We start from the raw sequence: 141,007 nt of genomic DNA, 5'->3' as shown, positions 1-141,007 counted from the left end.
AGAAAATTGAATGGTCCTCTGAGGAAGCTCAAAAATGCCCAAATGTCCTCTTTTTTCGCATTTTGAGTAATTTGCTTACAGTTTTAACAAGACTTTTAGGCTAGACTTTATTTCTAAAAAATACTGTAGCCATGAAACATGCTCAATTGCTGGTTTCAAAAAGGTTTACCAACAAATTGCCCTACCAGCCCCAACTTCTTGATTGTTATTGCAAACATTGCGTCAGAAAAATTGCAACCGAAACTCACATGTAAAAAGGCCCATTAATAAAGCAAAGGAGTGTGATTATTCACTTTAAAACGTAGGATTTTAAATCGTTACGTATAACTCTTTCCGTAGCCGCCAACAGCAAAATTCATCGCGCTCGCAACAAATAGCGCTCGAGTCGGCCAGCAACACCAAATTTCCTATCGAAAATTAATCTGAGAATCCCAAAACAACCAAACATCCCATAAATTAGCATCAATAAACTTAAACTTAACAATTCTACTTTCGTTTGACTTGCCGGCAAAAAAATGTCCTTTTTCTGGGTGCTGAAAATATGGTAGCCCTAAAATTGCAGTACCTTGGAGTGTATTTTCTGAAACGCTTGTTTTTCTAATGACAATAACTATTAGTGATTCTGTGAAAGTTGTGAATAAACAATGCATTTAACGTTTCTGCTTTATTCCTTTGAACAAAGGATTTGTAGTTTTTCTGATGACAATAAAAGTAGTGAATCAGTTTACGTTTAGGCTTTATTCCTTTGAACAAAGGAGTGACTTGTTACAGTATTTGTTTATGTAAAGTGAAAAACAATTATGTTACAACAGGCATTAAGCCTTCTAAGGAAATCACAGTCAAATCATGAAAGCTAATAAAGGCAGTTCGCAGAAACTGGTGGGTGATATATATGCTTTCTGCATCACCCTTGCTGAAAGATTATATATATACTGTATTCTCTTTAAGTTAAACGAACATCAGAAATGCGACTCTCGAAGAAACCTGATCGCAAAAGAGTTAGATAGAAAAACGGAAAAAACAATATAGGCTGAAACTTTCCAAGCGCCTATACATTCTGTTTTTATACAAACCACATTTTAAATATAATCAAATGTTGTTGGCAAAATAATCAGTGTTTTTCGAACGGTATTTGGCCAAAACTGTTTTTTAAACGTTGTTTTGCCAAAGGTATTTCTGGAACGTTGTTTTTGCCAATTTTTCCAAACGTGTTTTTTGAACGGTATTTTGCCAAACGTGTTGTTTCGAACGTTGTTTTGCCAAAGGTATTTCTCAAACGTCATTTTTGCCAAAGGTATTTCTCGAAGGTTATTTTGCCAAACGTGTTTTATCGAACGTTATTTTACTGAACGTCTTTGTAGTACAAGATAAGCCTATAAGTAGCAAAGCTGTCCGGCCACGGCCCTCGACGCCCCGGGGGAAGTCCCCAGGTAGGTGGCGCAAGTTTCGCGGAACTGCAGCTCGCGTTTCCAGTCCAGCTTGTCGGTCTTGTTCAGCTTCATCCGGTAGATGTCGTTGGTGGTTCGCGCGTAGTCTTGCCGAAACTTGGCACTTTGCCGTTCCGCTTGGGCGCTCTCGACCTGATGCCTGGATGAGTAAGTATGTGAATTAATATGGTGGATTGTTTAACCTTTGATTCTGCTTTCTTGATGTTAATGTTTTATCTCTTAAAAAATAATTCATTCGCGACAAATGCTAGGTGACTTTCAAGCGGTGTTGTGAAAACTGATTAAATTTTACCAAACATTTTTAAATAAAAACACGAAAGTCAAGGTCGTTTGAAGTCGAAGTCAGGCGTTTGCCTTAATGGCGTAATACTCAATTCAAGTCAAATATATTTGCTTAAAATACTTATTTGCAAAACAGTCCCTGACTTAAGTCATTGAAACACTCTCAGGTTACCTCAAGGTTCGCACATCTGCGTAGTTAATGGTCCCTTTCTTTATTGCCACCTGGGGCCTCCTAAACCTCACTATAGGCAACGGCGTGAGACTGGTGCTTCCTCTTCGGGCCGAGTCGTAAGATTTGTTGCTTAAAGTCGGACTGAAAAAGAAATAAAATCGGTTTAAAAAAGAAACTGTTTTTTTCTAATTGATCTGCATGTTTGTAGAGTTGTTTTTGTCCGGCGTAGACTGAAAGTGTTTAAAACTTGTGGTTTTAAGGCCCTAAAAACATAAGCTCATCCATTAAAACAATTTAACGTTTAGCAAAAAGTTACTCTTATTACCTTAGGTGATTTTAGCAAGAATTATAATTTGGGTTTTGTAACTGTTTGGCACAAAAAGGACGAAGTTTGATATTTGTGGAAATGGAGGTTGCCAGCTTACCTTCGCCGATATTACAAAACTCCAATAATAATTAATACATACGTGGCAGTGCTCGACCTCAAGCGGGATCTACTCCTGCTTTCCGACTCGTACTCGCTGCCGGGTCGCATTATCGGCAGTCGCATCTTTTCGCCTTCCTCCTCCACTAACGCGTTCCAAGGATGCGAGAATCGCTCCGTGATGGTGCGCGTTGTTCCTCCGATACTCCAGCCGTTGGATGTCGCCCGTGGGCTGCTTTTTGATTTTGGGCTGAGATAGGGAGCAAGGTCGTTCCAAAACTGGGGTGTGATTTGACCTCCCCTTAGGTTAAATATTAACATCTAGAATCAGTACTGTAATGACTTACGTCAATAACTTGACTTAAGTGCACTTAAGTCACTGTTTTCGAATGCCTGGCTTGACTTAAGTTTTTCAGGCAAAATGACTTAACTTAAGACTTTTGGGTAAATGGTTGAAATGAAGTGTTTTCACTAATAATTTTTTGCGTAAAATTGTTTTTTTTTATTCTAATTGTTGCACATAAGACAGCTTGCTGTATATTGCATTTTTGGTATTTTTTAGTTAAGGTATTGCTCATAATCGGACTGGTTTGCCCAATTTTAATAGCTTAGCGTGTTAATTTTATGACTGGGACTGGACTTGTTATTTATTCAAAAATACTTGACTTGGAGTTAAGGAATTTTACAAATAACTTGACTGGGACTTCAGTAATTTTAAAATGACTTGTTTACAACCCTGTCTAAAACACTATAGTAAATTTGTATTATTCAGGTTTCTGATTCGTCTGCCGAGCAATCTATTACTACTGTTGCGAATGCTTACCCCGACTTTCTCGAGTGATGTATGACGTAAGACGACAAGCTTATCGCGTCCGACAGCCTTCTGGGGCTATGCTCCTGATGACTTGGGTTGCGGAGACGGCTTGTGCTCTGAAGTTCATCTTCCGGAGGCAGCACAATGCCTGGTTAAGTATACCTTTGGCTTAAATCCGTCTAACGGTAGCCTAAAATCTTCATCAGGAATTTTCTTTATATTCTGCTTATATTGAGTTATTTAGTGAATTGCATTCTTGTACTCAGGTAATTTGCATTTAAGTCGAGTTCCAGTTCCCAAGTCAATATGTCTACTAGATACAATGCCAATTAAATTTCCAAAGAAATCAAAAAAAAAATTGACTTATGTGTAATAAAAGTAAAATATTGACTAAATTTGCTTTTACAAAAAAATCGTATAGTTACTATATATATGTTCACGTACTATGCAAACAATAGACCAAAAGTTGTAGGACCTATATTATAAAGATATAGTCATAATTAGCAATCTTACTTATTTTTCTTGGTGACCTTGGCGGAGCAGTTTTGTCTGACATGGCATCTGTAAATTTGTCGTTTTGTATAGAGTTTAGTTTATCTCATTTGTTTCAATAAGTGGTATTACTTTACGTATTAGCTCACAATTTAAAAAAAGAAAGTGTGGTTATATTAAAATAATTCTTTTAAAGTCTACTTGCCATTTGTTTCGTCGTTTAGCTCTTGGTTTATCATGTTGCAATGCACCTTGGTTCTTTTGTACTAATTTTATGAACTCTGTTTTACTGACAAACAGATATATCTGATGCTATGCAGTAAATTTTGGCAATTAGGACAATATTAAACCAACTTGCAAAACCTAACCTTAAAACCCTAGAAGCTAGCTTTTAATGTTTGACTTTTAGAACAGTTAGCTTTTCAGAAATATATATTACTGCTTTTGCTATTGTAATATATGTCAACTGATAATAATCCTTTCTGCTGACTTCTGTCAAAAGCTTACTGTATTAGAAAAAAAATATATATGTATTTTGCATTATATTTTAAAATCCCGGTTTTTCGGCGTATCGCACATTAAAAATAATAGGAGTGGCAAATTTCAATTGTTTGATGGTTTTCTTACAAAATATAACTTGACGTCAAAAACACCACTATTGCTTCTACGGATTTGCAATGTTACTGTTAAAACTGTATTTCATCACTTAAGGCTTCTGGCACTTTGTTCTTTTCTCCGCTTGCCTTCGTCATGTTGGTTTTGTTTTGTCATCAGTCGGGCAACCTTTTCCGCGAGCTACAATGAAATAAAGAAAATGGTGTATTATCGCGCGTAGTTGAACAAGATTCCGACTATTGTTGTGTTGGCACTTATATCCAACCGTGTGTACCGTTTTATATAGGGTAAAGAAGGTCTACAAAGTGTGCGGCAACAAATAGCTAGCCCCTCAATAAAACCATATTTGACAAATAAATATTATTTTCTCCTTTCTAACTTGCTTTATGGTGGGAGTTGATGTAGTCGATTGTTTTGCTATTCTCTATTTAGCTTTCATCCCTACGCTTTCTAAAATTTTATTTTTGGAGTTTAATAGCTTTTTTTTATTCTTCCACTGGCACATTTGTTACAGACCTTATTTTGTTAGACTGCTTAAAGAACTTTCGCATACCAACAACGCAATCTTTAACTGAAGGTAAAACGCCCTTCGAAGCTGGGATCTAACAACAAAAGTTCATAAAATAAAAAGTGCGCAACTAACCAGCAAAACACATATTGCGTTGACTGAGTTGGACATTTTATATGTAATTCACCCAAATGTTGTACTATTGCTGTTCGGAGACCCAAAAGTCTATAGGCCTACGGCATTCTCCAACGAGAAATTGTTGCATATCATTCTACAGTTAAAGTCAACAGTTGAACCTCACATGACCCGTGCAGTCCGATTAATTCAACGTCATACCAGGTTAAAATTAAGTATTCGCATACGCAATACATAATAGATAAATCGATAGGGGGCGCACCTAAAAAGTTTGGGAACCCATGGTTTAAAACCAATTTTTAATCCCCACAAACCACTTGGCTAAATTTGATGTTAAATTAATTTTTTTTAATTGAAACAATGATTTATGGTTCCAAAACTTTAGGAACTGACGTATCATTGCTGTTGGCAACCTAGACGCTTTCAAGCACGTCTATCATGTAAGTCTGTAGGGCCACCCGTACACATAGATGTAAAGAGTACTTGACTTGTAAATGCATGCAGAATAATTGATCAATATCATCGATGTCGGACATAAAAAGTACAGAATATGTAAAGTATACAATATATATAATGTATATTAATTAGCTTAGATAACAATGTAATAGCGCGTGGGTATTTTAAAATTAATTAAAGAGTAGGCGATATAAGAAAAAAAAAAAAAAAAAAAAATTTTTTTACTGTTAATCGTTTATATCTCCGCTGAGGTAACTGTTAGTATATTGAAACTGGTTGACTTTTCCTAAGTCTAGGGCATGCCTTTACAAACTTTTTAGTTGCCAACCTCTTTTAATTTATCAAAATTTTACGCGATCCCTATAGGTTTAATTAACAATTTTATGTTGTATAAAAAAATTGCGCACTCACTCGCGACCCCTTAAACTCGTGCGCAGGGTCACAATCCCCAGTTTGGGAAGCAGTGGTCTAGGACCTACATCTTTCACCATGTAAATCAGGGGTTGGCAACCTACCGCCCTGCCCGCTAATGTAATTCATCTAACCCGCCACCTCTTTGACAAACTTGTCACGAGTCCATTTTAAATACTTTTTGACCAATTTTAACTTTGCTTTTCGCTCTTCGCGCGAATGAACTTTCTAAGTCCGGTTTGTACGTTTTGGTGCTGTCTTTTGAGCTAAATCAGCGCTTCTTTACCGTTGCGCCGTGTAGTGGCTGCCAAGTGCGTCGTGGACAAACGGAAAACGCATTCCAAAATATTTGACATATATATATATATTTTTTTATTTTTTATTTTCGGCAATGTAATAAAAACTTGCGAGAAATTTAAAGATATGCCGTTATAACAATAACAAAAAATCGCACTCGCTTGGCTAGCCTTTTCACATTGAGCAACTCGCGAGTGCAAATCCTGCTCATTGTTTGCAAATACGATATATTGTTACGTCTCACACTACCAGGTTTATGTTTTTTTAATCATGAGTTTATGCGTTTTGCGTTTTATTTTAGTAAGTAGCTGGTAACAGTTAGCTACCAGCTAGTTATAGTAACTAGTTTATAATTTAGAGCAGGGGCGTGCAACGTTTCATACTGCCGGGCCAAATATGTGTATTCGGATTAGACCACGGGCCACTTGCATGTCTCGTCATCTAACTGTTAGTAAAGTGGTCGGCAAATTTTTTGTTGCGGCCCAAAGTAGTCTTTTCAGAGCTACTTAAAGGCCCACTACGTAAAACCACAACGAAAACAGTGGCGGATTCAGGGGGGTATTTGGTTTTAAGGTGAAATATTCTACGGCGCTTAATGGCCAAAACACTGCCATGCTATAATATAAAACATTATACAAAAAACGAAAATACGCGCGAAGCGCGAAAAATTTCCGTTTACATAGAGTTAAATAAAGTTGGCAAAAATATAGTTTTACAGGCTCACAAGACCACATTTGTGGGTCTTTCCAGGCTGAGCTAATTTAAAACATTATATGCCACACCAATAGTTAAAATAAAGTGCAATGAATGTACGGCTATCATGCGGCCTATACAACTACGGTACATGATAACACCAAGCTATTTAAAAATAACTCGCCGTCTACAGTTGGCCTAACACTGTGTTAGTGGCTACCACAAAAAAATTGCTCACACATGTACGTTGAACCGAACAATGCCACCTGAAAAGCGACGAATTTTCTCAGCTGTGGAAACTTATTTAGATCGAGATGTTCGCGGTAAAAACTACTTTTTAGCTGCGCAGAGAGAAATTAGTTTCTTTTTTTTTACAACACATGAACATTGAAATTGAATATAAAACAATTACATTTCAAATGGGCGAAAAAGATCAAACGGACATTTTTAATATGCTCTATTTACAAGGCCATAAGTAGCTATTCGAAAGCATTTCAAGAACAAAAAAATTGCAGCGCTCAGTGCAATTCACTTTCACACAAAGTTGTACACTTTCAGCAACAGCATCCAAAACACATTTTGTAGTTTTATTTTGTTAGCAGGCCACATTCTATTCTAATATGTTAGCAGGTCACATTCTAATTCTAATACACTAAAAATTCACATGCTATATAAGGCGACCTAGACTAAGGAACAGTCAGGAAGTTTCAATATTTTAACAGTTACGGTACCTGAATGTTTATAGTGGTGCGGGAAAAAATCAAAGCACACCGCGGGCCACATATTTTGGTTCCGCGGGCCGCATGTTGCACGCCCCTGATTTAGAGTCAACAATTCATCAAAACTCGATGGTTGACGGAAGCAGAAAGCGGAAGTAATTCCACACGATTGTGAATTGACGCTGTGTATTTCGTCGCGGAAAGTGTGCAAGCTGCTTATTTTATGTTTGACTTATGCTTCTGAATAGCTACTTGCCCATGTCACAAGCATTATAAACAGGCCGTTTGATATTTTTAGCTTATTTAAAAATTAATTATTTTTTGATTAATTCCAATGTTCATGCTAATTGCAAATAAAAAAAAATCAAATACGCAGCTAAAAAGTAGATTGGGGGCCTTCAATGCAACTCGTAGATATGACCAAAGGAAGTTTATTCCGGAATATGATATTATAATGAAGCTTACAACGTATTATTCTCACACCTACTAAGATTCAAGTCTCTCAACTTATAGAATAAAATGAAGCTGAATTATTCTGCATTTTTTTTCTTCATGGAGAAAACGGCCATTTTCGTCGCTTGCGCTAATTCTAGTATTAAAAGACTACGTGCCATGTGACTAAACTGACTATAACTTGGTAAATTTCGCATCCCCTTTATTTGGGGGATTTTAATTTATTACAATTTTTATACAGTCAAACCTAAATACTTTATACAACGATTTCCGTGTAAACCAACACACATGTGTTGTTGATGAATCTTAAACGCTTCATTCGGAATTCTTAGGCAGTGATGTGGGTCAAGGCGTCGCCAAAAGTTAATGAAGGCTACTATAGTAACCAAATGCGATTACTGCATTGCACAACATTTGTTGATACAAACCCCTCATGAAACTTGACGCTTTTTTAACTGTGCAGTCGCGCACTCCGCCATTCACGCTATAGGCTACAGCGCTTGTTTGAGGACCAGTCTAACATCTGTCAAAATAACAGCAGCTGTAGACCACTTAAAGTGCTCAAATTGGGTCCTTGACCGAATAATTGGCACCTTTCTGTTATGTTACAACGTTTTAGTCGTATAGCAACAGCGTGCCTTCAAATTGATGTGAATGAACAGAGACTAAACTAATAATAAATATGTTTTATTTCCCCCGATGACATAGTCTATAAACATTTTTTAACTTTGGGCAAGAGAAAGCTAAAAACAACAAACATTTGTTAACCGTGTAATATTGCCTAGTAAAAAGTAATTAAGTCAATAGACCATATTAGAACAACCAAGTAGCTGCTGAGCGTTACAATTCATTTACGGTTTCGCTTTTGAATGAGTCATATTCTCGTCACGCGAACTGCCGGGGCGCTGTTGGACTTTTGAAACGTTGCATCATTCCCAGCGTATAAAGCGGCCGTGCCAATTCCAGCGACGCCTTCTTCAGCGAAATATACAGTCGAAGCCGAACCACGTGGCAGCTGTTGTAGCAAAAATTGTCAACGGTCGCCGCAGGGCAAGACGTAGTAAGACGTCACAATTAAGTTTGGCGCCAAACACTCTCAGCATCTCTACCATTGTTACAAGTTCAAGGAGATTTAAGCAGTGAGTCGTATGTTTACGTTTAAATCAAGGTGAAGCAAAGCTAGCTGACTTTAAGGACTAACCTACTTCTTTGGGTTTTATGCCTTGGCGCCTGGTCAAACGAAGGCCACAAAACAGCGAAAGAGTTGTAGATGTAATTAAAGGACTGTCTGATAAAAGATTAAGTCAATAAACACCCCGCCATGTGCTTTTTCGCCCGTTAAGGTGGTGTGCCGAGTTCCGACTGGAGGTTGACGAATTATTGCACACATGGCATTTTAATTTTAACGTAGGATAAGCGAGAAGGCAGTCAATTCGAAAATACTAATATCCACGCTTTGGCTATTTGCTTACCTTGTGTGTTACCGAGTTGATTTAATATGTATTTAGGAAATGGTATATAATTTGACTTAAAACTGTGTCGGATCTCATAATAAACTTTTTAACATGGTTTTAACTATTTATCTGAATGGTGTATTAAATTTGTTTATGGCCTATACAGTTATTTAGGCGACCGAGTAAACTTTTCAGTTCAGCTTTATAACCTTCTTCTAAAGGCTATAAATTTTAATAACATTGTAATAAATTTATCTTTCTTCGTTGATTTAACTTTATATTTTTAATAAACATATTTCATCAGATAATGAAGTATGCCATTTAGAAAGTAAATTAGAGTGATCTTAGGTGAGGATAAGTTAAGTTAAGTTTGGATGTTGTCTTTGTTAATATTTTAGCTGTGTTTTGAACATACTGTTGTCCTTTTTAGTTTTGTGTTACATAAAAAAACATAATAAAAATTATGATCAATCCTGCATGAATAATGATTATTGTTATATTTCATTGTTGATTAACATAACAAATTATTTGGCGCTCGTCAACAATCCTACCACAACAAACATTATTTGGGTTAGGGTGCGGGATAGCGTTTAGGTTTGGGTAGGTTAAACAATATAATTAAATAGTAAACTTGATTCATCGTCACCCAAAGATTAACCGACACCCTAACCCAAACATTCTGCGTTGCTTTAATAATTTGCAATGCTGTGGCAGGATTCTAGACCAGCGCCAGTTATTTTTCTAAATTTCATACTTTTAATATGTGTATAATTGGTTACAAACAGCGTTGTTTTATAGGTGCTTTGGGGGACATCGAAATATTGTTTTTATTGTTAATGAACGTTGTTTGTTAAAATGAGTAAACGGAGTTTGGAAAAGGTTCCTTGTGAGGATGCTAGCAGCTCTTCTAGTGACAACCCTGGTGATAGCCAAGTTGTCCTAAAACAAAAGATCACTCTTGTCAATGGCTGTGCTATTATTGTTGGGACAATTATTGGGTCAGGAATTTTCATATCGCCCGTCGGTGTTTTCAAGGAAGTCAATTCAGTGGGACTCAGTTTAATCGTCTGGGCCATTGGCGGTTTCTTTTCAACAATTGGTGCTCTTTGCTATGCCGAACTTGGAACAACAATTGTCAAATCCGGTGGTGACTATGCCTACATCAGAGAATTCTACGGACCCCTTCCGGCCTTTCTTCGTTTGTGGATTGCGTTGCTTATTATCAGGCCAACATCACAGGCAGCCATCGCCCTGACCTTCTCCAACTATTTGGTTCAGCCCTTCTTTCCCAGCTGTTCAGAACTAATGCCGGAAGGCTCCATACGACTCTTTGCTGCTGTTTGCTTGAGTAAGATACTTTTTAGTTGCCAGATCTACCAGTCATTTGTTGTATTACACTAATTTTAAATTATTTTTTAGTTTATATTAACTTATTTTGTATTGTTGATAATAATCGTTTGTTGCTTTTATGGTTTTAAAATTTTAGTTAACATTTCATTTTTTTTAATTCAAAACAGTTGTCTTATCATTTGTGAATTGTATGAGTGTAAGAAGTGCAACAAGGGTACAGGACGTCTTCACAGCTGCAAAGCTACTGGCTCTTGTTCTCATTGTTGTTATTGGAATTGTGCGAATTTGCCAAGGTATGTTAGAAGAATATTGAAGTAATAAACAGTTTACAATATGTTCCCTGCTCAACCAGTGTCTGATCACAAGGGTATACTAAGTATGTACAGGAGGTATATTTCCTACACATGCTAAAAAGTGTCAAATTTTCTTTCTAAATAAGTGCTGTTCATCAAAAAAAAATTTAATTTTATATATTTTCTTACCTTTTTACTGTTAAATCATAATCATCGGTGATCCTTGGTGGATTTATATTTGTAGTTTATATATTTAATTGTACACAGCACTATTTTTTGTGCTTTAAACATCTACCGCAAAATTACATGTTTTTCTCAAGTGTTGGGATTCTTAAGTTTGAGTATGGGATTAAGGCTTCTAGGTTTGATGGCGCAATAGGATGTGTTAAGCCATTTGAGTTTTGTAGTGACAATTTCTGCAGTATTTACAACGCACTATTTGTCATTGACATGTGAGTGGCAAAAGTGTTAAAAGGCATGTAGGCCAAACACTTTGTTCAGGCTTTCTATTGGAGAATTATAGGGGTGTGATCTGAAAAGAAATTTGATATGTATTCTGTACAGAGTGCAGAGAGCAGTTGCATTTTTAATATTCAGGCTCCCACAAAAAACCCTTGTTGTTTTAACAGTTTTTTGTTGTACGGTAAACAGAAATTATTATTTTTTTGTCATTTTAGGACACTATCAATATCTAATGCCTGCAGCAGCCTTTGAAGGAACAACCTCCGATATTGGAAGAATCGTTTTGGCATTTTACAATAGCTTGTATGCTTATGGGGGATGGTATGTTTCTATCTAGTTCGTTTCTCCTTAAATATGTTTTGCAGTGATACAAAGTGGCTAACAATTTGTGTTTGAATTTTTAGTCCTAATTTTTCAATCCTTGACAAATTTCAAAGTGTTATTTTGTTTTCAGGAACTACCTCAATTTTGTCACAGAAGAAATGAAGGACCCATACAAGTAAGATTTGTTATACTATAATTGTCTTAAAAATCATCTCAAATTCTAATTTTGTTTTATTTTATAGAAACCTTCCAAGAGCCATTATGATTTCCCTTCCTCTTGTTTCCATAATCTATGTGACAGCCAACCTTGCCTACTTCACAGTTATTTCACCAGATGACTTTTTAGACACCAATGCAGTTGCAGTGGTATGACTAAAGAGCTTTAATTAGTACAATTATGAGATTCATATTATTGAATTATTGTTACCATTGACCACTAAACAATTTTCTTTTTTAACTTCATTCGTGTGGAACAGTTGCTCATAGTATATATTTTTAATCGTATTGGAACTAAACAAGACTTAACCCCAAATTAGTGAAAATATTTTTGCAGCATCCTTGAAAAAATCATTCTTTATTTGCATTTGTAAAATCATTGATTTATTACTACCTATAAAGTGCAATGTGAACAAAGTCTATGTCAACAAAGTTCGTCCTAAGGAGCAGTTGAAGTGTTTACTTGTAACTAAGTATTTGTTTCCTCAACAAACAAACGATTAGAGTGTGGAAAAAAAGTTAAACCATTTTCTTGCAAAAGACTATCTTAAAGTTTGACCTACTTCTTACTTCTTGAAATGTTGTCCTTTTGTGTATTTAAATTGTTTAATTTAAACTTTGCTTTAAATTTAAAGGGTTTTAGTTATATCTTTTTTATCACTCGTCTGCAAAATATTAGCATTGTGACATATGCCAGTAATGTATGGTATTATCAATTTATTTAGAAAATAAAATTATTGGAATACCAAACTATATATATATTATTTATGTTTTCAACTAAACAAACATCTTTTATTTAGGTGTTTGGCGACAGGACACTTGGTGTGATGACCTGGATTATTCCGGTCTTTGTGTCCCTTTCTTGTTTTGGATCAGTAAACGGATCAATTTTCACGTCTTCAAGGTATGTGTATGGCAAAGCTGTGAATAATATTATACAGTTTTACGCAAACCAAAACTTACAGAATAAAAAGTGCTAAAAGTTGCTTCTTAACAAAGACTTTGTGTATTATCTGTCTTATTTTTTCTTTACTAACTCCAGTAGTAAGTAAGGAATTCCAAGCTAATTGTTTCCCAATAAAACGTTTGGTTCTAAATGCAGATATTTGACATGGGAAAAAACACGAAAGTGCTAAATTAAGAAAGCAAACAATGTGTTTAGGTTGTTTTTTGTTGGAGCAAGAGAAGGTCAGCTTCCAAACATATTGGCAATGATTCACACACAACGTTACACTCCAGTACCAGCTATTATATTTAATGTAGGTATTAAAAACATGTATAAATTTCTAAAATAATGAATGTAAATTTATTTTATTTTAGTGTGCTTATTAAGTAATACTCGGTCTCAGAGTATAACTTGTTTATGTTGTATAGCTTTTCAGAGTTATTCAAAATGTTTGAAAATATGTATATCAATGAAAATGTATGTTACTTTATTTGCAGTGCTTTATGTCGCTACTCTACCTTGTGTCTGGTGACATCTGGAGTTTAATTACATACTTCAGTTTCTTTAACTGGCTTTGCGTTGGATTGGCCATTTTGGGTCTGATCTGGTGGCGTTACAAGTATCCTGACCTGGAAAGGCCAGTCAAGGTAGTGCAAATTTCTGTTGTTGGACATTTTTAATCACTTCATTCACTTGGCAAACAAACCATATTCAAATATTTGCGTGATTCCTAATTTCCTAAATTTTGACCGAATCATGGGTAACATAACAACAATATATATAGGTTTTCTTAGTTGAAATAGATACATTTTATTTTGTCTCTGTGGTTTACAGGCTGGCTGAATAATTTTACCTTGCATTTACTGTGGTATGTTCATGACCTAATTTTGTCCCTTTTTCATGTCCAGTTCCACATTGCCCTTCCAATCACCTTCTTCCTTGCTTCTGCCTTCCTGGTCATCATGGCTGTTTATGCTGCACCAAAGGAGTGTGGCATCGGAGCTTGCATTGTGCTTTCGGGTATCCCTGTGTACTTAATCGGAGTGCGCTACCAACATAAACAACCAAGATGGCTAGACAGGGGAATGAGTAAGTCATGTTTCATTTAATAAAACTAATTTCTTAAGGAGTTAAAACCGTTGGTTATTCACATAAGATTAGTAGAAAATAATTGTAGCACCTTGATGTGACCAATTGCCTTAATTTGTATGTTTATGTAATTTGTCTTAAAAAATCCAAATTCTTTTATTATGTATTGTCACTGAGTTATTCGTTAAGTAGAATGGTTGGCAGTTTGCATGCACCAAATATGTTTTATTCAATCCCTTCTCTGTTGGGATTGTCTCACTAGTTGATAGCCACATAAAACGATAACCTTCTGACCCTGGATTTGCCCTTTTTGTCTTTCATTTGCTTCATCTACTATTCATCACAATCCCATCCACCCATTCAACTATCTATCTTTATTTTGCTGATCGCATCATCCAGGATGGATGACACTCGACTTGCAAAAAATTCTGCAAGTTGTATTCCAGGAGAATCAGTAAACACGGTTGGTGGCCCAGCGCCACTGGCGTCTTATTTACTTAACTAAATTACGTTAAACATTTGGTGACAGGCACGATTTTGGCCTTAACTGCCTTCAGTAAACTATCTATTATTTGCTTGTTAACATTTTAGCTCAAAGTTATTTTTACTGCGAAAAAAGCTAGGTCGTGATACTGATGTTTTATAATCGTTTAACTTGGACTTGGCAAGGCGTTTTTTATTTTTAGTTAACAGTAATATCGTTAGTACATTGTGCAAGACCTAATTCAAAATATAAAAAAATAATCATTTTACCTAATCCGTCATTTTTTCATGCGTAACTGTAACTGGGCACATAGCGGCTGCTTAGCTTTTTCAGTTGAACGTTAATGTGTTGCGAATCAGTACGACTGTTTGTGCTCGTTTAAATTTTGGAAATGTGGACGAGCGTTGATGTATGGCTGCTCTTCCTGTGTCGGGAAAGGCAAATATTTTGTTTCCCAAAGTACCGAGCTAATCGGTTGGGCACCGCGATTGTTGACAAATGGATTGTTTGCCTTTGGGTGAAAAGTTGTTGGAGTTTAGCTAGATCAACGATCCATATATCGAGCGGCTGTACAAATCCGTGAAAAACAATTTTATGAATGATTTTAGTTTTAATGTCTTACTTTTTTGTTATGTTTTTAGGACGAAACAAAATTTCACAAAATAGCGACTTAAAATATGATTTGCAAGTGCTTTGGTTGTTACTAATCTGCAGTTAATTAAAAAAACATAACCCATTGCGTTCGAGCAGCGTGTGGCTTTTGTTGCGAAATTGTCCCTATTCTTTCCTTTGTTTTGTAATCGCATTAACCTATTTTCCATGGCACGCAAATACATAACACTTGCAACTCGATTCAGAGGCTATATGTGTTAGTGGAACGAACGCCTGAAAGTTGTGTTTTGTTTGTTGTGTCAATAATTTAGCTCCACAATAATAAATACCTTCTTTAGTTAAAAAACATATTTCGATCAAAGCATTTTGTAAATCACTGAATTCCTCGTTCAAACTGATTCGCAAAAACTATAGTTGGAGCTCGCTTGACCCAAACATCATAGTATTTAGAGCACATATTACTAGCAAAATAATCTATCAAAAAGCGCTGTTTTCTCATAACAACGCAACGCTAAATTCTAGGTTTTGTATGTTACTGGATTATATTTTCCGCCCAAACAAATGTTCTCGTATTGACTCGTTACCATTGGGTGAGCAAAAAAGAGAAGCAATACATCCAATTTGCTTTCTTGTGGTTTCCTGAAGGCCAAACCGTGACATAATCTGCACCTGTTTGACAGGATTCGCTGCCTCATAAAAAGTAATTCTATTTCAAATAGGACACTCTTTGGCTTATAATACCGTAATATGCCGATTTAATATTGATGTAGGCTAAAACATAAGGTGTTTATAAAATCGTGTCGACAACACTAGGGCAAACCCGAAAAAAATTTAACTCCCTATAGAAGTGTCCTTGGTTTGTTTCACAACACTATTACTTTAGTCACTGGTTGACAACGGTATTGTAGGGTTGGTTGTAGAGTGGTTTGTATTATTCATAAACTAGCAGTTAAAGGTGATAATTTATTTTGAAAAAATGCCATATTTACTCGATTTAAAAAATGTGGTATTTACCGTTAAATAAAAACAGCATTTATTGAAATTTAGTTGTAGCCGACATAAATAAAGATTTCTTTTTAATTTAAAATTTTATTGCACAAGATGAGAGAGAAACTTCTGTAAAAAAGGAAAACGTTTTCTAACAAAAGAAAACAAAAATTATAGCACATAAATCGGCAACTGTGGAATGCTTGGCTTAATCTTGAAAATTAGTAAGTCTTTTGAATAATTTTATATCTCAAAACGCGAATATTTTATGTGCAGCGCATTATATTTTTGTGGAAATTACAATAGTGTGAAACTTGATGAAGTGCTCGGCTGTTTGTATGTTCTGTTATTTCCCAGTATTATTGTATAAAATCCTGCTAACTTGTCAATGAGAAGTCGGTAGCCTTGAATGATATTTGGAAACATCCGTTGGATAGTTCTGACATATTACGTTTAGGTTGAAATAATTTTTTTTGATTTTGCAATCACGCTTTGTGCCAATTTTTGACCCTTTAACCAGCTTGAAAACTTTGATTCTGAAACATTTTGCACCTCTTTGGTGTTTGTGTCATTTTCACACGGCTGAAGCTGCTAAAAAAAATTTAGCAAAATTATTTTTTTAAGTGTGGTTTAACCTGTACAACATAGTCTGAATGTGACTATGCCCTGTCTGAATCGAAAATCTAACATACGTATTACTGTTATAAATTATTATCGCCTTCTTCTGAATTTATAGATTTTTGTATAGTTTTTTGTTCAAAATTTGTAGCTTTTATTTAAAGTAATGCCTTTGAATCCGCTGTGATTGTCATATTTCCCTAAATTCATTATGGTAAAAATTAAGTCTATTAAACTCAATATTTTTAATTGTTGATTAACGTCAACGGACCACGAGCCCTATCCAAGCACTTGGGTGAACTGGAGTTATTAAAATAAAAAACATCCTTTAGTCGAAACTCCTGTTAGATTCCAAATTCAATAGAAAACTTTTGCCCTGAATAGAACTCTACCGGGGTTGTTAGGGGTCAAAGAGGCGTGTTTCAACAGACGCGCTCTGATTGGCTCCGTGCTCTGCTCCTCGATTAGTGCTTGTAATAATCTCTGCGATGTTGATTTTCTCATACTTGTACTGTATTGTAGGTATGTCGTTTTAAAAGCCGCCGCAATGTTGGTTGCCTGCGTGGTTAAGCATATCCTTATAAGGTTTATGTCTTTGTGTCTTTTATTTTTGTTATCTTATCGTAGACTTGCAAATTGCTATAGTTGCTGCTAAAGTTTGCTGTGTCTTGGTTACCATACGCCAAATCCGTGTTCGTTTATTTGCGCAACATAGTAAAAAACTTTTTATCGTAATTTAAATGTTAAGATATTTTTGTGCAAAGCTACCAGGCTGTCCATTAAACACTTTACGGTATTGTTTTAGTAAGGGATACCTGATACCGTACACTTCCAAATTCCAATGAAGCCTTTTGTGATCCAATAGCCATCTTTCATTAAAAGTACAAACGGAAAATTCTACGTCTAAAACGCGATCTTAACGTAGGAGACCGGCTACTTGCACTTTAAATAGGATAGGTAATTTGCTGAATGACATGGTTTAAGTGTATGATACCTTACCAGGAATGCTTGGGGCGCGATTGCCACCAGAGTATTTTGGCCAACGATCGATATTTCCAGGGTTTTTGGAATTAGACTGTTTCCCGATTTTATCGAGCTTTACTATTTTAAACCGCCGCGCAAAGCAGCTGCTGTTGTGCGTGAGCGGCCTGAGCGCGCAAGTTTCAAGCTTAATGGTAGCCTTTACCTTTATGAAAGTGTACAGTCAGCTATACACAAAGTGCATTTTACGTTGTTAATGATTGGGCGCCAGCGCGTGCCATGTACGATTGTACGTGACCCTGTACTTGCGCGCGACGCGAGAAGTACCCATACGTTCAGTTTGCGACAAACAAGTGCGACCCAAGTCCAACCTGCTCACCGTTGTTTGTCGGTTGTTATCGCGCATTGTTGTGCACACAACGTCGGCGGTCCGACCGCTCATTTCAAGGCCACTTCGCGAAAATGTGTAGACATTTCCGTCGCTCACGTCCCCCGGTGTATTGTCGTTTGTCGTAAGTTTTCCCGCCCATACCGGAGCAGTCTTTGCTTCAGGATCGCCCTTTATTGGTCGCTGGTATTCGTAGAAAAAATGCGTTTTGTACAAGTTGCCTCTCTTATATACTACATGGGTTTATCTTACCAATCCCTATTTGTTAATGGTTTCGACTTTTTGCTAATAACCTTATTCTCTCGCAGACAAAAGCACGGCTTTCCTGCAAACCCTTTTCGAAGTCGTCTTTCAAGAAAATGCGGATTAGGCTCCAGAAACAATTTAATACGGATCCGTCATCTATACACGTCACCGCAAGTTTTAAAACCAGGAATTTCGAAGACATACTTTTGGTCTTGCCCGTTATTTGCGGATGGATCCTGAAGTTGCTCACCTCGCTTATTCCCACGCTCTTTGTGTGACGTAAACCGTGTTGGTGACGTTAAGTTTGTTTTATGTTTTATGACGTAGTGAATACGCTTGGTGTTTGCGCAAAATAAAAACCCGAAATTTTTAGAAACGATAACATTATGCGCGTTAACTTAAAAAAAACAAATTCTAGGTTTCAGCCCAAAATTACACTTTTTAGTTTGAGACGGGGTTTTCACTCCCCCCTAGTTATAAAAATCCGAAACCCTTCCAAGCTAACCCTGATTAAAGTACTGATGTTAGGCATAATTTGAAAAAGTAATATTGCAAAGGCTAATAGTAATTTGTAAAACTGCTCTTTAGGTCTACCTGGAACTCCTATCGATAACCCCCTGGCCTAGTGATTTCGCAAACCCTAGTTTAAGAATTCTGTAAAAAAGTTGTTTTTCGTGAATGCCGACTGGTAATATTCTGGCTTTATATGACCTCTACTTATTGTAAACTGTTTATTTTAAACCGTTTAAAACTTTAATCGAATTACTCCATGTATTGCGCAATCACCGCGTAGCTAGTTTTACGTTAAGTTCTTATATCTGAGGTAATAGCAAAATACATTCGCGGCGTATATGGTCTTTAAAAGTTAATTTCATGATACTCTGACAACTTAGTTATGTGCTTTACGCTTTTAGTGTTCGTAAAAGTTATCCCTTCAAACTATATGAAGTACATTTCATACGACTTGAAGTAATGCAATGATTTCGGGCAATTTTTGGGGTGTTTCCACCATAACTGGTTGTTTAGATTTTAAACTTACGCGACATAATCGTATATAGCGCCGTTGTTTTTAAACAAGCGTTTTCAGATCCACTATTTTATTTTTTTTTCTTGTTTTCGTTTTTCTTATATGGGTCATTGTTCCCAAAATGTAACAGTTACAAACGAAGTAAAACTAAAAGCCTATCCTAGTTGAGTGATAACGAACATGACCGCTCTCATTATATTTTTAAAATTTATAGTAATAGCTTTAAAAGAATTGCTTGACCTCTTGCTAAAAAGTAACATTATTTGTTTCGTGTTTGCTCGCATTTAATAATTTGAAAAGTTGTGAAAAAAGTGATTTATGTTTTTCAAATCATTTATTCGAGATATGTTTTTTATACAAGGAGTTCGTAGGGCCACTGTACAGCTTTGAGCCATTGAAAAACTAACACTGTGGCTCGTTGGTGGTTGTGGACACTAAACGTAATTAAAAAAAGGCAAATTAAACAAATATTTTTAATTTTTCAACTATTTTCTTCTTGTGTAGCTTTACTATAAGGAAGGTTCGATTAAAAACACTGCATCGTTTTATTGGAGTTGAAGCCTGACCGTTTAGTTAAGAGTTTGTTTATGCGCGTATTGTTAAACACAACTTGTATTGCAGGTTATACTATTAAAGTATACAGATATGTGTAAATTACCAGAGTTATTGATTCGGTGCTTGGATTTCTTGCCGTATTTTTGTTTTGGCAAGTCATGCACAGAAATTCTTAAATACGTGCGAGATACGAAGATAGATATGGTTTTTCACGTTGACAATATGTTATTATAATGTGCTACCATAATACTTGGTGTTAGATTGTGGATTTCGCGAAACATTACTTTATTTGGGGTGATTTTTTTTAGAAAACCAGGGCCGAACATGTTTTTCTTTTTGCTGGGTGCTGTTTCTTACCTTGAGTTGACCAGATAGCTCCCATAGATTAAATATTATAATTGACGTGTAACTTTTAACCTTTTTTTGTTTACAATTTTGCCCAATCCTTTTAGGCAATAAATGGCGTCAACGGGACGCTTTTCATTACCGCTTTAACTTATTTAGACAATGCTTGCCTTTTATTTCTGCGTATGTTGTACTAATTGAGTAGTAATAATAGGCAACGACTAGTAGTTTAATAGCTACTAGCTTGCGGTAGCGTTTAGTCCCAGTTTGATCGACTTTTAGTAATTGGTGTTTATGTTTATTTCCTAATTAGTACCGACAATGCTGTGGCTTGCTGGTTTTGTTCTTGTTGTTGTAGTATACTTTTGTGTTTTGTTACTTACTAAATGACCAGGCCCAACAAAACGGCATTCAAAAAATATATTTAAGTACAGAATTAGCTGTTTTTTGGCAAAAAACAAGCGTAGCCTGGTCACTGTTTTAGTCGCAGCTCAATCGGTTTGCTTATCGCGCATGATTATTGGTTGTAAAATGCGTTTACTCATTCATTATTCTTTCGCACACTACATAATATTATTGTTTGACGCGTAATTTTCTTTTTAAGCCGTTTCGAAAGAGGATCGGTTTCAATTGATTTGTATTTCAGCAATTTGATGTTTACAGATCTATAAACTTGCATTTTAATTTGTCCGTGTGTCGCACTACCGAAACTTTACTCCCTATAGCTTTTCATTAAGAAAGCGTCCGTACTTTATCGTCATCTTTTTTAGCGAACTCACTCTGTGCGGTAATTGATGGCGGTGCGAATTGCCTTTATTGTTGATTGTTGACTTTTGTGGGATTTAACAAAAATACAAACCAAATTCCTACCGCTTTTTATGCCGTAGAGAAGTTAGGTACAGCTCTGAATTCACTAAAATTCCGCAGAAAATTAAGGAGCTGCCAGCTGTGTTTAAATACCATAACCTAAAAGCGTATACTTTTTTTAAATTCCATTAGTGTTGTTTTTAAACCAGTTTGGGGAATGTTTAAGTTTGATGCTGTTTAGAAATATGATGACATAAAAACATACCCAAAAGTCAGGATGAATGGTCAGTGGTCACCAACATCTCAACCTCTATCTAACTTCAAAAAGGGGGCCCAATATTTAGGAAAGGACTAAACAGTTTTCATTCGCGTAAGAATACCGTGAAATATGGTAAAGTGAGTAAATATAGAGCCTTTAAAAGTGCTTTGATATGTCAATAGATGTTTGACCATAATGAAACACTAACCTCATTTCTGTTTGACGCGCATTTGTTTTCTAATCCCCTTTTTTGACGCACGAAGCATTTTCTGGGTTTTGTGACAGTTGGGAGAAAATCCAAATATCGCCATCTGTACAGCGAATAGGCCTCCGGATGTACGACGTACGTCCTTAAAGAGCGGAAACAGCTTAACTGCCCTGTTCGTCGGATTACCGAAATAAACGCCTTGTTGAAGTAACTTACCTTGAGTGTTACGCGCGGAATAATGTGATTTTGTCACGAAAATGTTAGGTACCGTAGGGGAGACCTACTATTGTTTTTTCTACGTTTTATTTTTGCCATCAATTTCATACTTCTTTTATGCAGTTGACCTGGACGTGAAAATAAAAACAGCTAGCTTTCCATAAATCTTTAACATACTTGCGTTTTTTAACTTTTTAGCATTTTTACCCCTCCTAATGTCTTAGGAAATGTGGCGCAATAATTATAATTATCAGTGCTGATAAATTAATGATGAAACCACACAAGAGTTAATTATTGTAAATTAATGTTGGTAGGCTGGTACTTTTGTATTTTAATTTCATTTTGTTGTGTAGGCCTACTCTATTGTTCTAAAAATCAATTAATTACTAAAAGTAAGAAACAATGCTTTAGGATTTTTAGCACCACAATTATACTTTAGGACAAACTTTCACACTATTTAAAGATTAACACGCAAGGGGTGAATACAAGTGGACGGGTTCAAACATCAAATCCGTGTTCTCCCAGTAAAACCTTGTAGTTTAGGCTTACGTTAACGACTACAGCAAACTGAGGTAGCCTACCCCAAATATAGACCAGCAACGAGTTTCCGAAATTTAAAGATTGGGTCTGTACCGAGCGATAACTTTCACTGGTTATATAACCCAATATTCGTTCCCGAAAGTGCTTCACTCCCATTTCAACCCGTTATTTGTTAACAGCATTCAGCATTTACAGTATGACAGCATGTCAGCATTCAGCATTTACAATATGGCATGGTCCAATCCCGCATTAATTCGTAAAGCGAATTTCTAAACAATAAATATTCCGTAAAAACAATCTCGCGTAGCAGTAATTATAAACGAGCTATCATTTCCTGGCATAAACATTGCTGATATTAAAAATATATCTAAAACAATTTCCCGTATGAGTTTTTTAGCGTCGTCTGTGAAACGCAACAGATATTTTTTATTGTGAGTTTATTGTCCGGAGTGCTGATTTTGGGCCTTATCACTAATAAAGTTTGGCCAAGCTAAAAAAAAATTAAGACTCACTGGCTAATATTATTTAAACTTTAAAGAACACGTTGGCTCGTCAATTAAACTTTAGTCTTTCGCTATAGCTTTTTTCCTTGCCAACTCGATATAAATCATACTTTTTAAACCCTCCACGATGAATATTGTTCATACTTGTGTAATGTCTAATCCAGTGAGTTTTGTGTTCGTCATTTTCAGTTCACCAAAATAAATTGCCATTTTTAATTTGGCGCTTCCAATCGAATCGTTAGCATCATCTAGCGTAATTCTTTAAGTACACTATAAACGTGGATGGTTTATTTAAATGAATATTGTGTAGGCCTATAGAGTAAAAATACGGACTCAGATAATCTTTATAACTGATTTTCTAAATCCCGAAAATGTTGTTTGAAAGTTTGCCACTCTGCCCAGAGCCAGGGTGTTTTGCGCTCGTTGGCAAACTATAAAATTGGCGCCCCCTCCTCCACGTTTAATCACATTTTCTATTACACAAACATAACATACCTTACTTTATACAAATAAACAATTCAAATTTTAATAGAACATTGTATTCAAAAAAAAAGCAACCTCATTTTGGCATTTGCCAGCCTCAGTTTGACGTCCCTTTACCTTGGCGCCCGGGGACATATGTACCCCACCGCCCCCCTTAGCCACGCCTCTGACTCTGCCTACTCGTCACACTTCTGTGTGAGATAATACGTAACACCTAATGTGTTCTTTCAATTTCTAATGCTTTTGTTGTTTTTTTCTATACGCAGTGGCACTTTTTACGTTTTTCGTAGACAAATAAATAAATAAATTAATTAAATTTCCATAGCCGGTTCCGTCGGCAAACCATCAGACTTATATTTGTGTCGGCAGCAGAGGCGTAGCAAGGGTATATTTTGCGCCCACAAAATTTGCGTCCCCCTTCCATGTCTAATCACATTTTCTATTACATTAACAAGTTATACCTTATTTTATACCGAAAAACAATTCAAATTTTAATAGAACATTGTATTTAAAAAAGAAGCAGCCCTCGTTTTTTTGCGCCGGGGGACATATGTACACCACCGCTCCACTTAGCTACGCCTCTGGTCGACAGCCAACTGATGCTTTTGATATTACGCTATATCAGTGACGTGCGGTGACGTTCCTAGATGGTGAGGCACTAATTTTTTCAAGCCACGATTTTCTTTAACAATCACAAAAGTATCGTACTAATAAAGATAAAAAAAAAATAGCGGCATGCTTTTGTGGGGCGCAGCCACAATAAAAAATGTTTATAGAATGTTCAATGTTTACATTCTTTCATTGTGGCTGCGCCCCACACTTTCACGTTTATTACAAAAATGAAAATAAGAAACAGGGAAAGTATAAAAGGCGATATTTTTAAAGCACAGCCACCGGTAGCGTAGCCAGCCAAAAATTTAGGAAGGTGGGGTTTGGGCAAAAAGTTAAAACTTTTGTTGTTTAGCTTTTGCCATTGTATGAACTGTGTATCGAACACAAATAAATACGCTAGCAAACCGTTTCGAGCAGCAACTTACTGAGTTTTAAAGCAATACTAAAAAATCATTCAGAGAGCAAAAACAAAATGACTAAAAAGTAAAATTACATCAATAAGTAGCCTATAGCGAATTTACGGGGACTCGACAAAATCTTACATTTGGCCGGAGTCGGACTCGGGACTCGGGACTCGGGACTCGGGACTCGGGACTCGGGACTCGGGACTCGGGACTCGGGACTCGGGACTCGGGACTCGGGACTCGGGACTCGGGACTCGGGACTCGGGACTCGGGACTCGGGACTCGGGACTCGGGACTCGGGACTCGGGACTCGGGACTCGGGACTCGGGACTCGGGACTCGGGACTCGGGACTCGGGACTCGGGACTCGGGACTCGGGACTCGGGACTCGGGACTCGGAATCGGGTTTATTTTTTTGGCCGGAGTCGGACTCGGTTTTTTTTTAACCGAGTCCGCAGCCCTGGTCAAGACATAGGAGAAACGCAATCCAGATTCGAAAAAAAGTCTGGTATTAAATTAAAGATAGGTCAATAGTTTCCTCATGGTTTTCAAAAACACCATTTTCTCTATCTAGTTTAATTGGCAATTTGTGATGTTCATCTATCTATGCCATACTCGCTACTCGGGCTACTCAACCATTTTTAGCAAAGGTCCAGTTACAAAAGTTTAAAATTTGCTTAGGTCCGTTATAACTCTCACTGATAATTCTGTAATGTAGGCTACGTGACTAGAAAGTTTTTTTTTTAATGAACAGCAGCAATTGTTTGCCAAGAAAAAACTCATCAAATCGCATTGCTTAGTAAATACTGAGACAGATAAGGTCCGGATACAACACTGAAAAGGTCCGCATTCGGACCGCAGTCCGCCAATTGAGTAGCCATGCGCTACAGCAATAATCTGTTTTTTGTTTGTTTAACGTTTGATTTTCAAAAATTAATTTAAAATGTGACCCTTAACAGACATGCTGCAGAAATTAACACCGAAATGAGATTAAAAAGATGCATATATTTTATAATCTTCTAAATCGTTACAAAATTATATTTTATTTTTTGACAAAAATAGAAAATCTCAAAACAAGTTACTTCGTAGTTTTCGTCTTGATTAAAGTTGTCTTAGTTGCTTTGACCTTTAAAATATACCACATTATTAAAATAAAGGTAGTTAAAAATAGTTTATAAATTTGTCTTTAAAATCATGTTAAATTTATAACAGTATATATTGTTATGTTTTTAATAATATATATCGGTGGTGTTCAAATAGCGGTTCTCGATCCGGTTCCTGTAGTCTTAAAAGAAAACTTTTTACAGTATTTTCACGGTATCAATCTATGTAACTTGGCTTTTCTTGTTGACTGTTTTACCCATCTAAATACTGGTTTACATATTTACTATGTTTATTTAGTGGATCATCATGTTGTCCGGTTTGGCTGTGGTGGATCATAGCAGAAATCATTTATACACCCCTGGTATATATATATATATATATATATATATATATATATATATATACATCATATACACAAATACCACTACTGAAACACAACAGTTTGCAACTAAGTTTTTATTTTCAAAACAAGGCGGTTGCATGCTGTACAGAACAAAAATTTCACAGAACTTTATCGCAGGACCATTAATTATAAGCAAATATACATTTTTTCGATGTATATTTATAACGAGCGCGTTTTGTAATCAATTACAACGTATTTGAAAACAGCACATAGAAGAGTTTGTACAGCGGAATGCATATCAAATGTAATTATGTAAAACGATAAGGTGTGTTGGAATGTTTGTTTTATAAACGGTGAACGTATTAAAATAATATAGAATGCAATGGTGTTTAACAAACCTATAAAAATGTAAGTCTACTGAAGAAACTCAAAACTTCCTAAAATCGGAACGGCTTTACTATTAATTCCGGTACGACAAAGAAACAAAAAATGCAACTAAAGGAAAGCATAGGCGACACGATTTTTACAGCAGTTTGCGGAAAACAACAGTCCTAGAAAGCATTTAAATATAATTGTTATTTTCGGTGGGATTTATTTAGTCACCCACTAAAAAACTAAACCATTGATTATGGTAGGTGATAATTGATCTGCGGCCGAAATTCAATTTACAATGATAAACGCTTTTGCAACATATTTTATGTCACTTGCATGGCAAACATAATTTTTGAAATATAAACAAAAAATGGTGGGTCGCTTGTTGCCTAGCTGACTACTGCTATTTATGTAATAAAAGTTCGATTGGAGAGCCAGAAATACAATTTGACGTTTGCACGCATAAAGGCACAAGCTCGATGAATATCTCTTTGTGTTGGAAGCCAACAGAAATTGTTCTATTTTGTGGCTTTGGGGACAATGCGAGAGCCTTTGTAGGTCACACAGCTGGATAGGAAGGGAATAAGCTAAGGTGATGCGTTACAATTTGCCCCCTAGCAGGGCAATTATGCTTAAACGGTTGTGAATAAATGCACAGCGGCGCTGCAAAATCAAACAGAGTTAAAAGTTCAACCAGCAAGTAGCGACCAACTTTTCAAAGAAGTCATCGCAATCAACACAGAGTAAGGCAGATCTAGGATTGTAGAAAAACGCGCGGCGGAGGCTGGGAATAATCGGAGTCGGACGCGCTGAGAGTGCACGAGCTCTTGAGCTTGTCTGCGAGCTTGTGGGCCTCGTCGTCCATCGATGTAGCGCCCGAGATGAAGACCTCTTGATTCTCGTCCGCGCGATTCTGTATCATCTGGTAGGCGCGCTGCACGGTGACGGTAAGCGACACCAGTAGGGTCTCGTCCGTGGTGCGCTGCCCCAGCGAAAGAACGAAGCTGGCCGACGGGCTCTTCTGGCCGCGGGAGGCGGCGGCGTTGAACTCCTGACTGAAGAGCTGCCCGTCAAACACCTTGGTGCACTGCAAATGATAAAGGTCAGAAAGTTTAGGCTAGAAGCTGGTACCTCGGGTAAAAGGTATTAGTGGTAAAGCTCGGAAAATGGTTTAAAAAACGCGATGCGCGTTCGGTTTTACATTTTATTTGTAATTTCTCGCTTTTTGAAGACGTGCTGAGTCAAGTGAGTGCATCCGCTGATTTGTTTGTTCGCCATAGTGGTTCGTGCGTTAGGGTGAATTCCGATACGCAGTTACGCGATTTTGTTTAATCTGTTTTTGGAAAACTCTATTGTTGAATATGGAAAGGCCCCCTTGCACATGGTTGACTTGCCAGGGCCTTTGTATGTTAAGTAAGGGCAGTTCAAAGTCCACGTACGCATTATTCCGGGTCAATTTTTAAAATACGTAGGGTTATTGCGGTGCAAACGGTGTGACGTATTATGAATAGAAAATTCAAGATCGCTGCTTTGCGTAGTAAAAATAGCCTGGTGTTTGTTTCGTCTAACAAAAGCTGTCTTTTAAAAATAACCCAGACGAAAAACTATGACTGCTTCAGTTTCAGATCGTGTCAGCCATCTCTTCCGCTTTCACAAGTATTGTTTCGTGTACTACGTGCGCTATAACACTACAGAAAAATGACGTACATTTTAGCATGTTAAACTTATCGGCGGTTTTAAATTAGTGTGGCAATTAAAAATAGATTTTTATTTTTTAAAAGTGAACGCCTCACATGACAAGACGTAAAAAGCGATATTTACATGCTAAACTTTTTGTCGATCGATCTTGAAATTATTTCATCGTTATACACTTTAAACGTTAATACGTCAGCAAAACTGAGATTTTTTTACGATGTTAGGAAGTGATCTTGGAATTGATATATGTAAGACACGTGAATATGTACGGACTTGCCCAAACAATCTTCTAATGATGCCTTTATAACAAAAATAAGCATTGTACATAATCAAAACTGGTACATATTTTTATTTAACCAAAATCAAGATCCTATTCCTAATATGCTAATATAAACCAATTAAAATTAGACTTTTGCGTGATAATCTATGTATGTATTCTAACCAATATTCCCGACACTATCAGAAACTTGCTAGAGCTTTATAGTTCAGCCCGCGATTGCTTTAAAATAACATCGATACTTCCCACTAACGATTATGAGGTCGTCTAACAATTACTAAAAATGCTAAACGTATTGTTTGTTTAGATCCTGATTAATTTTTGTTAAAAAAAAAATGATAATGATTACGTTTTTTATTAATAGATCCTAAAAATCAATTTGACGTTATTGATCAGTCTCCTCCAATTAGTTTTTGAGGCGAACATCGATAGACAGTTAAAAATAGTTTGACAAAACTTACATGCAGTGGATTTCGCAAATGCTGTTTACATGGCAGTCTAGTCATGTTGCTATCAGACGCGTGTCTTGCTTTGAGTGCGATCGAGTATACCTCTTATTGAAACCTTTCTTTTGTGATATATACCCTTTGATACGTATGACCGGTCGTTTTACTTATTAAGTGTTGAGCGTTTGCCACTGCGCTGTGTGAAAAGCGTTGGACAGAAACACGACGCTCCGGCCCTATATCGAGTAACGCGATACGGCTTGTCATGTATGTTTAATCAAAATTCAAAATGCCGTCATCCGCCAACACAGTAGGAAAATGCATAAAAACGGTGAGCGGTAAGCTAAAGCGAACAACACTATAATTTACCTCCAATCTACGCAGGCTTCTGGCATCAGGAGCTCTGGGCAACCACTGACCGGTTTGCTGCACGTTAGCCGCCTGTGACTGTTGCTGCTGCTGGCCACAGGGGAATATCTGCGAGCGACAAAAATGTGACTTAACAATGGCGCCGCTTGTTGCCCAACACTGCAAAAGGGTTAAAGGTCCGCGGGATTGGCCCTCCAAGCAGTTATAAACTGTCCCGGGGATTTTGAAACGCGTTTAATGAACGCTTTTCTGTGCTCAGTCATAATGGCGCGAAACTCCCCCGACGGAAATCTTGCGCTAAGTAGTTTACCCCTGGCCGGCCACATTCATTGTGTGCTCTTCAATCGGCATTCTACGCCGGTTTGTTATTTCGCTTCGGTGAATGGTTTGCCCCGGGCAGGACAATTAATTATATCGTACAAGAATAACTATAACCAACTACAATGCAATTTAACTAAATAAAACTGGACACCAACTTTGGGAAACTACTGACAACGCCTGGCGGTTAGCGCTAAAATAGAAAAGTCACATTACCAATTGTTATATTTCTATGTGCGCTTACATCTAAATTATTGCTTTTACTAGGATCGGTATTGTTACAAGGTTTTTGTTTTCGAGTAGGCCTACGAACTTTAAATATTTGGGCGATTTTCTAGTTATAACGATTTGACACCCTGTTTTTATATTTTGATCACAATGGTCAAACGTTTCGGGACGATTTTAAAACAATAATCAAGTGCACATCCAGAATATTTATCGGCATGGATAAAACTGTACAAGGTGCATTTTATAAAAAAAGCTAGTAAATTTCATACGTTTTATAAAGTAAATGTTAGTAATATAGGACAGGAATGCTTTACCCTTTAATAAGTTATTTACTTAGATACAATACTACAAATTTAGTAACATGTGATAAAATTATCAGCCTGTGACCGGATGAGTACATCACATTGCTTTATTGTTCAACTCTAAATTTAGGCATCTATATTGGTCATTTGTTCCATAGTAAATCTATACCTTAGGCTTAAAGTAAATAAATCCCAATTGCAAAAAGTAAGTTGCTATATGATTGCTTCTTATAGTTTTCATTAAGGATCAGCGGACCAAATACGTCATATGCGAACGATGCAAATTTATTTTAATAAAAACAAAAAGCCGGATATGATCTTGTAGGGTTTAATAGGTTAAAACGTAGTTAATCTATTCCAAACCTGACCTAAGTTATCCCAGAGACAACCTTTTCCAACTAATACCGAGACTGTTCACGCTTGGCATAAAAGCCCAATTCTAACGCGATTGACAAAAAATATTTCTATCGAACAGCGGACCGATTGTTTTTGATTCTCATAAATTACAATATGTGCATAAAAATGGCCTTAAAAATCCATAAGCATTCCACCTATAGTTTGCATCCGATTTAAAGTCACGCTTAGTCGCTTACCCTGGTTTGACAAAGGCGAACCGCATACACATCCGGCACATCGTTGCTGTATTGAGCTTGACTGGAGTCCAGGTAGAGCAGAAGGCCGCGTTCCATGTTCTGCAAGATCGACCTGGTTTTCTCCAGCTGCTTTGGCGATCTCATGAAGTTGTCCGCTGCAGGCAACTGACCAACGGGCAAGCAGTGAATACCAAAAAAAGCCTAAATTCGTCTCACAGAAAGACACTATCTAGTTGTAGTACATGGGTTCTTATCTGGTTATGACCAATTAAAGCAGAACTTGAGAAGTGAGCCACGGAATATTTCAAAACACGACCATAAAAAGGTTAAGAACCCCTGATCAAGTGGCAGTCTAACCAAGTGAATTTAATACGTGGGCGCTGCCGAGGTATAACGCCAAAACCATACTGTAAGTGTGTTTTAATCGCTTTTTGTCTATAGCCAGGGTATGCTCCCTTGGGCCATGGTTGGACCAATGTCTACGTTTTTTGATAAGAAAACGTTACAAATCATTTTAAAAACAATCAAAAATCACCTAGTTCTACAAATATGAGATGATCAGGGCGCGTAGAAGAGCAATCAAAGAGCGTTTGACGTATTTAAACATTTTGATTGTTGAAATATCCTTCGTTAAAACAATTTAGCCACTGATTCATATTACGCGTCTAACTGACCAGTGCGCCAATAAAGATTTCCAGCAGTTAACGTTTTAAAAAGGATTGTTGGTCAAAAATGATCAATTTTGCCATACCGTTTGGTGGAAGCTTTGCAACGAGCCGTTAACATACAAAGGCCCTTTCTTAAAGCAAAAAAGTACGCAACGGAGTCGGTCAAACGCGAGAATGAAAAATAAGACTGACTCATACCTTGACTTGCTCCCAGCGCCCGGGTCCAAACAACACGCCGGGATCGTGGCGCAGCGAGCGGGTGATGATGTCCAGGTGTTCGGGCTCAACAAGCTGCGAGATGTCGGGAATATTGGGGCCGTAGTAAACCCGGCAACCCTCGTTGTTGGCCACGAAATGGCGCATCGCTTCTTCGTCGCGAAACGACAGGCTGATGGCGAGGGTCGAATTGTCCTTGGCACGCGGGATAGGCGCACCCAAGGGTACTCGCTGGGGCTGCTGGGGTTGTTGCGGGGGCGGCAGGATCTCGGGCTGCGCCGGGAAGTCGTCGACCTCGATCTGATCGAAGAAGTTGGTGTTGTCCCCGGGCCGGATCAGGTCCAGGACCTCGTCCACGTTCTGCTGGTTCTGTACAAAGACAAATCTCTCGGCTGAGTTTCTGTTACGATATGCTGTTTAATCTTGCAAATGCGGTATTTTTTAGGTATAAGTCCTATTTTGGACTTATTCCGAACTGTGTTTTATTCCGACGTTGATGTTTTTATTGTTTCGGTCTTATGGCTGAAGTCCTTGTTTGTTTTTATTTTGCTGCCAATTTAAAGTTACCGAATTTGCATTTTTGCGCATTATGATGCCATAAATAAAACTTACTTTCCATGTCTTGTGTTCAATTTGCCCGTTTAACTTTTTTTGGGGGGAAGCGTTCAATGAGACCTAATCTTGCTTTTGAGTGGCAGGAAAAATGAGGCTAATTTCACCCCAAGAATCATCCTTTAATAGCCTACTGCTTTTTAACAGCCTACTGCCCTAGTTCACATGGGATAATTTGTTAAGATTGGTTCAGAGCAAGATTAGTATAAAGTTTGAGAATGCAGTTTCTATGAAGACGTCTCATAATATTGATATGTATGAATTGATTTGTGCTGTTTGTCTTATGTTTTGTTGATCTATAAAACTACAGGGAATATTAATTGGTCGCCAGGATCGCAGTTATACTTGCTAGTTGGGTCGCTGCGAAAAAAAGGTCAAGAAACAATGTTATAGGCAGCCACTTTAACTCACCGAATCTGGAGATCCCGGCCAGTTGTTCCCATTGGGAGAGTATTCGGAAGGGGCGGGCCATTCTTGTCTGGCCATGGCGGGCTCCAAAATATTGCCGGTGTCCATAAAGTTATCTGTAGTGGGGTACACGTCTGGGTAGGCGCCGCCCGGTGGCGAACCTTGCACCACGTTAAACTCACCAGTGTAGCCGATGTTTTGCGAATGTGCGATGACCGATGGAACTGCAAGCAAATACACAATTCGCATGATGAGCCGGACTTAGGTTTTTATCATGCTTAGGGTTCCAAATAAGGGTCGACGTTGCTGTAAAATGTTTTCCTGAATTTTCGCCGTTTTAATATTTCGCAAGAATTGTGAGAAAATCTGAAGTCACAAAATGCGTAAAAGAGTGGATTCCATTTTTTTTGCAGCCAAATGAATTTCTAATAGGCACAGTGCTGAATTTAACGTCCACTAATGCAACCGAAGGACGTTTTGTGCTTCAAAACTGAGCGCTTTATGTGGAACTTATATACGAACAATCAAATCGAATACCTGGTTGCAGAGGACTCGATTGTGATTGTGGGACTTTTTTCTTTGACTCTAAAAAGAAAAGTAAATATTACAATTAAACCAGCATCATAACGAAAAATTTCGACTAAATTTATGCCAGAATGTATGACACATTAAAATTATCGTATAAAATCAATAAACGATCGACCCAGTCGTTACGTTGTTTAGCGGTTCTTATTTGCATAACGTGTCAGCGACCTTTTTTTTGTTTAGTTTAATGGCCCATTATCAAATTTATCTACATGGGCACTGGGCAGTTAAAGAAAGAGTAAATTCCCGAGGATAATCGAAGCAGTCCATGTATTTTTCGTTTAGTTTTGCTTTACAACGTACGTTGAAAGGACACATATTTGATTTAGTCTAAATACAGAGATTTGGTAGTTTGGCCAATAACGTACGATTACCTGCATAGTTCCACTAATTAAGTATATACCTTTCGCAGTCACCCAACCTTGGCCGATTTTCTGTAAAAATCGAACCCTAGAATCATCGCAAGTAACAAACACAAAACATTAGGCACACCCGGGAACGGTGGTGTTCGCGAATCGCCTTAGTCCTTTTAGAATCACCGCCTATGCGGGGAAAATCCCTCGCTGACAACACGCTTTAAACACCGGCGGACAAAGGCCTCGGAGTGTTGGCAAACAGAGCGCGACGAGCCGAAGGGCAAACATCGCGTCGTCGAATAGAATCGGAGGTAAAGCGAGCCCGGAATTCCCCGCACTCATTTAACCCAAGCAGTTTCGCCATACAGCTTACACAAAGGAGAACTTGCCCTATGGTTGCGCAAACACAACGACGAGCGACGGCGAAACCGAGGTTGGGTATAGCGCCGAGAACCCGGCACAGTTTATAACAGTGTATTTGCCCCGCGGGCGCGACTGGTCGGGGTATATTAGGGGCCCGTAACAAGTTTCGCCGAAACAGTTTTGTAGTTCGTGTCGCAGTAAAATTCAACTTACGAACACCAACGCATTCACGCGGTGAAAGTGACTTTGCCACAAAATGCGTACACCTCAGGGTGGCCAATGTTTTCCCTATTTTTTGTTACATATTCTGTATGTTGCATATGGTTAGTTTTATACTCTCCTTTCGAATTTCATATCTTTTTGCCTTGGTAACCTCTTTTTGGATAGTAGTTTATAATTTTTCTACACAAATAATGCCAAATATAACCCTATAACACATTGTTATATGGGTTTAAATTAAAAAAATCTTTAATACTTGGCTGTTGATATAATTAGTAGATAAATCGTAGGTTAGCCAGTCGGGGGTGAAATTATGTGACCTTGGGATAATGACCAGAACGCGTCAAGTTTCAGTGAGGGCAAATTTAAAACCAAACTTACCAACAAATTCGTAAACCCTTCTGTTGTTTGAAGCGAGGTCTTTCCTTGGAACAATACCGTCGGCTCGGGACAAAGCATTGCGGAACCTGTGCTTTTGCGTAGTCGGCGGTTCGTTTTCGGAAAACTCGTTGTTGCGCTTTTGGAAGGACAGCCTGGCCCATTCCTGGGAGAAAATAGCAACTCTATGTAAAACGAACATTTTAGCCTCTTGATTTAAACGCCAGCCTATTGTTTGCGTGGTCATCACATGTACCCCTTACTCCAGGATAGCGACGCACCAAGTTAAAATAATGTATCATCTGCAAAAGTGATTCACCCTTGCCTGGACTATTATTTTAATAGTAATCAGTTGTTGACATGCTTGTGGATTGACAAAAATAAAATAACAGTAAGCTAGGGTTCGATCAATGGAAACTAAGGTTTGGAAACAATATTGGAAATGCTGATTAATGGTTAAACGCTCAAAAATGATTTCAATTTTTCAAAATACACACTTGACTTTTGTTAAAAGCTAATCCATATAGAAAACGAATGGTCTTGGTCAAACCTCTAACTTAATATTTTATCGCTTTGCGCGACAAACCTTTCACTTATATAATTGCATCCAAGGTCGTTCGAAAAGAAAACGCTTCGAAGATTACTATGTCGTCACGTTCTGATATGAATTGTGACGTCATACCTCAAAAAGTATTGATCCCCCGCCCAAATTAAAATCCAAGCCCCATTGCATTACAAATTACAATATATCGAGATTAATTTTGATCGAACTTGGTTTCGATTGTACAACTATTGCAGAAGCCAGCTTGCCACTTGACAGTGCAAACCCTTCAAAGTTTAAGCGATCGTGATCGAATTTCACGGGGATTTTCCGCTCGACATTAAGAGATACAGCTTCCGCAATGGCCACGGAAGATGGGTTTTTAAGGGCACTGTATTGATGTTACGGCCGGAAAAATTGTTTTACCAACATTCAACTGCTTTGGTAGAATGACATTTAAAAATCCTTTAAGGCACATATACAATTGTTTGTTTTAATATTAACGAATCGGCTAAGTAAAATATGTTTTAATGTCCAAGCGTCACAAGTTACTCGCAAACCATATATGTACCGCTTTAAGAAAGACACGCCTTTTGAATACAAGACTCAATAAACGAAAAATCTAACAATGTAGAAGTCTTTCGCAGACCACCACGTTAGTACAAATACGCAGAGTAAGCGGCTCTAGGCACTTCCGATGTCGCAATGCACGTTTCGTGACGTGTCTACAAGTAAGTTTTCTCTTTTAACTAGTTAAAATAGACATGGAAACAAAGTTTTATTTTTTTGCATTTGTTTGTCGAATTATTGTATTTGCTTGTCGTAACTCTATTATATATCTTAGATTTCCTATTGCGCACAGAACATTCGCCATAGTTTGTTATGGTATCCTTTTTGTGAATGTTAATGCACTTATAGGCATATATGACTGATTGACTGTAGAATAAGTTTGAAATTAAAGTTCCGTGCACGACTATACTAAAATCGTTTGTTCCAGGGATGGATTAACCATTAAGCAATATAAGCACGTGCTTATAGGGCATCAAGGGAAACGGGGCAACACAAAATATTTTCAGTTTTACATTATATTTGTTATATCCCAATCATTTTAGGGCAAAAATATATCAGCGCAAATTCATAACATACAACCTTTTTTTTTTAAATATTATTTATAACTGTAATATATATAGTTTAGTTTTTATTTTGTGTTTACTCATTTAATATTTTTGAATTACATATTTATGGGTTGTACCACAATCTTGTAAGTGCTTAGGGCACCTAATAGGCCTAGGGTTCATCCGGCTCTGCATAGTTCGTAAACAAGGACAAAGCAATATGTACAACAATAGAAAGTACGTGTAAACCATTGTTTAAAACTCACCCTGAACATTTCGAAAGCTGGAGCCAGGCTTTCGTTTGGCCGCGGCGCCACCGGCCAGGGAATTGCAATCAGGTTTTTGTCAGCGTTTATGTACTGCAAGCCATAATGACCTGCATCGCATCTGTCCCTCAGAAAAGCGGCAAGCTTTACAGGTTCACCCATAGCAGTTCTTATTTTAAAACGTAAATAAGCCTCACTAATTTGCTACACGACTGCGCGAAAAAGCTATATCAGTTACAACAGGCCAGTCAGGAAGAAACACATATCCCACGTTTGACAAAAGTTTGACGTCACTCAAGCATTGTTGTCGGGAAGTCTGTGGGCCTGTCAAGACAGCAGCTATGTAAATGAACAGTGCATAGTCGTGGGCGTTTTATTCGCATAGTGAAAATATGCATCCAACTTTTTTAAGGGTGCGAATGTAACTTATTTGCAAACATTTGACACGGGCGTTAAAATATTAAAGATGAACATCTCACCAATCTTAATGTTTGTGCAAGAAAGTTGCTTGGCTAAGAAGTTTCTAAACCTATATGGCCTGTTAAACTAGGTACCTATATTTCCAAATTTAGGCTGACTGCTATGCTAAAAATACTTTGATAGGGTCCTATTGGGGTTTTTGTAGCTGATTGTTGTTAATGCAGCATAATATGTGTAGTCGCAAGTTATGCAATACTATATGATCACTTTCAATAAGTCAACAATACCGTTTTAGCAACCCACTGGAAACGTTAATTACCAGGCTACATTTATATTTGTAGAAGCCAAGTTTAAAAAATACTGTCTTTATACCCCAAAGTGAAACTCATTGTAAGTTGCTGATCGGTCTATTTGCCTTGGCGTAAATTAAACACACTACTGTATACCTTTAAATGTGACTTATCTCATTCTCAAATTCGTTACATATCACCAGAACAGTTATTGGCCTTGTCTTTTTGCCAAGTCGTATTAAACATAAAGTTAAAAGCTACATAACTCGGTGCCCTGTTAGCTTCCACTCCCTAGCTTTATCCTTGACGAGCTGCCTGTTCTGCTTATATTGACTTGTTTGTCTCCTTTAAAAAGGCTCCGTCTGCGATATCACGTGATGTTTACACATGAGTAACCCATAGGATCAGGCTAGCATATGTATGGCTCACGATTCCGTTGGTGGCCGGTGGGCTTCGTGTTTGCTGAATACACAATGCACTTCAGCAGGCTTAAACGTCTTCTGGGTAACTTAAGGCAGGTGAATCTACGGCAATTTCAAACATACATGAAGAAGTCAGTGGTTCTCAACTTTTTTTATATTTTCAATATAATTAGTTAGGCTTAATGTACCATTCGCGTATAACTGCACACAAAGCGTTTCTACATCGGTTGCATAAGAACATGCTTAGATTGAACTACTAGTTCGGAATTAAAAAATTATCCAAGCCTGAGTAAAGCGAATTCATGAATTGTTGGTGCACAGCCCCACCAAAACAATGTTTTTTTTTTTTTTATTATTATATTCAAAATAAATTTTATTTCTTTTGTATATAGCATGCATGGATTTTGTTGTAGGTTATGCAACAATCGTTTTAAAGAATTACTTTACCATAACATAGACTTTTTAACTTGCACTGATTTGATGTGATAAGTCATTCAAAATTAAATAAATTGATATTTTTGCTCTTTTTCAACTGTTTGGCACCTTTAAACTAAAACTTACGTGAGCAATTGTTCTTAGATGTTATTCGTTCTTAATATATCGACTTAATTGCTAATTTAGAAAATTATAACATGTTTTGTTAACTGCAGCTTCTTATATTTGCTGCCTCGAATTGTGGTTCTTTCATCTAGCTTTTGCAAACTACAGCCAAACCTTACCATTGTCTGCATTACGTAAACCGGCATGTTGTCTTCACCTTAGTTTGGTTTCTATATCCGGATGAGCGACATTTCACAAGTGGTGCTACTTTGTAGGCTGGTATAGGAATTGAATTACGGGACAAACGCAGAAGACATCTAAAAAATTTTCATCAGAGAAAAAACATGTAGCCTAATAGGAAAAAAATCATTTCAATTCTGCCGTGAAAATAGCACACAGATGAACTATTTTAGAAACCGAAACTTGTGGGATGAGCCTTTCTTTAATTTCTACGCTAGCTAGGCAATTTTTTAGGGCTTAAGGCAACATGGATTCCTACATCGCAGCAGCCGTGATGTTACAGTTGAGTGAATGCGTTTTCGCCATGCAGTAACGGCTCCGCACTGTACCTAGCGATGACGGAATTGGAATAAAAGAAAACTCAAATAAGTTAATCTATACTAGGAACGTTAGGCATTTCAGCAAAATCGGAACAAAACCTTTTGAAAATCATTTTAATAGTTTTTTTAAACTACGCATAAAACCAGTGCGTTGACAACTTACCCTATAGTTACGCAGTACGTATTATTATACTGAGGATCAAAACTTTTTTTAATATACATTTTTTGTTATCCCCTCTAAAAAGTCCCCCAAATAGGTTGTTTGTTAACTCTCCAGCTCGTATTTAGAACTTCTTTGGTCAATTTTTAATTGGTATGTCGATGTGTTTGTCACAAAATAATATCATTTCAATTAAACGGCATGTCAAGATATCGGTTTTCAGTTTAGCGATACATGGTTTTCTTTGCACAATGCAAGGTTGAAAAGCGTTGCATTTTTTATTTATCAAAATAAACCAAACAAAAAGGTAGTTGGTAGACGGCTGACGGCGAACGCGCAAAAATCGGGGTTTGAAACACTTGAAGTGGAATTGAATGCAAATGCATTCAATGCATTTGAAATGCATTTTGATGCATTTGGGAGTGCATTTGGGGTGGAAAATATTTGTTTGTGGGTTTCATTCCGGACAGTCCACTTGTATACTTTCATATAAGCCCGTTTGACTACTTGAGGGAGCTTTGAGCGTTTAAAGTCGCTTTTAAAATGTCAATTTGCAGCTGGAGTCTGGCCGCGGTCGGAAGCCTCCTTGCCTCTTCGGCCATACTCATGAAGAAGTGAATAATCGGGTCGTTTGAACTGCCCTCTAACGACGCTGATATTGTCATTTCGCCTGAAAAACGGCGAAGGGGTTTAACTACAAAACCTAGCAAAAATCAAATATAAATCACCTTCGTCGTTTCGATTGTTTTGTTTTCTCTTGGCAGTCTTACGTTTTAGGGCCGACACAGCTGAAAAAGAAATTTTGTTATTCAGTAGGGCAGAGGTTTTTATACCCAGGTTTGTCGTTGAACTTTTTAAAGCGTCGCACAATAATTGGGCTTTGTATCTAATTCTAAACTCCAGTGCGGTAATTAATGATTGTTAGCATGGGCGTTATAGCTTATTGTTACAAAGAAACTGCTGCAATCAATTTTTAATACTATAACAAATCAAAAATCAATAAATATTCGATAAATTCGTATCCCTGGTTGCGCGTCGCAACAAACTTTTCAAAAGTCGTCGCAAGAAAAAAAGTTTGAGAACCTGTGAGGTAGAAGGCAACCTTAAATGCTGTCCTCGTCTTATTTTTAGAAGACGATGTAATACCTTCATTGTAGTGTTCGTATCCGTTGTAGTTGTGTTTTCTCTTTTTGCTACATTGTCCTTGTGCTGGCAGAGCTGAAAAAGCGTAAGTCATACTTATACAGAACTGGGGGACAGTTAAGTTAAAAGGTTTCAACCAAAATGTATTTAAAAACCAAAAAAGAATTAAAGTCTTGATTAAATTAGCTTTGAAAGCGTCGTAAAAAGATTTTAATATAAAAAGCCTTGAATTCTTTGGATAGCTCCCTGCACTTCTCCTGGTCTACACTGTGGGTATAGCTTACAGGTTCATTATTGCATATATATTAATATCCGAGGTAAAAAATTGTGGACTGACATGAGTCTGAAGAAGATGTGCTTTCTAAATGTTGAAGTTGTTGTTGTTGTGGATGCTGTTGTTTCTGCTGTTGTTGCTGCTGTTGTTGTTGTTGTTGTTGTTGTTGTTGTTGCTGTTGTTGCTGTTGCTGCTGATGATGTTGCGTTTTTTGTCGTGGCTGCTCATGTTGTTCTTGTCCTACATCCGGCAGCATTGTCGGCGATTCTATCCAGGCTTAACGTATGTTTATTGCATTTATTAGGAATATAGATTTCTGCATGTAGCAATGTTTTTGGGTTTAATAAAACAATGTACTTTAATATACCGTAAAACGTTTGTAGCAATGTTTCGGATTTTTTCTAATAAAATTTGCTTACTTTTCGGGGATTACTACAAGCAGAACTAATGTTTTACGGTATATTAAAGTACATTGTATAGTACAGGGGTGGGCAAATGTATTGAATGGAAGAGCCATTTGCAGAAAAAACAAGTACCAGAGAGCCTCAAAATTATTTCAATACAAAAACGGTAAGGCAAGGTCAGCCGCAAAAATGACAGAATTGTAATATAACAAAATGGTCATAATCAACACAATAATAATAACGGTAATAGCAAAATTTCACGCACAATATTTATTGATATCAGTCTTTTGTTAACTAACTCTTCAGACTTTTATGTCTGGTGTTACGTCATAACGAAATGCTGGCCTTAATAAAGAAAAGAAAAAGAGAGAAACTCTTATAAACGGTACTCTTGGTAACCTTTACAATATTTTATCATTTTACTATTCAACTAGAAGAGCCACAAATAACCTACCGGAGAGCCGCATGCGGCTCGCGAGCCACAGTTTGCCCACCCCTGGTATAGTATATTAAAACCTTTATATGCAAAAAATAAAACTTTTTAGCATGTAACACCGTTGGGTAATGGATAGCGCTTCTTATTTAGGACTAGTTGGAGAAACTTACCGTTACACGGGCCTTGAGTTACAGATTTTGGCTGTTTTATCACTCGAGGTACAATTGTTACCGGGTCAGCAATCCCGATTTGCGAAACATCATTTTCTGGTGCGTAAGAATCATTGAAATCGTCCATATCATTAGTCAAATCTGTAATAAATATAAACTGTCAAAAATACAGCAAGAGCTAAACTGAAATAATAAGACACTTACAAATGCTGTGTTGACCATAGACTTATTATTCTAATAAAAATACCTGATCTTAATTTATTTTAAAGGATTTCTCCAACATAGTATGGGTTGTTAAACGGTTAAGAATCAAAACAGGCACATATATTTCAACCAGAGGAAGTCGCGTGCGCAAAAACTGCTATTAAATTTGTGTCTAAATTTATTCGGATTGTTTAAACAAGGGGTTCTTATACTGGGGTCCATGGACCCTTTGGGGTCCGTGAACTAGCTTTAGGGGGTCTATAAAGGCCTAAAGGAAATATTAGTGTATATTTAAGAAGTTATCAATTTTGTAAAAGAGTTTAACTAAAAATAAAACGATTTTGCACTGAATGTTGACTCCATCGCACTTTCACATTTTTTGACTAAAATCAGCAGATTTCTGTAGTCGATTTGTGTTATTACGGCAATTTATGACGTCATCTCTGTAAATTGTTTGCCGTGATCCAAGCTAAGCAAAAAAATTAAGATCCGGTGTAAAAAGTTTGGAACCCCTGGTTTAAACCAAGGGTGTACAAAACAAAAGACGTGATAGAAAGTTGTGAGGGGGCTGAGCGTTTAAGCCAGTGGTTCCGTTTCCAAACTGTTTTATTCTCCGTCCTAATTACTTTTTATAAAACAGTTCGTGGCCCACCGTGTGCCGTGAAACATTTTTTGTATGGCCTTTAGCACATCGTCCAAATCAGATATATCATCCCGGCTATTATTATTTATATAGAACATTGCTTGTCTACACTTCACCTTTATTTTCGAACACAACCTTGAGTCTGGAAACTACAAACCGTCCCATCAAGCTTTTAATGAATTTCTTCTCAAAATTCGCTATTTTATAAAGAAATTTTTGGTAGTTTTGTTTTTCGACATTTTTCACCTCTAGCGATGGCTAATGTACATTGATTAACAACAGTTTTTCAAAATTATTTTTTAAATTAATTTTCAATGCAGAAAAAAAGTATTTTTCTGCCTTGATATAATTTGGAAAATCATCAAAGAATCATTGTGTTAAAGTTTAACAACATTTGTGACTCCTGTATGCTCACAGCCATGGCACACAGTTTGGCAAACACTGTTTAAGCCGTCAACAACCGAAACTAATATTCATTCCCGATAGTGGCAATTTTTGAACGGCTTTCGGTTGCTCAATTTAAATCAGAATCGAACAAAAAATACACTCTGTATTTGTTTAGCTTGCCTTGTAAAAAAAAAATTTTGGAAATATCAACTTCAAAATATTGATTTGATCAGGATTGGGTCATCCAAAAAGAAACAAGCCTTTCGATGTAACAGCAGCTCAAGTTGACTCTAGCACAGTCTTTAGACGTGTTCAAAGGTTTACGTTAGCAAAGTGTATAGAAGATTATTAGCTACTTTTGCGGGCAAAAATACGAACGGTATCATGAACAACTTTGCACCTTGGCAAGGCGATCAGTCACTAAACAGTTAGTCTTACCGGCTTCACTGTATGCATCACCAACGTTAAGGTTAAAGTCGAAACCAAATTGTGATGACGGTCGATTGGCAAACAGTCGTTGCAGCGTATCGTAGTGAACGTTAATTGATCGATTTCGGCTGCCTTTGCTATTGCCGCGTAATCCTTTGAGGAACATTGACCTTGTGGTTTTTACCTTGCTTCTGATTTGACCAAATCTGCAAAAATACAGATTTTAAGAACATATAGATGAAACAATCATAGCAATTTGTAGGCTACGCCCAGTCACCCATTATTCTATAGCTCTAGCTTGTTGGGCCGACAAACATTTAAAAAACGACAAATCGTTAAATACTGATCCAGAATTGTGGGCATTTTTTAACTGCATGTTTAACGATAGAGCTATTTTTCACCCTACCAATTTTTAAAACGTAAGCTCAAATGCCGAATTATTCCAGCTTACTTTTTGTTGTGCCCCAGTAGTTTCATTCGCCTTTCTGCTTCTCTGTACAGCTCCTCGGATCGCGTTTTCTTTTCGTCGCAGAGAGTAATAAGGTCCATGTTTTCAACTATCGCCCACATGTCTGCAATTTCTTTGTCCGACCAGAAGCACCTGTCAGAATGGCTTGTCGTCGAGTCAAAGGCCAATGAGGAGTTTTCCGTGGCATCCTGAGGCGATACGGCATTGTTGTTCATCGCAGCAAGAGCTTACGCACTAAGTCACCTTTCGAAGCAACCAAATAAGCTGCAGAAAAAAGTAAAACTGTTTTCACAGTTATGGTAATGTGGCAAATAGCGCCAAATGGTCGAATTAATTTGTAACTTTTTTTAAGTTCAGGAATATTAAGGTCGCTTCGTCTTGGAGGACCGTCGATTTTAAATATGGGAATTACTGTAGTTTGTGTCGTCGACCAGTATTGTAAACAAGTAATTTACTTAAGTCCCAGTCATTTGTAAAATAACTTGAGTCAAAGTCAAGCCTTTTTGAATAAATAACAAGTCAAGTCATTTAAAAATCCAACCATAAAGAGTAATAACTGAACTAAAAAATAAGAAAAACGCAACATATAGCAAGCAAATTGTTTTATGTGTAAAAATTTGGATAAAAGTTCAATTTTATAAAAAAAGCCTTACAGAAAACACTTCATTTCAACCCAAGTAATTTGCCCAAAAGACTTAAGTCAAGTCAAGTCATTTCTCCGAAAGACTTAAGTGCCCAAATGACTAAGGTCATTTCAAGTCATTTATAAACAGTGACTTAAGTAAAGTCATTACAACACTATCGTCTACGTAGATTATATCAATTACATATAGGCGTATCCGTAAGTCAAAAGACGACTCTCCTAATTCGTGCCGAAAAGATCGTAACTAATACGCAAAGCTTTATCATTCGGGAGTTTTTGCAAGTTCGGTGTTGTTTGTCAACACGCTTCGCAAAAGTTATAAGAAACATCCTGCTAGATATTTCCGAGTCTTGGCAACAAAACTATCAAGGCGAAAGTGTGAGCAGCCTCGTACTGTTACGTTAAATATAAGAATAATAAGTAATACGATGCAAACACAAAAAGTGCATGTCCATTTTAGCAAAACCTTAAGAACACCGAGCGAAAGGTCACGAAGGAGTAACTTCGTGATAGCGCACCACAAAGAAAAGAAAACTTGAAAAAGAAAATGAAAACGCTCTCGTAGTAGTGGCAACGCTTTTTTGCAAGGCAAAACTCGTGTTTATATAAACCAAATTTTTCTGAATTTTATTTTTAATCAGTAATCCACCGCGGTTAGCAATGATTGTGGTACGCAGTGTTAATACACAGAGGAGATCATTGCACGCTAACAAATTATCTCTATAATTCCAGTAATTCAAAGAACTCTACTAAATATAATTCCGGCTTGAAAACTCCAAAAATATTAAAACGCACACATTTATAAGCTTTGGGCGAATATGTATTCGTTTCTTAAATATACCTCCGACACAAAATACCGACGTTTAATTTATCACCACTAAATGGGGTCCTTTATAGGCTTTATAATGTCAACAATTTTAAAGCACTGAAGCACCAAATTTACAGAGTCCTGTCAACTTATACACAAAACAAATAACTTTTAAAATAGTGTTTTCAGTATTTTAAATGTTAAATGGCGTCTTTATATTAACCACTTTAATTTTAAGGTTGAAATTGCCTGCCTAATGTTTTTTATATTGGTTTAGCGACAATCAGGTGACAGCCTTGCGACTGACGGATACTGTGACGTCATTTACAGCGAGTTAAGCACAGGTCTTCAGGAACAGCATGTTAACAATTACGCAATAGTGTACACAAGGAAGATTTTAACTTTAAACCTACGAGAAGCTAGTGAAAAGTGCTGCACAGCGTTAAATAAAATGAGAGATTCAGAAAAATTTAAATCGGTTTGTCTTAACAGAATATAATCTTACAGAAAAGAAATACGACAAAAAACATCCGAGATGGCAACATAACTAAAGTTTTGACTGTATAATACAAATTGAGCTAATCCAAACGGACATTTGGGTGATTAAAAGTGGGCATTCAAAACAAGTGTAAAGGTGTTTTAGTTGTTTCTCAAAAACAAATACTAAACAATGTGTTAGATACCTTCAAAGGTCTGTGGTCAAGTCTCAAACATACATGCGTTAACTTATCTCATTTAAAAGCAAGTCTTACTTTCATTTAAATCACCGCGTGTCTCACGCTATCAACACCCATACCCGATACTCTACACCAGCGGTTCTCAAACAGTGGGCCGTGGCTCAAAAAATTCAAGTCATTTTTTTCAGGTTATTTATCCAAAATTTGCTTTAGCGTTACGAAAATTTAAGTTACCTCCGGTTGGTAACCACTATTTTTTAAAGATTACTTTTTACTGTGAAACTCATTGCATCCGATCATAAATCATGGCTGAAATTCCCTTGTTAATTTGTTATCGGACCAGTATCGGATGAGTATCGATACTATCACTTGGCATCGGGTATCGTCTTCGATCCGATATTATCGAAAATCCCTATTGACAATCCGATATCAACTTACATCAGCAATGGTTTGCTTGCCGACCCAATGTTTTCTACAGTGAAAGGTTGTTAGCCTACAAACAATTGAATTAACAATCAAAGGTGGCTAAAATGCCTAACCTAAAAAACGTAACCTTTGTGCTTTCTGTTTTATAATTTTTTCCTATTAATCCATAGTAACAACGTCATTCGATAGTAATGACGTCATAGTAATTTAAAAATATTAATGGCATCATCCGATCTATTGAGTTAACATTTTCCCCAACTGTTGATTATGCTGTAGTGTAGGACGTCCAAAATCATTAGTCTGCAAGACCAACTGTACCGAACACACTTTAGCGATTTGGCTGCTTTTACGAATAAAAAATCTAATGTGACATAGCAAGTAGCGTTTGATTAGCAATAAGCAATGACTACACGTGGCATGCACAACAATACAAAAATCCAAGCTTGTATTATGTAATATTTCCTTTACTAGCAAACATATTTTAGCAACATATCCCCAATAGATTTATCTTTTAAAGCAAAGTAAACATAAGTAATTCGTAATGCTTTTCAAGTAAGTAGTTAGGTAATACCTCACTTAAACAAGCCCTACTTTAAGCCAAAGGGAAAGTGCAACTCTTAAACAGAGAACACTGTATTTACTGCAAATCTCATATCTGCTATTACTTCAAAAGCACTCGATTACCTTTGTAGCATTAGCACGTTGCAGTACCAAAAATCTCAATGCTGCTACTCTGTAGCGTACAGTAAGCTGCAGTGAACAGCCAGCTGTAAGCAACGATTGACGTAAATCGTTGTCACAGCGTGGGCGCAAGATTATTTCTCTCCCAACAGGCCAGCGGCGTATCGTAATCGAACCAAGAGGAAGCGCAAGGAGAAAGAAAGAAACGTGAAAGGGTGAACGATGCGACGTTTGTTGAGGCGCAACGTACAAGCTAAGTGGCCCTTTCGAATACCACAGTCGTCGTAGCACGTTTGCTGGTTTGTCGGCTTTCGCGCGTCTGTTCAGAAATAATCTTTTGCCTTGCGATGCGCATCAGTTGCTGGTTGGCTCGTCGCTGTCACGAAGACATATCGGTGAGGTAAAACACTTGGTGAAAACATTGTTTATCCTTTTTTTAATTATTCACAGTTCTGCTGAACAACTTAAAGTTTACATCGTCTGGTCCAGCGGTTCTCACCCAGTGGGCCATGGAAACATTTTGAGGTGTGCCATAGAACAATTTAGTAAAGCCTGATAAACCGAATTTAGTTTCATTTGTGTCACTATACTTAGTTTTACAGGAATAACGGCTTTTTATTGTTCATTAGCATGTTTTTCATTAATGCACGGTTGAATAAATACCTGTTTTGAAATATGTTTTCTTTTTTTATTCTAACCTATGTTACTGTTTTTTTTTTTCATAAAAAAATATTGACCCACAGAATTGTTGTGCAACGAAAGAAAAAAAGGTTGAGGACTCCTGGTCCATCAAATTGGCGAATATGACAATCTTACGCAAGTAGCATTTGTTTACCTGAAAACAACTTTAAATCGAAGACGTTAGACATCTTTGAAAGCTTGTTGTTAAGGTAACACTTTCGTTCAGGGCTGTTAACACCCAGACAAAAAAATATTTTGTCAAAATATGAAGCCATTGTTCTGAAAAAGACTATTCACGCATGGTGTCATATAGTATTTATTTTGTCGATATTTGCCAAAAAATCTAAACAAAACACCACAATATTACAAAATAACTCGAGTGAAAAAGGTGTTTAATGCCGATTTTTCGTGAAATAAAATTAGGTCAATTTTCCTATATTTGTTAGCCCAAACCAAATAAATAATCCCCAATGTCGATGACTGTGGTAGATATTTCAACTTATTTTTGTCATGTACATTATTAAACCAACATCATTTAAACAAATTCCCAGCGTTATATACTACAGTGTTTCTCAAACTGCACTGTTGCACCCATACAGTAACTTCACAATACGCCCCGAACGATAGAAAAAATGGAAAACGTTAGTTTAATAAATGAACATTAAACAAGCAGCCTAGCTAAAAATCACAGAAATGGTTTTTGTGTGATCTTCAACGAACGCTTTAATATTTGCTCATTTTTGTCAGGTAAATTGTAAATCACCCCATTTGCTCATGGAAAGGCGATTTCTTGTTTTAATAGCAATATCGTCGCCACGGCTTAATGTCTTGTACATGACCCCTTCCCTCCCATTATCAGAAAAAATACTGATTCAGTTAAATGCAACTTATTTTTTTTTTAATTTATTGTAACCCGCAACTGACGGGAAAGTTCGTCAAACTGGCCTCCATATGTACTATTGTAAACTATTGCTTGTGCTATGGTATGACAACAATATTAATGAATGTTTACTTACTGACAAACTATGTCATAAATTTAGGCGAAATTAATTTTCCAATATTCAACTCGCATAAACTTAGTCATAGCATGGGACAAAGCATTCCACATCGATACTGGCGGTTTGTCATGCGGAGCAATTTCAAAATATATGGTCGGGCTATTTATAGAAGGGGGTCGTAAAGTTGTGTCATGGTAACGCGTCGGACACCGACGGCGAAATGAAAAGGTAAGAGAGAGCGGTATGGTCAATGATTAAGCCTCGTAATTCACTGTATAATGTCGATTATATGCACCGTCGACAGCCAAACCGCCCCAAAGCAAATAACCGATGAAAATAAGGAGCACACGCCAAGGTATGTTGATCAGAGTGGATCCTTAAGACGACAGTTCAAGTGAGGGAAGCAGCAGTTCAACTAGGAGGGCAATAATTTAATTTATTTAAGCAAGCACTCGGCCTTTAGTTTTTGAAAGTAGTTACTACGATTTCAAATTGGCAACAGTTAATAGTTTAAATTTGCAAGCGTCTCGTACATTACACTCTTTCAGAGTAGTTCAGAGTGGTGAAAGCAACAGGCCATTTATTATATTTTCTGTGAGACCTTTATTGCAAATGTTCTACTTTACGACTCAAGATTGCAAGAATTTGCTGAAAACAGCTAACGCGATATTAAAAAAAATACCATATAACAAACTAATGCAATATTTAAAAAAAACAATACTTAACTGTGCGCCATCCGAAGATTGCACTAGTTTTGTCATGAGCAACAAATCTCGGCAACCAGTCAAAAGAACCGTAAAATATTGAAAAGCTTTTATCGGTGCGATGTTATATACTTGGATGAACTTTAGAGACCGACCGCGAACGCGAGCTCAATGGAGCAGGTAACAAATAATCGGCTCGTAAACGACTTTGTTCGCGTCGGCTGCGCCTTGCACGTTTCGACTTGCCAACTCGGTCTCTCAGGGCCAGATTTAAGCTAGTGAAAGGGTCAATGGTTGTGGTTTGTTTGGTCAGCGAAAAGAATCACCAGGCGACACAGTGAATAAGGACCGGTCAATACTCAACCGAGCGATGTGCAAGCAGATATTGGCCTCACCAGTTCGGTGGCGCGTCTCTGGCTTTTGATGTTAGACGAAAGATGTTTACATGCGTATTTTCTTTCGATGGTTCGATGTTATCACTGCAAAATCAGCTGACAATGTTAAACGCTTCGAAAACACACTTAAACAACTGGACGATGCAACAAAGATTATTTTAAAAACAGACTTAGGAACTCCCTATATACCTGTATTTTACTCAAGTGTAGTTAAATGAATAATATTGTTGAATATTATAGTAGCATATGTCGGCATTACCTTCGATAGTCGGTATAAAGCTTACACAGAGCAAGATAAGTTCGGAATAGCCTACACCAAAAAATAAGATTATTGCTTAAGAAATGGCTCAGGAAAGTGTGCTTATCAAATATAACACAATATCTGACTTTGGTAAAAAAAATAATTTTAACTTTAGAAGTAACCAACCGTATATGAACATAGCTCAATAAGTTACGACCAGCCTAAGAAGGCTAAAAATGGGTTGTTCGGCCAGCGTCGAAGTTGCGGAACCGGTGTCAAAACAGGGTCTTTTCCCTTCGACAAACCAGCCCAAGTCGGCGGTGACAAACAACGCGAGCAATGACCAGCTGAGTTTGCTGACTCTCAAAAGCGGAAAGTTACTCGAAAATAACGCGGAAAACTTATCGGATGTTGGGTCGCCCCCGGAAATCCTGCGAAACTTACCCGAAGCTGGCGGTTTCAGCACTCCAATCCTTGAGAATAGCGACAACAGCAGTGACGACGCTAAAGTTAGCCCTGAAGTGACTTTGTTGAGACGGGCTCACGCCAAGAGACTGCCCGCAACGTCACACCGTCTGACATCACTCAGTGTGCCTACGTCACCGCTGATGATGCGCTGGCGTCAGAAGCAGGAGGATGAGCTGGACGGGAGGTCGTCGGCGCTCGGAATCAGAGGAGAGGGAAAGTGGGTTGAAGTGAATTAATTGCTACGAGTTTTGAGCTCCATCACTCCTTTATTGTCCTGTTTATCTAGAAATAACAGCAAAACATATTATTTATAGCAGAGCTTATACCTTCCTAATTTGTGACCCCTTTTTATTTACTAACATTTGAAAGCAAATATTTTTAGTTGTTTGCTATGTTCCATGCATGTGCTGAAAAAACGTTAAACTTTTGGGGTTGTCTTTTATGCTACTTTTTGTAGTTGAAATAAGTGTTTCATTTGTTTCAAATTGCAGAGTTTTAAATCGTTTTTTTTTTTTAAAACAAAAGTAAAAAAGCACAACTTATATAAATGTGACACCTTTTATAAAAATAAATGTAGGCCTATGCGACCCTCAAACTTCTCGCGACAACAGAGTTGCGTCCTCCAGTTTTGGAGCTCTGATTTTTAGAAAACTAAACATTCTTATGATGTTCCCTTTTTGTCTTATTAGTGTTGCATGTTTGGCTAAACGTATTTTTAATTGTATGGCACTTAAAAAGTATAACACTGTTCTGTTCTATTGATAAACGATCTTTGCGGTTCTTTATTTTCGACAGGGCATCCGACGATACACAGGCCAAGCTGAACAATGCACTTCGCGAACTGAGCAGAAGTCTTAGCGCGAGTCACGGCAACATTTTCCACGTCGATCCTGAAGACTCTACCCCAGCAGGTGTTGCTTGAATTGGACTGGCAGTGATGTAAACGTGGCATTGTAAAGTGTCCAAAATGCATAGAGAAAAGCGTGTAAACTCCCAGTTCAGGGCCATAAAATGTTTTATATATATATATATATATATAAATTCAACTTATCAACCATTTTTCTCAACATAACTTATTTATAAATTACCAAACTCAAGATTTTTTCCGAAACATTCCCAACATAAATTAATATCAAGTCAAGTCACTGGTTTATATCTAATTTAGTTCAACTTAAGGGAAATAAAATAGTACACAGTCCATACCGCTGTAGGTAATGTTGTTTTTTTATAACAACTTTAACTTCAACTTATTTAGGTCATTTTCGGCTAACCATAAATCTGAAACTTAGTTTATTGTGTTTTGACCACAACTTTGTAATTTTAGATACCGAATTGAATTCGTCTCGCACCAGCAGCCACCTTGCCATGTTAGACGCCATGAGCGATGGCAACACGGTTGTCATCAATATCGGAAGCGGGGTGTGCAAAGGGGGATTCCCGCAAGAGGACACTCCCTCTGTTGTCATGCCAACTGTAGTCGGGCGGCCTCGAAGCGAGGACGCCCTACTCGGAGTCTCCATGGATACCGTTTTTGTGGGACACGATGCTAAGCTGCGAAGTGATGTCCTTTCCTTTTCGGTGAGTCTCAACTCATAATTAATTACATCGTGTTACACAATAACTATCAGTAAAACGCATTTTACCGGAAGTTGAAAGTCATGAACAATTTATTTCAGGGACTAAAAAATACGCCTGTGCGTATGGTGTACTTGAAAACAATATTTTCATTACATGAGTGAAAATAATTCAAAAGTGGCAAAGCAATATTTTTAGCGAAATTTATATCAACAAAACGTGTATTACATTCTCTGGTACTTGTTCTGACTGACATCACAAGCCTTTGCCTGAAGTAACGTCAATGCGTTTACAACACTAATATTTTCAGCATCCAGTTCAGAAAGGGGAAGTCCAGGACTGGGAAGATTGGCTTCACATCGTCAAACATATCCTCATCATGGAACTCAAGGTCGAACCGGAGGAAGCCAAGGTCGTGATGCCGATATCACCCGTAGCGTCGCGGGAATCACGGGAAAATGTCGTCAAGGTAGATGTTTTTCATTTTATAGACTGTTTTACCGCGCAATTTGAATACATAAACAAATATATGTTTTTGTTTTTTGAGTATACCGAAGTCGTGTTTTAAGCGCTGTTTTTTATTTGATTTTTTCCGGCTTGGATTTATTTTTAACTTTGTTATGTTCTGTAATAAGCTGATGTTTGAGAAACTGGGCGTTCAACAGTTGTATTTGGGCAGCAGCGCTCCAATGGCACTACACGGCTTCAGTATCACCACCGGGTTAGTTATCAGCATCGGGCACGACATAACGAGTTGCTCTCCTGTTGTTCAAGGTGGGTTGAATTAAAAGGTTGTTTTGTTAACTTCAGTAAAGCATTTAGAAATATTTGTATTGTTTACGGTAAAACTAAATATTTGCCAAACGAATTGCTCATAACCACAACACGATAACAAATGAGACATAGTGTATCAGTGTCGTAAAGTATAAATAATATGTTTCAAAACGACTTAAGTAATTTGCAAAAATAGTAAGCACTGTCATAGCAGGTCAAGCACAAGTTTTTTTTAACATAAAAATAAGTTATTAACATTAAAATAAAATGTTCTATTACCTAAATTGATAAACAACAAAAAGTAATATAAAGCGAGCAATCTAATTTACAAGCAGATAGTTTGCTATAATAATCAAATTTCGCCAAAAATTAAGAAAAAGTCCGAGTCACGCCATTTTCCCGAAATACTTAAGTCAAGTAATTTGGCCGAATAACTTCAAGTCAAGTCAAGACATTGTCATTGAGTCATTACAACCCTGTAGTGTACTTTATTATTCGATTTTCCCGCAGGAAGTGTGGTTGCCGAAGGAATACGACAAATGGCAGTTGGTGGCTCGGATATAACCGCCAGATTAAAGTCACTTATTCGGAAAGTCCAAAACAGAGGAGTAAAACACCATAACGGTAAGAGCAAGATTTTAGACTCACAATTTTACTTTTCACTAGAAATAAAAATTAGAAATTCTGAAGTGGAAGTTTTCGTTCGTTTTTGGTTTACGAAACCGTGGTTGACGTTACTTCGCTGGTTTACAACCAAAAACCAAACATTTTATTTTAGTATCAGTAAATAAGTTTGTCAAAATATTAAACTATAGATAGATAAACGTATAAGAGCGGATACCGCATTTCAAAGTTTGTCATGATCGCTTTAGTAAATTGCGACATCTCGCTGATGGTGTTACTTTATTTCAAGGCGTTTCAGAAGTTGATATTCCGAAAGCGATGATGGAGAAGCTGTGTTACGTCACGGTGGGCGATAGTGACGACATGATGGGTGCAATGAACCGGAAACGCACCTACTCTCTTCCCAGCGGCACTCCGGTGAGAGTGGACAAAGAGAGATTCCTAGCGCCTGAGATCCTCTTTCATCCTAATCCCGGAAGCGGTAAGTTTTACTTTTCAATGGAGTTCTTTTCTGAACAAATCCCGTAAACTTTAAGTAAAAGGAGTCCATGTAGGCTACTGCCACAAACAGGTCATTTTGGGTCATTTACAAAATTTAAATTTATTTACTGGATAAATTTATCAGAGACTACTGGATGAAATTACCACAACCCATTTTCATTTAACATCCGCATATCTATTGTCACACAACAAAAATTTGTATGTTGTTTTTTTACCGCGTCAAATTTTCTAAATATGAACACTCTGCAACGATTTGACATATAAAGGAAATAAATTACACTAGAAGGTTATTCTTAAGGTTTCGCCTAAAACCTATGCGAATATATATCAATTGTAAGTTTCAAACAAAACTAACATATTGGCTAAAGCCAACTTTAAAAATACCAGTCGAACTTTCCGCAATCGAAGTAAACGAATAACTTCCAGGCGTCTAAACTCCTCCGTCTCGTTTGAAGCCATTTGTTTGAACACTTTGGTGACGGGCGATTTCGACCGAGATTAGTTTCAATATTAGGTCAACATTGGCACGGGTGTTTGTCGGTTCAGAGATGCAAAGGACGCCAGAACAAATGAGCAACATTTGCTCTTGGTAAACTGGGCGTCTATTGTAACCGCGGGAGACAAACTTTTCTTGTTTTGTGATTGCGCATCAGCCAGCGACATGCGTATTGAATGACGTCACACTGTGTATACTTACAACGCGGGACGCTTTGTGGTAAGGACCATATAATATTTCGTAGAAATGAAATAAATATGTTTTTACAGTAATTTTTTGTATTTTGTGCAAAATAATCTCTTAGTACTTCACCAAAACACAAGTTTTACTTAAGGTACGATTATTATATCGCCATCAGGAGACAAATTAATATAAATTTGAAAGGGGCGGTTACTTCAGAGCATAAAAAATCGCCGTTTTATTTAAATCAGGGGTTCCCAACCTTTTTTACACCGTGCCCTCCTTCAAAAATTTTGAGAAATCAATGGCCCCCTATTTTTTTCAACCTTTGAAGAAATTAAGGAACGACATTTTAATTAAAATATTGGTTTATACTAGGGGTCGGAAACCTACGGCCCATGGGCCAGATTGGGCCCACCAATGTAATTAATCCGGCCCGCCGTCTCTTTTTCGCGCTTTCCGCGAATGATCTTTCTACGTCCTGTACCTTTATCATCTCATAATACCCCAGAATTAAAAGCATGATAAAAATGAATTAAACAATTGTACGTTATTCAGTAGACCGTAATTCTTTAACAGACCAACTGAATCAGTCAATCATTTATGAATTTTGTTGCGATTTAGTACACTTCACCATACTATGCAATATACATTGATGGACTGGTGACAAAATATTTAGATGCGTCATAATTATATACATATATCAATTGTATCATGACGTCATGCTGAAGTGAACCGCTGTTTTCGCCGTTTCGGGATCGGTAAAGGTTCGAATGACCCCAATATATTCTGTTCAGTTTCGGTTTGACACCCTTTTTAAAAAAAAAAGACGTTTCAGGTTCGGCTATGGTTCGGGTAAAACTAAGCCAATGCCGGTCTACAAAACTCCGGTTCGGGATCGGTTTGAATCCCAGGTTTATTTGTATTGCAAAGGCACGATTTTTAGCAGAAACAGATTTGCCATTTGCGTGTTCACAGTAAGCTTTATGCATCTTTTGTTATCGTAACTTTATTAGGGCACACTTTCCATTAAAAAAACTTTTTTACGACTCAGCTTAACTGAGCAATGGCTGATAAACTTCGTTGAAGAATACAGCACGGCTTTAATCCGCTGACAAACTTACAGTACATATTTGTATTTTCAAATTGAAAATACTTGGTGACTTATAAATTTTCTCCATTTATATAAAAAGCTCGGAGCAAAACAGTATAACTTTTTATTAGTTTATTGTACCTCGTTGTAGAATGTAGATTACCGTAGTGGTGCTTTTTATCTTATGATGTAGTCACACATAAAAGGTTTTGCTTTTTATAGTGGAATCGGATAGTGACATGGGCCTACACCACATCTGCGCCGAAAGCATTCGAGCATGTCGAAACGAACAGAACAATGATACCGTCATTGATGAGATATGCAAAAACATTGTCATTGTCGGTGGCGCATCACTACTGCCAGGTCTACCCGAGAGACTAAAGGTAAACTACTTAAGTTTGGGGTTTAAAACATATGTAAAATGCAAAATTTTGACATTTTTGAAATACCTACTCGTCCTTCTCCTTATTTTGTCTTAAATTTTACAACTTTCAAAAAGCTTTGCGTGATTTACCATAATGTTAGAATAGCTAATAAAATAAGCAAACAAAGTCATGATCAAATAAAATAATATAGGATTAAAGCGCCTAAGGTGTGCCTGTAACTAAATGAACCGGGGCTTGTGTTCTGACTTGTGGACTTTAGCCATGCACTCCGCCCGAAAGACGTTACCTTAATACCTCAAAATATACATGGCCTTATTTAGAGCGAGCTCGTTAAACTGATGCCTAACAAAGAGAAGCACCTCACGATAAATGTCTTTCCAAAACGTCAGTACGCAATTTGGAGAGGAGCTGGACGTATGACGTCACTGAGTACGTCACGTTTTCGCTGGATTACCAGAGAAGAGTTTCAGGAGCATGGAGCTACAATTGTGCACCGGAAATATGTTTGAATTTCTCATTGGGTTATATTTTTTCCATGTTATTATCATATTTTTATTGGAAAGATCTTAACACCTCATTGATTTATTGACTGACTATGTCTTTCCAAAATTTTAGGTGAATAATCATTCATATAAAGTTAGTTGTTTGCCAATTTCTGTTTAAATTTTATTTCGCGGTTATTTTTTTTTTGTTGACGCTTACTTTTATGAAATTTTATTCCAAAATAAAGAGTTAGAAAAACAATATAATTTACAATTATACAACGTAAAGCGGTTACATGTAGGGTTTATGTTTCACCTGCATGGTATGGTTTGCAAATATCTGACAAACGCAACTATGCAAAACTGTATTTGTGTAGATGTAAAATTTTAAAATAAAACATGTTGATGAAGTTTGCAAAACAATAGTCGACCTGTGAGTTAAACTTGTTTAAATCTTTCTGTAATAAATATCCCTGGAATATTTCAGAATTGTATACAATTAATCATAAGCATAACCAATAAAAACGGCCTGGTGGCATTTTATTGCTGTAAGTTTAAGGGAAACACACACGCACCAAACGAACAAGCAAATACAACAAATGATTTCTTGTAGTTGTATTGCCGATCTGCACAAATGTTCGGAATAATTAAAGGCACACACATATACAAAAACACAGAAACAAGCGACAGCTACTTCAGAGTTTTCCTTTTTTCCCTTTATTCATACCTATAGATAAGAGTTAGATTGGTCATGCAAGATAAAATGTTGTTCTGACTCCATGCTGGTACCAGTTTGGGAAATTTATTGTGATATTTTTTTCATAACCAACCGCATTTAATTAAAACGTTATCGTGTCTTACTGATCCTGGGCAATAAAGAACCGATTACAGCAAACTTTGATAAAGTCATATTAGCAAAGATGATGTAAATACGTCAGAATAACGAAGAAATATTTATAATTCCATTTTATGCGTGTTCTAAGCTTTGTTAGGTGCAAGTTTTAGCTGAATTTGGATCGGTTGCCAAATACTGCGTTTTTTTAAATAATAAAGGTATTACGTTGGTACTATTGTTTTTATGCAATGCATGGAAGAGATTTGTAGAGCGACATATTTGCCACATTTGTATTATAAGCCTATAAAGATGTTGAGCTGTGCATATTTCTATTAAAGTGCGTTTGCCCTACAAAAATTACTCTTTAATTCGCCTTTTGTTATCCATATTTGATGAAAACAGTTTCATTAAATTATGATTTCAATTTGAAACGGTCCTGTAAAATTGCCATTTTAAAACGCATAGCAAATATTCTTCGGCCAGTCTTAATAAAAGTCAATCATTTATAAGAGAAATATATTTTGCCCCACAATAAGACATTATCAGTCTCTAGTCTAGACCAAATAAAAATGGCTGGGTTTGTTTTTTTCTAGATACTGATGATGCCTTATTTTGTGGCGCAATATATTTCTCTTATATAAATTTTCGTAAGAAGATATCTTCTTATTTTACATATTCTGTTTACAAAAGTAGTGTTACCAAATTAACAAAAATCTATGTTCTAAAAAAAACAACTCGCCTTATTATGGCAATACAGCACGACATTTTCCCTTTATTTTAATTTCCAAAATGGGCAAAATAATATTACGTGTTTCTTTCTGGGGAAGATAAATAAAACACTTTTTTAATTTTTTTAATCTTTTTTTTTTTCTTTTATCATTTTTGCCATAATCCAGCGATCCTTAGTAACAAGGCGACAAAATCCAACCAAGATATAACGAAGTTTTTATTTATTTTAGAACTGAAACCACATACAGAGCAAAAATCCCGCCCCTTGCACAGTTTCCGCATCAGACAATTCACTTATTTCGTGCGATGGCGCAAAAAACTTCGATCAAAAATCGTACTAATTATGCAGCGCGAGAGAACGGCTTCTTGAACTTTCGAAAAGCGGTTTAACAGTTTACTCTGCGTTGCTATTGTCTACAACATTTAAAGTTTGAGCGGGCGGCGGTGGGTCGCTTTCACTTTGCAAGTATTCGACATTTTCCGAATTCGCTTCTAAGCGAATTTCAACGTTCGTGGAAGCCGTGGTTTCCGATTCTTCACAAGCATTGGCAGTGATGTTTGTGGATGCCGGTTCTTCAACGCTGGTTTGCATTTCCATCGATTCAACGCTGCTTTCGACAGTGTTGTCTTCTCTGTTCTCTGTTGGCGTCTTACAGACTTCTGTATCGGCGCCATCGCTTGTGGTAAGGGTCGTCTCCTCTTCCATGCTCGCACAATCTACGGCACTAGAAGCTTCTGATCCTAAAAAGACGCGTGGTTTTAAATCACAATCTGATCAAGAAATTTACAAAACAAGGCAAAAAGTGTGTGGCTAATAATAATTATAATAAACCTTTTTTATACCCGTGAAGGCTAAATAAAAAAATTCAACTAGGTAGGCCAAAACACTGTACGCCAAAATTAACATATGCTCGCCAGGCCAAATATTATTCAAACAGTGTGCCAGAGATATGGTGACAATAAACTATTTTCAATTATGGAAAACATTTAAATATTTATGTGTAAAGTGACAACAAACAAACTAACAAAAAAAAAACAGATTTCAAAGAAATTAAATAAGCTCAAATTCGCTTTACCGAAGTCGGGCAAAACCTGGCTGTCGTCCCCTGCAGAAAGAGTGCTTTGTAGTGGGCCGCCTGCCTCTGAAACGGTGTCTTTTGACATATCGAAGTCTAAAACAAAAACAAATATAGCTGTAATGCTGAATGAAATAAAGTATTAACATTTTTTATTTTGTGCCCCCCACTATTGTTATGTGTGGACCACGTGGCGGAAAAAAGAGTGTTCATTTAAAAGATGCGTGCCTTCGTTAAGTTAAGTGCCTTTCTTAACCTACACAGCCGCCTAAAAAGCAATCGCCTCACCAAAGGCGAACAAAAGGGGCCATAGTTAGTTGTTTTCACCTTGAGTAGTTTCCAAATTTTTGTCAGATTGAACAGTGGCTGGAACTTTGAGGCTTTCGGGCTCCACTTCGGGGGTCGACACTGTTTCACTTTTACCTTGCGGTTGGTCGACGACAACATTAGGGCCTTCATCGTCCGAGCTGGAGTAGGGGTCTTGGATAGTGGGCGCCGAGTCGGGTACCGTAGCATCGTCAGAGGGTAGAGGGGAAATCGAGGTCTTGATCGGCGTCTAAAAGGTCAAGATATATATTTTGTATAAACGCTGTTAACCCAAGGATTTAATTAGGGTCAAACCCTAACATGGAAAGTGCGTGCTACTTCATTGTGGATTAAACACAGGGTGTGCCAAATCGTGTAGAAAGAGAAAGTTGGTCCAATTGAAACGGAGCAAAACATTGCATTTGGTGTAATGTTTTTGAATGAAAATATCTATGTCCCGACAAAGCAATTACAGCTCCAACGCCCTACGAGCATGAAAAACTTTCAACTGAAACGGCTGCTAACCTGCACTGGAGGTGCATCCATATAGTCTTCGTAGCAACTAGGGTGGAAGTTATCGTCGTCGACTTTAACGCAGTTAGTGAACTGCCACTCGTCCTCCGCCTCGTTGTAAACCGTCTCAAACGCTTCCTTGCACACTTTGCATAACTGAAGCAACACATAAAAAGGATGAAGCGGTTGCTGATATGTCGGTTCAACATGCCGGCTATGTCAGTTATTACAACATGGCACGACAAGCACAGAGTTCACAATTTTTTGTGAAATTAAGAGCCACAATTTTTTGTGAAATTAGTTCTTTTCGAAGACATAAAATAGGATCACTCAGCGTATTTTGAATATAATTAAAATAAAATATATAAATGGCATAGTGAACACACTCACATATAGTTAAGATTTTCTGAAAAACATAGGGTTTTTAAAGACTTGCACAAATTATACAAAGAGTTTAAAGATTTTTTAGCAACCCTGAAGTAGGCTAGATACGGTTTTTAAATCAGAAGTTTTCAATTTCAAGTTCTTCAATTCCAGTTATATAGGGGGTAAATGCAATTTTTCGTACATCTTCCCCATTTTTCCCTGTTAGTGGAACCGTGAGGTCTTCGTTTTCGTTTTCTTCTTCTGGTCCATCAAAGAACGCGTTTCTTTCACGATCCTGGGGGTCCTCAATCTCCTCGTTGCAAATCCAATCCTAATGTACAAATGGGTAAAAATAAATTACTAGAAAGCGATTTCACAGCATATAGCAGAACATCAAGATGTGTTTACCCCAGCAGATGGATACAACTCTCTGTGGACTTGGGCTCCACCTTCTTTGTCCTTGCGATTCAACCTGTAGTGCCAATCGAGATGTTCTGCATAGATGTCGGTCTGTCGTGTGGTAAACCGCAAACCACACGCGGAACACTGGATGCCAGTGTAAAGGCGCTTGATGATTTCGTCATGTCGACTGCAAATTAACATTACAGGGAAGTGTTCACATTTAAATTCTGCTGAAACCGGACAAACACAACTATGTTGTTAATTTATTGTTAACTCATGCCAAACGTTGGGTATCTAACCAGGATTTTTATCAATTGCACTTACACTTTAAGGTCTGAGGTAAGGGGTATATCAGGTAAGTTCGCGTCTGGGTCTATCGTCAACAGATCTTCATCCAAAGGTGATAAGGACCTTCTTGGTGTTTCCTCCACTGGCGGAATGGGGTCCGTCATAGATGGTGCCTCGCTAGATCTTGGTGGTTCATGTTTAGCAGTCTAAAAAACATGCTCATATACATATTCTACGGTCCGAATTAGAGTAACACGGATCCTATCTGCCTTTTCAAATGTGATCCTATCTTCTTTATTGAATCTAATTAAGTTACACAACATAAAAATTACATATATAAACAGTTGCTACCAGGCATAGTAATACAATTACCAGAAGGGTTTTTTTTTTTATGTATATAAAAAATTACCTCTTCAGTTTTTACCGAAGGTTCCGATTTGATGGACGTCTGTGAGTTGTTGTCGGGTGGCGTCGGAGTGGATGGCTTGCTATCCGGCTTTTTGGCGCCGGGAAGGATTCCCATGGTGAGTAGATCACTTAGCAGCTTATTGACGTTGACCTGGTTTATTACTGGCGGGGGAGGAGGAGGTTCAATCTGGAGCTGAAAATATTTATGATTTGGTAACTCGGGCAACACGACATCCTACTAGGCCAAACGCAATAGAAAGTGCTGATATGTGTCCTGAATATATGCAAAAGAATTCCAATAGTTAAAGCAAAAAATATTGTTATGGGAAGTGAGAGGATACATTTTAAAAGCTTTTTTAGAAATTCAACATGATAATTAATTAGCAGGGATATATGCTATTTTTAATTTTTATTCAGTTATCAATTTTAAAGCAAAAACTTACACCAACTGGTGAGTGCCTGTCATCTGGTGGTGGTGGACCAGGTGGGAATCTTTCTTCTGTAAATTTAGTAGATTAGAGAAAACAGTATCAGCCAAAGGACAATATATATCACAATATTTCAGCTTACAAAGCGGAAAGTCTTTGTGTGATACAAAGTGTTTTTATGATGCTAATGTTTCTTAAAGAATGACCTATGGAAAAGCGGGTTACTAAAAACTTTTCTATATGCAATAGATGGAAAGACTTTGTGACAGCACTACAGTTGCGTCACAATTAGTTATCTGAAGCCACTGGTTGGCAATCTGCTTTTTGCTCCCTGGGCCATAAATGATAAATATAACTATAAAAACATTAGAAAACGAAGTACAACTGCCCATGAACTAACTTGAAATTATGAGATTTTATCCACAACGTCCAGCACTGTCTGACATCATAATTAATCAAATTAAAAATACATGTGATTTAAAAAGGTTAAACAATATAAAATTAAGGGTAAATACTTCTGGTATTTGAAATACCTCTATGTGGTCTATCCCAACCAGGGCCTCTATCAGGAGGGCCGTGTGGGTGACGGAGTGGGGGTGGCAATCTCCTTGGGGGTGGGGACAGTGGTCTTCTAGGATCCAACACAAAATCAGGTGGTGGTGGAGGAGGAGAAATAGTGCGGAAACCACCTTCCCGAGAAAATGGTGGAGGTTCCTAAATATGAGGTATGTTGTTGAAAATATATTAATTATATTATATGAGCAAAACATCTTTCTTCACAGAGTTTGTGGTCAGATCGGTGTGTATTATTTAAAAACAATTTTTTTATTGTTAAATTTTTACCCTTCTTGGATGCAGTCTAACTGGAGGTCGGCGTGGCAAAGGTCTTCCTGGGAGCCTCCCCCTGGCAAGATCATAAATCGGAGGATCACCCATTTCATGTTCAGGCGAGTGCCAACGCTCCATTCTTGGACGGGGGCCGCCCCTACCTCGGCCAAACCTGGGTGGCAGTACACCTCGCCTAAAAACAAAACAATAAAATAGATTAGCTCAAACTGGTTTGAACTATTCTAACCATACTACTTCACAGGATATCGGTCTGAAGTTGCCCTTAGGTAGCCCTGTAGCGCGTCAGGCCTCAAACTAAACTATACAATATGATTAAAAGGATGGTAGGTCTGATCCTATATGCTATGTTTTATTACAACTTCATTTTGTCTAATTTAGTGCTTAACTTTTGGAGCAAGGTGTGCCCCTTTCAAGAACTCTCAAGCTGGCTTGTGGCCCCTTGATCACAATTTTGAAAAATGCGTCATAGAATGTCACAACTCACAAGGGAGGTGTTGACAGTCATAATGCAAATCAACTAGATAATAATTAAAATAATATATGGTTGTGGTGCCCCTGAAAACTGCTGGGTGGCCCCACAGGGGAAAGTAAGCCAAGGGCCACACCGTTTAGGAACCCTGGTTCAGAGTGATATCATAAAAAACATTATATGTGTTAAAACAAAACCAATTAACCATAAAGAGACATTCCCAAAATGCAACAAAGTCCTGAGAAATTAAGGTAGTGAATACTAAAAGTTTAAAATATATATCTTAATTAGCATATAAAATCACCAGCGAGCTTTATGTCATATTTAGGGTAAAACATTTGAACAACCTTATAAAAAAACAAAGTAACAATTTTACCTTCTTTCTGGACCCCATCTTTCTTCTCTTTCAAGTTGATGGCGGAGGGAGTCTTCCCACTCCATCTTTTTCTTTTCATCTGCAAGCCTCCATTGAATTCTCTCCTCTTCTTGGTCAATAAAGTCCCTGAAACATTAAAAAGTCAAACTCAATTTACTGACATTTACCAAGTGAACTTAAGTGCATCAGGGTCACATTAATTAATTTTACCTAATAGTTTAAAGATCTAAACAGGTTTAGAGTGGACTCTAGTCGGAACCAAACTTGCTTTACAATTCTTAAAAAATATTAAAATGCTTAAGCATAAGAGCGATTTGCAGTAAACAACATGAAAATAGAGCATTACCGATGACGAGGGTGAAGTGGTGGTCTGGGTGGAAATCTTCCTCTCCTTAATCCATGATCAAATTTTCCTCTATAAGCCGGAGTGGTATGTGAGGTTGTCTGACTGCTTTCCGGTTCATCTTCGTCATCAATAACATACACCAAAGAATTGTCATCAAGTTTATCCTTAAAATCATCAAAGGTAGGTGACACCACATCAGTTCTCATTTTCTCTGGCATATCTGTATCTTGAATTTTTTCTTGTTTGACATTAACAGATGTATCTTCTGTCTTTATTTTATCATTAACATTAGTTTGCTTTTCCACAGCAGTGTCTTCCAAATCAACTGCTGGCTTTGCAGGGTCATTTGCAATTTCTTCAGATTTAGAAACGTCGTTGGCATTGGAACTTGCATCACCACTAGCCAATTGTTCTTTCTTAACCTGTACTTCAGACTCAGCGCTTACATAGCGCCTCTTTTTTAAAGGTAAGGGTGGAGATTTTAATGGATCATCATTTCGTTTTGCTGTTGGTTGATCATTTTCACTGTTGGCATCAGTAGTTTGTTCAGAGCCACTTTCCTCAATTGTAGTGCTGCTAGCTTGTTTTGCCCTTAATTCTTTGGTATACATTGACTGCTTAATTTTTTTAAGATGGTCCATGTACGCCTTTTCCGACTCTGTATTTTTCTTTAATCCTATGGAGTGCTCGTGATAGACTTTTGCTTCAGGTGGCATACTAGCAATTATAAAATCTTCGGGTTCTTCACAAGTAGTCTTTTCTTCTTTATTGGGAATATTAGCAATAATATAGTCTTCCGGCTCTTCTAAACCTCTCTCATCGTCAGACTTCGGAATGTTTGCAATTATATAATCTTCAGGTTCTTCTAATTTTGGTTTTGAATTGTCTTCAAGAGTGGATGAATCAGAACTGATATTCATTTGTGTTTCAGTTCTTCTATTTCTAGGATCAGGATTTTGGTTGTCTTTAGTGGACTTTCTTTCTTCTGAGTGGGCATACATTCTTAAATTCTTATGGTCGTTGCCATGTGGTTTGGGTCTTGTCCTTCCACGATCACCTTTCATAAACTTTGGTGGTGAAAGGTGAAAACTGGGAGGAGAACGCCTGCGAACATCCTTACCTGGAGCATCACGTTCTGTTCTTTGCTGTGGAGGAAATTCTGGTCTTCGCATTGGACGACCATGTTGTTCATTAGGATACCGATGAGTTTCATGAGGTGGTGACATTCTCATGTGGCGATTTTCATGATACGGCCGCATATGAAGGGGAGGCGCGTCATACTTTTCATGGTTAGGATCGCTATATGCAGGTGGTTCAAATAAAGGAGGAGATGATCTTCTATCTTGTGGATGTGGCAAGTTTTGACTTGCCATATGTCGTTTTGGAATTCTTTTCATTGTTGGCGGTGCCAAATAAGTTTCTGGATGTCTGCCAGACATACCTGCAAAATGTCCTCTTCCACGAATGGCCCTTGGGGAACCAAGGTGTCTGCCTCTTTTACCCACCATCCTCTGGCTGTTTTCATTATTATTCTGGTACATCTGTCTATGGACACGAGGATCAGTTGGTGACGGACTCCGATTCAACAATTTGGATGATCTTCTTGCAGCCATTGGTGATACAACTAAATTAATTTGAATTTTTGTATTCATTTATACAAAATTAAAATCACAATGCTCTATTTTACAAAATTAGTATTAAAAAATCATTGTGATGTCACAGTAAAGTCAACAAGTGGCAATATTACTTGACAACATATATATAACTGGTTAAGAAATATGGAGATTATTATTTAACAGGTTTACCTCCTCCTTCAATCTTTCGCACTCTTTGCAATTCAAAGAGTTGGTGAAGTTTTTTTAGCAACTCCTGATGCTGCTCATGGGTTAATTGCCCACTTTGCAATTGGGAATCAGCCTACAAAAGTATATTTATGAGACTATTTATCATTTTTTGTCAAACATACAAAATTACCTGTCGCAGAATTTCATTCTGGTGACTTAAAGTCAGTTGTTGTGGAATTTCAATGCTTGGATCAAAGCTTTTACGTCGTTGAATTCCTTAATTAAAACACACAAGTGGGTAGGCTGAACTAAGTGAATGTATTGGGATAGTAACAAAACTTACTTTCAAAACTTTTCTCATGTTTATTGCGATGTTTAAATCCAGGTCTTTCAGCTGGCGAGTCATCAGTGTCTGGTTCTGGTGAGAAAGAGGGAGATAAGGATCCATCACTTGACCTGTTAATAATTGTAACAAAAATAAATATGGGCTAAAGTTTTTACTAAACCACAAAATTTTGCAAGCCTACGGTGATATTTCGCTGTGTTGGTGAATCTTTTCAGGAATGTGCTGTTTATGGCGGTTGTGTTGCAAGATCCTGGGATCCCTTCGTACATTACTGTCAGGTGAAATTGTGGGAGGTGGGTGGCTATAAGAACACAGTGGAATTAGTTAAAATGTAAGAATTCAGGCTAGGTTTTTCACTTACATCAAAGGTGAAACACTTCTCTTAGGAATTTTTGATGGTGGAGGAGTTGGAGATCTAGGTTTATTTCTGTAGTTTCGTTTCTTCCGTATATCTGCATCGCTGGAAGGACTCAAAGACATATCAGTGTTCTTGAAAACGAAGAAAACAAATACTTTCTTAATAATGGAAAAAAATACAAGTCCATTTGTAATGAATAGTATTGATAGTTACCTGCTTTTTCTTTTTGTGGAGTTTTAGATTTGTAAGTTCTTTGACTTTAGTCACAACTTTATTTTTTGGAGAGACGGGACTTTTATCAGTTGGTACACTTAGAGCTGTTGTAGTAGTAGGTCTTTTTAAGTTCTTTTTTAATTTTGGTGTTATTCTGGGTACATTCTGTGATTGTTGTGACTTCAATGTCGGTGCCGTCAACTTTGGTGTAGCAATCGAATTCTGCAAACATTTGACACAGTACAGGATATCTGGTTCTCAACCTCAAACTTTAAATAAAATTGTCTAACAAAATATCTTGAAAACAAGTATAAATTTTTTGACAAACTTACAATTGCAGATTCAAAACTTCCTACCTTAAAACTTTATCTATTTGCTATACAATGAAAATACATTACATACCTTTACTGGGATTGTTTTTTTCACTCGTGGATCTCTGGAAGGCTTTTTTACAGTTTGATCTTTGGACTTTAAACAATATATGTTTAGTAGAGTTAGTCTATATAACTGTAAAAGGGCAACACTTTAAGTGAAGTGCATAACGTATATTTGGCAAATTGGTTTGTAGAATAATTAGCACTTCTTAATACTATATACCAGGGGTGGGCAAATTGTGGCTCGCGAGCCGCATGTGGCTCTCCGGCATAGTTTTTGTGGCTCTTCGAGTCAAAGCGTAAAATTTCAAAAAAAAGTCAAGGCCACCAAGATACAGTTTATGAATGTTTTTCTCTTTTTCTTTTCTGTATTTCAGCAAGCATTAGAGTTTTAACTAGAGTTAGTTAAAGACTGATATTGATAAATATTGTGCATGGTATTTTGTTATTAACATTATTATTATTGGGTTAATTACTACCGTTTTCATATATTACAATTAAGTTATTATTGGTGAACTTGCACTTATTTCCCTGTTTTGTATTGAAATAATTTAAAGACTCTCTGTTACTTATATTTTCTGCAAATGGCTCTTCCATTGAATACATTTACGGATTTGCCCACCTCTGCTACATACTAAAAGTTAGAAATTTACTAACATTGTAATTATTGACATTTTATAGCATTTCATGAAGCACAATGCTTAAATTCTGAAAAAGTTGCGAGTACATCATATAATTAAAACTGAGAGGTAATAAAAAATTTAAAAAATTACAACTGCTCCAAAAGCAATAAATTAAACAAAATCAGACCCAAAAATAATACTTCAAAAGTTGTGTGACCCAGATATTTTGTGAGTTGTTTTTAATTTGAACGTTTTGCTTAAGACTGTTTGTTTGTAGCTACTATTCTCAAAACATATGGCTATCATTTTTATTGATGCATTTATCGCTATACTACGTCCCTATGGCGGTTTGCCTACAAAGAAAGGACTAAAAAAATCCTTAAGAGCAATATAAAACATACTAGGAGTAAGAAGCAAAATAGATTTACCACCAAGCAAAGAGTTTAGAATTTAATTCAGTAGTTAACATTGGCAACAATTAGTTTTTTAGCTTTCCTTGACCGTGTAAAGTCAGCGCAACATTTACTAAGCTCAAGTATTAGATGTTAGAATAAGCATTGACAAAAACATTGCAAGACAATGGTAGTGCTGAAAGTAAAAAAAGCGGAGGCAGATTTATATTTGTGTATTAGCAAAATATATTGTTATTCATAAATTTTAAGATTTTTGCGACCAAATTTGGGCCATTAACTAAACCAGGGACCCACTATTGGCTGACCCCTGGTGGCAGTAATCACAGACATTTTGATAAACAATATTATCGTGAAAACCTTTGATAAACATTGAGAAGAGTTATACAAGATCTAATTTTTGTGGTATATATTAATTATAATTGCATTCAATTTACTTAGATTAAGTTATTGGATGATGGCTGTTTTAAATATAGGTGCAATTAATATTTTAAAGCACACCATACTGTAATTGTGCTGGTACATAATATTGTTAACTTGTATAATTTAATCTACTTGAAAATACTAAATAATAATTTTTCATTAAAAAGAACTTACTGGATTTGAGATGGGTTGGTTTTGAACTGTAACTTTAAATGAACCTAAAAGTAAGTTAAACACATAAGTTAAAAGTTTCGAGGCAACAGTAATTGTTTTTTTAAATACTACAACCTTTTGAAATCTGCTTGGCTTTTTGCTCTTTCACAGGTGCATCACCCTAAAACAAATAAATTTAACATTAATAACCTAAAAATAACAAATAAATTACTTTTAACACCTACAACAGTAAAAAACATCTATTGTATTTATGTGAAATCGTAATAAAATGAAAATAAACATGTGTTCTTACACCACATGCCAAAAAAGGTTTTATATAAATGTAATACAAAATATCATTAACTATTCTACAAAATCTCAAACATAAAATGCAAGTAACATTTAGTTCTATAGTTTCATCACTTTAATTATACAAATCTTATATCAGATGTTAATTTTGAATGATGCAAAACAGAGTAAATCAAGCTTTATGATCAATCAGGAATACCAGAAGCAATTACCAAATTTAAAAACAATTGCTGTATTTTTTTAACAAAATCTATTAAATATTTTTATTAAAACATAGGTAAATAGATCATTCAAAAATTATTGATACTGATACATAGCCGATAATATTGGTAAACAGTTATACTGGTCTACTCCTTTCCATGCAAGTTAATTTTACCAATAAATAAAAGGGGACTATTAAAAAATTGTAATCTGTATATGGAAAACAGTGTCCAAGAGAAATCCAGTATAAACAACTTGTAAAAGGTTGCCTAACTTTCTTTAGGTAGATTTAAGTTTTTTGTTTTTAGATTTGATACTCCGCAAAAACTTTTTGATTTACCTTTTTAACAGCGTTTTTGGTTAACTCTTTTTGCTTAGCCTCTAATTGTTGCTTTGTTTGTTCCAGTTCTAACATAAGCTTTTTCTGCTGAAGCTCCAAAAGTTCCTTTTGCTGTTGAACAAGTTGTTGTTTGATTTTGTCAACATCCGAACCAGGCACCTTTAAAAGTTATTTCTCTTTATCAAAAACTGAATCTTTGAAATTGAATGTGAAACGTTGACTACATACCGTTACAGGGGTATTTTGTGCAGATTTATTTGGGATCACTTTGGGTTTCTTTACTGCTGCATCAGAGGATGCCTAAAAATTTATTATGAACTTAAAAGTATGCTTCACAATAACAGTTTGTGAAAAACCATTAAGGTTGCCTTTTTTACACGAACATTATAACTTTATTTCCCCACAATTATTATATAACAACCTAAATTTTTTATTGTTAAACAAATATTTGAATGGTCTAATTAATTGATGGCAATGCATGAAGTTGCTAGAAATGACAGCACTTTTTCCAAACAAATTTTAAATTATTAGTATGTAGTAAAGGGTAGGGAGGACTCCAGCCATAAGTCCGAAATCAGAATCAGGCCACTTTACCTAAACTCAAATCCCACCCCCAATTATATCACTGACTCATCTAAAAAAATTCAACCCTGCCCATTATTTAATCCCACCCACAACCCCAAACAGGGTCAAAATAACGGTGTTCTAATAGCGCCATTCAAACTAGGGCACCCAAACGTTGACAACTAAACAGCCGATGCCCGACATATGGTCCCCAATCATCACATACCCTATCGCAACAGTTTTAAACAGTACTTAGGCGTCATTCTGATAAATTTAGGACTTAATCTGATAGGTTTATGTCTTTTTCAGATGATTAAGTTCTTATTCTGTCGTGGATATTACTGCGTATTTGGAACTATTATGTCGTTGGTCTATACTATGGTTTTATAGATTTTTGCTTTAGGTATTATGGCTTTTTAGGTCTTATTTGTGTGTTCCTAGTAGGGATGTTCAAAGTTGAATCCCAGGGGATTTAGAATATTAAGTTTGTTATCAGCCAGTTATAGTCAAACTTGTGGTTTTCATTGGTACTTGGAGGCCTTCATTATGATGTAATGCCAATTTTTTTTCAAAATATGAGCAAGGGGGGCACAGAGTTTTTCGATACCATGGAAGGGGCTACCACTCTTGAAAGGTTAACAACGACGGTGTTATGCGCCGCAAATAAAATTGGGTTATGATTGCAAGTAATTAGTAACCAATACTTGATACCTATGCTGTGCCTAACCTATCTGAGTAGTGGCTTGAAGTTGACCTTAAGTAACCCATAGCACTTTGTACTAGGCCAGCCACTACCAGTGGAATGTTACTTTTGCAACTTGATGCATTTGAGACTTTGCACCTGGCAATTTACATTAGATGCTTACCAAATAGCACTTTATGGATACTAAATAATTATTATGCAAATCAACTTGTTGGAAAAAAGTTTGGAAGCAAAATAGGATTTCAAACCAATTTGAATTCTAATCTAACGATCTGATATTTTAGTTTGAACATTCCTAGTCAAGGGCCAGGCAAAAATTATTTCAAAGGACTTTAAATTATGAAAAATAGAAACTGAAACATGAAAGATTACAGATATCTCATTCTCTGTCCTACAGTCATTTAAAAAATAGTTCCGCAAATAACATTATCACCTTTTTCAAAAACTTTGGATTTACATGTATGTTTGGGGCATGTGCTTCCTGCAAACTTGCTGGCAGGGGCTTCACTGGCCAATTTGGATCAAGTGTTTGAATATTCTGATCAAGCTGATACAGTCGTTTCAAAGGAAAGTGGCTGTCCCAAGTAGTACGTAACTTGTACAAACTCATTTTTCCTTTTTCATCGCTCTGTGAGAAACAAATGATAACTCATAAAACAGTGAAATTGGCTTTAACCTATTTAATTTTTCGGTGAACTTACAGACTCAAAAACAGTTTGGAATGTGTTGACAATATTTTCTGCAAAGAGAGGTTTGTAGTTTTCCCCCACATTCTTTACAATGGAATCCAGTAGATACATGATTGGCAGTTTTGCTGACGCCTGCTTGATGAAGGTAACCAATGACACTTAGCTCACCACAACAGTTTCAAAGTTGCAGGAAGTAAGTGACCAATGTCCATTTAGGTTTGTACAATGCATTCACAAAATCATACCAAATGATAACGATAAATGCGAATACAGCACAATTGAGGCAGAATAAAATTACACTCAAACACATATTATTTTTACAAAAAATGATTTCCAATGTTGACCAGAACAACTGATGTTTTACAGAAACTTTGTAGCTGCATTTTCCCTAAGTGAAAACCTAGTTCAGGCACTTTTTGGTGCAAGCATTTGCATTTTTGTTTGTTCTTTGCAAAACAAAGTTGAAGTTTGTTTAAAGAGCCTTTCTCAATATGTTAATGATTATTTAAATCTAAAATTTCTGTCTCTTGTTGTATCATCAAGTAACTAAATGTTCAATTTTATATATTTAAAAACAGGCCATGCCTGAAACTCCTTCATGTTGTAATATTTTTTACAACTCACAAAATAAGAAGCAAAACCATGTACGACACAGTGCTTGTACTTTTCGCAACAAAACAAAACACAGAAAGAGGCAAGATACTATTCAATTAAACTCACAATTGATGCCAGAATTACCAGTAACACATTTTTTGTGAAACAAAAGATAAATCATAATTTGCATACTTAAAACTAGTTTGAAAATGGCAATATAACAGGGTAACACTTATCGCAGCCTGTCAGGTACAACCCGACTGCATTTTATAATGTACGGCCACCAAAGATTCTTGCGGGGGATATGTTGGTCAGGTTTGTTTATTTAGCATATTGCAGAACACTAAAATAGCATACACATTGCTAGACAAGCAAGTACAGCTGAAAAAATTATCGCCACAATGAGTACATAAAAGTAACTGTAATAATTCTGGCATCAATAAAAAAACCTTGATATATTGGAACTTACAGGAAAAAATTATAAAAATGACTTAAAATTTTATTTCAGAAACTTATTACTGCTAATTTAAACCTTAGATAACTTCTCTTCAACAAGCTTGACAATCTGCTGAGCATACTGCTTGCTTTCGTCTGCCAGAATGGTGAGGTTGTTGATATGTGGCTTCGAGTTGAAAGTTAAGTCTTCCAGAGAAGAACGGTATTCATCAATGACATCTTCCATGACAACAGACATGGGGTTCTAACCTGCAAAAACATAACATTTTACATTGTCAACATACATCAGCTTTACTTTTGTTTATACAATCTAATAAATTGAAAAGCATTCAATTTCTAAAAAAAAAACAGAAGCCTAAACATCACAAAAATAATGGGCGCTGTTCTATAGAATTCACTTTTTTCCCAGTATCGAAACGAGTTGTCAAAATTAAAAATGCAAGAAATAAATATGAGAGAATAAATATAATAATAACACTTGGCCCACCCGAAACCAAATAATGTTAGCAATATAAACCCTCAGACAAAATATAAGAGGATTCTAGACCAGAGCGAAATAATGTTTTTATATACTATTACAAACCTACTACAATTGTTGTTAGTTGGGTTCATCAATGTTCTTCGGAACTTCAAGATAAATATTTTTCATTTTAAAACAAAACTAATTGACTCAAGCACAATCTTCCATCTTCATTTTCAGCAAGGCTCCGAAAACATCACGTGACAGTAGACTCAAATCAGGCTTGGGTAAAGCAGGATTATCTAATGTTGAGTCATAGAATGCGAAAAACAATAGCTTTAAAAATTTAGCATTCTATGACTAAACTTCCAACAGCAAACACGTGTACTATTAATGTGTTTCAATTTGACAATATAAATAACATACAATTACCTATAGACACTATTTTTCAATAAATAAAGGTAAACCTGTAAAGATTTGAATCAACAAAGCTTTAAATAGGTATTTTCTGTGGCGCAAGTGGTATGACATTTTGCGAACATCGGGTTAAGGTGCCAGAGCACAAAACTTTTTATTTTATAAATAAATACCTTCTACGATCACTAAAGAAGACTTTTGCCTACCAGTGCCACGGTCCAACCCCAAATGTAATGTATGGCTTATCTTTGGTGAGATCTTGAGGCGCACGACGAAAAAATCAGGCTTACTGGGTTCAGTTAAAAGAAAATGTGCGTCGGCTTGTAAAATAATATGCCTAGTGTGCAGAGTACAGGTGCCAGAAATGCTGGTTTTTATTTTAACAAGGCAATACTTAGGCGAAATGACGGAAATGCATTGGAATGCGATTGAAATGCAGCTCGTGGCCACACCGACCATACCAGTTTGTTTTAATATTGTGAAGTGCTTTCAATATCGTGATTTATTACTAAACAATCAACTGTGGAGTATATTTAAAATACATTTTATGTGAAAAAATTCAACTAATTGTTTTTTTGCTATTTGTCTTGTACGGTTTGGGTTTATTTAAAATTTTAATCTGTCAACCATGTGCAGATGTTCTACCAGGTTTTATTTATACCCGAGGCTTGAAAAGTTACCACAACTTACTGTTTCCATAGTTTAATTTCTGTATTGTAGTTTATGCAAACTACTAATTAGGATGTGTACATAAATTGCTATAAAAAAAACAAGCGTGCACCCACAAAAAATGCAGACTGGATCTATACCAAACCAAAGACGTTGATGTTTTCCAACTGCTGACTATTTTTTTTTTATTTGTAATTGTTATGGAAAAACATTTGCAACATTTAAGTGCTGCATTACTGAATTTGCATTGAATGAAACACTGTAACATTAGCACCATATACAATATATATATTTCAAATAATGGTACTATTCTAGAATCCCACCCCAACATGGGTTGGTCAAGCAATATTATTAAATTATAATATTCGACCCACCCTTACCATAAATATTGTGCACTGCTTTAATAATTGTTTCAGCACCCTAACCCCAATAATCTACGTTGCACTATGCGGTATTGGTAGACCGTTTTTTTTTGCGTTACTTTTTATGTACCAAATCAATGGAGTGCCGGATTCTAAACTAGCTCCAAATTACTGCTATTGTTTTAATAATGTTAAATTCAGCGCATTACTGGTCTAGGGGTCAGTTTATAATTTTACATTATTTGGAGTTATTATATTATTTTCTTTGAAACTTTTTTACAAAAGTTTTATATTTGACATTCTATTGCTTACTAAACTATTTTCGTAGCATCTTGCGGCAACTAAAATGTCTGAAAGTAAATATTTTGAGTTGCTAAGAAAACTGCCAAGGGTTTCTGTTTTCAATATTAAGGCAAATCCTGGTGCTTACAGAAAGAAAGCAAACCGCAGAGGACAGCATGGTAAACATACAAAAGCTAAAGGGACAAAGCACCCCTTGGGCAAAAATCTTCTTAACAAATTTCAAAACCGGATCCCCAAATATGGATTTAATCGAGATGAAGACTTGAAACGCCAATATCTCCCAGTTAGTTTGTGGAGCATACAACACCTAATTGATCTTGGAAGGATTGACCCTTCACAATCAATTGATCTAACAACACTCATGAACTGCAGAGCTGTAAAATTTAGAGATGATAATTATTATGGAATTTTTCTGGTTGATCAGGGATCAAACATTTTTCAAGAAAAAATCAACATTGAGGTTCAGATTGCAAGTGAATTGGCAATTGCCAGTGTAGAGAAACACGGGGGGGTTGTGACCACATCATTTTATGATCGCTTAAGCTTTTCTGCTCTTTGTAACCCAGTGAAGTACTTTTTGAAGGGTAATCCAATTCACAAAAGACAACTGCCACCAACAGAACTTGTCACCTACTATACAGATCCAAAAGTCAGAGGCTATTTAGCCAACCCAGAAGAGGTAGTAAGTGAACGTGCAAAACTAGCCTCCAAATATGGATACACCCTACCTGATTTGAACCCCGAAAAGTTGTGGCCTAATCACAGAAAAGACCCCAGGCAAATTTTTTATGGACTTTCCCCTGGATGGATAGTAAATCTAGCGGACAAAACAGTTCTTAAACCTGAAAGTGATATACACACAAAGTGGTCCACTTTATAATTTTTTAACTTAATGCATGATTGGTTTGCATGTAAGAACTTATTTCTGTAACTTATGTTTAACTAAATTCCATTTTTTTATGATCCTATTTGATGTTTATCTAAATTGTTTTTCCTTTTTAATACTAGCATAAAAAGCTTAACAATGGCTATTGAAGTTAAAAAGAATAAAAAGAAGCTTTCGGTGGATGATGAACTTTTAGAGTCTGTGGAAAACAATAAATCTAGTAAAACCAAAAAACTAAAAAAAGAAGAAAAAACTGTTTTAAAGAAGAAGCGAAAAAATGTCACAGTCGCTGAAGCATCACCAAATAAAGTTAAAAAACTATTTACCGACAAAGGTTGTGACAACCTTGCAGAGGATAATAAGGATAATGTGTCACAAAAAGAAAATGCACAGGAAGAAACTCCGGAAGTTCCTGTGAAAAGAAAGAAAAAGCGTAAGAAGAAGCTTCCTCCACTTCCAGCACCTGATCCTGGTGCTTTTGAATCAATGCTATTAAAGGAAGCAGTGCAATTAAAGCATGACATGCCGCTTTCTACCAATGCTGATTCTACAGAAATCCAACAGGAGGTAACAAATAAAGATAAAAAGAAGGCAAAGAAGATGAAAAGAGTTAAACCTGTTGCTATAGAAGATATAGTCGAAAATAAAAAGGACAAAAATTCTAAATCAGTTGAAGGAGTTGTTACTTCTGAAGATAAAACATCAGCACAAGAACTTGCCATTCAATATTTGACGAAATGGCAAACGAATCGCGAAAACTGGGCCTTTAAAAAGGTTCGACAGGTTTGGCTGCTGCAGAATATGTTTGATGAAAACTTGGTTCCTGATGATACATTCAAAACTCTGTTATATTATTTACAAAATTTAAAGGGCACTGCAAGAACGAAAACTGTGTCTGATGCAGAAAATTTTTTTGTGTCTTGTGAAACTAATAGTGACCTTTCCCACCATCAAACTATAAAGTTAGGGCGTTGCAAAGAGCTAATTCAACTGCTGTCATAGAACCAAATTACAACCAGGAAATAAATCCTAGAATGAACAGTCTGTGTTGTTTTGTTAAGGTGAGTTTAGTTTCAACCAGGGCTGGGGAGCCGGAGCCGGAGCTGGAGCCCGGAGCCCGGAGCTAAGCATTTTCTCTGGAGCCAGAGCCGGAGCCGGAGCCATTATTATTATTTTTGTGGAGCTGGAGCCGGAGCCGGAGCCATTTTTATTATTTTTGTGGAGCTGGAGCCGGAGCCCTTTTTATTATTTTTTTGGAGCTGGAGCCATTTTTCAATTTGTGGTGCTAAAGCTAAGAAATTATATTTTGTTCCATCTCCAACGTTAGTTAGCTAAAAGCAATTTTTAAAACTTGCCATTGAATAAGTGACTGGTGGCACCGGAGCTGGAGCCGGAGTCATTGGGTGTGTGTTTGATGGCTCCGGAGCTGGAGCCGGAGCCAAAGGATATGAGTTTTACGACTCCGGAGCTGGAGCCGGAGCCATTTAATAATTGCCTGATGGCTCCGGAGCTGGAGCCGGAGCTAATGCTATTTTACGGTGGCTCCCCAGCCCTGGTTTCAACCTGTAAACCTAGATCTCAATAAGCTCTACATTATTCAAAATAAACACAGTCCAAATCGGTCTTAAAAAAAGTAGAAATAAAAGCGGCCACCACTATTTTGCAATTAATTGCTTACACATAAGGTGGTTATAAGAAAACCACGCGACAGCATAAACGCAGATTTAACGCCATGCGTTGCATGGACCATTAAAATGAGTTTAGAAAAGGTTACTTTAAATTACAGCTCGCAACCTCCTTGTGAATTTCTTGCCTCTTAGGCTTCATATGGAATTATTTAAAATGAAAATTTCGACAACTTATCTATATGAATGTTCCGCGGATGCATTCCATATTTTATGATAAACATAAACACAAAAGTGTAACCAATATGTGCATCATTTTGTTGCCCAGTGTGCCTTGTATCAAAAAGTTTTGCCAATTTAAACCAAAACCCAATTTGTTTTGCGCTTCCCGCGATGCCTTGTTAAGATAAACCAGACAAATTTGTAAATGCATGGAAGCCTGAAAAGTCATTACGTTAAAATACTTAAAAGCAACACATTTAATACAATTAAACCGTAAGTGGAAATTTGTTACGTTCCGTCAAGAATTTTTGGAAAGTTTGCCGACAGTCTGTCGAACGTAAAGACTCCATCCGGAGCAAGCCAATAAACAACCGTGCCCATGTCGTCGCTGCCTTCTGCATATTGTAATTGAACTTCGACAACTTGTTGAACGAGACACCAGTGTCTATAGGCCCTAGGTTAGCGTTAATAGCTCATTTCAATATTAAATAATTGTAAAAAAATTTCTCTTCTTCCCCTAAATCAGTGGTCGGCAAACTTTTTTCGTCGCGGCCCAATGTATCTACTCTTTTCAGAGCTATTGAAGGCCCACTACGAAACAGTGGCGGATTCAGGATATTTGATTTTTAAGTGAAATATTACACGGCGCCTTTATGCCCAAAACACTGCCATGCCATAATGTAAAACATATCTATAAAACGAAAAAAATATACGCGCAATGCACGAAAAAATTTTCGTTTACATAGAGAAAAAATATAGTTCGACAGGCTCTCAGGACCACATTTGGCACTGGGCCTTTCTATGCAGAGCCAATTTAAAAATTCTATGCCACACGAACTTTTAAAATAAAGTTCAATGAACGTACGGCTATCACGCGGCCCACAACTACATGATAAACCTAAACTATTTGAAAGTAACTCGCTGCCCACTAAAAATGGCTCTGCGGCTCACTGGGCCGCGGCCCACAGTTTTCCGAGCACTGCCCTAAATGAATAACCTATAGCTGTATCCACGCCTGCCTGTTAACTAACAAAACTAGTCCTGTATTCCAAGTTGCAATGCCAAATTATAGAATAAGAGCATGAAACAAAACATTTACTGCATCGTTCGTGGTTATATCGTAGAGCTCTATGGTTAAATTAGTAGCCTGTATACCAGGATTGCTAGGGAATTCAGAAAGGTACTTTATATATTATTAATATGAAAAGTACTTTTCGGATATTATTAATATGAAAATCAGACATTTTAGAAAAACTATTTCGTGAATTATAGCATGTCCTTTATGTGGACACTACTATGAAGATCGTCGCGTCTTTATAGATTGACATTTTACCCTATAATACAAGAATAAAGCTTTTGATAAACTTTTGCTTATGCGATTGAGAACAGAAAACACAAACAGAAGCATTGTTTTTGTTTTCAACAAATAGCTGAAGCTCAGCTTTAGTTTAATAGTCATTTTGATAGAAATAAAACGACAGCCATTTTACGATCCTCTCGCAGTCCCTTTTTGTAACAATCAATAACATTTTTTAATACAAAGAATTCTCTGTAACGATGAATTCCGTTCTTACACAATTACGAGAAAACAACAAAATTAGGCTTACTGGTTTAAAAGATATAATTGGTCTATATTTAGATCAGTTTAGTTTTAGACTTGGATATAAGTTTAACGACGTGTAGGATACTCTCGTTTTATTGCTCATCTTAGAGCACCATAATTGCTTTAATAGGAACAAATGGCATTATAATGAAAGCTTAAATTTAGTTTAGCAACATTTTTTATCTGTAAATCCGGACATCGCTGCCTAATTTTGAAACAATCCGCCGCGAAATGTGAACTTTTTTGTCAACTGAAATACAATTCTAAGTGAATCTAATTAGTTTACTTCAAACAAAGAAAAATTAGGGAACTACGTTTTCCAAAAACATGGGTAGGCCTATAGCGAGTACCAAAATGTTGGCAACCAATGGCCTAGAGTTTTTCAACCGGAAGAATTTCCTTGAATGTTTTACCAAAATTGTTTATTTATCTACAAATTTAATAACATTATTATCCCTCGAAGTAGCCTAATTAGCCCCGAAACTTCTCTCGCGTTCTCCTGGTGGAAGCGGGTAGGCGTACCTAAGTTTGAGAAACCCTTGTTTAAAAGTTATCTTCGGAGATTGTTACGTGCTTAATTAGAACTACAAAATTATCACTGGTTGCTAATTAAGCACGTAACGGAGATCAACCAAAATATTTTCCTACCAGAAAGTGCAGTCAAGAATGTTCTAACTAGCGACGAAATTCAAAATCACGATATCCCTAATTCACTATTTATCGTATTCAAATAAAGAAAATATAATCCCATGTGTCTTCGAAATATTAATGACAGATGTGAACAAGCATTGTATAAAGTTTGACCCATCAAAAGTCGTCCTTAGCGGAACACGCACGCAGTAGCCAAACCTAGAGCTAGAAATCAGCCTGCGCCAAAGTTTAAACTTTCGACAGCGGACATACCAATAGCGTGCCGAAAGATTAAGCAGGATCAGGCATGAGAAACTACCATAGCAACATTTTCTAAAAGGTTATTTAAAATATAGCGAATTGTAATTTACTCTGCTGTACGTCAAATTTCCAAAAAAGTGTTATTATCAATTTGTCAAAAATTCAAAAAACCTCTGAAAGCAATTTACGGAGTCCATATAGTACAGTAGGGAGTAGGCTATAACCGTAAAAGTCTTTGTTTGCTTAAGTTTTCAAAAGGTAGTAGAATTATACTTAGAATCATACGGGCTGCCGTTTTCCAAAGGCAGTAGAATTATACTTAGAATCATATGGGCTGGCATAACTCGGTCGTAGGTTATAATTTATAACTTAGTAAAACATCAGCAAGGACTTGTTTCAAAACAGATAGCGGACCATTGTTTCCATTTGAAAAAACTACCAAATAAAACTAAGCCTTCATTCACTTCGTGGTAATAAATTTTTGACCAATTTACAAAGTGATACGAGGCTATGACCCCACAAACTATATTTTTTGCCAACTTTATCTTCATATTTGCAAAAATATTTCGCGCCCTCGAGTGAACATTCTTCAAATGTCCGTTTGCTTTGTCCATTTTAAGGTACGGTAATTTTTCAGCGACGTGTAATATTGTCACCGCGCTATGTGGCCTCCGGACAGAAGTGTCAAACTGGAGGTTTATTGAGGGCTCATGATATATGACTACGTAGGGGGGCAACAAATGAATGAAAAACAAAAGCTGTTTTGTAATCAATTATATTTATTGCATCTTTACTATGGTAGAGTGACATAAAAAAGACACGATTTAAGAAAACGTTATAAATAAAACGACTTTAATTTGCGCCGCCGGCGCCAAATAACTTTAAGATATTGTTGCTTAAAAAAAAGTGAATATTGTTAAAGCAGCAAAACCACCCATTCAAGACAGTAGGCTATTTAAAATACCCAAACTTTTCCTGCCCAAACGTCTAAACTAGATGAACGCAATGCATGATTTTTTAGGGCGCGTTCAAATGTTTCACGTGGTTTTAGTGAAGCCAATCAGCTATGGGGCGAAAAGCACTAATGTTTGTGCTCAGTGCGTCAAGTCTTTTTCTATGGTAAAACTCTTGACTACGGCCGCTGCGTTAACATGAGCCCACAGACAAATGAAAAAAATAAACTATAAAAAACGTATGTTTTAATTTCTATAAAAAAATCGCGTTTGTAACCTTACGAACATCACACAGCGTTTAATTTGTCCAAGTTTTAGGTTGGAGTAGCGTCGTCCTAATTGGCTTGGGCAAAGTACCCTAAGTAAGTAAGAAATGAGTTGGCACTTCTGTCAATTTTTTTGTTGTGGCTCCTTGCGGTTAACACAATAAGTTTGAATAAGAAATGTTGGCCATTGATTTCTTGTTGGCCACTCATTCATTAGGGCTTAGATTTCACTATATTGAAGATTTGAACGTCATTTTTAAGATTTCCCTTTTCAATGGTGCCTCAATAGTTTTAACATATTCCACGGTAAAGACTTGTTGTTTCTTGACAAACTCTTCCCAAAGATGTACTCCTCCACCAACACCAAAGTAAAAGGCCTTACTGGCAATATATGCAGCACCGTCTTCATGTAAAACATGTTCCAAAGTTTTATGCAGCCTTTCGTAATATTCAAGACAGTATATTGTTTCTGCAGAGATAACGACATCAAACTTTGTGTTAACCATGTTTGGAAAATCTCGCCAGTCACCACTTAAAAAGCTAATTCTGTTTTCTACACCAGAAATAGATTTGTCAAATAGTTTTTCTATGATTTTAGGGTCATCCAGACTTTCAGTCGTAAATTCATTCGGCCACTGTTTCAAGCATACATTTAGCAGAACGGATGGAATTGTTGCATTAGTGATGACAAAACTGTTAAAATCCTGGAATGAAACATGCAGAGCCCCATTCCTTAGCGCAGAAATTCCAGGTAAACCAATCCCACAGCCTAGCTCCAGGACCCTTTTTTCCTTGACAACTGCCTCCTTGATGGTGAATAAATAGTTTGATAAATCAACAGCACATTCCCAGACTTTTAGTCCCCCTTCATATATAGTAGGTATTAGGTCAGTTTCCATATGAAGAAGTTGCTTTTTAGGTGGAGGACTTGCAGAACTTAATTGCAATTTTTTTTCAGATGGTTTGATACCATGCGGTTGCACATAGTAAATTTCTGTTATGTTTTCCAAATCAACTTTTTCTATTGTGTATACAAATTCTTGTTTGCTTGATTGCCATGATAATTTTGCTTTTTCAACAGTGTGTACTTTAAATTCAACTTCCGAAGACTTTTTTTTCAACTGAACACATTTTTTTGTTACATTTTTATCTTCGTTTATATCTTCCTTATCCAGGGTAAAATCAAACCTAAAACTCATTATTAAACCTATTAAAAAAAATTAATGACAAAATTATTTGGGCAGTAATCTTTTAGCGTTACTTAAAAGAAGAGAACAATGTTTTTAGGTTAGCGACTTTTGGAAAGACAATCATTTATCATGTGTAAACTATCTTTAATATGTTGATTGTTCTCCATAAATGGTGTATCTTTAAGCATGAAGTGTTGTATAAACAATTGAAGTCCTTGGTTAACCAGATCCTTCTTTTTAGAAACAAGTTTTACGAAAGGTGTTGCAAGTTCATCAGTTGAAACAGCGATCACTGCTTTGATAAGATTGCGCAAGAAGGTCACCATGGTAGGGTCAATTTTTGCAAATTCAATTGCCTAAAGATAAATTTTAAACAGTTTTAAAGAAATGCCATAATACCAGATTAAAATACACAGCACTATACCTTTAAACATGACAAAGGCACTTCTTCAGAAACTACCAGATGAGCAAGAAGTTGGGTGACGTTATTAGTTTGTTGAGTCGACATACTGGATAACAGTTTAAATCTATCCCAGAAACAGCATTGCAAAGACATCACAAACTGTCTATAAGAAACTGTTGTATTATGTTATCTTAGAAAAAAAAATTACAACTTATATCAATACAATAGTCAATCATAAGGCTTATGTTTGCATATATTTTTTGAGCTTGCATAAATAACATACAGGTAAGCATCAGTGGAATAGGTCATTAAAAATGACAAAATTACCATATTCAATCAGCTAAAGTAACACCCTTTTTTACAACTCTGCAAACTGCTGTAATACAACAGATAAACTAAGGGCACACAATTGCACACAACTGTTTAGTGTTTAAAAGCTCCAAATTCTTCCTGTTAAAAATTGTAATGGCTAACTTTACTTTTTTAAAAGCAACCCAAAATGACAAGATATAATGTACATAATGCTATGTAGAAAGCAGTATCAAGACAACATACATGCATCATAAATAGCTTAAATGTCGAACTCATCACATTGAATGAATTAATTTTGGAATTATTATATCTTTTCGTTAGGAGACTCCCCAAGATCTACCTTTACAAGAAAAGAAAACTATCTTGTCATTAGTTTTCCTAAGATTAGTCCTTGTAAAACTGAAATTGTAAAGAAGTACAGGGAGTGGTGTGGCACAATTGTGCATGCTTTATGTTAATTAAATGCACATTTTAATTTAAAGAAATTCTGCAAATCCCCAGGTTAGGCTGTAAACAAAGTAGATGCTGAGATTAAAAAATTGTTTAGTGCAATTTGCTCCTTGCGAGTGCAGAGTACCACAAGTGCATTGCACATGGTAAAAGTCTGAATTATTTAATAGTAAACTGTAAGAGGCATGCTATGCGATAACTATGTAAACCCACTAAAAAAGGAGGTTAAATCATTGGAAAAAACAATTAAGGTAGTACAAAAAATTTTAAGATGGCATGACAATATTTTGAGTGTATTTCTTTCAGACGAGTGTTGATTGGTAGACACTCGCCTGAACGGCAAGTGCAAATTTTAACTCAATATCAACCCTATATTTAGTGAAATCCTCACAACAGCATTTCTTTTCAAAAAAAAGGTACATAGTAACATTCTTTATTTCTTCCTTAATAGTGAATTAGTGACATATCAACTTTTCTTCTGATTTCAAATTAAAAAAAAATATTAATATCTGTTCACCTGTCATGCTGGCAAAGCTTTTTCAACAAATGAAAATAAAAAAGGTTAAACTTTTTCTGCTGCTGACAACATTCAACTAACACAAAGCTCACTTCCCGCAGTTGCTTGCCCTAAAAATAAACAATTTGTAGTTAATATCAAATTGTTTTAGGATCCTGAAAGTATCTCATGTAATTATTTTGTTTATATTTTTGTTTTCAACAAATAAAAACATGTTTTTATCAGTTAATATAATTAATTAAAAGTTCACAAAAATGGATACTTTTAACTTTAGCTTCAAAATGTTTCCAAATGCATCAACATAGTCCTCAGATGACAAGGCAGCATAAAATATCCTTTTTCTAACATCTGTGTTCATCCTTAGTTTCCTTGCCATATCAACCAGTTGTGTACTAGCAGATGAAAATGTCTCATCTAGAAGTGTTTAAAAGTTTTCACGTGTTGTATTTCTTTATTTATTGCTTCATCAATATGACATATATACCTTTAGGATTGTTTTCTGTCCTACTGTGCAACATTGGAGTGCCCGTCCATGCACTTCCTATAATCCACCATCTCCCCTTGCTTTCCCCAAAAAGCAAATCCTAAAATGCGACATATATGTGCCATTTAATTTACACCAGTTTTATATATTTTTTTAGTTAAATTGAGGTTATTTTAACCTGATAAGAAACGTTAGGGAATTCTTCAGAATCCACTTTTGACATTGCCTTTATTTTCTTATTTCTGATTGTCCAGGTCTCTGCATCATATCCTAAAAAATTGGTAAAAATGGGTTGCATTTGTTATTGGACACATATTAGAGATAAAAAGAGTATATATGACCTTACATATTATATATATAAGAATGTGGGTACTTGTGTATGTATATACTTGACACAAACTATGGCATATTGCATATAAAATATGTAACACTAACATACCATGTAGTTTTCTAGCATTGTTGTTTTTTATTGCATTAAGTACTTCCAGCAGGTAGTTCGTTCTCGATAGGGGCCCATCAACCACAGTTTTCTGGGCAGCTTTTGTTATATTATCAACAACTTGTTTTAACTCTGTTGGATTTTCCTTTCTCAATTTAAATCCGATTGCAGTTAATGTCAGCACAAGGAGTTCCATGTCTTTTTCACTAAACTTTTGACACAAGATTTCAACCAAATCTAACAGTATTTTTGGTTGTATGGCTTTCAGTTGAAACAGGCTACAGAGCAGCTGCAAAAGATTGTTAAATTCTTTTCCTGAGCCATAGTTTTCCTTTTCAAACAAAGCGTTCAGTTTAATAGCAGTAATCTCGATAAAGTGAGCTATTACAGATGTGCCAATATTGCAACACAGAACTGCCATTAACATGGCAGATTCTGTTATTAACCTCTCTGGAATGGGATCAGCAGTGTGAAACTGCTCCAACATCAGTTCTGTCAGGCATTCCACCACATGGGCTCGGCTGTTTGACTGAAATATGTTTTCAATGTCTTGGCAGATGCTGTGAAGATTCGCTTCACTCAATCTGTTTAATGAGCCTTTAAGCTGTCTCTTGATTTTTAGCTGTTTATCTTTTTCCGCAGCCAAAAATGCTGTGCGTTGAGCTGGTGGCACATATTTATGAGTTAAGTCACCAAGTTCCTGACTAGGCTGAACAACAACATCTAAAGTTGACTCAGTTATGTCACAATTTACATCCTCATCGGATGAATGCACTATATCACTGGTGGAGTCACCCATTGATAACAACTGGTCATGCAAATCATCGGCATCCGACTGCTCACTTTGTATGTGCACATTATCTGGCACAGTCTCCGTGTCCATGTTTTCATCACAATAATCTGTGGTAATACAAAAACATTAAAATGAGTCACATAGTTGGTGCTACTTGTTAGTTTGGTGCTTTATTACTTTAGCCTAATAAAGCTATGTTTAGGCTTATTTCGGAAGTTTACCTACCACCTTAATAAATTTAAAATTTATTTCTCACAATATTAATTTTAATCACATACAAATTTCACAGCATATTATTAGGATCAAAATTTAAACATTTTTTGCCTTTATATAAAAAATATTTTTGCCTTTATATAAAAATAACTTATTTCTTTGAGACTTCAAAACAGAACGCACTAAAATAATTTTTATTCCATACCTTCATTAACGTCACTTTCTATGTCAGAGGAAGATTTATCTTCCTCACTAAGATCAAGGTCTTCTTCTTTGCCGTCTATCACATTCAGAATATAATCCAAACCATCATTCACAAATGCAGTTGGAAGTTTGTCCATTTTCTTTTTCTTTTTGTTCATATGCATAAGTTTTTCCAGGTCACTGATTTGTTTGACTTCAACGCGATTTTCCTTCACCATGTTTTCTTGCTGCTCTTTCTGTTGTTTTTCTTTTTTTCTTTTTCTTTTTGTGGCTCCACTGGCCCTTTTCATTTCACGTTGTTTTCGTACTTTCTTGTTTTTTTGAACTGTTGTGTCAATTGTTGTACTTATTGCATTTGAATGGCTATAAAGCAAACGTTTCATCTTTTTTTCAGTTTTAATATTTCTTCTTCTCTGTTTTCTGCCTATTGGTTGCAAGTGGTCATTTTTATTTATCACTGGAGATGAAAGTTTTTCTTCATTTGGCAAGACATTGTTTAAGATTTTATTGATTTGCTCTGAATTTAACCCAGGAGGCTTGTTTTTATTAAATTTTCCCATAATTAAAGGTTTTACACTATTTTGGAAGGAATATTAATATTAAAAAAAATCAAAGGATTTTAAATAAATTTAAAGAAAATTAGCACCGTGACAAGTCTAATCTGCATTCTGTGTGCGCACCTTAATCAGTAAGTTTAGTTGTGCTCAAGCTCCGGAGCTCTCTTTTATTATAGGTTAGCTCCAGCTCGTAGTCTGTCTCAAGCTCCGGAGCTCTCTTTTATCATAGGTTAGCTCCAGCTCAGCTCCGGAGTTTATTAATACCACTGCTCCGGCTCCATTACGTCAAAAATGTAGTTTGAGGATGAACGCTTAATTTGCAATATCTAGCGTTTCAAAATAATCACAAACAAAATAACACAATAAATAAAACACCACAATGGTTAGTTAGAAAAGGTGGCGCCAAAAAGAGGCAACAATTCTTAATTTTGTGAAGGTTTGCTGTTAAACTATGCAACTTCAGCCATTAGTAATAGCATAGCATCTTATGAAATACATTGAGCCGGAGCTATTTCTTAAACAACTGGCTCCAGCTCCTGCTTCAGCTCCATTTGAATTTTACGTAGAGCTCCTGCTCCGTTTAAAATGCACGACTCCGGTGCTCCGGCTCCAAAGCCCTGGCTGTCACTACATGGTGGCTACATAGTCCAGATTGGAAACTTTGGATTTTGCGTGGGGAGACGATTTTTCAGCTTAAAATTGCGCGGCTGTAATAACATTTCCGCCCAAATTTGCGAGGCTGTAATAAAATTATTTGTAAAACTTGCACGGCTAAAAATGGAGTAGCCTACTTATACTAAAAACTGTTAGCGTGCCGTAAGTTTTGTCCGTTTAAATTTTTCGCCGCTGACCGCATTTTACGTTGGTTTTACATAAAATGCGCGACTATGACCGCGGCCGAGCCTTACTTTTAAACCTGGTATACTATACATGGTCGCCCTCGCGCCGAGATCTCGTCGTAAAGTTCCATGAAAAGAAATGGTTACTGTAAGTGAAATTGATAACAAGTTTTTTTTCTAGTTTTATTTGTATACTTGCATGTAGTTAATACTAAAAAACACACCTATGCTAAATTAGTGCCGTGTGAACACAGGGCTGATCAACGTTGTTGCACACAAGGTGGTTCCCCAGATAAATTGTCACAAAAATGTTTCTCTTTTAGTGTTATTGGCCATAATATTGCTGGTAGTGAAAATAATTATAGTTAAATTTGGATTATTGTCAGATAATGTCCTAAGTCAACCAAATTTTTATATGTTAAATATCTTTGTTAAAGTTAAATAGTAGATTGGAATTTGGCATGTGTTGCGTTTATTCATGGTTGAGCAGTTTATTGTTGATACGACAACTACGTCTAGATTTTTGATATCTTTATGTAAAATTTTATAATTAAAGTATAAGAATCTGGTGAAATTTTTCCTAAAACAGTTTAAATAATTTAATAAATTAATTTTATTTCAATATGTAATTTATCACATTAAAAAACATTATAATAGCGATTTGATATCGATGTGTTTTTGTCGCGTACTATCCCTCTAATGCTGTTCCACGACCAGCAAAGTCTATATCCTTTTTTTGACAACACATTACATTTTTTATTAGTGAAATAAACCATGGAACCTTTGAATCCTAAATCTGTGAATGCCATGCTGAAAGGAATTGACAGGTAAGTTTGGAAACTCGGCGCTGGTCTAGAATCCTACCACAATGCAAATTATTTGGGTTAGGGTGCGGGGTTAGCGTTTGGGTTAGGGTGGGTAAAGTATTAATATTAAATAATGAATATATTAATACTTGACCCACCCTTTCCCAAACACTAACCGACACCCTAACTCAAATATTGCGTGTTGTTTTAATAATGTGGTAGGATTCTAGACCAGCGCCGGAAACTCTCTTAGCTTTGATCCTTTATTCTAGCAAAACTATTTATGTGACAAATCCCCCCCCCCCAAAAAAAAATAATTAAACAATTTGGAAAAATTCTAAGGTTTACCTTGCCTTTTAAACCATATTGGCTGTGATTCACTGAAAACTATGGCAAGTTCACTGCAAGTTGTTTTTGTGTAGCCTGAAATTGCCCTGCTATAATAATGGCTGTTCCAAAAGTTGCTGGAATAATTATATAATTATGAAGCATACTATACCCAGATTGGAAACTTTGGATTTTGCTCGGGGTAGACGATTTTGCAGGTTAAAATGGCACGGCTGTAATGACATTTCCGCCGAAATTTGCGCGGCTGTGATAACGGTATTTGTGAAATTTTGCACAACTAAAAACCGTTAGCGCGACGTAAGTTTTGCGCATTTGAGCGATTTTTCAAGGCTGGCCGCATTTTACGTTGATTTTACATAAATTGCGCTGGGGATAAAAGAGGCCTTACTTTCCAACCTGGTACTATACTGAAAACCATAAGTTCAACGAAATTTTGCTGATGAATGCATTTTACCATGATTTTTCATGAAATGCATTATGACTGAGACTGAGGGTGCAAGTGTGTATAGGATTTTTGTTTCCAACCTAGCTCTGTCACACCACATTTTTCGCCAGATTTGTTATACTTTCCAGAGGGGGCTGTGGTTACACCGCTCATAGGCTAAAACTATTTGAATAAAAATGAAAAGCGTGCTTTAACTCAAGTGGGAAGAAAATTGCTGGCTGTAGGAGCCATGTAGAACAAACTTAAAAAATTCAAAGATTATCATTAGCTTGCATGGCAGACACCCAATTGGTACAACTGCTCTCCAATCAATAGTATTTTATTATAAACCATCCTTCAAAACTTTAGTGTTGGGGTTTGCTACGAGTAAGTTAAGGTGACTAACTCTCTTAATATGCATTCCTTGTATATATCTCACTCCAAGGAGCAGGCCGCTAAAGATACTTGCTTGTAACTTCTTGAATTCTAGATATAGACCCTTCACTCCGTTGATATTGCTTATTGAGTATATACAGAAATGTTGGTATTCAACGTAACATGGTGATTCAAGTCGTTGGATAAAGAGTCAATTGAATGGCATAAAGTAGAATGAATTGGGAAATGCCAAACCCACTCGCTTGGGGGTTGGTTACATGTCAGTGCTGGACACCGGTGTAGTATGTACTAAAGTTGGGCAGCGCAGTTTGGTAAGATAGGAGAATTACTTCCTATTGCTACAAAAACCAATATTTTTATATTAATATAACAGGGTTGATGTTTATTAATATAACAGGTTGATGTTCATTTAGGTACAATCCTGAAAACCTTGCAATCCTAGAACCCTATGTGCGACGACAGATAACTGAGGATTTTTATGATCTATCAGCAAACCTTGCGGTTTTAAAACTGTAAGTACAATAAAGTTTTCATAATTCTTTGTGAATGCTGTTGCAATATTACTAATTTTTTAAGTTTGATAAAAGGGGCAATTCAGTACAATATTTATATAGATATATAGTTTTGTGATCTTACGTGCTCATATTCACCATTGCTACATTATAGAAGTCTACCAATACACTTTAACTACATTAATTCATTCTTATAAAGCAGTGGTCCTAATCTTTTTGACGCCAAGACCTCTTGAAAAACCTACACATCTGTCCAATTTTTCTGTATTACATGTAAACCAGTCTACATTACCAATATGTTTACATTTTCAGGCAGATTGTTTTAAATTTGATATGAGTGTCCTGATTTATGACAAAACCACACACAAGTAAATAAAGTTATGTGTTTATCTGTGTCATAACGACTTTTGTATCTCAATGAAGAAAAATGTAACTTGCACTGACGTTACAATTCTTTAGCTCCATAGACTGGTAAAGTAACTTGAACAAAACAATAGAAATGGTCAAGTGCCCATCGTTCCCATTTCTATTAGACAATGCCATAAGACTGGAGCTATACTCCCGGCAATTGATTGATTGAAAACAAGAGTAATAGCAACGTGATTAACATGACTGGTTGACTAAAGCAAATGCCAATATCACAATTGTTTGACTGGCTGTTGTTATTGCTCCGTCCACTGCTTGTTACTAACTTTGTTTTTTGTCCATTTTTTGTTTTGTGAAACATGGCAACCCTTCATACTTTGACCAACTTGCGAACCACTGTTGTATAGTTTTAGAAAAAATAAGAGCCCTTACAACAGTAACGGATGTGTTATACTCCACTACAGATATCAATTCAACCCAGCATTTTTTCAAGTGGAAACTGTATCAAATATCCTGCTGAAGGCTCTTACAGCTTTGCCCAATCCAGACTTTTCATTATGTGAATGTCTGATTGACCAACTCCATCATGAAGACTTGCAAGTTGGACGCTTGATTTTTCTTCACCACTTGTTGGAAACATGTGACTTCAGAATGTTCTGGGTTAGATTTTTTAGTTGGTATCATTTTTTTCATGAAAACAGACCATTTTCTCATGTTTCATGTAATTTAAACATACCATGACATATTACAAAGGTTATACCCCTGTTGATGCCACCATAAACTGTGCAACATTTCATAGCCGATTAGGTTAACTAGTTGTATTTTAAACAGTGTAAAAAGTATAAATAAATTTTAAGGTTTGAAGGTATCACAAATTCTTTTTGTTATATTGTTATTTTTTAGAGGGAGCTCCGCGCCACTCCAGATCTTATCAATGACGTTTCTGGTTTTGAGCATGCCATTAAAAAATGTAATCCTTGGTGTTTTATTTTTTTATAGAAATGTTGTAATATCTATACATTATCTTAACACCTAAATTTTTACAGATATCTGCTACACTGTTTCAATATCATATCAGCATATTAATGTAGAAGAGTTAAGAGCACTTCTGGGGGACCTTGAAGACAGTGAACTTCAAATGTGGATAAATTCATTCAAGTGGACACTAAAAGATGATGGCTTGCTTTTTGTTACTAATCAAGAAGAAATTGTTAAGACCAGAAATATTGTTGACAAGGTCAACTTTGAAAGTAAGTTGAAGTACATCGTAACAAACATTTACATAAAAAAATTTTAAGATAGCATTTTTTTATCTGTTTCAGAGGTTCAAAGTGTCATGAAATCTGGATTGGTGTCCTGATGTCGTCGATGTCTGTTTTTCTAGCCTTGAACCTTTTTATGCGTAATGTCTGCTAAATGGCCGGAGCGCGGGAAATAAACTTCTGTATAAATGGCTAGAGTGCATTATTTTGTCAGGAGTCTTTATTGACCTTGTAATACCTACTAAAACTGGGTTTTGATTATTGCAGTTTTGTTTTCCAAAAAGATATTGCAAACTTTGCCTAAATATTTACCTTATGCCGCCAGGTTGGAAAGTTTGGCCTGCGCGGGGGATTTATCCCCCGCGCAGTAGCACTTTCAGTCGCGGTCACAGCCGCGCATTTTATAGAAAATGTGCTCAGCCGCGCAAATCTGACTCGAGCAAACGCGCAAAACTTTAGCCGCGCAAACTTCTGTATGAAACTTAACAAGCACAAAAAAAATTGGCGGGCCACATACTGAAGTTGCATAACATTTTTCAACGCTAGTCTATAAGACGTATATAATATAATGCATCATATAGAATCACATGCGAAACGCTAAAAACGCACAGTTCGGCGATTTGGTCACGCATTAGTGGACAACGGTCACGTGTTTAGTGACGTCAAATTAGGCAATATCGAGTAATATTGCATATTAAATGCTATACTATCCAACTTTTTAAATATTTACCTGCGCACTGCGCCCGCACACCAACCAAAAATTGCGCAGTGAATCAAGTATTCTATGAACGCTGTAAGTTTAATATAAATTCGCAATTTACAACTTTCGGTAGCCTGATGGTTTATTTTCAGCCGCGCAAGTTCAAGTCGAAATTTTATTTTCAGCCGCGCATTTTTTCAGCTGCAAAACATCTCCCCCGCGCAATATCCAAAGTTTCCAATCTGGCCTTATGGCTGGCTGTTCATCCGTAATGATGGGTCTCTGTTTTTGCTAGTTACGCTATCAGAAAAGTTAACTTTGTGTAATGAGGATTTTAGCAGCATCACACTTCTAACTTAGAGGCGTTCTTTTGTGTTTATGTAAAACACGGTTCCTAAACTAAAAATATTTTGGGCGACCATTAGATGTTTAAATTTATTCCATTAAAGTACACTTCAATTTGAACAAGGACGCCAAGAACATAGCAAACATTGGTTCTTCTGGCGAAGAAATGTGGAACAATTGGGTGAACATACAAGAGATAGGTCTTTTTTTTTCAAAGAGCAAGAAGCGCAGTATAAAAAAGGAGAAAAATGGAAAACGTAATTACGCTGCGGATATTATATCAGTAATGAGAGAGTTTAGGGTGCTATGATTTTGGCAATAAACTAGTTTGTTTTCGTAATGACGTCCAACATACTGGTGGTGATCAAGTCCGTATTAGCTCCAACATTTCATGACGATTTTAGCAGAAATGGTCTGAAAAGGCGGTAACATGGCTATCCAATTTAATTTTTTTTTGTTGTATCCATCAGTTTTTCGTAGTATAATATCCCAAACCATTAGTAAGTAAGCAGAAAATTGAAGTTATTCCCTTAAAAAAAATTGTGTCATTTTGCATTGCTGGTTTAACCTGCAAAGAAAAGTATAGTGGTGCCGGAAGTAAGCGCTTGGGTTGGACGATGATTTACGATATTGCACTGTAAGCTCGCAACATTGTCTTTGGCGGCTAATTGGACGTGACTGGACACTTTGCTCTCGCTAAAAAACAAAATCCGTCAAAGCTAATAAGGAAAAAACACGAAGCGATTGAAAAAAACACGCCACGTCGATTAATAATTTATAGCGACTTCCACTGAACACGAGAAAAACTTTATTTTGGCTTTGTTGGTACACAATAATACAACTTACAGCTCGTATATCTGCTTTCAAGTTCAGACTGTGCCATTAAGGGTTTAGGAATGAATGGTTTACGGAAACGATTTTTTAATTGTATGACGCCGGATATGGTAACACATCGCAGAATGGCGAGAGAGAGATAGCGCGGCAATTAAACGAAAGGCTGGCGTTGCTACCCAAATATAAAACTGTTATATACACTTCCTACTTCTAATTGATGTTCACAATGCTAGCACATGCAAGTATCTTTAACCCTATCGCCGCGTCATGGTCGAATTAGGCAAAAAAACATTCGCGTCACTAATCGAAACAGCTTTCGAATCGGAAAACTACAACGAGTTTTTTAACAGCAATTGCCAAAACAATCACTCATTTGAAGGCTGCCAGCGGTTTCATATGAAAGAGCAACGTCCGGCCGCTTCCTTGCAGTGGCGTACGTAGCCACGGCGACACACGGAGATCCCTTGGGCAAATACAGCAGTCGTTTGCTTTGGAAGAGAAAGTCGTCACTTGAGCGTTTTCGTCGATTTTGCGTCAACGGGCCGCTTCTGCATGAACTGCTGCTCCTTTTCCCGTTCTTCTTTCATGATCTGCAGCGCCTTGGTCCTGGTGGTGTCGATCACAATGTACTGGACGCCGTCCTCCTTGGGGTGCCTGGACAATACGAGCACTCGAAGGTAACGCTCGGCAGATAATTAACTATAAACGTTCGCCATAATTTCTGCTTTAATTAACATATACACGACCATATTGGGAAGTGTGCGGCCGCTGGTTGTGCAATGTGCATCGATGTGCGATGGGTATGTTAAGGACAGCTATTTGTCGCGTATCTACCAGTCAATAATTTTAAAACAGATGCGGACGTCTTAATCAAACGAATTATGTGATTTTATTCACTTAATCAAAAAAAGAAAGTACTCGATAAGTAGAGGATATAGTTTTAAACCTTTTAACAAGCGAAAAAAACACTAAATATGCATTGTCAAAAATCAGATTGTAAAATATACGCGTAAGGTGCTCCATAAAAAAAACATCTGAAATATTATCGTAATGTCAGGTTAAACACAAAGCTATTCAAATCATCCTAGGCAAACCTACCATTAAAAATGAAAAAAATGAAAAATAGGTGCAGTAGAGACGGCATGCCGCCAACCGCCTTGTATGGGTATTAAAAACGAAATCTATAGAAGGGTTTAAAGCGGCCGAGTAAAAAGTGTGTTATGTAGACCTAATTGCTTACCTTTCTAGTGGTGCAGAGTCAGACCGTTGTGCGCTGTCCGTCGTTTGACTGAAGCCGGTAAGTTCGACATATTTCACTTGTTTATCGGGATGGTGGGAGGGAGGAGGGACAGTCCCGAAATGAGGCGAATCCAGGTCGTTCGACTGCACAAAGAAAGAAGCAGGGAGTTAGATGGGGTTAAGGTTGCCATTACCCAAAATTTACCAAAACAAAATAAGTTTTTTTTGAAAAAAACTTCGCTCCTGGAGTTTAGCACTGAAATCTGCTTAAGGGATTTCATAGTTTTCTGGTTTTTTTTGGTATTTTTTTAGTTACTACAATCCATTTTAAAAGATGAATATACTCTGAAAATATGATCAAAAATTAAACATTTACTATATCCATATTTTATTTAAACAAAGGAGATTAAAGTGTTGCCTCGCGTTAAAGTAATTAGTTTAAAAATCTGACTGCAAGCTGGTCAATTGTATTGCCTAACATGTGCATAATCAAATGCGTGTAATCTTTATATAACGATTCGCTGGATTAGCTGGAACAGAAAAACATCGTGTAACCGAGGAATTGTTTAATATCACATAAACTATAGGTTGACTGTTTATGCGGAACGGAATGTAGTTTTCCGCCGGCGGCGAAAATCAAATTCGACTCCGGAAAAGTTTTGGACCAATTTAAAAGTGTTATAACCACTTTCAAAGCTGTGAGAAACATTTTAAAAGAAACGTGCTTACATCGCAGAGCCACACGTGATAATATAGTGTAAAATTAAAATCTGACGCCTCATTGGCGTCCTATTTATTTTAACTAAACGTTGGGGTCAATGAAACTTGTATATTTTAAATATTCCGTCTAAAAATGGATAGATAAGCTTGTTATATAACGCATTGGAGTGGGACACGCATTATAAGGTGGACCGCTGTTTATTTTTTTAGTAAAAATCGCCTAGTAAATAGTAAAATTGCCCAACAATTCCGAAAATTGACGAAATCGCACCTCGTTTGACAAAATTGTCAGGGCTGATAACTACCCCGTTAAAAGATGGAGACAAGTTACATTTATTTAACCGGTAAACATCAAATTACGATTTACCACAAAGGTAACAAACACTTTGTTGCTTGTCCACATTTGCCAATTACTGCGAAAAGACTAGCACGGGGCGCATTAGCAAATCTTATTTTCTTAAATATACTAGGAGTTTTGTTACTGGAAATTGGAATACGTAAACGAAACATTTTGGAATAATGGAAATATGGATGAACATTGTGGCCAACAATGAGGATATTACGTCGGATAAAAATGCAGAAGATAACGAAACACTACCTACCGCCGTTTAGAAATAGTCACTGCGGACAGAGATTTATTGCTCGACATTTAAGGATGTCTGGCATTATCGATCGATGCCGATACTAAATTTCTTGAAATTGGAAATAAACAATGGAAAGTAACTTAACTTCCTAAAGTGAAACTTGGCCATAATAACCTAAAAAATGTCATCTTTACTCGTTTATTTCACATTAAGGTTGCTTATTTTGCCATATTAATGAAATCTTTTTGTATCGGATCATACTGATTGCCCAAAATGTTGGGCAACGGATTAAAATCCCTTTCGGTGATCTATCTGGCTGTAGTTCAGTAACAAAAAACACCACTTGCTCTTTCGCCAAAACGAAAAAAAAACTTGCTCAACCTTACAGGGGTAAAATCGCAACGAAATGTGTATACTCACAAACTTGGACTTGGGCGGTCGCATGGGAGCCGGCGGCCTTCCCGTGACGAAGGCGCTGTCGTCCCAGGCCGCGCTGGCGCCGGGAACCGGACTGGCGGCGGCCTGCATCATGTTGATGGGCTTGGGCGGGCGTCCGGGCACGCCGCTGCCGCTGACCTTGTGGCGGGGGTGCATGGTGGGACTAGGGCTGGTCGCCGAGTCGAACATCTGCTTATGGCCGCGCTCGGCACTGTAGGGCATTGCGTATGGTCGTCCGAGGGCCATAGATGCCGAGGGAGGCGTGCGCGGCGACAGACTCGACTGGCTGCTTTTGGGCGGTCTCTCCGGGGGATAGAGGGTGTGCGGCGTGCTGGGCATGGTGCCGTATCCCCGTGGTGTGCTGGCCGAGGAGGGTACGGGGCTGGGTTGCGGCGGTTGCTGTTGTTGCTGCTGCGTGTTACTGCTCGTGCTGTGCATAAGCATGACGTGGGGCGGAGAAACGGGCCCGTCCGAGAAGTGCGTCTGGCTGCCGGGGCTTCCCACCTCACCGCTGGTGCTCGTCGAGTCGTCGCCGCTCACTCGAGAATGAAAGGATCTGCCGCGAAAACGAGACAAAAAGATTAGTTACTTTTGCCATTTTTTTCATCGGTTACGGAAAAAGCAACTTTTTGGATTTTTGCGAGTCAAAATAATGCTTGTAACTTGACTGAACTTTACAGCATAAAGAAATCGTATCACCATGATTTAAGCCAGTGTTTCTTAATCAGGTGAATGGTTCACCCAAGGTTGAATAAAATTTGTGCAGGGGTGAACCAACCAAAAGGGGTGAATAAGGGTGAACCATCAGAAATGGATGATAGCTTGCGAAACAACCTAAGTCATTTTGTGCTGTTATATATAGACGAGATCATATCATGAGACAAGGGTGAATGAATCTGGAGATAGATGCTAGGGGTGATCAAATCTAAAAAAGTTTAAGAAGCACTAATTTAAGCAACAGTCAGTCTGAGCCGCAAGCATAAAAAACAGTTCATTTTTAAAACACGCACCTGGTGTCTCCACCGCCGTCGGACCCCAGGCTTCTTCTGCCAGGTTTGAGGTCGCGTTTCACCGGGGGCGGCTCGGATACAGCGGCCTGCCTCGAGAGGTGCGGGGTTGAGCTCTTGCTTAGGGATGGAATAGGACTGTGGTTCATCAAGGTGGTGGCACCGGCCATGCTCGTGTACTGAGAGGTGTCATCGATTTCTGCACAGAAACACACTTGGTTAAACTGTATTTTCCACGGATTCGATAACCTTATGTGATTGCTGGATTTCTGTCTGAGGATGATATTTTTATTCGAATTTATCGTACGCAGTCGATTAGAACAATAACGCTTTTAGAGACACATTGGCTTCATAATTCTATTTTAGACGATTGTGTCAAACAAACTCTGGAAATATACCTGAATATCTGTGTCATTGTGAAAGTTTATTATTTACAAATTAATCATATGAGAAAAAATGTAAATGACCCAATTAGGATTAACCAGGCACTAGAACAGTGGTTCTCGATCGTGTGCCATTTCTAATGCCCAAGGGTGCCGAGAGATATTTGAAAATCTTCAAGAATCTGATTTTTGGTCAACTCTCACAACTTTTTGTGTAAGAATAAAGTGGAATATATCCAATTAAAACTTCCTACGTTGTACAGAGTTGATGTGTGTTGTCCAATTCCGTCTATTGTCACATTCTAGCGATTAACCTACGGAAAATTTTTGTAGGGGTGCCGCAATTTATTTATTAATTTGGAGGGGTGCAGCAAGCCACAAAAGGTTGAGAACCACTGCACTACAACCTGCCAAAACCCTGGGCTAACTTTTTAAAAGAAACCCCTAGAGCTGCTTAAAACTCATTTTGTTCTAGAAAAATGCGCGTTGTTATATTTAGAATAATCTCAATAAGTATAAAAAGCAATCCGACTTACTTTCCAAAACGATCGGTTCGGTTTGGTTCATCATTGGCTCGTAGCTCGGGTGCTTGGTGTCCTCGATTTCGGCCAACCTACGTGCACCCAGGTTCCCCTCGGCACCGGCCGGTCCCTTGGGCCTGGGGGTGTCGTAGACGCTGGCCGGGTCGTTGACCTCCGCCAGGCGCCCGGGTCCAGCGTCACTAGCGCCGGAATGGCCCCGGGACTTGGGTATGTCATAGATGGCGCTGACTGGCGAGCGACTTCGTGACGTGTCTGTTTGTGGAAAACAAGGACAAACGCGTGAATGCAGCTTAATTGCGGTTCAGTGGATACAGTGCATTGTTACAGGTGTTCAATCTACCCTCCGAGTTTAATGCATTTTTAGGCGAATCCACTGAAAATAATTTACTATCGAATCGATTACCTTAAAAATTAGAAAAAAAACTAGGGGTGTGCAACCTGCGGCCCGCGGGCCAAATGAGGTCCGCCAATGAGGCCCGCCTGTCGCCTTTTTTACGAAATGGGTAAAAAAAAGCCATTTCTCACAATTTTTGGCTATTTTAACTAGGTAAATGTAAGAATTTTTCAGCTTAAAGGCGTACTGTCGACCCTGGATTAACTATCGACAATGGAAGAATAGAATGCCTTATTGTCAGGTAAAATTTATTACGGTCTGCAGAAACCTTTCTGAGGTTGGTTTGGCCCGCGACTACCAAACTTTAAAACGATGTATATGGTGTATTCCTTAAAAAGAAAGCATCCTGATAAATAAATGGTAAATGCGTACTACAGGTGAGAAAAGTAAACATTTCTGTAAGTCCACTTATTAGCTTAAAATATCTCATGCAACGAGATACTGTACCTCAAACTTACCTATTTGCAAGCTAAACACATATTAATGAAAAGTGGAACAACACATATTGTTTATTATACTGCCTTGAAAAAGTCACTACTTCAAGTATTTATCTAACTACTAGTACAAGTCATTTAATAAAAATAACCTTGATTTAAGAAGTTTTGATTTCCAAGATGCGGATATTACATTTTGTTGAAACAAAAATTGCTTTAACTTGAATCAGGCGAAATTTACCTGTGGAATTTGCGCCGCTGGAGGAGCTACAACTGCTGCTGATCGACCTTGAGATGACCTCTGTGTGGTTGGGGCTGATTCGACTTGACGTCGTCGTGGCGGGCTGGTGTAAAGGGATTGTATATTAAACGCGGGATACAGAATTGCATACATACACTTACAAGTCAAATAAAACATAATTCAGCTTGGAACATCAAAACAGATTAGATATTGCAAGCCTAAATAAGCCGCCTGTCTTTGAACTAAAATACCCAGCTGTTCGTTTGCCTGCTTGAAACAAAATTGCCGTACAATAATTACTTGAACATTTAAATCAAATCCTGCATACTAATTTATGAAAACAAGCTGCCTATTGATTTAATAAGAAGATTGCTATCTGGGGAAAACATATTATTTATCACTCAATGAATTTGAAAGATGTTGTACGGAGCCCAGTTCGAAAAGCAACCAGTTACGTTAAAATGCCTAACTGTCGATCACAATTACATCAGCGCAAAACATACACCGTATCTATGTCCAACTCACTTGCGTCGATCGGACAGGCGTGTGGACAGGCGAGTTTTCGACATTATGGACTTCCTCGAGTCCGTCGTTGGTGACGCATAACACCTGGGTGTGCTGGGGCGAGTCGGGCGTGTCGGTGGAGAAGACCGCCGTGTGGGCGGGGGAGTTGGGCGCCTGGGGATCTCCCCGGTCGGTGGACGTCGACTCGGACGAGATACGTTCCAGATGCTGCGAATGGGAGCTCTGCGGCGGCCATGGCGCGACTTGGTTTCTGTTCATGCTCTGTTTAACGGTAGCTTCAGACTTTGGCGGTCGCGGCGGCGGCGTTTTGGGCCTCGTACGGCCGGGGAATTCTCGAGGATAGCCGTAGCCGCCTCCGAAGTGGCTCGGGCCCGAGTACATGCCCATGTCGATGGACTGCGAGGTGCTGGGCACATTGTATATGATATTTGGGCGGCGGTGATCGATCGAGCGCCTTCGCATGTGAGTGGGCGTCGTTTGATCGTTTGTTTTGGCTGCCAGCTCGTTCGCGACGGTCTCCAGCTGGCCAACGCTCGAGCTACGTCTGATGCGCGGCCCACCGCTGTTTGGCACGAAGGGAAGGACGTTGGTGGCGCGCTGCGGGGAGCCGTGGCCCGAGTAGGGCGCCGCGAGGGTACTCGCCGACGAGTAGAGCGAGTTTTTCGAATTGTAGAGTTGCGCGTGGCGCGGCGACGAGTAGTGCTGCTGCTGCTGCTGGTTGCGCGACTTGGGGAAGTCGTAGATCTGCGGCTGCTGGCGCGGGAATGAGTACGAGGGGTCGGAGCTGATGGGAGCCGGCTGGTTGTTGGAGAAGAACACAGGCGACGGCGACATCTGCGGGTGCGAAATCGTTGTTTTTAAAGCAAAACGCCAAAAGCCACGTTCAGTGTGGAAAATCAGAATGTAACAAAAAAAAATCGGTAATTTTCAGCAGAAAATCAAACATCTTGGACTTTAATTATAATTTGTTTTTATTATCGGATAGCAATTTTACATTTTAGGTTAAGGTAATATTTTTTACCATGAGTCATCAACGTTTAACCAAACTTTTGTTTGCAACTACTCTAACATGATGCTATAAAACGAAAGAAAATACATCGTTAGATCATTAACCATATTCACATGACGAAAGTGCAAAGGGGAGTAGTGGGCCGCAAAGGAGAAAAAAGTTGATCATTCATTTGGTTGGTAATGGGTTGGTACGAACTTGTTTACTTAAGTGCAATCAAATCATTTTGTTACCAAGTTGTCTAAGTTAGTTATTGGACACTGGACAGGTAATTATCACTTCTTGCGAAAGAAACTAATAGATAGCGATAGGCTTACTAAGTATTGTGATTGATATGTGTTTAGTTTAAGGTAGAACGTACTTTACACCTGGCTGTAAAATCTAAAATAAATCAATGTTTTACCGATAATAGGGATAACTTTCATATACGTATTGGTCACATTATTGAAATGAAAGATTTAAACTTAATGCATTAAAATACAGTGGAAATTCGTTGGCAATAAATAGGCGCCGCTGTAGTACTTTACCTGCGACGAGGTGGCGCGGCTGATGGGTGATAGGAAGGGCTTTCCTGGCACCGGATAATGCTGATTAAACCTCGACGGCGCATGCGCTGCTGGGTAACTGCCGATTCCAACCTCTGCAAGCGAACAACATTATAGGTACATGTAATACAACAAGGTTTAAATCATTTCAAGGCAGCGCGTCTGGGCAAAATCAGACCAGTCAATTTATTTTCCGGCCTGTTTTCTTGTCGTTGTCGCATGGCTAAGAAGCGTGGAAAATGGTGAAAACACGCTTTTTTTGGCTTCTTTTTAATACCAAGTTTTGGTATTAACTGCGGTGAATCACGTTATCTTAACGAAAAATCCCGCTGGCAAAAAATAGGCCAAAATAGTTTCTTGATACATGTGTTCTGTTAAATGTAAGACATGGTGGCGGAATATTTCACAAAGAAAGTTCTCCATGAAGTAGCTTTTTTAAACGTATCCTTTTGGCTCTTTTGTGCCTATTGTCGTATTTCCGGGTCGCATCAAGTCTATTTGAAACTAAGCCATATATGTTTGGATATATGAACAATATTTAATTTAATTTCCTAAGGTGCATTCTTACGCTTGGTTATTATTTTTGGCGAGTGACACAGTCATTTAAGACTATATTTCGGTTCAAATTGTACTGTTACAAACCGTTACACTCTATCCAGAATATGGCAATAAAATGTAAGAAATAATATCTAAAAACCCAACTAATGCGTTAAGTGCATAACACCATAAGAAACACTGCCCCAAATCACTTTTAATAGATTTCAACTTTTTAATCAAGCCAAATATAAGTTTGATCAAACATAAATGGTTTTCTAGCCGGATTAACCGGATTTTAGGAAAAATAGCGTCGAAAATCTACGATGACGCAAAAGCTAAAACCGCTGGGCGTGCGAAGTGATATTTTTGGATCGTCGAGCAAGCTAAACGGTTTATTTTAGCCGTTCGACTGCGACCTGTGTGCCAGTAATAAACGCGCTGGCGGAGACAGGATTGCTGCTGAACTTCATCCCGTAATGAATGTTTGGATAACCAGAAAGTAAGCGACCGTCCTGTTGCGAACGCTAAATCCGCCCGCGCACGTGATAATTTATCATGCGCCACGTCGGTGCCGTGTATGATGTACAGCGGTGGTTGGCATTTGTGGAAACCTGCACGCTCGCAGAACGGCTGCAAAAAATCGCAGTCTGACAGCCACGCGTCGCTTTTTTATGTCTGGTTAACCCAAAATTTCCAGCAAAAGCTTTTAAAATTAAATAAGAGAGGGATGCAACGACCTATTTTACACACAAACACGCGATACCTGGAAAAATAGTAAAAAAAGCAAATATAAATTAAAAACATTCTGCCGGGTCAAAGAACGGTTAAATGGTCGTTATTTAAATTGTTAATTCGGGATTAAGAAATAGACGATTTTTTCAGCAAATGAACAGTACAGCACGTGGACTTTCTTTGAAACGTCGAAAACTTTCGTTGGACATCGAACACGGAAACAAAGGAGTAATTCTAGCCTTGGAGTTTTGGGAAATTCGAGAATTTGTGTACTTAGATGGTAATAACACTCCAAACGTAATCTGCATTTCACCGAAGGCAGCATAAACGCTAATTTAATTGTCCCATCATTAGGCTATTTAAAACTAAGAACGTTACAAACGTTTCTGGTCCATTCTTCATAAAACCGCTCGGATAACGCAATTTGCTATCACCTCGTACTAATAGGTGGAGACACAGCAGGTCTGAAACATACGACCGAGAGCGCACCGGCTTTTACGTTTTCTACAATACAGCCGATAGTAATGTGAGTTCGTTGCCACGTAATCGATCGCTTATCGCAGAGCATACAAGGGCAACAAATAGCACGCAGTTAAAAGCAAAGCGTACCTGAAGAGGCGTCGGCCGTGTTGATGTACTCGGTGCCCGCCGAGCTGTGTTCGACCGGGTATCGCGCCGACACGCTGCTGCCACTGCTCAGACGGTTGTCGTCTGTGGAGAAACATCGTTGGGTAACATGTTGGGCGGATGGAAGGAAAACGCGTAACGCTTCAAACCGACGGCGCTAATTTACTTACATTGCGAAAGAGATGTAGTTCTTATTAAAAGGTTGGCAGTTTTACCGGGGAAGCTGATGCGAAGGGTAAAGAGGTTGAGTTTGCAAGTGGTTGACACACATGCCCGGTAAGAGTAAATAAATATCCAAACGTCGAACTTCGATAGTTGCCGATGCTGATTTCTTACATTCGCGATAACCAAAGTACCCGGGGAGCTAGTACAGACGATAACTTTTGTGTATGGGATCAAAACGCAAGCTGACTTGCAGATATCCAGTGGATAAAGGCGGCCTCCAGCGGTTTATTTTGAGACAAAACAAGCGGTCGGCGCGCGCTTGCATCGACACTTTGCGTTTCGCGCGTCGGAAAAGGAACCAGCGAGCGTTGAGCCGGGGCGTCGCTCGGCGCAAAGACGAAAATAAACAGAACAAAATCGCGGTGATTGACTCGGGTTTTCGATTCGGGAGACTCGCCGACGGCGGGCCATATATAGTCGGCGGCCGGGACGGATTTAGGCACGGCATGTCAGATCGGCAACAACACCGCGTGTAAATCTTTCAACCGCCAAACCGGAGGAGAGACGGCAACACTGTGACATTTTATCGGCTCTACAAGGCAGGTAACACGTTCCAAAGCGGGAAGATTAGTAGTAGTTTTCCATGGCACTCTGCAGCATAACGCAGCTGTTAGCAGGTAAGTTTTTCCGAATCCTTCGACAAATGATTACCACAAATGTGGCCTAAAAAAGGGTTTTAGAATAAGAGAGAAATCGACATTTTGGGTTAAACACCTTGTACAATCTGTTAATTTCGGATTGTAAGCAAAAACGCCTTAACAAGGTGTTTTTACGCTAAATTTTGGGCCAACACGTTTAAATTTTCTTTGCGCTGGCACGTCGTACAAAATAAGTCTGATGATCGGCCTTGGAACTCCGGGCCCGCGGGCGCCAGTTAATAGCGGACGATCACGGGCGTCTAAATACGCCACAGATTGGCCTGGCTTCCGCGAAGGCACATCGAGAAAGCCGTTTGCTAGCGCCTAACGACTCCATTGCCATTACCACCACGTCACTGCGCGACCGCTAATTACAATCGAGTCCGAAGCAACCGGTTTAATACGCGCGTGTCAAAATACCGGCAATAGTACGCAACGGGAATTGACGCGTTGGTAAACAAATTAATTTCCCGTTATCGGGGGGTAATGTCTGACGACAGCTATCGGTTATAGCAAAGAAACGTAAAGCTTGACGTGTTGAGGAAGTAAGGTGAACGAGCCACTGGCATCGGATCAGCCAGGATTAGCCGGCGTTTGATTTATGGGCAAATGAAATGTGCGACGTTTCTACCAACACAGTGTAAGCAAGCGAGCTACATTACGTATAGCCCGTGAGTTGCTTTCATTGCAGTTAATCACGCGGAATTCGTTATTTGTTTGTATTCAAATGTATATAGCGTTTAAGTGCGCCTCGAATACCACGGTCGCGACACTACACGGCAAGACTTCGCGTTCTTAACCTAAAAGTGCACGCTTAAAGTTGTCAATCCGTGGTAAAAACTGGATGCGTGCTCTAAGTTCGTGACATAAATTTGACATAAAACTACAACATAGTACGAGTTATGGGCAGCAATTCTCACCGGCGGTTTCCATTAGTTGGAACAAAAAAAATGTCATTTAAACCAGTATATAAACAACAATTATTTTCCACCGCCAATAGCCGATGTATTTTACAATCCTTGAAGTCACCTGTCCCATCTCGCGAGACAATCCGTAAGACACGGGGTCAGCTGTTACGTTTAGCGCGGTGACATGACTTTACTGTCCAAGTCTACAAACTCACCGTTAAGGGGAAGGCCCATCTCGTCGACGCGGTACTCGTGCTGGAGGTTGAGCGGAACCCGCTTAATCTCGCTGTCGTCGATCGGAGGAAAGCTGTATCCGGGGCTCTAAACAAACAAATGCCGATGTCGGCGTTGGCGCGAATGCGGGCGACTCGAGAGTGCGGAAAGTACGACTGCTGCTGCTGCTGCTGCTGTTGGCGCTCAGACAATCGGAAAACAAACAACCCGTTCCCGCCAGCGGCCTGGCAGGGAAAATGCCCTTTGCGACATTTTATTTTAAGCTCAGCGGTCGCCGCCCTTTATCGAAAACAACAGACGCAGCAGCGCTCGATGACTTATTCGAAGAGAAAGTATTGACCGAACAAGCAAATTCAAATAATATAACAAGATCGCGCCATAATCAGGGCACCAAATAATAGTTCGTGCGCTGGGATATTAACCCTGATTGTCGAATAAAAATGCGACATTGTTGTCACCAGTTGTGATCCTAATAGAGAATAACTTCTACATAGTTTGTACCGTATTTGGGTTGGACAAACTAAACCCATGTATTTCGTTTCTTCATTTGGAAGCAATGTTGTCGCACATTATAAGAAAAAAATAAGAAAACTAACTTGTATTTATAACAACTATTATTTACAAATTTTACCTGAAAAACCTTTAAAATGCCCCTACGCGACAAATTTAATTTTACTATAAAAAGGGTTTAATCTATATGTGTTAAGTTAAACAGACAACTATTGTTCACAAATTTTACATGAAAAACCTGTATTGCTCTACGCGACAACTATAATTTTCCATAAAAAGGAGTCAACCTATATGTTCTCACCCGAACGGATCTCGTCCTTGCTTCTCTGACGTCATCTTCGTCTTCCTCATCGGGAGGGTAGGAGTAGCCAAGGTCGTCGGTCATGTCGTTGCCGAGACGCTTGTGTCCGGCCACTGTGGACAGAGAACAATGATTGCGGCCCGGGATGTTTAACGTCTCTATTACAGGTGTTAAATACACGAGTTCGGCATTTTACTGTTCACTATCTGGTGACATGTAGCATCCCTGGACTAAAATTGTGAGTACGGAAAGTGTAGTTTAAACCAAGTAACGAGTCGCCTTCTTAGTCATTATCCGACATTTCTGTGGTTAGAAGGGATTGCAACACCGATTCAAAAATTTGTTCCGTGTTTTTGAAAGGCGAAATATGTATAACGCGAAAATAGTAAACCGTATGAGGAAGTTTGAAGGGCACTTGGATTTATCGAGTCCCTGTTGTTACGTATCTTGCTTTTCAAAGACAATATTCGACAACCAAATGGCGCACGTCACGTAAGACAATGGTGGTGCAACTCTCCAAAACCGTAATTGTGAGTAATTGAATAAGGATCAGTTTTGCAACATCATAAGTTCCTTTAGGTTCGCATTGGATCAAGCCAAAATCCTGTATTATCTTCACAAACGAAAATTCAGACAACTTGAAGTACGTTGTTCGGTTGAGCCACTATTGCAAATCCCAAACTGTGAACGTCCAAGAATACCTTTTAATTCTGATCGAAATTCCACGCAACATTGAGCTTGTGGAATTTAATGAAGAAGCCTTTAGTGCAATGCGAAACATCACTTGTTTGCTTTGCGAAATAGATCGGCGATTGTTATCAGGGGCACCAATATCAAGTTGATTAATCGGGAAGTTTAACGAGGACCAGGATACCACCGATACCAGGAACTTAGAGGTTGGTTTCGGTTAACCCAACGCATCGGGTTAAAAAATACTGTAACAACTACGAACGCACCTCACGAATATTTAATGAAGAACGGCTTAACAACGTTTTGTCTGAAATGTATTTGCAACACGAATTTATAACCACATGCCCACAATACTACATAGGATTTTATTAGATGAAGTTACATTTATTTTGTAAACATGTTTATTATTAACCATTTGGACGTAAAACGAACTTTAATAATATTTCCAACCTTTCAGAAAATGCACATGACTAAACGATGTTGTATTAAATCACACAAACCCAGTGTGAAACATAAAGTGTGTGCACTTTTGTACTATTTACGAAACAAAATTGAAACATTGTGATGAAATTAACTTGAAATTACCTAGGAATGTACAATTTGAATATACCGACCAGCTCGTATGTCTTGCATCTGGTTTTATGGTATTTCACGAGCATATAAAGAGACATTAAATCGTATATAGGCGACCTAAACGATCTGAAACGAACCAACAACTATTGGGTAGTCAATAAGATGACGCGCAAACATAGTCGCGCCGGCACACGCACACGAATGTACACACACAGAGACATACACATGCACCGCGCTTTATTAGTAGTGTACAAACAAGGCACCGCACAACAGTAACATCTGACGCCAAATGCCTGCTTGCGCCAGATATTTGAAAGTTCAAAAAAAAAACATTCCACTGTTAAGTTGTCAACAACTTGTGTGTTGTAGCACTAGTTATACAAAACAAACCTAGTCATTTATTGATATGCCAACTCACCTTGATTGGGAGGCGGTGGAGGCGGACAGTCGGGCATGCTGTTCAGTCTCGAGGTTTTGCCGCCCGTGACGAAACGAAGCGCCATGGACGATGACGTAGGTTGCTCAAGCACTACGTCACTGGCACAGTCGCTAATGGCGCCCTCGTGCGTGAACACGCTGTCGGTGGAGGCGCGGCGTTCGTTGAACTGTTTTAGATAAGTGGTTTTAAACCGGAGCTCGTAAAAAAAAGGATCAGCGCAAGTGAAATTTATTGACTGAAAAACAAGTTTTTTTTGCACAAATTTTGTTTTTAACATTCGTCATATTAAGTTTATTTTAACAGCCTGTTTCAGTAGAGTACTAATGATTTTAATCATTTTAGTTCCTTTGAAATTTGATGCGGAACGCCACTATTTCAAGGAAGAAGAATCGACACATCAAGTAAAAATGTTGAGCACCAAAGGACTAAAAAGGGATCATCTGTGCAATGAAGAAAAAAACATGCAAAAAGTTTAACGTACAGCAAAATATCAGGTTCGACCGAACTAGTAGACGACACTAAAAGCCTCAAACCGCCGTTAATGTTACAAAACTACAGCATGGCAAAATTGCAAAGTTAATCAACATACACACAAAGGAAATGTGTGGCGTTAAGTATTGTATGTTGCATAATTTATAGTAGTATGAACAATTTTCGGGGTTCGCTTTTAAGAGTATTCATACCCAAGACGCTGAAACTTGTTTAGTGTTGCCAAACAATATCGCGATCAAATTTTGTTTTAACTAAGGATGCTCAAAGTAGAATATCGAATCCTTGGATTCGAATCCAGATGGGATTCGAATCCAATTCTGCCATTCATTTCGGGTAATTGGAACCGATATAATTTAATGTTTTACCGCGGATTGTTGTGCCTAATTGCACAAACGCGTGTGGTAAGTTGGCCTGTCGCCGCGGCGACCAATTTATAGTGCTTGCTTTAAGTGTAACCTCGTAGTGCAGTGTCAGCGTTTTTTCAGACGACCAATTACCGCGTCTCGCCATAACGTTCGACTAATAATTAAGTGTCAATCAAGCGTTATTGGGCGAGCGGCTAACGTGTAATGTCAGGTGTGGAGTTCGCAATTTCCCTAAATGCGTTAAGTTGCAAAAGTAACATAGCGTTGCAAAACGTGCTGGCCGTCCACAAAATGCGCTATGGGGTTACTTCAGGTCAACTTTAGGCCAATATTCAGGGAAGTTATGCAGTTATGCACAACGTAATTGTCAAGAATTCGTTATGTCAATAATAACTTTGTATTCTTTGCAGTACATCATTTGACTGCATAACAGATCATGTTAGTCAAAAAAGAAGCAATAAGACTTAACAATGCTTTCAAAATCAGGACCGAATTGCTTAAGACTTCTGTGTGGAGTGTTGCATTTTCTCACTATTGGCAAAAATATAAGTTTTGGACACAACCTGGACAGTTGACATATTACAGTTTACAGAACGGCTTCAGATGACAGTTGTTAAGAATGTTAAACATCTGAGAGAGTTTTTTTATTATAATATACACATGTTAGAAAATTGTTTGGGCGATTTATTGCTGTGATTGTGGGCCCTGTAGGGTAGATCAAGATTAATCCCTTCCCCAAACAAAATCGAGGTTAAATAATTTAATAAAAATATACTAGGATTCGCTATTCTGTATTCGTTATTCTAGATTCGAAACCTATTATTCTAGAATACCTTGGGATTCTACTTTGAACATCCCGAGTTTTAACCCTGCACGAAACTTGGTTTAATGCAAGCACCAAGATAATTGCGGCATGTGCTGTTTCGGTTCTTCTCTTCGTCATATCACGGAATCCAAAACAAAATAAGCTAAGTTTCGTTGTCTGTTAATTTTTTTCCGTTAAATTATAATTGACCTAATTTGACACCACAAGTAACCAGCTAACATTGGTACAGTAATATATTAAAAAATATAGGTCAACCTTCGAAGGTTGGCAAAGCCGGCGGATTTACAGTTGGGAAGATGTTTTACTCAGAAAGTTGATTCGTGTATCTGATTAGGGTACCGAAATGACATAAGAAACCTCAGTGTAGCGTAATAACTACTACCAGACAAAAATTATGGACATTCCGAAAAAAAGGTTTTGGTTTTCGATTAGCAACTGCCTTGGTTGCATTATGCCAACATACGCTTGGTTAATTTAGACAACATATTTAAGTATTAACCTTTTTTAATAGCGGTTGATGTTTTGGAACGTTAACTCGATGCACTTAAATAGCCACCATCTTTTTTACCACTAGGTCAGCAGGTATCATTTAAATGTAGGGCACAGCGCGTAACAGTTACGAGCTGCGTCAGAGTTGTCAATCTGATTATTACGTAATGTTTTGGGCCGGTTGAATTGTTTATGCCACGGTTATAAATATAGCGTTGCTGCGGAGGACTATGGTAATGTACGCTGGGAAATTTGTGAATGGCATTACGAAAACAAAAACAACGTGGCTAGTAGTAGGCTGTTTGTCTGCGTTTAGCACCTCGCCTTACTGTGAAAAACGTTTATAGATGAACGATAATTATGGCACAGAACAGAATATGCCCTGAACGTTTTTAGAGCTAAACTTTCTTTACATCTACACTCTACAGGAAGACTGAACTTATTTAATTTGTTTTGGCCGTTTATAGGGAAAATTAAAACAATAATCTACCTACACAGTTTTTCAAACTAAGATTTCCAGGAATAAAATGTGCTAACTACAGTTGGATTCCATGTACACCATATCCAACGCTAAAATGCTATTGGCGTTGATTGGTAGTTGTGGAAGTAAGTGGGCGCTTCAAAAGCTGCATTCCCTATTCCCAATGAAAACGGAAATTGTAATAGGCTTTAGGCCAACATCTGACAGCTGTGTTATATAGCAAGATGCGCCCTACGTAAGTCATATCAATCATAACCTGAAGCAGAATGTGTACGTGGTCACTTGGTATTCCTACTAACTAAGTGGATGATGTGAAACAGTAGTTAAGTTTCTTAGAATTGGAGGAACTTGAACTGCATTACACCATCTCTTTTAATGTGTTAACGATTAAAAAACGTAAATCTTTGTTTTCGACTTAAGCCGGTCGAGGTCCACGCTTACCTTTACCAGCTCAATACGCACACACAAATCTCACGCTAGCAACGTGAATAAAGGTTGACAAACAAACGTGTCACCCACGCGAAACTACTGCCAGTGCCGGTCACCACAGCGCATATTAATTAGGCGGCTAATCAAGCACCTGGCTAACAGCTTTACGATCGCAGCCACTTGGCCTAATAATTGGCGATTTCGCGTCACGAAAGCTCGATTTGAAAAGGTTTGCATCACGAAGTTGACTGGCGGTCGTTGCGAATCGAAGGGCGCGGGGTTGGCGGGCGGCGGGAGCGACTTCAGTAATTATTCATTAGCGAAGCACGAGCTTCTTATCACCGACCTTTCCTGCAGAAAGCGCTGCCTCTTCCGGCGGGTCTTCGCACGCCGGCGCCGTGTTGCAGTCGGTAAGCAGCACGTACTCCGAACTGTTGGCCTAGTAGAAAAAGAAACGGTTGCACTTTTACTGCGCTATTGAAACTCATTGCCACAAACAAAAAAATGTTTTTCAGCTACGGTTTATGGAGACTAAAACGTTGGCTACCACTATACCAGATGTACTTCCAAACTTGGGACAAACAGCTGTTAGGTGGCTTTAAGCCCAGCTTGTTTAGAGTGGGAATTCCCTTGGGACTAGGACATGTTTCTTAAGTACACAGCAAGGGAATTCGAATGGGTAAGCTGAAATATATTGAAACTAATTACAGAAAATAAGACATAATTATCCGTTTGGATAGAACATCAACCACCATCAGTTAGCCAGTTCAAGGTAACTAATTGGCAATAACCACATCATTCACTTACCATACGTACAACAAAGATAATATTGCATTTAAACAAATGAAATACTATATGTACTTAAAATCATAGAAGTTGTTCTTATATATGATTGGGCTAAATTTGCATAATTTGTTTTACATTTTGTAGGTATTGTTTTATAAGGGGTAGATAAACATTTGTTAAAAATACAAACAATGGTATTGATGTACTCTGTGATATGCATATATTTTTTCTACTAATAGGTGTTTACTATAATAAAGTGAACCTACTTGTTGTAAGGAAGGGTCCACTGCAAATGCATATCCATTTTTCTCACCGGTTGCAAATTTTCTTGGATGATTTGGTGTTCCTGTGCAACACAATTTTTTTACTTAAAGGGACAATTTAATGGTAGCAACCATCCCAATAGAAAATACAAATATTGAGAAAAAAACATGATATTGACTAGCAAAATAAAACTCAAGATAAAATTTTACATGTAACTAGTTTATTGTAACAAGCATTAATTACCAGCAACAGATACTCTCCCAGAACCACCAGAAGAAGTCCCACTGGTACTACCCTCTACCAGGCTTTTGCCTTGGTTCCTGAAGTTTCCATTTGCATCCACTGGGTCACCAGGTATTGGCACAGACTTTTTTGTTATAGTGTTCTGAGGTCTGGGCAAGGGCATAGGCACTTCACCACTTACTGGGGTTCTAGTCAACAAAAACACTGGTCACCTTATGTTTAAATTAACTAAAAACCAGCAACATGTATTTTAGTATTTGTATGATACAGTAATTTAAGAAATTCTGGATAACATCACAAACAGCTTTGCAAAGAACAAATACTGGTTAATTGGTGTCTTAATTAAACATTTGACAACAGTGTATATGTCAACCTTTACAAATTAACTTTCTTGTGTACCAGAGAACACCTGATATGACTCATCTAGATTGGGAACTGCCTTGTTTTTTGTGACACACTTTGAACAGTCATTCTTCCACCTACTAAATTATTGTGGAATCTATAAAAAGCACAGGTTGTTAATAAACCTACCCATTGGCATCTCCAAGCAGTGGCTCTTGTGCACCGAGGGGGTAAGACCTTCCAGGAATAGATTGAACTGCCTTGAAAGTTTGTTGTTGTGAACCTAGATCTGCTTGGCTTTCAGGTGAGTCTAACAAAAAGGCCTTGTTTGGTACTAGTAAGTTCAATGAAAATACATTTAAGGTGCCAATTACCATGATTGAATCCACACAAGTCACACAAATATCGCACCCACGAAGCCATTTCAAGACTAGTGTCAGCAACCAAATAGTATGTTCTGGTTTTAGTCACAATGTCAAAAACATACTGATGCAGTGGATCTTTTTTCTCGTATTTGATTGGAACGTTGGCATCAATCTAAAAATACAACACAAATAACATATATAACATTTAATTGATCAAAAAATATTAGAGGCCTGAAAAGTATATTTACAAATCAGCATTTTAACTGCTAGGTGTCAAAAAGTATAACAAAACAAAAAATATATTTACCTGTGAACATTCATTTAAACTAATCGCTCGAATAGGTTTCTTAGATCCCTGGTGTCGAAAATATTCCAAAACATTAGGGTCACCAGACAACCGACCAGACCGTAAAACGAACCAGCGTTTTTTCCACGCCTAAACAATATGAACAACTGATGAATATGGAATACTTAACAATTAGGTAAAAAGCACAAGTTTTAAATCATACAAATCAAAAAACGCCCAACAACAGCCTACCGCAACAGCCTATCAGGTAATCAGTAAAATTCCAGACGCCTTTATCAAGCATGTTGCTAAACTTAAAACGCTGCCTTCACTGTAGTAATGCGTGTTTAAACTGTTTAGCCTCTGGCCCTGAACAAAAATCTGACCGATTTGTTGCGCCTTAGAACAAGTTTAGCAGGGCTTGGGGCACTGTGTGATCTCAGATTGGGCTGTACCCTTTTGATCGCTAGTCTTTGCTGTTGTTGTTGACTTCCACTGTTTCCGCAAAATAAGCGAAACGGGGACAAAATCCTGTTGACTTCCTGCCCCCATCAACAGTGTTTGCAATTCTAATCGCTCCACTCGCTATCGATTTGGCTACGAATTGAGCTGCTTTATGCTCCCACCTCGCCAGGAATCAGTCACGTTACTTTTTGCGTAAATAAACCAGCGGACCGTAAAAAGGGCGTCTGAACTGCGGTGGAGATGGGCAAAACGAATTCGGCTTGCTTTACGCACGCGCACACATTACTAGTCGAGGGGGTTACGTTCTGGTTCCGGTAAATGCTGTTCGCCGCGTTTTCGTCGGGTCTGTTCGAATGCCAAGCAATCGAGCCACGCTAGCTCGAATGTTTTATTAATCATTAACTGTAAGAATAAAGTAAAGACAACGACTTGTAAGAAGAATAGACGACGGCCAAGAACGTCTTGAGCTGACTTGTTTTATCGTAAAGACATTGTGGCGGCAACAACTTTATTCGGCTGCCATTAATACTTTCTAAATGCGGACGGCCCATAAAACAACTCTACCGTGCGGCCATTAAAACGAGTCGTCCTTCTCCACTGTTCTTTAGATTCCCTACTTGCGCACTGTTCAAGTCCTCTCGATTACCATAGGCTGAGGCCGACACAGCAAGCCTCGGTTTATCACAGTCGACCTGGTGCCTATTGTTCTGTTCGCAAAGTCTCACCAAAGCAAAGGGGGTTCCCGGCTGCGTAATAGCCTACCGACAATAGAGTAAAAATTCTCCGCGACTGATGTAATGCTATATAGCGGTGTGGGCGGCCAGTAGAGCACGTGGTCAGATGACCAGCTCGTCGGTAGGGCTATTGTAGCAACGAACAGACAGCCACTTGTTGATGGGCAGGCAATACGAGTGGGCGAACAGCGCTTGAAAAAAATGTGGGAAAGTGGGCAGCTGTTGTTTGCGAGGCTTGACCCAATTTTTTTTCGTTTTTTTGCGACGCAATGCTTACAATTTGCATCCCGGGTGCCAAACTAAGACTTTTTATCATTGCCTTTATATAAAATTTGAACGTGCATTAATATGTTCATATCGTTTTTGAGATCGTTACACAGTGGTTATTATGGGTGATGACAGAAAACTGCTCGTACTCGGCTATTTTTTGGCTTAAAACAGTGGTTCTCTAACTGGGGTCCGCCAGAAGCTCTAAGGGGTGTGTGTCCAACATCTCTTATTTTATAGGCTAAAGAGTTGTATTAGTCGGGAGAATATATTTCTTATTACATTTTATTGATTATAATGAACTTTTAACAGCTTGTGAATACCGAACTGAAGGTTAAAGTAATTATTGTACCGTAAATGTGCAATTTTCGCAGTTTTAAACATCAAAAGGTTCCGCGATTATTTCAAGGAAGCAAATAGGGGCCCGTAAGATAAATAAGTTTGAGAACCGCTGGCCTAGAATCGTGTGTTCTCTAGACAGATTCTTTAAAATAATGCCACTGTGTTTTTGAGCTACTTTCTGTAACAAGTGCCGTTCAATATGTTTTACAATTATATCATGGCGAAAAAAAAACATTACTATGTTATTGTTATTTTAACCTTGTATAAAAGCAAATGTCACTAAATTATGTGATCGAAAGAGAGAACAAGAACTTACGTCATCGCGTTTAAAAAATACCAAAAATTCCACAGGAACTAAAATTATTTCAGTAACTGAAATACGCGCTACCATCAGCACGGTGCGTGTGACGCAATGAGGTGCGCGTGGACTTGTTTGGAAATAAAATGTAGACAATATGGAAAATACCCATCGGTTTTTTTTCGATGACAAGCCTTATTGCCAGACTTAGTAGGCATTTTAATGCGTTTACGGTAATTTACGCCACATGTTACTTACATTAACCTTTTCCCTGGCTGCCTTAATTCTATATATCTTTAATCTGGTCATTAAATCGAAAACAAGCGGTACATTGTTAAATAGAACTGATTATTTTCAGCATTGTACGCTGGAATTTTGTGACGAATTAAGTTATTGAAATTTATGTGGAAAGCTACAGTCACACACTTTCAAAGCGTCGCGTATCACTACATACTACATATTAAATAACCGCCGATTTCGCAAAATACGATAAATGACGTCACATTAAGTGCATCGACATAAAACCGGGTGGGCGCAACGGTACGCAATTGCACATCTCGACTGTCTGCTACTCCCATCGCACAGCGTTCTCGCTCAGGCGACGTGACAATTGTCGGGCAAGGTTAAGTGTTGGCAAAAGTTGCGGAGGAAAAGTGCCTTTCGCTTTTCCTTAAAGCTCGAACCGTTTCAGTCAGCGGTGAAGGGAGCGTGGGTCACACTTTCACGCCGCGCCCGCTTGTATGTTCCCAACACTTCACAGTCACAAAACTGAGGCTGACTTCAAGACGGTGGCACCGCGTTCACGCGAGCCGCGAGCAACAGGCGGAAGTCTTTCCACGTTCGATTGTCTGGGAAAATAGCGGGCTTGTGTAGAGACTACTGCTCGGCCCAACGCGAGCGAATTGGTGCACTAATGGCGAGCGGCTCTTCAGCATTCAAACTCAGTTTTATTATTAGATCACGGGCTGCACTGCGGTATTTTATGCTCGCTCGCTCGGCAAGCCTCATTTCAGTCACACCGCACAGCTGTAATCTCACACTGTGTGTGAGCAAAAAATGCAGGCTCCGTGTAAAAATACAGCCAGCCTGAATATTTTTTTGTAAACTACGTGATGTCAATGAAGCCCGACCATTTCCGCGTTCTTGGGCTCATGGATGTAAATTTGATAAAGTTCCATAAAGCAGATGCATTTACATTTTACAGATAGGTCTCTTATAGTTTGCCTGAAATGCAGCCCTGGCTCAGAGTCAGTACTAAAAAATTTTTCAAAAATAAAATAGCCAAATACAATTCAATGTGACTATTTCTGCATCCTGGGTGCTTTTATGACAAGCCTAAATAAAAAAATAACATTGAATTTTGAAAGTTCGAATGTTATGGTTTTGCTAGTAATTAAGGTGTTTTTTAAAGAATGTGAATTACATAACCCATGAAACGCTTAAAAAAACAATTGTCATGGTTAAGTTTATTCTTGTCTGAATATGCAATATGCATACATAATTAAACTAAAACTAATAAAATTAAGGTGGTTAACTTTTCTAATATTGTTTAATAAATTTTAAACTTAAAAATACAAATTCAATTGTTATGATTGATATATTGGGGTTACATTTTGGGATACACAAAATTTTTGAAATAAAGTCCTGCAACTGTTAGGCTAAATAGTCGGAACTCTATTAGTTTTAGTAAATAGTATACATTAAAGATTTAAAATAAGTTGTAAACATATTTAACATTCACAAAATAATAAAAAGTGCAGTCGTGGATGCATATTGGTTTGACAAATGTTTGCAATTTTGTTATGTTGTTAGTAGCAAAATGTATATAGGCAGATAACGACAAATACAAATCACATCTTAATCGAGTTTATATATTAGTAGGCTTATATCTTATATTTCGCTGTACTGAAAAAGCAAATTGCTGTGTGACACTAAAAATAAGGATTGCCAACTAAATTTATATAAGGGGTTGCCAATTCATTGTTTATAAATGGTACTCCCAAAACAAAATACAACAATTTCAACTCAAAATAATGTTTTACAATTGTGGTTTGTAATGAGATACATGCTTGTAGCAATTTCAAGAGTATCAGAAATGGGCGATAAATGAGCAATATTATAAAGGTTTTAATAGAATAATAACAAATATTTCATAAACCATATACTCAAAAAATATATGTACGAAAAAACGTAAGTTGCTGACTTATGATTGCATTTTTTGTATCTGAATACCTTAAACTCTTTCACAATTGCTATTACCAATAATAGCACTAAAATAAGTGTTAAACATGCCTAAGTAGACTTGTTTAACATAAGCCTGCTTGGAGAACACTACATTTACTGGTACACGAATACATTTGATAATAATCCATATCACCCACTTTTTGCAAATTTAAAACCATTGCTTTTTCTACAAATTTTGCAAAACTGTACTGCCAATGGGGTAATGAAAAACTGTACCTGTCAATGGGAAAGTAAGGTGTGTGTTTGTTCTAATGGAGCAAATGCTAACGACCTCGATTACAGCGATGTTTGCACAATATAAAAATATAATAACATGGTATATGTAGCAGACTTACATTTCGTCGCAGCTTTCGTTCGGGTGGAGACTTTCGAAGCCATCCTGTCAACATTACCCCGCCGTTGCTCATTGTTTGCTCTGCGATTTTCCGATCGTGTTAAACGTTGTCAAACAAACCAGTTGTTACATGACTGCACGAATTACCTACAAAACTACCAGAATGTCCTTTTGAGAGCCTATAAGTTGTAGAGCAATTTACGTGACTGCAACCTACTTAGTACTAGAACAGATATAATTAAAACGCTATAAACAACAACAATCCAACAGCAGTGCAAGCCAAGCGTAACGATTTGGCAGGCAGACAAAACCGCTGAAAACCCGTGAAAACAAACCACACACAGCTTGCGTGCTGTATGTAAAATAGATACTTCAAGCCTGTCTTGTCGCGTCACTCATAAAGCGCAACGACGCTGTTGCGTACGCAAGACAAACGCAAAATGCTTAACCGAACTAACGCTATGTAAACTTCAGCGTTTTTCTTATGGCTTTCTATTACGCGGAATTGACAGCTGTCAACAAGAGAATCTGCAATGTCAAGCTTACGTACGCCACCTAGCGCCATCTCGGTTCAAGAGAAAACTTTCAATTAATAGACTTCATGACTTCGTGGACCTATTGATGTTACATCACATTTTTTCCAGTATGGGCTGAACTAGCATAAAATTGCCTTACCATGGCAAACATGCCTGTAACAAATGTATTGATTTAATTAGGTCGTAAAGCAGATATTTTCAGGTTCGGTTCGGGTTGAAGATTGTTTGCCAATTCGGTTTAGTTCCGGTTTGAGTTCAATGTAACACACCTAACAGTAAACTAAAAAATAATAGTCTTTACCGTAAATAATATTCATAAACTAGTGTAAACCCATGTTTAATATGGGGCGTCAAAACCAAATAACAAAGAGGGTGAAAACTCCTAGAGGCAGATGCTTAAAAAAGCTACACATAAAAAATGCACCGTTATTTTTCAAATGGGACAATGTTTTGTTTAATCATTGGCAATATTGTTGTTGCCTTTAAAAAATTTGCATTTAAACTGAGATATTGTTGAATTTAAAGTTAATATAGCGGATCAATGTTGTAAACAAGCTATTTTGAAATGACAAAGTCTCAGTTATGACATTCGTAAAAAAAATGTCCGAGTCAAAGTTTTTTGATTGAATTACAAGTAACTATTAATGTTGGCAATGAAGGGAACCACTTCGACAGGTTCAGGTAGGCTATTGTTGCGGTTCAAATAATCTCCAATTATTCGGTTCTGTTCCGGTTCGACACCTTAATTTTAGGCTCAGTTACGGTTCGAGTAAAACAATTCAAAAACCATTTCAGTTCGACGCCCTGCCTATAGTTCGTTTTGTAATACCGATCTTGTATTACGGGGATGCAAGCCTTTTTTGCACAATTTGCACGCGAAAATGAGAACAAAATGGTGAGCGCACATTTTTGTTCACATCGTGCAAAAAACGCAACGTCCTCTGTTGGATCTTGTGAAATATTGTCAATGTGGTAAACAAGTCATTAAAAACATCCTAGTCAATCAAGTCATTTATAAATGACCGTAGGTCTATCAAGTCACCAAGTCTAAGTCAAAATCGTTGCCATTTGGCTTTGAAGCAAGTCAAATACAAGTCACAGCTTTGGCAAGAAAAAAGTGTTAAACGTTCAAAAATTCGGAAATGCGTTACATTCTAACGGATTTTTCGCATAGGAAATACCGCTAAAACTATAACAAATAGTAAAAGAACATTAATTAGCTTTAATACCCAAATTTTAGTGAAGTGCATTCAATTAAAGCATCTTAATTTAGGTCACGTCATTAGTGTGAACGTAGTGGGTCAAGTCAATTCGAAAGGTTTAAGTCAAGTTATTCAAAAATAGTGACCTAAATGAAGTCATTACAGCACTGCATGCTGTAAAAAATTGCTTTGTGGCTTGTGGTGGCAGGTAAACTATATGCAATAATGGACATTATAATTAAATTTCCCATTCTTCTATCGCAAAAACATATTGGCCTACTACACTAGAGGACTGTAAAAAAGTATTATTAGCAAAAATTATTAGGAATTTAAATTTAAGTTCATTGCAATAGGCATAATTTATCTAAATATCAGACAACTTGTTCCTACAGAAACTGATATTCCTGAATTGCTAGTTTAGCACCCATTACTTTACTAATCTTCAAGTGGTTCTAATTCCCATTCTGTGATCTTGTCAATGCTGCATAACAAATTTCACCAGATTTTAGCAAAGTGCGCAAATCGTTTTGATGGGAAAATTTGATGCCAGCACCAGATGAATTCAAACATATAACGTGAAGCACGAAATAAAACCAATAATATGAGCGAATTAAAAAAGGTCTTACAAAAATATGTTGTGTAAATCGTACAAGCTTGAGAAAAAAATAGTAGCACATTTTTTAAGAAGGTCCACTCCTTTGTAAGGTAATAGTCATGATTTATGGCAAATGGAGAACGGCATTACCCTTCGGATGCAAGTATTATAAAAAACAATTGCTCAAAAAACATTATCAATGGTAAACCATCGAGTAATAATATAAATAATAATACTGCAATAGACAAAAAAATCGTTCACTTGTTTTAAAATTATAGGTGGCACACTGGTAATGAGTTGAACTAAGCATTGTAACACTACATGATTAGCAATAATACTAGCATGATTGCTTTACCCTAAGCGACAGACTATTCAACATACAGCTACAGAAAAATAACGGTTAACAAATCAAACAGTTAACAGCGAATGGTAACATTTGATAATGTAAAAATATATTTTACAAAATGTTCAAGAGCTTTTAAATGGGCAGTATTCAGTGGTGGCAATTTTGTTGTTTAAATTCTCGATGCAGCGCTCAAGTAGCTCAACTATTCCTCTCTTTCCTTTTCTTGAACCATCTGCATCAGTTGAATTTGTTCAGACCCATTGTTTAAAGCAACTACTTCTTGATCAGTGGCGTCATCATCTGAATCAACAATACAGTAAATCAAATGAATTTAATCAACAATGTATGCTACCGTTTAAAGGTTTAAACTATGTCGGTGTGATACAATGATTACCTGGGTCGGTTGTGATATAGTTTTTGTGCGATGGGGCGTACAGCGAAAGAACAAGAAACACATATATGTTCCAAAGTCCATACACACCAGTAAAAAAACCTGATGTTGGATTAAACTTATATCCTTCAGGTAAGTAGTGATCCATGACACCTTCAAGTTTCTGTAAAACAATTTTTTAAGAATATATAAACAAATTTAGGAATAACAGTTAACCAAAGTTAAAAAAGCAACAAAGAAGCATGCAAACCAAATGTTATAGCCTCGACTGAGGAAGGTCTGTTTAATAGTTGTAATAAGTTTTCTACTATTTATTTAATTGTTTTTTTTATGTTTAATAGTTTTTTTGTTCCCCATAAACCAGCTAGTGATTTATTATCAACTTCAAACAGTACTTTTGGACTAGCCCAAAATTTTTTCATGTCTAACAATCCATAATGCCCCAATATGTTATGCAGATTTAGAAGTTTGAAATACCTGTTCCAAAACAAAAAAAGCAATAGTAAGTCCTGCAGTGCCAATTGACAGAAGCATCAGTATTCTGAATCGATTTACAATCTTCTGAAAGTGAGCTGTTCGATCATGCTGCAAGATAAACCTTCTTTTGAATCTGATTGACCGGAAAACACGAAAAACCAAGTAGCAGAGAAGAAGGAAATAGGCGACTCCTGCAATGCAACCAACAACAAGTAGAACCATTCCGAGCGTGGGATGTTTCCATATTGTTGATGTTGGGTTTAGGAGCTGTGTTCCACGTTCACCCAGTTCAAATCCTAGGAATGCTAAACAAGCTGAACTTATGCATGCAAGATGCCATTTGTATGCAGACAAATTGTTACGGTGTGCTTGATCCTGAAATAAAAAAAAACAGTCTAGGATCAGAACAGCAGGTGATTTCATGGTGTCTTACACAAAGTCTAGTTGTGAATTCTTTTGACTTTTTATATGCCAATAGAAAGACACATAACGCTAAGGGTCTTCATAAGGTGCCAAAACTTTTGAACAGTGAAAACTACTTTAGATTAATCTAGAACTTATCTAATTTATTATATTTATTAATTCATTTCATTTATTATATGATAACAACCTTTAGCATTTTCACTGCATCAAAAAACGTTTTAACCTACATGACCTAATTAGACATACCATCAAGTGTTCCCCAGTGAAAATGACCCAGAAGCCAAACAGCACAGCATAAAACAACCCTTGTCTAATATCAATGAACAAAAGCATCCAAGATGCATCAGTGAATATAGAAATGAGCTCCAGTGGTAGGTTTAAAAATTCCATTCCAATGGCAAGCCCAAATATTGCTCTGTAGAAAAATATATGGAAACAGGTAATGCCAATAACCAGCAACTAAACAATAGAATCACGCTAGTTTATTACTTTTCAATTAAAAAGGCAGGCCTTGCAAGTGCTAATACTCTTCTCCAGTACCAAATAACAGGAAACACCATAATTGTACAAAGGGCAACCTTTAGACTGATCCAGATTTTAGTGAAACCTCCTGTCTGTGAAATGCTCTGAAATAATTGTAAGAGGTATAAATTTATTTGTTGATTTAAAACTGTTATTATATAGTAATACAAACTCTTTAATTCAACTACAACTATATCACATTATCACAATATTAAAAATACAAATTAAAATACTAAATTTGGTTGTTAAAACTTACTTCATTTAAACCTTATAGCTTAAATATAATTTAAACTATTATTATTGTACACTTATATAAAAGCCTACCACTATATTAAGATTTGTGACTTTTCCTATTCCCATATTCGGCGATTTAGCAGGATCCATTAGATTGACTGGAAGGCGGATATTTAACAAATAATACTTATGTGGAATAGATCCCAACTGAAAGAGGAAGACTGGATCACAGTTATAAGGAATATAGTGATGCTTTTCTGTTTTGGGGTGCTCAAAAATACAATCAACTGGCCTTTTTTCTACAGCCTCAACTAGCGGAGACCAAGCTTCAGAATGTTTAAAGGAACTAGGGTCATCGCTATACCCCAAACGTATGTTCATTGTAATCTCTGGATTGTCAGCTAGGAAAAAAATCAATTATTAGAAAATATATTGTTGTTAAATTACAAACAGCATAATGTGGCCAATGTAATTACCGATTTGCCTGTCCTTGTGATACGGTATCTCAAACATAGCCAAAGTGAGTAGATACTGAAACCACCTTATGAGGTATCGGCCTTTTAGAGGTATTATCACAGAAAATACAACATTGTTTGGGCCAACTTCCTGGGCATATTGGTTATCTTCATCCTCTAAATTCTTTATAGATATACATAAACTGGGTTAAAATGGTATCATTATTTTTTTTAAAAAAAGGACTATAACGGTTTACTTACAACTGGGTGACAAGTGTCAGGCAGGACCCAGTCAGAATCTGTACTTGCACAGTTGATAGCAGTTTGCAGTTGACTCATGGTAGGTCTGGGAGCTAGAAATTGAGAGCAATTGTAAACAGAATATGTATTGTAAATAATTTTTGTGATACATGTGTAAATAGATATTTTCACTCAAAAAATAAGAGGTCTGGAGTTTATCGAATTCTAAAAAGATCACTCAACTCCTGTCCTGGAAAGGTTTAAAAGTGGTTAAGGTAAAATAAGCAAAATTCATCAAAATGACAAGTGCACAATAGTTTTTCCAGGAGGTTGGTGCAACATTTTATTTTAAAACCTAATTATCTTCAATTTTAGAAATATTGAAAAAAAATTTAATCTTTAAATTCAATGTTGGATTGAAACATAATATGACTGGAAAGCACAAATTTATATATTTTATCGAATTGGGCCAACAGAGTACTGTATGAGTTCCAATACTCCTGCTTAACATTGCATATCAGCTTCGATGCGATATTATACAACATTCGTAGTTATTATAAAATTACATCCGATTTATGAAAACTGTGTGTTTGTATTAGTAATTCAAAAGAAAAACTCCAAGACAGTAATTTATCTCAGGTAAGTTAAATTTCCTATATCAACTTACCTAGAACACCACCCAATACAATGAAGACAATTTCAAGGATTACAAGGCCAAGAACCATGGCAAGTAATTTTCTGTTGGAAATGTTTTCAAGAACTGTGCCTGCCATTTTTATCTGTTTCTGCTATAAAGTATTACTTGTCTTTTTAGATTTACATCAGTAAGCTAAATTAAAAATATGGCAAAATCATTTTTCTTAAATAATTTATTTAATTGAATAATACTGCTTCAAAAACTATAATTTGAACACAAACTATAAAGAACAATCATGTGCAAAGTGAGAGATAAGGCGATTCGGAATCGGAAGTGTAATGCATTATTTTCCCACGGTATGACGTAATGTCTAGCCCAGTGATATTTCATCCGTGCGATTCTTACACATTTTATGATTTTATCCTTTTTGTAACTGCGTACCACAATTCTCTTATGCATAATGTACATCCGCCTACAACCGATATTGCCTTATAGATAGCTATTTTTTAAAACAGAAAAAGCAGTGTTGAAAGTAATCCGGAACGGTCCGGCACGACGTTTAGGTAAAATATTTGTTGCTGGTATGCTACACCGGTACAAAAAATCTTCATTTTTGTAAGACTATGTTCCTTTTTACCAGGCCATCCCACGATCTGCTTGAACTCAATAAAAGTGAAATTTTGTTGCATACTTCAGTGGCGTAACCAGCAAAATTTGAGCCAAATATTTTAAATTTGAACTAGTAAGAGCCTATCGATGCAGAAAAAAGACAAAGTATGCTGAGGGAAAACTATATCTTAATAACTTGACATTCAAGCCGCTACCCCACAGAAATAAATAGTTTAAGCTTCATTTTTTACTTGTTTTTTTGAAGAGAGGACTGATTACAAAGCGAAAAACTAATGCTTGATACCGGGTACTGAGAATTCCCTGAGAGAGCAAATTAGGCCGTTGACGCATGGGAGAAAGACTTAATGAAGAAAACACTGTAAAGCTGATTCAGCACAGAGGTTATCACAATAAACTTTTTATTCGACTAGCCTACTGGTTATTGTCGGCTCCTTTATATTAGCTACTTCAAAAGCTTGATTAAAAATTTTTGACGATGTGTCCAAGCATAGGTAATATGCTTTTTTGTTCGAGAACATTTTGAAGAGATAAGGCTCTTCGCTGTTGGCACACTGGTTCTTTGAGTGCTGAATATCGCCCAATCAAACACACGGCGCCAGTTACGCCGGACGACGGCGGTATTCTACAATGTTGTAGGTCCTATAATATGATAGATCTTATTTCAACTTGGTTAGTCAGAGTTTTAGGGATGTCCGAATAGGCTATATCAGAACGCAGCCGATACCCCATGTAAAGTATTTTACGTTTATCGGGTGATATTGGTGCCGATCCGAAATTATTTTGTGCATTACAGTCATGTTTCGCGGTCAAAAGTGAAGTTTTCTTTTTTTAAATGTAGATTTCTGAGAAAATGTTACATTAAAAATTAACGATAAAGACTTTTTAAGGCAAAAGCAAATATAGGTTTATAACCCTAAAATCACCTAAATGACCCTTCAAAATTCATCAACTTTTGCTCAAAGTCTCTATAGAAAAGTATAATTTCTATGAACTTTGACTTTGCTTATTTAACCATCGTATATAGATCGTATACATATTTGCTATCGGATCGCAGTACTTTAAGCTCAAAATATCGGGTCTCGGCATCGAAACAAAAGCCGAGGAGCACTCCGACATTATTGTTACCGGTATTTCAATTTTAGTTTTAGTAGTAGTTCAGTGATAGGCTAATTCTGTATGGGCATCTCATGTAGCCTATTCTGTTCGGTTACAATAAAAAAAAGAAGTTGGTTCAAGACCCGAGTTTAGTTTGAGTTTTTCTATACGATTCATTCAGTGCCGTACCGATACTTTAAATTAATACTTGAACACAGCAGAACAATATCCGTGTAACTTAGTTGTGGGTTACTAATCACGAACTATGTTAAAAGCCCACCAAACAATAAACTCTTCGTGATCTGACGTCCTTGAAAATATCTTTGAAAGGGCATATAGGCTATATATGGCTGAAGTTCTTCGTATTCGAGTTCTTCGTATTTTCTTCTTTTCCCAAGTAAAGAAAAGACAGGTTTTAATGCCGGCCGTTGAAAGTATCAACGACCGGCTCGGTCGTTTCCCCGATAGTTGCATGGAGGAACACATTTGCGCGCCTTCTCTCGAAAACGGCGGTGGAAGAAACAAAGACCCTGGTCGTTGATATTAGCTGAATGGGTTTTGTGGTTGCGTGAAGGCGTTGACGAACCAACCTTTGAAACAGTCATTCTTGTCCGACTGCTGCTTGCTTGCCAAAGCGTGTCTGCACACTGGGCTAAATGGCGTGGATTGGTCATTTCCTCGCTTGCTAAAATAACGCGGACATCCTGGGGCAGGCGCTGTAGGAACAAATGTTGAAAAAGAAAACACGCCTCGTGTGAGCCCAGAAGCGCAAGCATGTCATCCATTAACTCAGAAGGCTTACGGTCTCCTAAATCGGGCATGTTAAGCAGCTGAGAAGCTCGTTCCTGTGGTGAAAGACCGAAAGTGCTCAAGAGCCTTTGCTAAATGGCGTTGTATTTTCCATCTTGCGGTGGATTCTCTGACAGATCGATTAGACGTTTTGCGGTGTCTTGATCTAGGGCTGCAACCACGTGGTAATATTTCGTAGTGTCAATCGCTACATTGCGCAATGCGAATTGCGCTTCTGCTTGTTGGAACCAGACACGTGGCTGCGCAGACCAGAACGAAGGCAGTTTGAGGGCAACGGCGTGTTGCATTATTGCTTGACTTTCCTCCGTCATATACTTTTGTTGTCCAGAAATGTCGTTTCTGGACTTGCAGGGGTCACCAGATGTAGCGATGATTCTTGTATGAGGCGCTCAAAGAAGTGGTGAAACATGTACCGCGTAACCACGATGAAAACGTACGCATGAAAAAGGCAATTGTACGCTTCGTCAACTGCAGTGTGCTAACTCGAGTGTGACATTAATTAGGTCACCCACGGGCTGTTACACGCCAGCAACTATGCTGGAGGGAGACTGCGTGCATAGAGTCGCCACAGTACAATGATTACCTGGGTCGGTTGTGATATAGTTTTGGTGCGATGGGGCATACAGCGAAAGAACAAGAAACACATATATGTTCCAAAGTCCATACACACCAGTAAAAAAACCTGATGTTGGATTAAACTTATATCCTTCAGGTAAGTAGTGATCCATGACACCTTCAAGTTCCTGTAAAACAATTTTTTAAGAATATACAATATATATACAAAGAAGCATGCAAACCAAATGTTATAGCCTCGACTGAGGAAGGTCTGTTTAATAGTTGTAATAAGTTTTCTACTATTTATTTAATTGTTTTTTTTATGTTTAATAGTTTTTTTGTTCCCCATAAACCAGCTAGTGATTTATTATGAACTTCAAACAGTACTTTTGGACTAGCCCAAATTTTTTTCATGTCTTACAATCCATAATGCCCCAATATGTTATCCAGATTTAGAAGTTTGAAATACCTGTTCCAAAACAAAAAAAGCAATAGTAAGTCCTGCAGTGCCAATTGACAGAAGCATCAGTATTCTGAATCGATTTACAATCTTCTGAAAGTGAGCTGTTCGATCATGCTGCAAGATAAACCTTCTTTTGGATCTGATTGACCGGAAAACACGAAAAACCAAGTAGCAGAGAAGAAGGAAATAGGCGACTCCTGCAATGCAACTAACAACAAGTAGAACCATTCCGAGCGTGGGATGTTTCCATATTGTTGATGTTGGGTTTAGGAGCTGTGTTCCACGTTCACCCAATTCAAATCCTAGGAATGCTAAACAAGCTGAACTTATGCATGCAAGATGCCATTTGTATGCAGACAACTTGTTACGCTGTGCTTGATCCTGAAATAAAATAAACAGTCTAGGATCAGCTAACAGCAGGTGATTTCATGATGTCTTACACAAAGTCTAGTTGTGAATTCTTTTGACTTTTTATATGCCAATAGAAAGACACATAATGCTAAGGGTCTTCATAAGGTGCCAAAACTCTTGAACAGTGAAAACTACTTTAGATTAATCTAGAACTTATCTAATTTATTATATTTATTAATTCATTTCATTTATTATATGATAACAACCTTTAGCATTTTCACTGCATCAAAAAACGTTTTAACCTACATGACCTAATTAGACATACCATCAAGTGTTCCCCAGTGAAAATGACCCAGAAGCCAAACAGCACAGCATAAAACAACCCTTGTCTAATATCAATGAACAAAAGCATCCAAGATGCATCAGTGAATATTGAAATGAGCTCCAGTGGTAGGTTTAAAACTTCCATTCCAATGGCAAGCCCAAATATTGCTCTGTAGAAAAATATATGGAAACAGGTAATGCCAATAACCAGCAACTAAACAATAGAATCACGCTAGTTTATTACTTTTCAATTAAAAAGGCAGGCCTTGCAAGTGCTAATACTCTTCTCCAGTACCAAATAACAGGAAACACCATAATTGTACAAAGGGCAACCTTTAGACTGATCCAGATTTTAGTGAAACCTCCTGTCTGTGAAATGCTCTGAAATAATTGTAAGAGGTATAAATTTATTTGTTGATTTAAAACTGTTATTATATAGTAATACAAACTCTTTAATTCGAAATTCCTCACCAGGATCAAACATGACTCCTATGCCAATACATTCATGGCAACATTCGACGCTCGCAGCCTGTTTACGAACGTGCCAGTCAGTTTTACGATTGATCTAATCCTATCGCAGATCTTTCGAGATGGGAATGACTCTTTTCATGGGCTAGATCGCCGTGGGCTAAAGAAATTGCTTCATTGGACCGCTGAGACCACAACATTTCAGTTCGATGACCGAATATACAAGCAGGTAGACGGAGTTGCGATGGGCTCGCAACTAGCACCCTTGATGGCCGACGTCATTATGAACTACGTCTTAGATAAGGCTTTAAAGGCCACTCCAGAGAAACACCGTCCATTGACCCTCTGTCGCTATGTAGACGATCTCTTTATGGTGTTTCCGAGTCGTAATTCTATGGAGACTTTCCATCGAGCCATTAACAACATTCACCACAATATCCAATTTACTAAGGAGATAGAGGAGAATCAACACATTACCTTCCTTGACGTCCTAGTGGAACATTCTGGTGACAGACTGAGTACAACAACCTACAGGAAACCGACGTTTAGCGGACTTTACACCAAGTGGTCCAGCTTCGTACCACGCCACCAAAAAGTGCAACTTGTGCGTACACTTATATCACGAGCGTACAAGATTGCCAGCTCGTATGCCAAGATGCACAACGAGTTCCGGAATATCACTAATATCCTACTGAAGAATGGCTACCCCATCAATTTAATTGATGCCAACATCAAGTCCTTCCTCCATCGTTTACACTGTGACACGACGGTGAAAGAACCTATGGAGAATGCTTTGCGACATATTGCCATAAAACTTGTTTATCTAGGCAATATCAACCACCGCATCAAGAAGGAATTGTCGCGGTTCGTTCTCCGGACCACGGAGGGAAAAGTACGTCTCCGGGTAATCGACCTACCGCAAAAGTTGTCAGGACAGTTCTGCAGCATAAAAGACCGACAAAAGCCGTTAAATCAATGCAGTGTCGTATATCGCCTGAATTGTTCATGCGGCCATTCTTATATCGGCCAGACACGACGTAACCTTCGAACCCGTATGCATGAACACCAGCGTTCGGCGTCCTCCGAAGTTTGCAAACATTTGCAGAGCAATCCTAACCACCGAGTGGACTTCACTTCCCCAGAGATTTTGGGCTCGGCACGAGACCGCTACCGCCTCCTTCTGTTGGAGTCGCTGCTTATACAGCAGCACAAGCCCGATCTCAATGTTGACACGGTCTCAGTCCCCCTGTATTTGTTTAATACTTAAATGGTATATTCGCGCAATTCCATCGTCGTGTTCATATTTCATTTTTAATTTATTACTAATTCCCTCTTACGTGTATCTGTTGCTTCCCATTGACCTCATTGTCTTATCTTTGCCCTACTTTCGCCTTACTGATGTAATTTTTCGTTGCAGTTCTTATCTCCGTTACTTTGCGACTTCCTTTTCTGTTTATATAACGTTCTAAAACGTCCGAGCGTATATATAGTGACTCGTTTTTATCTTAGCCTCACTTACTGCACTGATGATGGCAAAAGAAATTGCCGAAACGTTTGCTAATAAAAGAATGAATCTTTTATCTATTATTTGGGCCACTCTCTTTCTATATCACATTATCACAATATTAAAAATACAAATTAAAATACTAAATTTGGTTGTTAAAACTTACTTCATTTAAACCTTATAGCTTAAATATAATTTAAACTATTATTATTGTATACTTATATAAAAGCCTACCACTATATTAAGATTTGTGACTTTTCCTATTCCCATATTCGGCGATTTAGCAGGATCCATTAGATTGACTGGAAGGCGGATATTTAACAAATAATACTTATGTGGAATAGATCCCAACTGAAAGAGGAAGACTGGATCACAGTTATAAGGAATATAGTGATGCTTTTCTGTTTTGGGGTGCTCAAAAATACAATCAATTGGCCTTTTTTCTACAGCCTCAACTAGCGGAGACCAAGCTTCAGAATGTTTAAAGGAACTAGGGTCATCGCTATACCCCAAACGTATGTTCATTGTAATCTCTGGATTGTCAGCTAGGAAAAAACTCAATTATTAGAAAATATATTGTTGTAAAAGTACAAACAGCATAATGTGGCCAATGTAATTACCGATTTGCCTGTCCTTGTGATACGGTATCTCAAACATAGCCAAAGTGAGTAGATACTGAAACCACCTTATGAGGTATCGGCCTTTTAGAGGTATTATCACAGAAAATACAACATTGTTTGGGCCAACTTCCTGGGCATATTGGTTATCTTCATCCTCTAAATTCTTTATAGATATACATAAACTGGGTTAAAATGGTATCATTATTTTTTTTAAAAAAAGGACTATAACGGTTTACTTACAACTGGGTGACAAGTGTCAGGCAGGACCCAGTCAGAATCTGTACTTGCACAGTTGATAGCAGTTTGCAGTTGACTCATGGTAGGTCTGGGAGCTAGAAATTGAGAGCAATTGTAAACAGAATATGTATTGTAAATAATTTTTGTGATACATGTGTAAATAGATATTTTCACTCAAAAAATAAGAGGTCTGGAGTTTATCGAATTCTAAAAAGATCACTCAACTCCTGTCCTGGAAAGGTTTAAAAGTGGTTAAGGTAAAATAAGCAAAATTCATCAAAATGACAAGTGCACAATAGTTTTTCCAGGAGGTTGGTGCAACATTTTATTTTAAAACCTAATTATCTTCAATTTTAGAAATATTGAAAAAAAATTTAATCTTTAAATTCAATGTTGGATTGAAACATAATATGACTGGAAAGCACAAATTTATATATTTTATCGAATTGGGCCAACAGAGTACTGTATGAGTCCCAATACTCCTGCTTAACATTGCATATCAGCTTCGATGCTATATTATACAACATTCCTAGTTATTATAAAATTACATCCGATTTATGAAAACTGTGTGTTTGTATTAGTAATTCAAAAGAAAAAATCTAAGACAGTAATTTATCTCAGGTAAGTTAAATTTCCTATATCAACTTACCTAGAACACCACCCAATACAATGAAGACAATTTCAAGGATTACAAGGCCAAGAACCATGGCAATTAATTTTCTGTTGGAAGTGTTTTCAAGAACTGTGCCTGTCATTATATGGGCCGAAAATTTATTTTCGGGACATATCTTGTTTTTGCCGCTATTTATATGGGCCGAAAATTTATTTTCGGGACATATCTTGTTTTTGCCGCTATTTATATGGGCCGAAAATTTATTTTCGGGACATATCTTGTTTTTGCCGTTATTCTTTTTTGGTTTCCTATGGTTTCCTATGGTTTCCTATGGTTTCCTATGGTTTCCTATGGTTTGTTTCAGACCGACTTTTGTCCGAAGCTTTATAGAAAAAGTAGACATCGTAGAACCTTCAAATTTTCAGACATGGCGTAGAGTGGTATGTAGGTGCTTTGTAAAAGTTTATGAGGCTGCACTCCCAGGGGCCTTTGCTTGGGGGGTAAAAACCTGAAATATTGCGTTTTAGCACTTTGTAGCTAACGACAGCCATCTAGCAGCAGAAAAACTTTCATACAGAATTCGTTCATATTCGCTTGCTTTGTCCAGCTCGCGTCGCGACGAGGCGGCTGCTGGCATCCCTGCTGCGCCCTATTGTCCCGCGCGTGCAACATTTGTGTTGGAAGTGGCTTGCCTAGTAAAACTATGCACATGCGACTTGCCTTTCATACCTCTCTAAGTAAAAAAACCTATTGCTCTTACAACACAAAATATTTTACCACCGCAAATTTAAATGCGAATCCTACAGGCAGTGTACACATCTCTGTTAGCACATGTTGTAATTGTTGCACCATTCAAACATATCAACACCAGGTCTAAGCAAATATAATTATACAAGGGCCGCAACAACAAAAAGCTTAAGTTTAACGCATTCTTAACGACGACGTTACAAAGCTACGTCATAACATGGCGTCATAAATAAATAAATCTTGCGTTTATTGGATTTAAATTGGCAAAACTTTCAATATAAAACGTGGCTTATTAGGCACATAAACGTGTTTGCATATTGCTCAAAACTACAGATTTAAACTCTGTTTCAACAGTGATTGCTCAGACCAAGGCATGGTAAAAATTTACACAGTAAAAGTTGGAAAAAGTATAGCAAACCATAGACGTTAAATCATTTAGAGAGAATGAAAATATTGACTTTTTAAACATGCTAGCTGACCAAAATGTAATAACATGGCCGTAAGCATTGTCTACGTAAATTTTTATTGATCAAATGTATGTTTCGATCATTTGCCAAAATCTACGCCATATTTGAACCCCCTTCGCTTCAAAGCCATAAGTTATTATATTATTATACACAACTTATAATTGTGTGTAGATATGTTGGATTGGAGTAACATACAGAACAGGTGCAAATAGCAAATATTCTCCAAATACGATGTTTCCAATATTCTCCAAATCGTATTTTATCGTATTGTCGCGGTAATACACAAAGAGGTAAGGCCGTGAATAAAGTTTCACCCAGCGTACAATTAACGGAGGGAAGCATTGCGAGTAGAGATGTTCAAAGCAGAATATCGGCGACACATTTATAATGCTTGCTTTAAATGCAGCGTCAGCATTTTTTCGGGCGACCAATTACTTTGCGATAAGCTTCGCCTAATAATCAAGTGTCCGCTGCAAATTTAAATGCGAAATCTTAAGGCAGTGTACGCCTCTCTGTTAGCACCTGTTGTGCATGTTGCTCCAACCAACCTACCAACATCAGGCCTAAACAACTAGCAAAACTTTCGATTTAATAGTTTGCGTATTGAGAACATAATAGTGTGTTTCATATTGTTTAAAACTACAGATTTAAAGTCTGTTTTAACAGTGATTGCTCGGACCAAGCCATGGTAAAAATTTACCGAGTAAAAGTTTGCAAAAGTATAGCAAACCATAGGCGTTAAACCATTTTAAGTCTTTGGGAGAATGATAATATTTGTTTTTCAAACACGTAAGCTGGCCAAAATGTAATAAAATGGCCATACACACTATCTACGTAAATTCTATTTATCAAATATATGTTTCGATCATTTCCCAAAATCTACGCCATATTTGAATCCCTTTCGCATCAAAGGCTTAAGTGGGGAATTTTTCGGCCCATATCTGTTTTTGCTTGCAGAAACAAGTTAAGGAAAATGAAAAACAAAATATATAATATAAAATACACAATACAAAATATTAAAAAATAAAAAGTATTAAATAAAAAAAAAAATGAAAATAAAAATAAAACATAAAAAATGAAAAATTAAAACAAAAATCAAAAAAAACTAAATAAAAAAAATAAATAATAAAAATAAAAACATTAAAAAATAAAAATATTGAAAAATAAAAATAAATAATTAAGTCAATCAAAAATATTAAAAAAAAATTGAAAAAAAAAAAAATTAAAAATTAAAAAAAAATAACACTAAACCTTGAAAGTATACCCCCTGACAAAATAAACAACAACCGCACCCCCGTCTAGTCTTTTTTGGTTTCCTATGGTATGTTTCAGACCGACTTTTGTCCGAAGCTTTATAGAAAAAGTAGACATCGTAGAACCTTCAAATTTTCAGACATGGCGTAGAGTGGTATGTAGGTGCTTTGTAAAAGTTTATGAGGCTGCACCCCCAGGGGCCTTTGCTTGTGGGGCAAAAACCTGAAATATTGCGTTTTAGCTCTTTCTAGCTAACGACTGCCATCTAGCAACACAAAAACTTTCATACAGAATTCGTTCACATTCGCTTGCTTTGTCCAGCTTGTGAAGTGACGAAGCGACTCACCGCCTGCTGTGCTTTATTGTCCCGCGCGTGAGACTTTCATTGTGTGAAGTGGCACGTTCAATCTGGGCTCGTGCGACTTGCATTTTAAAAAGAGGCTTCTCTTTAGTCAAATTACTTAATGCTCTTAAGAAATAACTTATTTTACCGCTGCAAATTTAAATGCGAAATCTGGTGGCAACTCTAATCCAACATCTCAACACCAGGCCTACACAACTTAAAATTGTGTGTTGATATGTTGGATTGGAGTAACATACTATACAGGTGCAAATAGCAAATATTCTCCAAATACGATTTTTTCAAATATTCTCCAAATCGTATTTCATCATATTGTCGTGGTAATACACAAAGAGGTAAGGCCGTGAATAAAGTTTCACCCAGCGTACAATTAACGGAGGGAAGCATTGCGAGTAGAGATGTTCAAAGCAGAATATCGGCGACACATTTATAATGCTTGCTTTAAATGCAGCGTCAGCATTTTTTCGGGCGACCAATTACTTTGCGATAAGCTTCGCCTAATGATCAAGTGTCCGCTGCGAATTTAAATGCGAAATCTTAAGGCAGTATACGCCTCTCTGTTAGCACCTGTTGTGCATGTTGCTCCAACCAACCTACCAACATCAGGCCTAAACAACTAGCAAAACTTTCGATTTAATAGTTTGCGTATTAGGCACATAATAGAGTGTTTCATATTGTTTAAAACTACAGATTTAAAGTCTGTTTTAACAGTGATTGCTCGGACCAAGCCATGGTAAAAATTTACCGAGTAAAAGTTTGCAAAAGTATAGCAAACCATAGGCGTTAAACCATTTTAAGTCTTTGGGAGAATGATAATATTTGTTTTTCAAACACGTAAGCTGGCCAAAATGTAATAAAATGGCCATACACACTATCTACGTAAATTCTATTTATCAAATATATGTTTCGATCATTTCCCAAAATCTACGCCATATTTGAACCCCTTTCGCATCAAAGGCTTAAGTGGGGAATTTTTCGGCCCATATCTGTTTTTGCTTGCAGAAACAAGTTAAGGAAAATGAAAAACAAAATATATAATATAAAATACACAATACAAAATATTAAAAAATAAAAAGTATTAAATAAAAAAAAAAATGAAAATAAAAATAAAACATAAAAAATTAAAAATTAAAAATCAAAAAAATTAAAAATCAAAACAAAAATCAAAAAAAAACTAAATAAAAAAACTAAATAATAAAAATAAAAACATTAAAAAATAAAAATATTGAAAAATAAAAATAAATAATTAAGTCAATCAAAAATATTAAAAAAAAAAATTGAAAAAAAAAAAATTAAAAATTAAAAAAAATAACACTAAACCTTGAAAGTATACCCCCTGACAAAATAAACAACAACCGCACCCCCGTCTAGTCTTTTTTGGTTTCCTATGGTATGTTTCAGACCGATTTTTGTCCGAAGCTTTATAGAAAAAGTAGACATCGTAGAACCTTCAAATTTTCAGACATGGCGTAGAGTGGTATGTAGGTGCTTTGTAAAAGTTTATGAGGCTGCACTCCCAGGGGCCTTTGCTTGGGGGGTAAAAACCTGAAATATTGCGTTTTAGCACTTTTTAGCTAACGACAGCCATCTAGCAGCAGAAAAACTTTCATACAGAATTCGTTCATATTCGCTTGCTTTGTCCAGCTCGCGTCGCGACGAGGCGGCTGCTGGCATCCCTGCTGCGCCCTATTGTCCCGCGCGTGCAACATTTGTGTTGGAAGTGGCTTGCCTAGTAAAACTATGCACATGCGACTTGCCTTTCATAAAGAGGCCTCTCTAAGTAAAAAAACCTATTGCTCTTACAACACAAAATATTTTACCACCGCAAATTTAAATGCGAATCCTACAGGCAGTGTACACATCTCTGTTAGCACATGTTGTAATTGTTGCACCATTCAAACATATCAACACTAGGTCTAAGCAAATATAATTATACAAGGACCGCAACAACAAAAAGCTTAAGTTTAACGCATTCTTAACGACGACGTTACAAAGCTACGTCATAACATGGCGTCATAAATAAATAAATCTTGCGTTTATTGGATTTAAATTGGCAAAACTTTCAAAATAAAACGTGGCTTATTAGGCACATAAACGTGTTTGCATATTGCTCAAAACTACAGATTTAAACTCTGTTTCAACAGTGATTGCTCAGACCAAGGCATGGTAAAAATTTACACAGTAATAGTTGGAAAAAGTATAGCAAACCATAGACGTTAAATCATTTAGAGAGAATGAAAATATTGACTTTTTAAACATGCTAGCTGACCAAAATGTAATAACATGGCCGTAAGCATTATCTACGTAAATTTTTATTGATCAAATGTATGTTTCGATCATTTGCCAAAATCTACGCCATATTTGAACCCCCTTCGCTTCAAAGCCATAAGTTATTATATTATTATACACAACTTATAATTGTGTGTAGATATGTTGGATTGGAGTAACATACAGAACAGGTGCAAATAGCAAATATTCTCCAAATACGATGTTTCCAATATTCTCCAAATCGTATTTCATCGTATTGTCGCGGTAATACACAAAGAGGTAAAGGTCGTGAATAAAGTTTCACCCACCGTACAATTAACGGAGGGAAGCATTTCGAGTAGGGATGTTCAAGGCAGAATATCGGCGACACATTTATAATGCTTGCTTTAAATGCGGCGTCAGCATTTTTTGGGGCGACCAATTACTTCGCGATAAGCTTCGCCTAATAATTAAGTGTCAATAGGGTGTATTTACCGCCGCAAGTTTAAATGCGAAATCTTAAGGCAGTCTACGCCTCTCTGTTAGCACCTGTTGTGCATCTTGCTCCAACCAGCATACCAACATCAGGCCTAAACTTATCTAGCAAAACTTTCGATTTAATAGTTTGCGTATTAGGCACGTAATAGTGTTTTTCATATTGTTTGAAACGACAGATTTAAAGCCTGTTTTAACAGTGATTGCTCGGACCAAGCTATGGTAAAAAATTACCTAGTGAAAGTTTGCAAAAGTATAGCAAACCATAGGCGTTAAACCATTTTTAGTCTTTAAGAGAATGATAATATTTGATTTTCAAACACGTAAGCTGGTCAAAATTTAATAAAATAGCCATATGCATTATCTAAGTAAATTCTATTTATCAAATATATGTTTCGATCATTTCCCAAAATCTACGCCATATTTGAATCCCTTTCGCATCAAAGGCATAAGTTAAGTGGGGAATTTTTCGGCCCATATCTGTTTTTGCTTGCAGAAACAAGTTAAGGAAAATGAAAAACAAAATATATAATATAAAATACACATAACAAAATATTAAAAAATAAAAAGTATTCAATAAAAAAATAAAAAATGAAAATAAAAATAAAAATAAAACATAAAAAATGAAAAATTAAAACTAAAAAAATTAAAAATCAAAACAAAAAAAAAAAAAAAAAACTAAATAAAAAAAATAAAAAATAAAAATAAAAATATTAAAAAATAAAAATATTGAAAAATAAAAATAAATAATTAAGTCAATCAAAAATATTAAAAAAAAAAAAAAAAAAAATTAAAAAGTAAAAAAAAAATAGCACTAAACCTTGAAAGTATACCCCCTGACGAAATAAACAACAACCGCAACCCCGTCTAGTTCTTTTTTGGTTTCCTATGGTTTCCTATGGTTTGTTTCAGACCGAGTTTTGTCCGAAGCTTTATAGAAAAAGTAGACATCGTAGAACCTTCAAATTTTCAGACATGGCGTAGAGTGGTATGTAGGTGCTTTGTAAAAGTTTATGAGGCTGCACTCCCAGGGGCCTTTGCTTGGGGGGTAAAAACCTGAAATATTGCGTTTTAGCACTTTGTAGCTAACGACAGCCATCTAGCAGCAGAAAAACTTTCATACAGAATTCGTTCATATTCGCTTGCTTTGTCCAGCTCGCGTCGCGACGAGGCGGCTGCTGGCATCCCTGCTGCGCCCTATTGTCCCGCGCGTGCAACATTTGTGTTGGAAGTGGCTTGCCTAGTAAAACTATGCACATTCGACTTCCTTTCATAAAGAGGCCTCTCTAAGTAAAAAAACCTATTGCTCTTACAACACAAAATATTTTACCACCGCAAATTTAAATGCGAATCCTACAGGCAGTGTACACATCTCTGTTAGCACATGTTGTAATTGTTGCACCATTCAAACATATCAACACCAGGTCTAAGAAAATATAATTATACAAGGGCCGCAACAACAAAAAGCTTAAGTTTAACGCATTCTTAACGACGACGTTACAAAGCTACGTCATAACATGGCGTCATAAATAAATAAATCTTGCGTTTATTGGATTTAAATTGGCAAAACTTTCAATATAAAACGTGGCTTATTAGGCACATAAACGTGTTTGCATATTGCTCAAAACTACAGATTTAAACTCTGTTTCAACAGTGATTGCTCAGACCAAGGCATGGTAAAAATTTAAACAGTAAAAGTGGGAAAAAGTATAGCAAACCATAGACGTTAAATCATTTAGAGAGAATGAAAATATTGACTTTTTAAACATGCTAGCTGACCAAAATGTAATAACATGCCGTAAGCATTATCTACGTAAATTTTTATTGATCAAATGTATGTTTCGATCATTTGCCAAAATCTACGCCATATTTGAACCCCCTTCGCTTCTAAGCCATAATTTATTATATTATTATACACAACTTATAATTGTGTGTAGATATGTTGGATTGGAGTAACATACAGAACAGGTGCAAATAGCAAATATTCTCCAAATACGATGTTTCCAATATTCTCCAAATCGTATTTCATCGTATTGTCGCGGTAATACACAAAGAGGTAAGGCCGTGAATAAAGTTTCACCCAGCGTACAATTAACGGAGGGAAGCATTGCGAGTAGAGATGTTCAAAGCAGAATATCGGCGACACATTTATAATGCTTGCTTTAAATGCAGCGTCAGCATTTTTTCGGGCGACCAATTACTTTGCGATAAGCTTCGCCTAATAATCAAGTGTCCGCTGCAAATTTAAATGCGAAATCTTAAGGCAGTGTACGCCTCTCTGTTAGCACCTGTTGTGCATGTTGCTCCAACCAACCTACCAACATCAGGCCTAAACAACTAGCAAAACTTTCGATTTAATAGTTTGCGTATTGAGAACATAATAGTGTGTTTCATATTGTTTAAAACTACAGATTTAAAGTCTGTTTTAACAGTGATTGCTCGGACCAAGCCATGGTAAAAATTTACCGAGTAAAAGTTTGCAAAAGTATAGCAAACCATAGGCGTTAAACCATTTTAAGTCTTTGGGAGAATGATAATATTTGTTTTTCAAACACGTAAGCTGGCCAAAATGTAATAAAATGGCCATACACACTATCTACGTAAATTCTATTTATCAAATATATGTTTCGATCATTTCCCAAAATCTACGCCATATTTGAATCCCTTTCGCATCAAAGGCTTAAGTGGGGAATTTTTCGGCCCATATCTGTTTTTGCTTGCAGAAACAAGTTAAGGAAAATGAAAAACAAAATATATAATATAAAATACACAATACAAAATATTAAAAAATAAAAAGTATTAAATAAAAAAAAAAATGAAAATAAAAATAAAACATAAAAAATGAAAAATTAAAACAAAAATCAAAAAAAACTAAATCAAAAAACTAAATAATAAAAATAAAAACATTAAAAAATAAAAATATTGAAAAATAAAAATAAATAATTAAGTCAATCAAAAATATTAAAAAAAAAATTGAAAAAAAAAAAAATTAAAAATTAAAAAAAAATAACGCTAAACCTTAAAAGTATACCCCCTGACAAAATAAACAACAACCGCTCCCCCGTCTAGTTTTTATCTGTTTCTGCTAAGTATTACTTGTCTTTTTAGATTTACATCAGTAAGCTAAATTAAAAATAAGGCAAAATCATTTTTCTTAAATAATCTATTTAATTGAATAATACTGCTTCAAAAACTATAATTTGAACACAAACTATAAAGAACAATCATGTGCAAAGTGAGAGATAAGGCGATACGGAATCGGAAGTGTAATGCATTATTTTCCCACGGTATGACGTAATGTCTAGCCCAGTGATATTTCATCCGTGCGATTCTTACACATTTTATGATTTTATCCTTTTTGTAACTGCGTACCACAATTCTTTTATGCATAATGTACATCCGCCTACAACCGATATTGCCTTATAGATAGCTATTTTTTAAAACAGAAAAAGCAGTGTTGAAAGTAATCCGGAACGGTCCGGCACGGCGTTTAGGTAAAATATTTGTTGCTGGTATGCTGCACCGGTACAAAAAATCTTCTTTTTTGAAAGACTATGTTCCTTTTTACCAGGCCATCCCACGATCTGCTTGAACTCAATAAAAGTGAAATTTAGTTGCATACTTCAGTGGCGTAACCAGCAAAATTTGAGCCAAATATTTTAAATTTGAACTATAAGAGCCTATCGATGCAGAAAAAAGACAAGGTATGCTGAGGGAAAACTATATCTTAATAACTTGACATTCAAGCCGCTACCCCACAGAAATAAATAGTTTAAGCTTCATTTTTTACTTGTTTTTTTGAAGAGAGGACTGATTACAAAGCGAAAAACTAATGCTTGATACCGGGTACTGAGAATTCCCTGAGAGAGCAAATTAGGCCGTTGACGCATGGGAGAAAGACTTAATGAAGAAAACACTGTAAAGCTGATTCAGCGCAGAGGTTATCCCAATAAACTTTTTATTCGACTAACCTACTGGTTATTGTCGGCTCCTTTATATTAGCTACTTCAAAAGCTTGATTAAAAATTTTTGACGATGTGTCCAAGCAGGTAATATGCTTTTTTGTTCGAGAACACTTTGAAGAGAAGAGATAAGGCTCTTCGCTGTTGGCACACTGGTTCTTTGAGTGCTGAATATCGCCCAATCAAACACACGGCGCCAGTTACGCCGGACGACGGCGGTATTCTACAATGTTGTAGGTCCTATAATATGATAGATCTTATTTCAACTTGGTTAGTCAGAGTTTTAGGGATGTCCGAATAGGCTATATCAGAACGCAGCCGATACCCCATGTAAAGTATTTTACGTTTATCG

General features: G+C 37.2%; 14 protein-coding genes and 2 pseudogenes across 18 annotated transcripts in view; 6 read left to right on the top strand and 10 right to left on the bottom strand.

Moving 5' to 3' along the window:
* The window catches only part of LOC146160968 (cytochrome P450 3A31-like), a 9,283-nt gene extending 8,569 nt beyond the window's left edge, over positions 1–714 (top strand). Inside the window, exon 15 of the mRNA XM_083386091.1 lies at positions 1–714. This exon is cut by the window's left edge and continues 248 nt beyond it. The gene's annotated coding sequence lies outside the window, so the exon portion shown is untranslated.
* A 113-nt stretch (positions 715–827) lies between these two features.
* On the bottom strand, positions 828–3,976 carry LOC146160967 (uncharacterized). 2 transcript variants are annotated; one of them, XM_083386092.1, is made up of 6 exons: positions 3,838–3,976; positions 3,654–3,701; positions 3,150–3,288; positions 2,370–2,627; positions 1,903–2,043; positions 828–1,587 (listed from the first exon to the last, which is right to left on the bottom strand). In XM_083386092.1, the coding sequence occupies exons 1-6, from the start codon at positions 3,869–3,871 to the stop codon at positions 1,374–1,376; spliced, it is 834 nt and encodes a 277-aa protein (XP_083242218.1). In that variant the 5' UTR covers positions 3,872–3,976; the 3' UTR covers positions 828–1,373. The 2 variants fall into 2 exon arrangements, with proteins under 2 accessions (XP_083242218.1, XP_083242219.1); XM_083386093.1 differs by having other exon boundaries at positions 2,370–2,576.
* A 6,192-nt stretch (positions 3,977–10,168) lies between these two features.
* Positions 10,169–21,197, top strand: LOC146160966 (large neutral amino acids transporter small subunit 1-like). 2 transcript variants are annotated; one of them, XM_083386105.1, is made up of 11 exons: positions 10,169–10,721; positions 10,891–11,016; positions 11,694–11,799; positions 11,933–11,977; positions 12,045–12,168; positions 12,819–12,922; positions 13,181–13,277; positions 13,462–13,611; positions 13,873–14,053; positions 14,453–14,516; positions 18,432–21,197. In XM_083386105.1, the coding sequence occupies exons 1-10, from the start codon at positions 10,229–10,231 to the stop codon at positions 14,509–14,511; spliced, it is 1,485 nt and encodes a 494-aa protein (XP_083242231.1). In that variant the 5' UTR covers positions 10,169–10,228; the 3' UTR covers positions 14,512–14,516; positions 18,432–21,197. The 2 variants fall into 2 exon arrangements, with proteins under 2 accessions (XP_083242231.1, XP_083242230.1); XM_083386104.1 differs by lacking the exon at positions 14,453–14,516.
* Positions 21,198–25,880: 4,683 nt separating this feature from the next.
* On the bottom strand, positions 25,881–36,994 carry LOC146160965 (interferon regulatory factor 4-like). Of its 2 annotated transcripts, XM_083384719.1 has the most exons (8): positions 36,102–36,994; positions 34,183–34,345; positions 32,816–32,863; positions 32,282–32,502; positions 31,241–31,627; positions 30,375–30,539; positions 28,934–29,041; positions 25,881–27,233 (listed from the first exon to the last, which is right to left on the bottom strand). In XM_083384719.1, exons 1-8 carry the CDS (start codon positions 36,261–36,263, stop codon positions 26,901–26,903), a joined length of 1,587 nt encoding a protein of 528 aa, XP_083240845.1. In that variant the 5' UTR covers positions 36,264–36,994; the 3' UTR covers positions 25,881–26,900. The 2 variants fall into 2 exon arrangements, with proteins under 2 accessions (XP_083240845.1, XP_083240846.1); XM_083384720.1 differs by lacking the exon at positions 32,816–32,863.
* A 1,935-nt stretch (positions 36,995–38,929) lies between these two features.
* Positions 38,930–43,188, bottom strand: LOC146160964 (uncharacterized). Its single transcript, XM_083385866.1, has 7 exons — positions 43,035–43,188; positions 42,593–42,789; positions 40,921–41,061; positions 39,974–40,186; positions 39,640–39,711; positions 39,222–39,281; positions 38,930–39,163 (listed from the first exon to the last, which is right to left on the bottom strand). The coding sequence occupies exons 1-7, from the start codon at positions 43,151–43,153 to the stop codon at positions 38,997–38,999; spliced, it is 969 nt and encodes a 322-aa protein (XP_083241992.1). The 5' UTR covers positions 43,154–43,188; the 3' UTR covers positions 38,930–38,996.
* A 6,354-nt stretch (positions 43,189–49,542) lies between these two features.
* LOC146160963 (actin, cytoplasmic-like) lies at positions 49,543–55,912 on the top strand. Its single transcript, XM_083385060.1, has 9 exons — positions 49,543–49,991; positions 50,570–50,685; positions 51,099–51,352; positions 51,660–51,818; positions 51,985–52,123; positions 52,634–52,747; positions 53,046–53,225; positions 55,240–55,400; positions 55,724–55,912. Exons 1-9 carry the CDS (start codon positions 49,543–49,545, stop codon positions 55,910–55,912), a joined length of 1,761 nt encoding a protein of 586 aa, XP_083241186.1.
* Positions 55,913–57,648: 1,736 nt separating this feature from the next.
* On the bottom strand, positions 57,649–72,535 carry LOC146160962 (uncharacterized). The gene is given in 28 exon segments (XM_083384233.1): positions 57,649–58,190; positions 58,526–58,621; positions 58,853–59,081; positions 59,357–59,500; positions 59,913–60,041; positions 60,119–60,299; positions 60,437–60,606; positions 60,810–61,001; positions 61,252–61,307; positions 61,770–61,950; positions 62,080–62,257; positions 62,931–63,056; positions 63,277–64,900; positions 65,082–65,193; positions 65,251–65,336; positions 65,404–65,516; positions 65,588–65,707; positions 65,768–65,895; positions 65,978–66,199; positions 66,380–66,445; positions 67,982–68,025; positions 68,096–68,141; positions 68,811–68,969; positions 69,039–69,110; positions 70,511–70,705; positions 70,779–70,891; positions 71,880–72,065; positions 72,400–72,535. Coding segments are annotated over 27 exon segments (5,304 nt in total). The 5' UTR covers positions 72,055–72,065; positions 72,400–72,535; the 3' UTR covers positions 57,649–57,843.
* Positions 72,536–72,696: 161 nt separating this feature from the next.
* Positions 72,697–75,055, top strand: LOC146160961 (large ribosomal subunit protein uL15m-like). Its single transcript, XM_083383970.1, has one exon. The coding sequence runs from the start codon at positions 74,071–74,073 to the stop codon at positions 74,905–74,907; it is 837 nt and encodes a 278-aa protein (XP_083240096.1). The 5' UTR covers positions 72,697–74,070; the 3' UTR covers positions 74,908–75,055.
* LOC146160960 (uncharacterized) lies at positions 74,933–75,968 on the top strand. The gene has a single exon (XM_083383969.1). It carries the CDS (start codon positions 75,052–75,054, stop codon positions 75,913–75,915), a length of 864 nt encoding a protein of 287 aa, XP_083240095.1. The 5' UTR covers positions 74,933–75,051; the 3' UTR covers positions 75,916–75,968.
* Positions 75,969–80,032: 4,064 nt separating this feature from the next.
* LOC146160959 (histidine protein methyltransferase 1 homolog) lies at positions 80,033–81,672 on the bottom strand (annotated as a pseudogene).
* LOC146160958 (nucleolar MIF4G domain-containing protein 1-like) lies at positions 81,622–86,502 on the bottom strand. 2 transcript variants are annotated; one of them, XM_083383661.1, is made up of 9 exons: positions 85,480–86,502; positions 84,269–85,168; positions 84,008–84,099; positions 83,830–83,929; positions 83,608–83,759; positions 83,438–83,455; positions 83,346–83,362; positions 82,088–82,229; positions 81,622–82,019 (listed from the first exon to the last, which is right to left on the bottom strand). In XM_083383661.1, exons 1-9 carry the CDS (start codon positions 86,036–86,038, stop codon positions 81,762–81,764), a joined length of 2,238 nt encoding a protein of 745 aa, XP_083239787.1. In that variant the 5' UTR covers positions 86,039–86,502; the 3' UTR covers positions 81,622–81,761. The 2 variants fall into 2 exon arrangements, with proteins under 2 accessions (XP_083239787.1, XP_083239786.1); XM_083383660.1 differs by having other exon boundaries at positions 83,346–83,455.
* A 1,072-nt stretch (positions 86,503–87,574) lies between these two features.
* On the top strand, positions 87,575–91,180 carry LOC146160957 (eukaryotic translation initiation factor 3 subunit K-like). Its single transcript, XM_083385378.1, has 6 exons — positions 87,575–87,701; positions 89,262–89,360; positions 90,191–90,386; positions 90,630–90,696; positions 90,773–90,976; positions 91,049–91,180. The coding sequence occupies exons 1-6, from the start codon at positions 87,649–87,651 to the stop codon at positions 91,084–91,086; spliced, it is 657 nt and encodes a 218-aa protein (XP_083241504.1). The 5' UTR covers positions 87,575–87,648; the 3' UTR covers positions 91,087–91,180.
* Positions 91,181–92,148: 968 nt separating this feature from the next.
* Positions 92,149–117,608, bottom strand: LOC146160956 (uncharacterized). The gene is made up of 19 exons (XM_083385058.1): positions 117,396–117,608; positions 112,732–112,860; positions 112,434–112,596; positions 112,249–112,369; positions 111,718–111,905; positions 111,477–111,556; positions 110,771–110,863; positions 107,322–107,508; positions 105,641–105,753; positions 104,811–104,916; positions 102,807–102,908; positions 100,911–101,023; positions 99,375–100,208; positions 98,850–98,952; positions 97,775–98,032; positions 96,859–97,054; positions 95,831–96,404; positions 94,108–94,250; positions 92,149–93,521 (listed from the first exon to the last, which is right to left on the bottom strand). The coding sequence occupies exons 1-19, from the start codon at positions 117,465–117,467 to the stop codon at positions 93,374–93,376; spliced, it is 3,723 nt and encodes a 1,240-aa protein (XP_083241184.1). The 5' UTR covers positions 117,468–117,608; the 3' UTR covers positions 92,149–93,373.
* A 2,033-nt stretch (positions 117,609–119,641) lies between these two features.
* LOC146160955 (protein wntless homolog) lies at positions 119,642–123,737 on the bottom strand. The gene is made up of 9 exons (XM_083384560.1): positions 123,483–123,737; positions 122,837–122,928; positions 122,597–122,759; positions 122,211–122,521; positions 121,854–121,990; positions 121,611–121,779; positions 120,942–121,316; positions 120,468–120,627; positions 119,642–120,373 (listed from the first exon to the last, which is right to left on the bottom strand). Exons 1-9 carry the CDS (start codon positions 123,586–123,588, stop codon positions 120,276–120,278), a joined length of 1,611 nt encoding a protein of 536 aa, XP_083240686.1. The 5' UTR covers positions 123,589–123,737; the 3' UTR covers positions 119,642–120,275.
* A 1,748-nt stretch (positions 123,738–125,485) lies between these two features.
* On the bottom strand, positions 125,486–126,298 carry LOC146160954 (uncharacterized; annotated as a pseudogene).
* Positions 125,981–131,264, bottom strand: LOC146160953 (protein wntless homolog). Its single transcript, XM_083384335.1, has 8 exons — positions 131,159–131,264; positions 130,513–130,604; positions 130,273–130,435; positions 129,887–130,197; positions 127,925–128,061; positions 127,682–127,850; positions 127,012–127,386; positions 125,981–126,730 (listed from the first exon to the last, which is right to left on the bottom strand). Exons 1-8 carry the CDS (start codon positions 131,262–131,264, stop codon positions 126,506–126,508), a joined length of 1,578 nt encoding a protein of 525 aa, XP_083240461.1. The 3' UTR covers positions 125,981–126,505.
* Positions 131,265–141,007: the final 9,743 nt, after the last annotated feature.

The sequence above is a fragment of the Ascidiella aspersa genome, chromosome 3, assembly GCF_963924565.1.
Source record: "Ascidiella aspersa chromosome 3, kaAscAspe10.2, whole genome shotgun sequence".
In the NCBI taxonomy this organism is placed as follows: domain Eukaryota; kingdom Metazoa; phylum Chordata; class Ascidiacea; order Phlebobranchia; family Ascidiidae; genus Ascidiella; species Ascidiella aspersa.
The sequence above is the reverse complement of the archived record's forward strand: the minus strand, read 5'-3'. Positions and strand labels throughout refer to the sequence as shown.

What these genes read in the sequence shown, in the direction of transcription:
- LOC146160957 (XM_083385378.1), top strand. Translation starts at nt 87,649, where the DNA reads ATGGAACCTTTGAATCCTAAATCTGTGAATGCCATGCTGAAAGGAATT. An exon ending in GTGACTTCAGAATGTTCTGG is followed by an intron (nt 90,387 to 90,629) that starts GTTAGATTTTTT and finishes GTTATTTTTTAG; the next exon opens with AGGGAGCTCCGCGCCACTCC. An exon ending in TGACAAGGTCAACTTTGAAA is followed by an intron (nt 90,977 to 91,048) that starts GTAAGTTGAAGT and finishes TATCTGTTTCAG; the next exon opens with AGGTTCAAAGTGTCATGAAA.
- LOC146160966 (XM_083386104.1), top strand. Translation starts at nt 10,229, where the DNA reads ATGAGTAAACGGAGTTTGGAAAAGGTTCCTTGTGAGGATGCTAGCAGC. An exon ending in ACACCAATGCAGTTGCAGTG is followed by an intron (nt 12,169 to 12,818) that starts GTATGACTAAAG and finishes TCTTTTATTTAG; the next exon opens with GTGTTTGGCGACAGGACACT. An exon ending in ATGGCTAGACAGGGGAATGA is followed by an intron (nt 14,054 to 18,431) that starts GTAAGTCATGTT and finishes ATTCTCTCGCAG; the next exon opens with ACAAAAGCACGGCTTTCCTG.
- LOC146160961 (XM_083383970.1), top strand. Translation starts at nt 74,071, where the DNA reads ATGTCTGAAAGTAAATATTTTGAGTTGCTAAGAAAACTGCCAAGGGTT.
- LOC146160960 (XM_083383969.1), top strand. Translation starts at nt 75,052, where the DNA reads ATGGCTATTGAAGTTAAAAAGAATAAAAAGAAGCTTTCGGTGGATGAT.
- LOC146160965 (XM_083384719.1), bottom strand. Translation starts at nt 36,263, where the DNA reads ATGGGTGAACCTGTAAAGCTTGCCGCTTTTCTGAGGGACAGATGCGAT. An exon ending in GGCCGGGATCTCCAGATTCG is followed by an intron (nt 31,628 to 32,281) that starts GTGAGTTAAAGT and finishes GTCTTTGTACAG; the next exon opens with AACCAGCAGAACGTGGACGA. An exon ending in GGCGCTGGGAGCAAGTCAAG is followed by an intron (nt 30,540 to 31,240) that starts GTATGAGTCAGT and finishes CCCGTTGGTCAG; the next exon opens with TTGCCTGCAGCGGACAACTT.
- LOC146160964 (XM_083385866.1), bottom strand. Translation starts at nt 43,153, where the DNA reads ATGTGGGCGATAGTTGAAAACATGGACCTTATTACTCTCTGCGACGAA. An exon ending in CTACTGGGGCACAACAAAAA is followed by an intron (nt 42,790 to 43,034) that starts GTAAGCTGGAAT and finishes GTATTTTTGCAG; the next exon opens with ATTTGGTCAAATCAGAAGCA. An exon ending in AACTCAAGGCCCGTGTAACG is followed by an intron (nt 40,187 to 40,920) that starts GTAAGTTTCTCC and finishes ACATACGTTAAG; the next exon opens with CCTGGATAGAATCGCCGACA.
- LOC146160967 (XM_083386092.1), bottom strand. Translation starts at nt 3,871, where the DNA reads ATGATAAACCAAGAGCTAAACGACGAAACAAATG. An exon ending in TTGAGGTCGAGCACTGCCAC is followed by an intron (nt 2,044 to 2,369) that starts GTATGTATTAAT and finishes TTTCTTTTTCAG; the next exon opens with TCCGACTTTAAGCAACAAAT. An exon ending in GCAGATGTGCGAACCTTGAG is followed by an intron (nt 1,588 to 1,902) that starts GTAACCTGAGAG and finishes TTACTCATCCAG; the next exon opens with GCATCAGGTCGAGAGCGCCC.
- LOC146160955 (XM_083384560.1), bottom strand. Translation starts at nt 123,588, where the DNA reads ATGGCAGGCACAGTTCTTGAAAACATTTCCAACAGAAAATTACTTGCC. An exon ending in TCACTGGGGAACACTTGATG is followed by an intron (nt 121,317 to 121,610) that starts GTATGTCTAATT and finishes TTTTTATTTCAG; the next exon opens with GATCAAGCACACCGTAACAA. An exon ending in CTATATCACAACCGACCCAG is followed by an intron (nt 120,374 to 120,467) that starts GTAATCATTGTA and finishes TTGTTGATTCAG; the next exon opens with ATGATGACGCCACTGATCAA.
- LOC146160953 (XM_083384335.1), bottom strand. Translation starts at nt 131,264, where the DNA reads ATGACAGGCACAGTTCTTGAAAACACTTCCAACAGAAAATTAATTGCC. An exon ending in CTGACACTTGTCACCCAGTT is followed by an intron (nt 130,436 to 130,512) that starts GTAAGTAAACCG and finishes ATATCTATAAAG; the next exon opens with AATTTAGAGGATGAAGATAA. An exon ending in CCTGCCTTTTTAATTGAAAA is followed by an intron (nt 127,851 to 127,924) that starts GTAATAAACTAG and finishes ATTTTTCTACAG; the next exon opens with AGCAATATTTGGGCTTGCCA.
- LOC146160956 (XM_083385058.1), bottom strand. Translation starts at nt 117,467, where the DNA reads ATGAGCAACGGCGGGGTAATGTTGACAGGATGGCTTCGAAAGTCTCCA. An exon ending in CTTGTGTGGATTCAATCATG is followed by an intron (nt 112,370 to 112,433) that starts GTAATTGGCACC and finishes CCTTTTTGTTAG; the next exon opens with ACTCACCTGAAAGCCAAGCA. An exon ending in TGGGAGAGTATCTGTTGCTG is followed by an intron (nt 111,557 to 111,717) that starts GTAATTAATGCT and finishes TGTGTTGCACAG; the next exon opens with GAACACCAAATCATCCAAGA.
- LOC146160963 (XM_083385060.1), top strand. Translation starts at nt 49,543, where the DNA reads ATGGGTTGTTCGGCCAGCGTCGAAGTTGCGGAACCGGTGTCAAAACAG. An exon ending in TGAAGACTCTACCCCAGCAG is followed by an intron (nt 50,686 to 51,098) that starts GTGTTGCTTGAA and finishes TTGTAATTTTAG; the next exon opens with ATACCGAATTGAATTCGTCT. An exon ending in TTGCTCTCCTGTTGTTCAAG is followed by an intron (nt 52,124 to 52,633) that starts GTGGGTTGAATT and finishes ATTTTCCCGCAG; the next exon opens with GAAGTGTGGTTGCCGAAGGA.
- LOC146160958 (XM_083383660.1), bottom strand. Translation starts at nt 86,038, where the DNA reads ATGGGAAAATTTAATAAAAACAAGCCTCCTGGGTTAAATTCAGAGCAA. An exon ending in CAATGCTAGAAAACTACATG is followed by an intron (nt 84,100 to 84,268) that starts GTATGTTAGTGT and finishes CCAATTTTTTAG; the next exon opens with GATATGATGCAGAGACCTGG. An exon ending in TTTTGAAGCTAAAGTTAAAA is followed by an intron (nt 83,456 to 83,607) that starts GTATCCATTTTT and finishes GTTTATTTTTAG; the next exon opens with GGCAAGCAACTGCGGGAAGT.